At 42.3% G+C, this 144,179-nt stretch overlaps 2 protein-coding genes across 3 annotated transcripts in view; one reads left to right on the forward strand and one right to left on the reverse strand.

The window, feature by feature from the left end:
• Positions 1-39,856, reverse strand: part of cog4 (component of oligomeric golgi complex 4) — a 104,188-nt gene extending 64,332 nt beyond the window's left edge. Inside the window, exons 1-7 of one of the 2 annotated variants that reach the window (XM_059992504.1) lie at positions 39,722-39,856; positions 33,951-34,033; positions 26,645-26,759; positions 25,392-25,566; positions 5,503-5,696; positions 4,495-4,600; positions 3,643-3,800 (exon numbers count right to left, since the gene is read on the reverse strand). In XM_059992504.1, the coding sequence (XP_059848487.1) occupies positions 3,643-3,800; positions 4,495-4,600; positions 5,503-5,696; positions 25,392-25,566; positions 26,645-26,759; positions 33,951-34,033; positions 39,722-39,841 (951 nt within the window). In that variant the 5' untranslated portion in view covers positions 39,842-39,856. Of the gene's footprint in view, positions 1-3,642; positions 3,801-4,494; positions 4,601-5,502; positions 5,697-22,001; positions 22,054-25,391; positions 25,567-26,644; positions 26,760-33,950; positions 34,034-39,721 lie in introns of those variants that run through there. The other variant, XM_059992505.1, reaches the window with a different exon arrangement.
• A 25,320-nt stretch (positions 39,857-65,176) lies between these two features.
• Positions 65,177-118,745, forward strand: sf3b3 (splicing factor 3b, subunit 3). Its single transcript, XM_059992506.1, has 27 exons — positions 65,177-65,330; positions 66,371-66,529; positions 67,005-67,160; positions 71,749-71,919; positions 72,362-72,534; positions 73,445-73,586; positions 77,746-77,858; positions 79,685-79,822; positions 80,701-80,804; positions 81,902-82,067; positions 82,312-82,407; positions 83,006-83,078; positions 86,585-86,736; positions 88,799-88,954; positions 89,434-89,589; positions 90,645-90,788; positions 91,370-91,492; positions 92,256-92,410; positions 100,462-100,636; positions 104,586-104,791; positions 105,156-105,312; positions 105,885-106,010; positions 108,778-108,990; positions 109,980-110,078; positions 110,961-111,104; positions 111,842-111,946; positions 118,300-118,745. Exons 2-27 carry the CDS (start codon positions 66,460-66,462, stop codon positions 118,438-118,440), a joined length of 3,654 nt encoding a protein of 1,217 aa, XP_059848489.1. The 5' UTR covers positions 65,177-65,330; positions 66,371-66,459; the 3' UTR covers positions 118,441-118,745.
• The last annotated feature ends 25,434 nt before the right edge of the window (positions 118,746-144,179 follow it).

The raw sequence follows: 144,179 nt of genomic DNA on the forward strand, positions 1-144,179 counted from the left end.
GAGAGATAGGAACAGAGAAGTTAGAAAACCATTTAATTGGAGTAAGGGGGATTATGAGGCGATCAGGCAGGAAATTAGTAGCTTAAATTGTAAACAGATGTTCTCATGGAAAAGTACAGAAGAAATGTGGCAAATGTTCAGGGAATACTTGTGTGAAGTTCTGCATAGATACGTTCCAATGAGACAGGGAAGTTATGGTAGGGTGCAGAAACCATGGTGTACAAAGGCTGTAATAAATCTAGTCAAGAAGAAAAGCTTACAAAAGGTTCAGAGAGCTAGGCAATGTTAGAGATCTAGAAGATCATAAGGCTAACAGGAAGGAGCTTAAGAAGGAAATTAGGAGAGCCAGAAGGGGCCATGAGAAGGCCTTGGTGGGCAGGATTAAGGAAAACCCCAAGGCATTCAACAAGTTTGTGAAGGGCAGAAGGATAAGACGTGTAAGAATAGGACCTATCAAACGTGACAGTGGGAAAGTGTGTATGGAACCGTGGGTAAGTCGTTGGGTCCGAATGAGATGTCCCCCACGCTACTGTGGGAGGCGAGGGAGGAGATTGCTGAGCGTCTGGCAATGGTAGGGACAGGAGAGGCTCCAGAGGATTGGAGGGTTGCGAATGTTGTTCCTATATTCAAGAAAAGGAGTCGAGATAGACCAGGAAATTATAGACCAATGAGTCTGAACTCAGTGGTTGGTAAATTGATGGAGAAGATCCTGAGAGGCAGGATTTATGAACATTTGGAGAGGTATAATATGATTAGGAATAGTCAGCATGGCTTTGTCAAGGGCAGGTTGTGCCTTACGAGCCCGAATGAATTTTTTGAGGATATGATTAAACACATCGATGAAGGAAGAGCAGTAGATGTAGTGTATATGGATTTCAGGAAGGCATTTGTTAAGATACCCCATGCAAGGCTTATTGAGAAAGTAAGGAGGCATGGGATCCAAGGGGACATTGCTTAGTGGATCCAGAACTTGCTTGCCCACAGAAGGGAAAGAGTGGTTGTAGATGAGTCATATTCTGCATGGAGGTTGGTGAGCAGTGGCGTGCCTCAGGGATCTGTTCTGGGACCCTTACTGTTCGTGATTTTTGTAAATGACCTGGATGAGGAAGCAGAGGGATGGGTCAGTAAATTTACTGATGACACTAAGGTTGGAGGTGTTGTGGATAGTGTGGAGGGCTGTCAGAGGTTACAGTGAGACATTGATAGGATGCAAAACTGGGCTGAGAAGTGGCAGATGGAGTTCAACCCAGTTAAGTGTGAAGTAGTTAATTTTGGTAGGTCAAATATGATGGTAAAATATAGTATTAATGGTAAGACTCTTAGCAGTGTGGAGGACCAGAGGGATCTTGGGGTCTAAGTCCACAGACGCTCAAAGCAGCTGTGCAGGTTGACTCTGTGGTTAAGGCAGCATACGGTGTATTGACCTTCATCAATCGTGGAATTGAATTTAGGAATCGAGAGGTAATGTTGCAGCTATATAGGGCCGTGGTCAGACTCCACTTGGAGTACTGTGCTCAGTTCTGGTTGCCTCACTACAGGAAGGATGTGGAAGCCATTGAAAGGGTGCAGAGGAGATTTACAAGGACGTTGCCTGGATTGGGGAGCATGTCTTATGAGGATAGGTTGAGTGAACTCGGCCTTTTCTCTTTGGATCAACAGAGGATGGGAGGTGACCTGATAGAGATGTGTAAGGTGTTGAGAGGCGTTGATAGTGTGGATAGTTAGAGGCTTTTTCCCCGAGGCTGAAATGGTTGCCACAAGAGGACACAGGTTTAAGGTTCTGGGGAGTAGAAGACAAATAAGTGGAGAATGAACTAATAAGTATTTTGCATCTGCCTTCATTGTGGAAGACACCAGCAGTATGTCAGAAGTTCCAGAGTGTTTGGGGGCAGAAGTGATTGCAATTCCTATTACTAGGGAGAAGATGCTTAGGAAGCTGAAAGACCTGAAGTCATCTGTAACAGATGGACTACATTGAACAGATGGCTAAGGAAATTATGGAGGTATTGGTCTTCTTTCAAGAATCACTAGATTCTGGAGGACAGGAAAACTGCAAATATGACATCGCTCTTCAAGGGAGCAAGGCAGAAGAAAGGAAATTATCCACCATGTAGCCTGACCTCAGTGGTTGGAAGATGTTGGGAGTCAATTGTTAAGATGAGGTCTCAGGGTACTTAGATGCACATGATAAATCAAACCAAAGACAGCATGGTGTTTTTTTTTTGTTTTTGTTTTTAAAAAAAGGGAAAATCTTGCCTGACAAATCTATTGGAATTCTTTGAATGAATAACAAGCAGGATAGACCAAGGAGAATCTGTGGATGTTGCCATTTGTTTTTTTCAGAAGGGCTTTGACAACATCCCGCATATGAAGCTGCATAACAAGATAAGAGCCCATGATATTACAGGGAAAGAAACTGGCATGGATAGACTGATTATCAGGAAGCAAAGAGTGGAAATAAAAGGAGATTTTTTTTTTTGGTTGGCTAGTGATAGTGTGGTTACACATGGATTGGTGTTGGGACAGCTTCTTTTTATGTTATAGGTCAATGATTTGGATGGTGGAATTGACGGCTTTGTGGCCAAGTTTGTAAATGATATGAAGTGGGGCAGTAATGTTGAGGAAGCAAGGAAGCCACACAAGGACTAAAACAGATTAGGAGAACAGGCAAAGTGGCAAATGGAATAGCATTGGGAATTGAATAGCCATACACTTTGGTATAAGGAACAAATGTGTAGACAATTTCCTAAATGGCCAGAAAATTCAAAAATCTTAGGTGCAAAGAGACTTGGGCAGGATTCCCTAAAGATTAACCTGCAGGTTGAATCAGTGATGAGGAAAGCAAAAATAAAGTTAGCATTCATTTTGAGAGGACGAGAATATAAAAACAAGGATGTAATGCTGAGGCTTTATAAGGCACTGGTGAGGCTTCACTTGGAATATAGTGAGCCATTTTGGGCCCCTTATCTAAGAAAAGGATGTGCTGACATTGCCGAGGGTTCAGAAGAGGTTCACAAGAATGATTCTGGGAATGAGAGAGTTATTATATGTTGAACGTTTGACAGCTCTGAAGGCCTGTACTCACTGAAATTTAGAGGAATGAAGGGGATCTCACTGAACCCTATTGAATCTGAAAAACCTAGATAAAGGAGAAATGGAGAGGATGTTTCACATAGTGAGGGAATCTAGAATCAGAGGGCACAGCCTCAGAATAGGGAGTCATCCATTTAGAACAGAGGTGAGGGGGAATTTCTTTAGCCAGAGGGTAGTGAATCTTTGGAATTCGTTGCCACAAGCGGCTGTACAGGCCATATCACTGGCTGTATTTAAGCCGGAGGTTAATAGGTTCTTGATTAGTCAGAATGTTAAAGGTTATGGGAAGAAGGCAGGAGAATGGAGTTCAGAGGGAAATGACAGAGCACACTCGATGAGCCAAATGGCCTAATTCTGCTCCAGCATCTTATGCTTGATGAAGTCAATGACTCAAAAGGCTGAATGGCCTGATTCTTCTACTATGCCTTATATCTTATAATTCTGTATTTTAATTGGAACAGCAGTGAAAAGAAAGGAAACCTACAAAATTATAAGAGGTAGAAGTATATTTTACTTTAAAATTTAAAAAATAAAAGGATTTTGCCTTGCCTTTCTGTGGTAATCCCTCTGCTGATTAAACTTGTCCACCACCTTTTCAGCCTGTCGGTCACACTCTACCTGCAGGTACTTTATAAGTGTGTAAAGCCTGCCAGGCCCATAGTACGTCTCAACGATAGGCTGATGAGTCTCCACTATTCGAGCGATCCCTATGAGAAAGATTAACACAACCATCCATGTTAGCTACATCATAAAAACCACACCTCCAGGTTCAGCATCACTTTGTCAGGTTAGATGTAAACTAAACCTAGCTTTACTCTACCTTAATCATCTGTCTCCATTTTCAGTTTTTCTCTATTCCCTACACTAGATTATACCAACTAATGGTGTTATTAGAATACTTCTGCCAACATTGACAAAACCGATCTACTGCTGTACAGACATTGTTCATCAGACCCTCATGATCAGCAAGTTACCACAAGGATTGCTATCAAAAACAAAACTGATGCTACTGTTACTTCAAATGGCCTTGTATGGCTCTGCATTGTGTTGTTAGAATTACACTACGAGCTTGGCAATTGTATCAAGCCACCACTAATGGTATTAGCAATGGGCTCAGCCTTTTCACAGGTTAGCCAGGAAGGGACATTAAACAATACTCTTAAATGAACTGTATAAAAACTTAACCTTTTATTCAAGGTGTATAAGCTTGTTGGTGCTTCTGCCACCAGTGAGGTGGAACAAAGAGTGAATCCATCTCTTAGAACAGACTGGGCTCAAAAATCAGGATTGGAAAGGATCAGGCTATCACCATCGTTGTAGTCCTTCTACTACATTGGGGTTGAAACTATAGAGCTATAAATATGATTGCAGCTCTTTAATTAGATTCAAAGGCATTCTTACCTTCAAAGAGCAGTGTGAGAGTATCAGCATAGGTAACTGCTGCCCTACGATCACTCATCTCAATGCTCAGTGCCAACTGAAGGTTTTCTTCAGCTTTTTTTGCTATCTTTAAAAGTAAAAGAAATTATCCAGGTTGTACAAAGACTTAAGTGCAATTCACATCCAAGCCAAGGATATTGCAACAGCAACATACATCTACATACCCAACCCACTCCCTTTAGTGTTGCTGATCCAATGACAAACACAATTTATCCTTATTGAGACTAAACTGGAATATTCTGTGCAGTTCTGGTCATCTACCTGTAGGAGAAATATCAGTAAGACTGAAAGAGTGCAGATACAATTTACGAGGATGTTGCTGGGACATGAGGACCTAGGATACAGGTAAAGTTTGAATAGGTTAAGAATTTATTCCCTAGAGCATAGGAGAATGAGAGGACATTTAATAGAGGTATGCAAAATTATGAGGGCTATAGATTCGGTAAACGGAGGCTGGATTTTTTCCAATGAGATTGGATGAGACAAGAACTAGAGGTCATATAATAGCTTAAGGGTGAAAGGTGAAATATTTAAGGGGAGCATGAGGAACTTTATTCAGAGAACGGCAAGAGTGTGGAATGAGCTGCTAGCGTAAATGATAGATGTGGGTTTGATTTCAATGTTTTGGATAAGTACATGGATCAGAGGGGTTTGGAGGCCTATGTTCCAGGTGCAGGTCTATGGGATTAGACAGAATAATAGTTTGAATTAGACTAGATGGACCAAAGGACCTATTTTATACTGTAGTGCTCTATGACTCTAAAGGTTGGTACCTTCAACCGCGTGGTAATCCTTTGGTGTTGCATAACAAAATGATAAGTCAAGATTTCAACACAAAGATTTAGAATACATAGGACTCTAAATCACAGAAACACCAACACAGCAGCAGGAGGGGGCCCTCTATGAAAGGGGGAACAGCTCAGTTATCCAAAGAAGCCGACCATCCTTCTGTTCTCCTTGTCCCTTTACCTGTTTACAAAGGTACTCTGAGAACTTGCTCAGTCCTTCTTCATGCAATCCCAGTAATGGGAAGATCTTGAAGAAACGCTCCACCTGTGGCAGGTCACCTTCCATGATGGCTACATCAAATTTCTCAGCAACAATCACCCTGAGCCGCTGGTCTGCCTCTTGCAAAAGGTTAAGGCTTGCATCAATGACATTAGCTGTTGGGAAACGTAGCTACAATTAGCTCAGGAAATATTACAGAATCATTTATTTAATTTTGCTGCTAACTATATGCTCAGTTTAATTAAACATGCTACCACTAATAATTAGATTATCATGTTCCATAATCAATCTCCTATTATTCCATATATAGATTTAGTGCTCAACATACACAGTGACAACTTTATTAGGTACAGGGGTGGAACACGGTGTGGTTTTCTGCTGCTGTAGCCCATCCACTTCAAGGTTTGATGTGTTGTGCATTCTGAGATCTCTTCTGTATACCACTGTTGTAATGCGTGGTTATTTGAGTTAGTCGTTTTCCTGTCAGCTTGAACCAGTCTAGCCATTCTCCTCTTTCCTCTCTCATTAACAAGACACTCGTTAACAAAACTGCTGCTCATGAATGTACTTTCGTTTTTCACACCATTCTCTAAACTCTAGTGACTGCTGTGCATGAAAATCTCAGGGGATCAGCAGTTTCTGTGATACTCATACCAACTGTCTGGCATCAACAATCAGTCTATGGTCACTGACACCACATTTCTTCCCCATTCTGATAGTTGCTCTGAACACAACTGAACTGCTTAAACATGTCTGCATGAGTTTATGCACTGAGTTGCTGCCACATGATTGGCTGATTAGATATTTGCATTAATGAATCTAATAAAGTGGCCACTGAGTGTATTTTTAGACAATACACACCAAACTCCTTCATCACAATCCCTGAATACCTCCTGTCCCAAAAAAAGCAGGACCATCCAATCTAACCTACTTAATTAATGCTAGTCTAATTCCATTCATCAGCAATACCACTGATACTGACATCAGTGGCACTTATGCTCCACTGACAGTCAGTCTGGGTTTCAGCAGGACTTCTCTCCGTTTCGTACCTCATTGTAGCCTTGGTCATACAGGTAGTTCATGTAGTGACCAGTACAGACTGATTGTTCAAGGCTGCACCTGACCATTGGCTTCATTGCTAGCTCTACCCAGATCCCTTGATGCCACACTTCAATGAATGGTTTCCCTCACAGAAGTTGCCTGTGCCCAACCAGCTTAAACTCTGTAAACTGCCAAGGAAACACTTGAGCCAATTTGGATTTCACAGAGACATACAGGACAATAACACACACTTGTCCATGCTGACCAAGATATCTATCTGAGCTGGTCACATGGTTGGGATTTGGCCCATATCCTTTCCCTCACCATGCATCTCTCCACATGTTTTGAAGAATGTAATTGTATTCTCCTCTTGAGCTTCCTCTGAAAATTTACTTTGTATACTCACCACCCTCTGTGTGGAATAAGTTAATTCTCAGGTCCCTTACAAATCCTTCCCTCTCACCTTAAATCTATGTCCACTAATTTTAGAGATCTCTATAAGGGCAAAAAGACCACTCACCTTGCCATGCCATCTTTCTGCACCTTTTCTAGCTATGGCTGGTGACCAGAGCTATGCACAATATTCCAAGTGTAGTCTCACCAATAACCAGTATAGTTAGATCATAAGACATAGGAGTAGAATTCCACCATTTGGCCCATCGAGTCTGCTCTGCCATTCAATCATAGCTGATCCTTTCTCCCCCATCCTCAGCACCACTTCCTGCCTCCTCCCTGTAACCTTTAATGCCATGCCCAATCAAGAACCTATCAATCTTCTCCTTGAATACACCCAATGACCTGGCCTCCACAGCAGCCTGTGGTAATAAATTCCACAAATTCACCACAACGTGTCTATCCTTTTTTAAAGAGTGGAGTGACGTTTGCAATTTTCCAGTCCTCTGGCATCATGCTAGAGTCCAATGATTTTTGAAAGATCATTACTAAGGCCTCCAATCTCTAGCACTGCCTCTTTCAGAACCCTAGCCTGCAGTTCATCTGATCCAGGTGACTCATGTACCCTTAGGTCTTTAAGCTTTTTGAACACCTTCTCCCTTGTAACAGCAACTGTAGCCACTTCTCTTCCCTCACAGCCTTCAATATCAGGCACACTGTTAGTGTCTTCTACAGTGAAGACTGATGCAAAATACTTATTTAGTTCGTCTGTCATCTCCTTGGACCCCGTCATTATTTCTCCAGCCTCAATTTCTAGCAGTCCTATACCCACTCTCGTCTCTTTCTTTTTTTAAAAAAAAACACACTTGAAAAAGCTTTTACTATCCACTTTGGTACGTACTGTTTGCTAGCTTCCTTTCGTATTTCATCTTTTCCCTCCTAATGATTCTTTTAGTTGCTCCCTGTAGAGTTTTAGAAGCTTCCCAATCCTGTCTTCCCACTAATTTTTGTTTGTTGTATGCCCTCTCTTTTGCTTTTATATTGGAGGTAATACTTTTGCTTTGACTACCCTTGCCAGCCATTATTTTGCCATTTGAGTATTCTTTTGTTTTTGGAATACTGTACATTTGTTTTTGGAATATACATCTATCCTGCACCTTCCTCATTTTTCCCAGAAACTCACACCATTGCTGTTCTGTCATCCCTGCCAGCATCTCCTTTCAATTTACTTTGGCCAACTCCTCTCTCATACCACTGTAATTTCCTTTACTTCACTGAAATACTGCTATATCATATTTTACTTTTCCCTGTTAAATTTCAAGTTGAACTCAAACATATTGTGATCACTGCCTTCTAAGGGTGTTTTTTTTTACCTTAAACTCCCTAACCACTCCGGTTCATTACATAACAACAGTAGCTGATCTCCTGGTAGGCTCAACGACAAATTGCTCTAAAAAGCCATCTCAAAACTCACTCTCATGAGATCCCTTTCCAACCCGATTTTTCCAATTGACCTGCATGTTGATAACATCCACGACTATCATACATTGTTCTTTTGACATAACACTGTCCTCTTTGTATATTTGCAACATGATGCCTAACTCGTGTACTCAATACCTGAACTGATGAAGGCAAGCATGCCAAGCACCTTCTCCATTGCTTTATCTACCTGCGTCATCACTTTCAGAGCACTATGTACCCATAACTTCGGTCTCTCTATTCTACACCATCTTCCAGAGCACCGCCATTTAGCTGCAACTTATTCCCTAATTTAACTAACCAAGCTGTAGCGTCACAATTCCATCTGCCATAACTTGGCACACTTCCTCAGTTCATCTAGATCCTGTTATGTTAGATAGCCTTCTTCACCATCCACTACACCACCAAGTTTGGTGTCATCCACACATGTACTAACCATATTAATACGGTCATCAATAGAACTGAAGACATACTAGTGATGTGCATAACACAAGAGAACAGGAACAGGAGAAAGGTTCTCAACCTACCTACCTTAGCTGATCTACTCAGATATCAACGCCTACTCTGTATCAAATATGACAATCTCTCAAATACGTATTACCTTCACTTTAAATATTTATAATAAGCTACCTTCCATTACTCTTTGGGAAAGAGAATTCTAGACATTTTACCATCCCCTGCTACAAGAAATTCCATATACTTCAGTTTTAAATGATAGGCCCCTTGAAACTACGCCTCCTTGTTTAAGATTCTCCCACTGGTGAAAACATTTCAACATGTCCCCTCAGGATCTTATGTTTCAATAAGATCATCCCTCATTTGCCTAAATTTCATTAATACAAATCTAACTTGTCTAGTCTCTCTTGATAGACAATCCTCTCAACTCAGGAATTTGCTTGGAAAACTCCCTTTGGACTGTTTCTATTAAAACTAGTAATTTATTGATAAAAGGAATCAAAACTATGCACAGCATCCTGGTTGTGGCCTACCTAATAAGCAATTGTAATAAAGCTTTATTATTTCAAAACTCTCATTACTTCACCATAAAGGCTACAAATGGTCCACAGCAGATGCCATCTCATTGGGCCTTCACTCAACCCTGGAACGTCTGGACAGCGAAGATCCTGGACACCAGGATCTTTATCAAATACAACTCAGCATTCAATACCATCATCCCCTCAAAACTAACCAATAAGCTTCAAGACCTTGCCCTCAATACCTTCTCCTGCAATGGGATCCTTTATTTCTTCACTTGCAGGCTGCAGTCAGTTCGGATTGGCAACATCTCCTCCACAATCTCCATTAGCACAGGTGCTTCACCTTGCTGTGTGCTTAGTCCCATGCTCTGCTCACCTTACACTTATGACTATGTGGCTAAGCATAGCTCCAATGCAATATTTATTAAGTGTGCTGATGACACCACCTGTTGTAGGCCAATCAAAGATGGTGACAAATCAGCGAAGAGGAGGAAGATTGAAAATCTAGCTGAATGGTGCCATAACAACAACCTCTTACTCAATGTCAGCAAGACCAAGGAGCTGATTACTGACTTCAGGAGGAGGAAACCAGAGGTCCATGAGCCAATCTTCATTGGGGGATCAGAAGTGGAGAAGGTTAACAAATTTAAATTCCTCTGAGGATCTGTTCTGGACCCAGCATGTAAGTGCAATTATAAATAAATCACATAGAAGTTTGCAAAGATCCAACAGGTAAAGCCTGCCCCACCATTGAGCACATCAACATGGAGCGTTGTCACAGGAAAGCAGCATCTATCTTAAGACCTCCACCACCCAAGTCACACTCCCTTTTATCTGATGGCAGCAGTGAGGTGGTACAGGAGCCTCAGGATTGACACCACCAGGTTCAGAAATAGTTATTACCCCTCAACCAGAGCAGATAACTGCACTCAACTTCACTTGCCTCATGACTGCTCTCACAACTTAAGGACTTCTCATATTAGGCCATAAAACCGTAAGATTATAGGAGCAGAAGTAGGCCATTTGGCCCATTGAGTCTGCTCTGCCATTCAATCATGGGCTGATCCAATTCTTCCAGTCATCCCCACTCTCCTGCCTTCACCCCATACCCTTTGATGCCCTGGCTAATCAAGAACCTATCTATCTCTGCCTTAAGTACACCCAATAACTTGGCCTCCACAGCCACTCCCGGCAACAAATTCTACAGATTTACCACCTCTGACTGAAGCAATTTCTCCGCATCTCAGTTCTAAAAGAATGTCTTTCAATCCTGAAGTCGTGCTCTCGTCCTAGAATCCCCTACCATGGGAAATTACTTAGCCATGTCTAAACTGATCAGGCCTTTTAACAGTCGGAATGTTTCTATAAGATCCCCCCTCATTCTCCTGAACTCCAGGGAATATAGCCCAAGAGCTGCCAGATGTTCATCATACAGTAACCCTTTCATTCCTGGAATCATTCTCATGAATCTTCTCTGAACCCTCTCCAATGCCAGCATATCATTTCTAAAATAAGGAGCCCAAAACTGCACACAACACTCCCAGTGTGGTCTCACGAGTGCCTTAGAGCCTCAACATCACATCCCTGCTCTTATATTCTACACCTCCAGAAATGAATGCCAACATTGCATTTGACTCCTTCACAACCGACTCAACTTGGAGATTAACTTTTAGGGTGTCCTGCACAAAGACTCTCAAGTCCCTTTGCATCATTGCATTTTGAATTTTCTCCCCATCTAAATAACAGTCTGTCCATTTATTTCTTCCACCAAAGTGCATGACCGTACATTTTCCAATATTGAAAATCATTTGCCACTTCTTTGCCCATTCCCCTAAACTATCTAAGTCTCTGTTTCCTCAACACTACCCGCTCCTCCACCTATCTTTGTATCATCAGCAAATTTAGCCACAAATCCATTAATACCATTGTCCAAATCATTGACATACATCGGAAAAAGCATCGGTCCCAACACCAACCCCTGTGGAACTCACTGGTAACTGGCAGCCAGCCAGAATAGAATCCCTTTATTCTCACTGTTTTCTGCTGACCAGCCAATTCTCCACCTATGTTAGTACTTTCCCTGTAACTCCATGGGCTCTTACCTTGCTAAGCAGCCCCACATGTGGCACCTTGTCAAAGGCCTTCTGAAAATCCAAGTACACCACGTCTACTGCATCTCCTTTGTCTACACTACTTGTAATTTCCTCAAAAAATTGCAGTAGGTTTGGCAGGCAGGATTTTCCTTTCAGGAAACCATTTCAGTTCCAACAACTCCATTTCCAATAACCATTTCAGAACCTTTCAGTTCCAAGAACTTCCCAACCACTGATGTCAGGCTAACAGGTCTATAGTTTCCTTTCTGCTGCCTCCCACCCTTCTTAAATGGCAGAGCAACATTTGTAATTTTCCAGTAATCCGGTACAATGCCAGAATCTATCAATTCTTGAAAGATCATCATTAATGCCTCTGCACTATCGCCAGCTACTTCTTTCAGAACCTGAGGGTGCATTCCATCAGGTCCATGAGTTTTATCCACTCTCATTCCGTTAACCTTCCTGAGCACCTTCTCAGTCACAATTTTCACTGCACAAACTTCACTTCCCTGAAACTACTGAATGTCCAGTATACTGCAAACGTCTTCCACTGTGAAGACTGATGCAAAATACGCATTCAGTTCCTCTGCCATCTCTGCATCTCTCATTACAATATCTCCAGTGTCATTTTGTATTGGTCCTGTATCTACCCCGGACTTTTACCCTTTATATACTTAAAACAGCTTTTAGTATTGTACTGTTCGTGAAACGAATAGGAACACTTCAGGGCATGAAGGCAAGGATTGAGATTGAGGAAAATGAATGTTCAAAATTTCACAAAGCCAGATCAGTGCCATATGCAATCCATCCTGGAGTAGAGGCAGAGCTGGAAAATCTGGAGCAGACTGGGGTCCTGTCAAAGGTTTTTTGGAGTGAATGGGCCATGACTATTGTTTCAGTGATGAAGAAAACCTCCAGCACAAAACCAGGAAAACGAAGCAAGGTGCTCATATGTGGTGATTTTAAAGTGACTGTTAACCCGGTTCTCCGCACAGTATAGTATCCGCTCCCTCATATTGAGGACATCTTTGCTTTCCTGTCAGGAGGGAAACATTTCACAAAAAAATCAATTTGACTTAGGCTTATCTTCAAATAGAAATCGATGAAGCATCCAAGAAATACCTGATAATAAATACACACAAAGGACTTTACCAGTACAACAGATTGGTGTTTGGGATAGCAGCAGCTCCTGCAATCTAGCAAAGGGCAATGGGCCAGGTCCTGCAGGGGATTCCAGGGACTCCGTGTTACCTGGATGACATCATTGTCACCAGCAAAGATAATCATCTTTCTAACCTTGAACAAGTGTTCACCAGTTAACAAGAATATAGGCTCAGAACTGAATCAACAGAAATGTGAGATTTTCTAAAAAGGAAATTTCATACTGTGAGCATGTGATCAACAAGGATGCCTTACACACATCTCAAGACGAGATGGAAGCGGTGCTTGAGGCACCACCACCCAAAAATGTGTCTCAGCCAAGAGCATATCTTGGACTAGTGAACTATTACCGCAAGCTCTTGCCTACTCTATCCACAGTCCTACACTCACTAAATGTACTATTACAGACAGAAACACAGTGGAAATGGACTGAGAGCTGTGAGAAAGCATTTCAAGAAACTAAAAGACTCAAAAGGGGTACTTGCGCACTTTGACTCCTCCTTACCAATCCAACTAGCTTATGATGCCTCGCCCCAAGGTATAGGAGCTGTGTTATCGCACAAGTTTCCAGATGGCTCAGAAAGACCAATAGCCTTTGCCTCATGAACGCCAATTTCAACCAAGAAACTCAGTCACTACCTGTATGGCCAAAAGTTTACCCTGTTGACTGATCATCAGCCTCTCGTGTCAATCTTCAATCCAAGAAAAGGCGTTTCAGTGATGAAAGCACAAAAGCTGCAATGATGGTCTCTGTTCTTAGGAGGTCACATGTATGACATTGAACACAAGGGAACCAAGCAACATGGCAACACAGAAGGGTTGTCACATTTACACTGCTGACTTCCGAGGTAACTACACAAATGAATTCAGCAGAGGTCCTTCACACAATAGTAGTTGAACAATTACCAGTAATTTACAGCCTCATTGAAAGGGAGACACGCAATGACCTTACATTGTCAAAAGTGTATGACATCACAGTAAAGGGGCGGCCAGCATGGGGTAACACACTGTTTCCAGCCTTCTCAGCGAGGAAGGAGCAGTTGTCAGTGTGTTGGGGAACACTAATATGTGGCTCACGAGTTGTGATTCCTCCTAACCTACATACCAGAATGCTGGAGGAACTGCATGAGGGGCACCTGGGTACCATGAAGATGAAAGGTCTTGCCCATGCCTATGTGTGGTGGCCAGGAATCAATAAAGAGGTTGAGGATGTGACCAAGAACTGCTCTGGATGTCAAGAGATCCAAAACACACTACCACAAGCCCCTCTCCATCCGTGGGAGTGGCCCTCACCACCATGGCAGCGAGTGCCCATTGACTTTGCTGGACTATTCATGGACTCTATCTTTAATGCCGTTGATGTACATTCCAAATGGCCAGAGGTCATCAAATGAAGACAACCACATTGGAAAAGACCATTACAGTGCTGAGGGCCATGTTCACCAGGAATAGCAAACCAGAGCAAATCTGCACAAACAATGGACGACAATTTGTCTCTGAAGAATTCCAAAGTTTTGTGAAGAACAATGGAATCAAACACTTTACACAGAACATAGAATAGTACAGCATATTAATTTCTGCCATAGAAGGGCCACTGATGTATAGAATATAGGTGGGAGAGAACATATGGAGACGGCATGTGGACCAAATCCTGGATGCTCGGGTGAAAAGCACACCACCACCTTGCCCTGACTCCCCAGACATAGAAGCAAACACTCTAGCTGTGACCACTTCAGCCTCCTCCACAGATAAACTTGTTATCAGTGTTGAGGACCCACCTGAAGTACCTGTGGAGACTCCTTCTCCGAAGCAAATATTTCAAGTCAGACGCTATCCGAGAGGCAGAGGAGACCTCCCCAGTGACTTGAGTTATAAATGGGTCTTAGACCAAAAGTTAAAAAAAGTTGTACCATATAGCCTACTGTATAATATGGGACTATTATTTTATGTCGTAGTAACATGCTATTGAGCATGCACTATTAGGCAATTATTGATCTGTATGTTTGGGTTCAGTTCGGGTTCCGAAAGTAAAGAAAACCCGTTAACTTAGCTCCAGTCTCTAGTGTTTATAGTTTTGTTGTGTAACCGATCACATACTCAACAAAAGTAAAAAAAAGAAAAAAGGGGGCTTGTTATAATTTGATATAATGTTAACACGAGGAAATCTGCAGATGCTGGAAATTCAAACAACACACGTTTCGGGCCGAGACCCTTTGTCCTGACCTCTCTTTGTCCTTGGGCTTCCCGTCCCATGATCCTCTCCCTTCTCCAGCTCTGTATCCCTTTTGCCAATCACCTTTCCAGCTCTCAGCTTCATCCCACCCCCTCCAGTCTTCTCCTATCATTTCGCATTTCCCCCTCCCCCCACTACTTTCAAATCTCTTACTATCTTTCCTTTCAGTTAGTCCTGACGAAGGGTCTCAGCCCAAAATGTCGACAGTGCTTCTCCTTATAGATGCTGCCAGGCTTCTTCTCATAATTCATCTTTTCCTTCCGAATGACCTTCCTCCTGCAAATGTTAAAAGCTTCCCAATCCTCTATCTTCCCACTAGCTCTGGCTTCCTTGTATGCCCTCTCTTTTGCTTTTACTTTGGCTCTGACTTCACTTGTCAGCCACGTTAGTGTCCTTCCTTCCTTTCAAAATTTCTTATTATTTGGAATATATCTGTCTTGCACTTCCCTCAATTTTCACAGAAACTCCAGCTCTGCTGTCCTTCCTGCAAATGTCCCTTTCTAGTCAATTTTGGTCAGTTCCCCTTTCATGCCATTGTAATTTCCTTTATTCCATTGAAATACTGACACATTGGATTTTATTTTTTTCCCTCTCAAATTTCAATGTGAACTTGATCATATTGTGATCACTGTTCCCTAAGGGTCCCTTAACCTTAAGCTCTATGACCTCTGGATCATTGCACAACACCCAGTGTGGCACAACCAATCCCCTAGTGGGCTTCACAACAAGCTGTTCTAAAAAGCCATCCCTTAGACATTCTACAAATTCTCTCTTGAGGTCCAATACTGACCTGCCTTGTTTTCCCAATCCACCTTCATGTTAAAATGCCCAACGATTATCAAAACATTGCCCTTCTGACACGCCTTTTCTATTTCCTGCTGTAATTCGTAATCCAGGTGTCGCCTGCCATTTGAACACCTGTATACAACTACCATTAGGGTCCTTTTACCCTTGCCATTTCTTAACTCAACCCATAGAGACTCTACACCTTCCAATCCTATGTCATCCCTTTCTAATGATTTAGAATTATTTCTTATACATAGGGCCACACCAACCCATCTACCTACTAACCTATCTTTCTGATACACCATATATCCTTGGACATTCAGCTCCTAATGGCAGCCATCGTTTAGCCAAGTTTCAGAGATGGCCACAATGTCATATTTGCCAATCTGTATCTGAATTTTAAGATCATCCATTTTATTCCTTATGCTGCATGCATTCAAATACAACACTCTTAGTCCAGTGTTTGTTGCTTTCTGTTTTAACTGCACCATGCCTCTATTGCCCTGTAATTCATTCCACTGGCTTTGATTAAGCCTCATTTCCTCTGTTTCTATAATCTCTGTAACACGCTATCTTTGATTTAATTCTGTTTTCTCCTTCCTCAGCCTTATCACTCCAGTTCCCATCCCTCCGCCAACTTAGTTTAAACCCTCCCTTACAGCTCTATCAAATGTGCCTGCTAGGAAATTGGACCGCTTTGGGTTCAGGTGTAACACGTCCTTTTTGTAGAGGTCATACCTCCCCAGAAGAGGCCCTAATGATCCATGAATCTGAAGCCCTGCCCCCTACACCAGCCTCTCAGCCACACATTCATACACCTGATCAGGCCATTCTTGCACTCATTAGCACGTGGCACAGGCAGCAGTCCTGAGATTACTACCCTAGAGGTCCTGCCTTTCAGATTCCTATCTAACTTCCTAAATTCTCTCTTCAGGAACTCCTCCCTTTTTCTACCTATGTCACTGGTACCAATGTGTACCAGGACTTCTGTCTGGTCTACTCTGGTCTACTTTAGACTACTCTGCACCCGATCTCAGACATCCTGTACCCTGGCACCTGGGAGGCAACACACCATGCAGGTATCTCTATTATCTCAGGTAACCTCCTGTCTGTTCTCCTTACTATGGAATCCCTTATGACTACCACATTCTTCATCTTCCTCTTTCCCTTCTGCACCACAGAACCAGGATCAGTGCCAGAGACCTGATCGCTGTGGTCGTCCTCTGTCAGGTCATCCCCCTCAACTGTATACAAAATGAGGTAATGATTACTGAGGGGGATGGCCACAGGGGTGTTCTCTACAATCTGAGCCCTTTGCCTCGTTTCCCTGACCGTCACCCACTTATCTGACTCCTTCAGCAAAATACTAACCCTACCCTATTCCAAAGGTCTCGGCCCAAAACATCGACAGCGCTTCTCCCTATCGATGCTGCCTGGCCTGCTGTGTTCTACCAGCATTTTGTGTGTGTTGTTGTCTGTATATATTTTGTATAGTTTTATCAACAGTTTTCACCATACGTTAGTGCGGAAAAATGAACAGTAAATGGTTAATCTTACTGCGATCCTATCCTCATTGGCTACAGTTTAACTTTGTGTTAGTCAGAGTTTCAACACACTGCACGAGAACACTACAGGGTTGTATATGGTGACATATATGAACTTTGATAATAAATTTATTTTAAGTATTCTGTGTTCTTAATGATGTTGTATTTGACTGTTAACGCTTTGTAATTCATACTCAAGAACACAAGATCTTTTTACTCATTTGTTGTCTTTTTTTCTATTTAGTTGATTAAACTGTGTTTTGATTCCTTATACTGAAATGTGTAACTTCATATTTTCCCCATATTAAACTCCATTTTCCAAGTTTTAACCCAGTGAGTCAACCCATCTATATCCCATTGTGGGTCACAAGTATCCTCATCATAACCTGCACTTTAACCAATTTTCAAGTCACCAACATAAGGGAAAATAAACAATTTCCTTTACCAGTACATGAGGAACCAGAAAGGATACAGGTTCAGACCTACCATTGCACAATCAGAAAGGATTAATTAATAACCCAGTAGTTGAAAGGTCAGTGGGTTTAATTTGAAAGCAGCATCTTATATTCATACAAAGAAAACTATGGAAGCATAAGATGTGAGATGCCTATTGCAGATTGGAAGACTTACAGAATACCTAGTTTCATCAAATAGCTGTTGCTTTAAGGCAGGAAAATTGGACCAAAAAAATAAAGAGATTCTAGTAAGATCAAAGGAAAAGGCTGAAGAACAGTAAGCTGAAGATTGAGAAAACTTCAAATTCGCAGAGGAAGAAAGTAATCAGAAAGTAAAGGGCAAATAGAAAACTAGCCAGAGGCATAAAAACAGACTAAGAGTCCCTGTGAATATGTAAATTGCCTAAACCAGGCATGGGCAAACTACGGCCCGGGGGCCATATGCAGCCAGTTAAGCTTTTTAATCCGGCCCGCAGAACTTGATGAAATTATATTAATAAACCTTGTTAGTGTTTTTTCCCCGCAATTCTGGCGTTTTCCCAACGTTTTCTGGCACTCTATATACATTGACCTTTGTTGAGGTGCAGCCTATTACTCCACATTTGCGCTTTACTCTTTGTTCGGCTCGACCTATTTGTGTGAACAGGCGTTCAGCGTCATGAACATCAACAAAGCCAGCCACAGATCCAAGTTAACTGACCAACACCTCAGATCCATCCTGAGAATCGCCACAACAAAACTAAATCCAGACTTTGATGCGCTGGCTAAAAAGGGAGACCAACAACACTGTTCCCACTGAAATTAAAAATAAGTTTCTTCCTTGTGTTATATAAAAAATACATTTGAAAATATTTTTTTCAATAAGCCTTACATGTTACATGTCATTTCTGTTAAGTGATGGACATGAGTAGTGCGCAGGCGCACGTGCGTTCTCAAAATAAAAATTGCGCTCCAGATCAAATAACGCGCTCCGCATACTGGTGTGCTGTCACTGTTCTGTCCTTGTGCTGGTCGTTGTTGAGTTTTGGCACAGGGGACAATTGAGTAAGAAGGAGCAGGACAAGTAGACCTGCATCTCCTACTGTTTTTGAAATAAAGACAGTCAGGAGGAGAGTGATGATGATAATATCTTGAAGGATAACAGAATTTTCAGTGCTTTAAAATAATAACTGTTACTATTAAAAAAGCTGTATTTTATTCATTTAATTTTCAGTGTTTTAAAAGTCATTTCAATAAATAGCTAAATACCATGGGACTTCAAACACAGATATTTTGTTGTAATGCATTTGTTCATTTTCAATTGAAATTAAAGCACATGTTTTCTACATATCCCATGATATTTTATTTTCTCTTATGAGGTGTATTACCAAAACACTCCGTCCATCTGCTCCTGGTCCGGCCCCTCTGTCAAATTTTAGAACCCTTTGTGGCCCACAAGTCAAAAAGTTTGCCCACCCCTGGCCTAAACAATGGAGTCTACAATGAGGTGAGGGTTTGGCTAGTATAGACAGGGAACACAGGCAACCTGGTAGGAGAGTTGAGGAACAGTGGAAGACTTTCAAAGAGATTTTTCACAGTGCTGAATAAAAGTACAGTCGGCCCACTTTAGGACCGGGGGGAGCTCCGAACTCGCCGCCCATGGCAGCTGCTGAATCCGCAGTGCTTCTATTCCGTTGACGGAAGACTATCATGATTGAAAATAAAGTGGAAATAAAGCGATCAGAAAGAGGTGAAACGCCATCAGTTACTGGAAAAGCGCTAGGCTACAGTCGGTCAACAATCGGAACAATTTTAAAGGATAAAGTGAGAATGATGAAGCATGTCAAAGGTCCTGCCCCGATGAAAGCTAAGATTATTACTAAGCAATACAGTGGTTTAATTATTGAAATACATACGTTTCTTAAGTGTTTTATACGCAAAGAAAGGTAAAATATATACTATATACACTAAGACAAACGTTTGACTAACTGATGCTAAATAATACGTACCGGGTGTACCTGTTCCGACTTGCATACAGATCAGACTTAAAGACTGCTTGTACTTTAAATCATTGCTAGATTACTTATAGTACTTAATACAATGTAAATGCTATGTAAATAGTTGTTATACTGTATTGTTCAGGATAGCGGTCACCAACCTTTTTAAGCCCAAGATCCCCTACCCCAGCCTTAGTGAAAGGCAAGATCGACCTACTAAATCGTTTAGAGAAAAAAAACAGCTCAGATTGTACTTCCAACTTGAGGCCTTTTATTTAGGCTAATTGTATTTGAATTACATAAAATGCTTTTGTCAAACTTACAAATTAATTCAACCAAGAAAACACTAACTAGCATATCAAGCACACCATAGCTGTCTTTCTTTAAGAATATTACAATACTTCATACCCTTAATTCTAAGTTTCATTATTTAATTTTCTTTCAACACGAAAAATAAATGAATAAAAATTGACTCTTGCACTCAGTGTGATGACTGGGGCTGAATACTTTCTGCTAGTTCCCTGAGATTTGGCTCATAACTACAGATAGCCAGTCTGAGACAGTCTATGAGGTGTCTGTCAGTAAGACAGCTCCTGTCCTTATATTTAATAATTTTCAACTGTGAAAATGCGATTTCACACAGATAAGTTGACCCGAAGTAGGCACTGACTTATAGTGCATGTGATGAGATGAGGAAACTTCTCCCTGGTGACAAGCCCCCAAAAGTCACCGTCCCTTGATTTTGCTTTAAGCTCGATGTCATTTTGCAAATCAATTATTTCCATTTCAATATCACTTGCTGAAGTTTGGCTGCTATCTGTTCTATATCGATCGGCAGAAATGGGTTTGAAGTAAATGCAGCAATATATTTCATGATGCTTAGCTCCCCAAAACGCCAGTCGAACTCTATTGCCAGTTTGTCTTGGTAAGACAGTACTGCTCAGGGTGAAAAGCAATTTTTTCCTTGATGGCTTGAAACATTTTTTCTAAGTTGGGAAAATGTGTCAGTCTGCCATTCTTTAAATCTGAAATCCAAACACCGAGCTTGGCCTCAAACACATTTACTGCGCTTATCATGTGGGGCAGGTGTCAGTCTTTTCCCACGAGCTCGTTAAGTGCATTTAATTTAGCCATTAGGTCTGTCAGAAACCCTAAATCTAGTAGTCACGCATCATCTGACAGTTCCTCGAGCTCCTCGTTTCTTGCCGACAGAAAAGTCTTTATCTCAGGCAGCAAGTCAACAAATCGTTGCAGCACTTTGCCGTGACTCAACCACCGAACATCAGCATGAAGAATTATGTCTCCGTAAGCGGCATCAAGTTCATCCAGTAACACCTTGAATAGACGTTGCTAAAGCGCTTTTGCTCAAGTCAAGTTTATCAGTCTGACCACCAGTGTCAATACATGAGAAAAATCCACAACCTTCCCAGCCAAAGCAATTTGGACAACGTACAATGTACACATGCGCACCGGGCAGAAAGAACAGAAGTAAAACCCCACAACTCTGGAAACAAACTCTCTTTACAAACAGCTTTCCATAGCAGGAGTATTGCTACATTACCATTATCCTAATTAGTATTACTTATTTTTATAATGTTCACATTACAACAGTATTTGTGTATTTAATTTTCTTCTCTTCCCCCCCCCCCCCCCCCCCCCGGGATCTACTGGGAAAGTCTCAAAGATCGACTGGTCGATCACGATTGGCTGGTTGGCGACCACTAGCTTAGGGGATAATGACAAGAAAAGTCTGTACATGCTCAAACAACGTGTGCTGGAGAGACAACTTCAGGGTTTTCTCGAACCGTGGTTGGTTGAATCCACACATGCGGAATCCGCAGATAAGGAGGGCCGACTGTATATTCCAGTTAAAAAACAAGGATAGTAAGGGTGGGGAGAGCCAGCCTTGGATAACTAAGGAAATAAAAGAAGGCATCAAACTAAAAACTCATGCATATGAAGTCACCAAGTGCACTGGGAAACTGGAAGATTGTTAATTTTTAAAATTTTCTCAAAGTACCTCAAGTGAGCAATAAAGAAAGGGAAACTAGTTTATGTAAGTAAACTAGCACAAAATTATAAAAACAAAAGTTTTTATAATTATATAAAACAGAAAAAGGTGGCTGAAGTGAATGTAGGCCCCTTGGAGGATGAGAAGGGGGAATTGAAATTGGGTAATGAGGAAATGTCTGAGGCTTTGAATGACTACTTTGTGTCAGTCTGCACAGTGGAGGACACATCTTCAGATGTTATGAATGTGATGGGAGGTGAGGACCTCAATACAGCAGCAAACACTAAAGAGGTAATACTGAGCAAACTTACAGGCCTGAAGATAGATAAATCCCCTGGTCCTGATGAAATACATCCGAGCATACTGAAAGAAATGGCAGAAGTTATTGTAGAGGCTTCAGAGATAATTTACCAAAATTCTCTGGTCTCTGGGTAGGTCACGGTGGATTGGAAGATGGAAAATGTCACGCCACTGTTCTAAAAAGGATGTAGGCAAAAGACAGGTAACTATAGGCCAGTTAGTTTAACACCTGTAGTTGGGGGAAAATGCTTGAAGCTATCATTAAAGAAATTGTGAGGCATCTGAAAAGAAACAGATCGATCAGGCAGATGCAGCATGGATTCAGCAAAGGCAAGTCCTGTTTGACAAACTTACTGGCTATAACAAGCGCAGTGGATAGAGAGAAACAGATGGACATTATTTACTTGGATTTCCAAAAGGTATTCAATAAGGTGCCACATAAAAGACTTATCCATATGATAAGGATTCATAGAGTGGGGGTGATGTATTAACATGTATAGAGGATTGGTTAACTAACAGAAAGCAGAGTTGGGATACATGGGTGTCACTCTGGTTGAGAATCAGTGGTGAGCAGTGTGCTGCAGGGATATACATTAACAATCTTGAAGAGGGGACCAAGTGATATACATGATATACATTAAGTCTCATTTTGGATACGGTTGAGGGCAGATGACCTGGCGGAGGATGACCACAGCGATCGGGTCATTGGCACTGAGCCTGGTTCCGTGGCGCAGAAGGGAAAGAGGAAGATGTACATAATATACATTAATGATCTGGAAAAGTGGACTGAGCGTAGTATACCTAAGTTTGCTGATGATACTAAATTGAGTGGAAAAGCAAATTGTGCAGAAGATACGCAGAGTCTGCACAGAGATATAGCTAAGTTAAGTGAGTGGGCAGGGGTCTGGCAGATGGAGTACAATGCTGGTAAATGCCAGGTCATCCACTTTGGAAGGAAAACTGGAAGATTATGTTATTACAGGCAGTCCCCGGGTTACGTACAAGTTCCGTTCCTGAGTCTGTACTTAAGTCAGATTTGTACGTATGTCGGAACAAGTACATCTGATATTATTTAGCGTCAGTCAAATGTTTGTCTTAGTATATAGTATATATTTTACCTTTCTATGCATATAAAACACTTAAGAAACGTATGTATTCCAATAATTAAACCACTGTGTTGCTTAGTAATAATTGTAGCTTTCATCGGGGCAGGACCTTTCAAATGTTCCATTATTCTCACTTTATCCATTATCCTTTAAAATTGTTCTGATCGTTGACCGACTGTAGCCTAATGCTTTTCTAATGACCAATGGTGTTTCACCTCTTTCCAAACGCTTTATTATTTCCACTTTATTTTCAATCGCGATCACTTCCCGTCAATGGAACAGAAGCACTGTGGGCGTCAGGTCCCAACCTCCGTTGGCTCCCAAGGTCCACTGGGTCCCGTCAACAGAACAGAAACACTGCAGGCATCAGGTCCCGACCTCTGCCAGCTCTCGAGGTCCGCTGGGTCTTAAGGACCACCACACACTGTCAATGGAACAGAAACACTGCGAGCAGCGGGTCCCGAGGTGCACTGGGTCCTAACGACCACCGCACTGAGACAAGCTGAATGGGACAAGTGGGGGCTGTGCTGGGTTTGCGTATTTGATCATCCACAATGTTCTGCGTGGGAATTTAAGCTGGAGTTTAAATTGGAATTTAACTGTTATTTTTTTTTTTATATACAAGGTCAGGTTGCGAGCTCGATATCAACCCGGCACAGAAACCTCTGTTCTCCAGCCTGGCATCGACCTCACTGTGCCACCAGCTGACCGGAATGGGGGTGGGGGGGGGCAGGGTCAGGGTGAATCTTACTAAGAAAATTTTAAGCCAAATACAAAGTTAAACACTCAACAGTGTCAACGGCAACAACTTAAAGTAGCGGACAGTGTTCTCCTTCCTCGGTTCGTAAGTACAAGTTGTCCGTAACTTGGGGACTACCTGTATTTAAATGGTAGAAGAATGCAGCATGCTGGTGTGCAGAGGAACTTGGGAGTGCTTGTGCATGAATCACGAAAGGTTGGTTTGCAGGTGAAGCAGGCTATCAAGAAGGCAAATGGAACGTTGGCCTTCATTGTTAGAGGGATTGAATTTAAGAGCAGGGAGGATATGCTGCAACTATACAGGATACTGGTGAGGCCGCACCTGGAGTACTGTGTGCAGTTCTGATCTCCATACTTGAGGAAGGGTATACTGGCTTTGGAGGTGGTGCAGAGGAGGTTCACCAGGTTGATTCCAGAGGTGAGGCAGTTAGACTTTGCAGAGAGATTGAGTCACCTGCGACTGTACTCGCTGGAATTCAGAACAACAAGAGGTGATCTTATAGAAACATATAAAATTATGAAAGGGATAGATAAGATAGAGGCAGGAATGCTGTTTCCACTGGTAGGTGAGACTAGAACTAGGGGACATAGTCTCAAGATCCAGATGAGTAGATTTAGGATGGAGATGAGGAGGAACTGCTTTTCCCAGAGGGTGGTGAATCTGTGGAATTCTCTGTCCAATGAAGCAGCAGAGACTACCTCAGTAAATATAGTTAAGACAAGGCTAGATAGATTTTTGCATAGAAGGGGGAAAAGGCAGGTAGGTGGAGATGAGTCCATGGTCAGATTAGCCATGATCTTATTAAATGGCAGAGCAGGCTTGATGGGCCAGATTGCCTACACCTGCTCCTATGTCTTATGTTCTTATGAAACAGAGTGACAAAATGACATTGTTGCTCCTTACAGATTGAAACCAAGGATTTTACAACAGAGAAAATGAAATGGCAAAGAAACTGTACAAAAACTTAAACTAGAGAAAATCTGCAAAACTAGAAATCCAAATAACACACACACAAAAGGCAACATCTATGGAAAACAGTACAGTCGTCAATTCAGGCCAAGACCCTTCAGCAGTATCAAAACTTCAAACATGAGAAAATCTGCAGTTGTTCATGTTTTCATAGAAGATGGCACAGAAAACTCTAAATTTAATGGAGGCCAAAAATTCCAGAATAAAAAGAACTTATCATTGATTAGAAAAATGATTTTAAAAGACAATATATCTCCAGAATCTGACAAGTTGTATTCAAAGATTTTGGAAGGAGTGGATATGTTGAGGATGCACTCTCCAGTTTTGGCCTTCCAAAATTCCACAGATTTTTCCATAGATAATGGAAAATAGTGACAGTAACCTCACTATCCAAAGGAGAAAAAGTACAGCTAAAAACCACCCAGACTACTGGGGAAACACCAGACCCAACATCAATAAACTAAAAAATAATGCAAGCATCTCACCTGGGTTTCATAGGCAAAATGCCCACCTTTTCACAGTCATAAGACTGAAGACTAAACAAGGTAGTGTTTTAAAATCCTTACCCTCCTTCCCCTGCCGGCTGAGTTCAATTACAGACTTGTCGAGTGACAGGTAGCGATGGATATGTGCAGCTGCCTGCTCGTAGTCCTCATTGCGCAGGGCTGTCTGCACTCCATCAGTGCAGAACTTAAGATCCAAGATGTCATCTGCGCGTTGAATAGCTTGGTAAATCCGATTCTATGATACATATTTAAGACTATGGTTATCACACAAACCTTTTCAAAATAATTTTCTGTTCATACCTCCCATCCCCCATGCGAATCACAGACTATCCCACTGTCCAAATGTGCAGATGACAGTCTCACCCTCAAGGCCTTGACCAACTCATCTAACTAGTGAAGAGTTCAGGCATTTACTCTCAGTGCATGTTAGATTTTAATAATCCTCTTTTTGAAATGCAGAGTAGCTTGTGTACCTGACTTGGTCCACTGGGTTTCATAGAACAGAAAGTCTGAAAATGGATTTTCAGAATGTGAACCTCATGCAGGTGAGAGCTGGAACAGCAGGGGAGATGGGAAAGCAGCTAAAGTGCTCAATTTATGGCAAGGAAAGTATCGGAGCTTGGACATGAAGAATAGCCGCTTTAAAAACAGGTGCCAGCACCCAGAGAACTCCATCTATCACAGGAGAATCAATGATCTTATAAGTTGTATCCCCAGATATTAATATACAGCTGATCCCTGCATTACAGGAAGGTTTGCATTCCTAAATTGGGTCATATCACTATTTTCCATAAGGCAAAGACATGTCATCTGTTCATGCATCAACAAGCTAAAAACAAATGAGATATATATTCAGTTACATTCTTTCATAAAAGTTCTTAAAAGCAAATTTTAATCCGTATTTCAATTTTTTGGGTATTTGTTTTGTGAAGTCTATGAGGGGAAATTTTCGCTCCCCAAACAGCTATAATGTGGGAAGGGGCAGGGGTGGTGGGGTTTCCTTTACTAAAGTTCATAAGATTGTTAAATAAATGCACAGTAAAAGCCAATAAGGTTTCTGATAAATTAGCAACTATATTAAAAGATAACAATGCAGTTTCCTATCCCAAGCCAACACCTTTAGCAGAAGAAGACATAAAACTGAATAATTTAGCTATGTATCCACTGGCCAATATAGGACAATTAACACGAAGCTGATTTCAGAAATTCAGATTTTCATACATTCCTGACACTGACATTATCCATTGTTGATTTATAGATGCCACAATAACATTCTACCTAGCAGTTGCATTGGAATTAAAAGCAATGTGTACCTTGGCTAGGTCAAGCTGCCGAACTTTGCCGCTTACATTTTCAGCCAGGTTGCAAGTAAACGTGATCATCCCTGCAAGTTGTTTGGCATCATCCTCAATCAGCTGCAAATTTGGACTAGGGAACAGGAACAAAGAGGAAGGAACATTACAACACTATTGAGTGCATGCACAATGAAAAAGCAATGGACCATCTCACAGAAAATATGGAAACAAATGACGATTAGCCAGCATCAGGGAAGAGGAAGGACAAGTCCTCTTGCATATCATTTGACAGAACTATAAAAATTATTTTCCCACAAGAACTAAGATACTCAACCTTTATTTACCTACAAGACACAGGCTAATCAGTTTACAAGGCAGCTTATCATATCATCACACCTATTGCACATGGTCTGCAACTTATTCCTTCTTGCAAGCTCAACAACTCCTTTTATGTTTTGCTGCTGACTTCCACTAAGGAGCAGTTTAAAATTACCATTTAACCTACCACCATGTCTTTGAAATGCAGGAGGAAACTAGCATACCTGATGGAAACCTGTGCATCCACAGGATGAGCGAACTTCACACAGGTAGCAACCAAAGTCAAAATCAAACCTAGCTCCCACAACTGTGAGGCAGCACAACTAACTGCATTATGGGTAAAGGATTAGCTGATTGGCAGAAGGCAAAGAACAGGAATGAAGGGCCCTTTTCTGGTTGGCTGCCGATGACTAGTGGTGTTTCTTAGCAGTTAGTATTGAGTCCACCACTTTTCACTTTCTACATGAATGATCTAAATGGCAGAATTAATGGTTTTGTACAAAGATAAGTGGAGGAGCAAGTAGTGTTGAGGAAGCAGGGAGTCTGCAGAACATAGAACAGTCCTGCACTATATAAAACCCTTCAGCCCATGACATTGTGCCGACCTTTTAACCTACTCTTGTTACGAACCCCGTAACTGGGTTACTTACCAGCAAAGATAGAGACGTCCGTTGGAGTCTGATGGCACTATTTTTAACAGTATTTATTAGTAAAAATACACAAAAATAATATCAATGCAAATATACAGATAATATACGTCGTCAATACTGAACATAAAAGTGCGGGAATAATAATAATCAATAAGAAATAAGCTCTGTCGTTGTCTAGGGGATAATGAATTTAATGAATTGTCCGATGGAAATATACAGTTCACTCAGGCTGCTGTCGGAGGTGGGGGGGGGGGAAGAGAAAGAGAGAGAGAGAGAGAGAGAGAGAGAGAGAGAGAGAATATATGAGAATGGGAACAGTTACCACTAAGTGTTTTGCCAACCTTCCTTTATGATTTTGATCCGTCAGTGTCTCGTTGTTCTGGCCATTCAAGTATGACCTCTCCTTTAGCTAAACCGTTCTTCTGTGATGAGCCCGCCACCCAGGCAAGGGAGGACACACACGAGCTCTCACCAGCTTCGCTATAAAACGCTGTCACTGGATTTCTAATGTTTCTCCTGGTGTGTCGAAGGGGTGTTCCCCAGACCCGTCTTTTATCCTCACTCACGGGGTCTCAGATGTCAATCAGGTTGGGATGATGCAATCCCTCAACCAGACCACTCTGGTTGTCCCCTGAGGGGTTTCAATGAATAGTACAGTACTCAATACACAATTCCTTCTCCAAGAGACAATAGCAGTAATCAGTGGTTCCGTTCCGCTTATGTCAGGAGACATTCCACCTGGTTGTGTATTCTGCGTCTCTCTCTCTCTCTCTCATTTCCTGGGTCTCAGACCCCAAATAATAGCGATCTTGCGATTCTCAAAAAGGAGGGGGCAACTTTGCACCCTTCGGCCCATCAGAGTTGCTCCACATTCGTAACACTAAAGATCAATCTAACTCTTCCTTCCCACATAGCACATGGATGAAAGAAAAATGGAGAACTATCTCAGAGTCTCTTAAATGTCTCTAATGTATCTGCTTCTACCACTATCCTAGCAGGGCATTCCTAGCACCCAACATTCTGCATATATAAAAAACTTACCTTTAATATCCCCATGTTCCTTCACCTGTTGAATTCATCCAGCAATTTGTTTTTCCCCTCACAATCCACCAAAACCTGTGTGCTATGATCATCAATTCTCATTTTCCCTAAATTCTACCGAAACTTGCAATTCGAATCATTGCTAATCTCCCAAGTTTCCTCTGCTGTAAGGACAACTTCATCCCTCCAGATGATTCATATAACTAATGAATCTTTTAGATCCCAAAAGTCAAACAATCACTAGAGAACAGGAAACCATTCAGCTATCAAACTGATAACAGGAACTAACTCAGCAATTCAGCCAGCTCCACACCTCTGCTTTCCTGTAGCCACTGCAAATTACTTTCCTTCACAGACCTAACTCCCTTTGGAATGCCTTGATTGACTTTGTTTCAATTGGTAGCAGGTTCCAGATTTCAACCACTCCATGAATAGGAAGAGTTTTTCCTCATACTTAAGCTATCATTCTAATTCACTTCCTCCTCTCTAACTCCCATCACCAGATGCCAGCTGCACCATGTTAAATTTGCAAACTGCATGTCCTTAAACATCGCAATAAAGGACACAGCTTCTTGAAGTCAATCTAAACTCATCATGATTTTCTGCACCACTATCAAATCTCTACTCATCTGACTCTGGTAAACTTCCTCTGTATGTTCCCAGATTTTAAACATGATCAGGTTTCTGAAATATTCCCCTTAGCAAGTTTAAGAAATTGATTTCTGGTTACTGTGTTTGCCCGTAAAGGATTTTTTTTTGAAACAATTGTAACATTTGCAACTTTCCAAATTCCTGAAATCTATAGATGGAAGATTACAGCCAGTAGCCAAAGCAACAAAATCATCTGTCCTGTACTCAGAGATGAGAGTAGCAAATTACAGTGGACTTCAGTTAATTGCACTATCAGAGCAGCCGCTTATTTGGGACAAATCTCAAAGAACAAAAACTAATCGAGAAGTTAGCCAGGATTCCCTTCATTTACCTGGGACACTTTGCCACTTAAGTGGAACAGCAGACTGGTACTGAACAGTTTCTAACTAGCGTTAGTTGCATGAACTTATTTACCTGTTAAGATTAGGCTTAGAGCAAGTAGTTTTAAATAGCATCAGCTGTATGTTTTTGTGTTCAAGATCAGTAATTTTTGTCACTAATAATTGATGAGGAACAAACAGTAAGATAATTTAGAATTGTTTTGCTCACTGCGGTTTCAAAAATTCAGGCTTCAAGAGGCCAGAAACATCCAGGAATGAAAACTAAATTATTTCACTACTTTGACAAGTTAGGAACTATGAAAAATTTGAAGGTATCAACAATCATCTTGAATGTTTCAATGAAAATGAAGATTTGGAGAATGCAATTGTTTAAAGAATTGTTTGAAGGCAGTCCATTATCTACACTAGGTCTCCACACTGATTTTGTTCATTTACAGTCAATTGAAAGAATATGGCAGCATGTTGGTTGTCTGTCATATCTAATGAAGACCGTGAAACCTGGGCAGAAGGGTCTTTAAAGTGGAAAAGCCATTGTACTAGGACAGTTCCCTTCTCTCAAACTCAGAAGTCTGGGTCCAGTGGTATAAGAAGTTATCACAAACCTGGGTCTCTCTTGGTTGCAGTGGATAACCAGGATTTCTTCTGTGCCTTTTCAAACATTACAGAGCTGCTTTCTTGGCCATTGGACCTCACTGCTGATCTCATTCACCCAGTCTTCGGGAACTGATAGGACAAGCAAGTTCCTATTTCACTGGAGTAGCTAGCTACCCTCACCTGCATTATGTTTTGTAGCTTCAAAGCATTAAACTATTTCAAAGGAAAAACAAGAGAGCTGGGAATGCAAGTCAACTCTGTTCTTTACTTAAATGAGGTGTCATGTATTATGTAATAGCATCATGACCCATGCAATTCACAAATTTTAAAAATACAACCATAATGAATGGTCTGGTAACACCATTTGTTTGGTCAGGCCATTTCTATTTAGATGTTGCAATTCTGTTCACAGTGTTGCAAAGAACTACAGTCTACAAATTAGTGAATTTGAATGAATCAAGGAAGCAGACATACCAATTACCTTTGTTCTTGCCTTGAGGGAGGAGATGGTGGCCACCATTTTATGAAGAGACTCCATTTTGTGAGCTAAAGTTACTTGGCTTGATCAGTGTTCTGAAGTAAACACAAAGTTACTGCTGGACTAGGGATAAGTTATTTGTGAGGTGTTCGTTGGTTCGATATAACATGCAGGTTTGTAAATATTGGGTTCTCGGTCTGGTCTGTGTGATTCAAACTGGTTGCCGATTACCAATTGTCACTTGCTGGGAAGAGGGCAATAAATGGATGCTGGCCTGGAGCTGAGCCACTAAAAAGGTGTTAAAGGTCAGACACATGACCTACCACCAATGACAATGGAATGCAATATTTGAATTGGTAAGAAATGAGTATAAAAGCAGAGGTTCTCACATACAACACAGCAATAACTCGGTAGAAGATTCACTATCATGGATGTGAGGCACGCACGGACACAGGGAGATTTAAAACAGAACTATGAGGAACATGTGACCAGCAGCAGAAAATCCTTTTTAACTGGTATTATATTTTCTACTCCTTAACTGTTCATTGCCACAGAAGTTATCTTTTCTCCAGTACACGTTCTTAGTTGGATATCTGCGGCCTTCAGTTTACTATCTTTGAAATGCTGTACAAATTCATTTTGTGGAATGACTGAAACAGCCAAGCCAGTGTTCACTTCCATTTTAATTAATTTGCCATTCACTGCTGGTGTAAGCCATATACTAAACAGGTATTCGATTGTCAAGCTGCTTGGGTCCTAGTGCCCTTCCCTTGGACAACATCAGTGGCGTGGAGAGGAAAAGGCTTGCAGCTTGGGCAACTGCCGGCCTCCCATACAACCCTGCCCAGGCCTGCACCCTGGAAACCTTCCAAGGTGCAAATCCATAATCTCACGAGACTAACGGATGCCTATTCTGTTGTGCAAGTTCACTTGTTTCTTCATTGAGACAATAAAGGAACGTCTTGGTAATTACAGATTTTCTTTGTGCCTCCCTGATCATTATTACAAGAGGTGATTCTTGTAATAATGCTCACTTTCATTCCTGACTACAACTCAGTTGTCTTTGCTGCTTCCATTGATACAGCAATTTCAACTGCTCTTTTAAATGAATGTTGTGCTTCAGTTAGCTCTGTTTTTGAATGTTTTCTTGTAAAATTCCATAAACTAAAAGATTCTTCAGTGCATCATTAAGTCAATGGCTGAACTGACAATGCTCAGGCAATCTCTTCAATTCAGATACATACACCAAAATGGATTTCCCTTCCTTTTGATTTCACCTATGAAACTTAAAACATTCTGTAATCAACAATGGTTTTGGTTCCAAGTGTTCATGTATTACTTACATAACATCAGCAAAGTTCAATTCTGCTGGTTTGGTTGGAGCAGTTAACTGTATGCAAACTGGATGCCTTTAAACCCAATCCACTGAGCAAAACTGTAACTTGTTTCTCATTGGCTATTTCATTAGCTTCAAACTACTGCTGAATTAGCTCAAGTATACATAAGCCCATTGCGCAATTGAATCTGGCTGTCTTTTCAATGTAGTCAGCCATTTATGCCCTTTTTTATCACTGGTACCGACTGTACTACATTCTTTTACTCGCCATTCCTCACAGGGCTTTTTTTTTTAAAAAACTCGAATGTCTTGCTGCACTTCAACAGGTCAATAGCTGCCTCAGGTTGATTTTAAAAATAATGTCGTGGCTACGATAATGTTTTGTAGTTTCAAAACATTAAAGCAATTCAAAGGGAAAACACGAGAGCTGGGAATGTGAGTCTAACTTTGTTCTTTACTTTAATTGAGGCGTGCACATATCTCATGGTATTGCGCATGACTATTGCAATTCACTTATTTTTACATACAACCCGTATTTAATTATTTAAACAAACAAGACCAAAGGTGCAAACATGAGGATATCTACAGGTGCTGGAAATTCAAACTACAACACACACAAAATGCTCATGGAACGCAGCAGGCCAGGCAGCATCTACTGGAAGAAGCACTGTTAACGTTTCGGGCCAAGACCCTTCCTCAGGACTAAAAGTGACCAAAGGTGAGTGAGCTGTCCCAGAATGCACATGACAAGTCCCCCCACTAAAGGTGCTACCCCACCCGGGACACCCCATACAGGCAACGTACATTGGATGAGTTCCTAATGGTTTCAACAGAAAAATTAATACACAGTTCTTTTAGTACTGTATTTGAATGGGTGGTGTCCTGATTTGTTTTGTATTTTATTTAAATACATAACTTGATACTCAGTTAAATGGTTGTTTGTCTTTTTTATACCTTATAATTCTATGAACAACCATTTAACCTAGTATCAAATCATGTATTTAAATGAAATACAGAACAAATTAGGATACCACCAGCCCTAATACAGTACTAAAAAAATTGTGTATTAATTTCTACCGTGTCCCAATTAGCTGGAATCCACTGTAATTTGTAAAATATACTAATATTGACATATTGTCAGATCATCCTCCCCAACTAAAACATCAGGGTAATCTTAGCCTAATACAACATGAAAACTTGAAACGTCAATAACAGAGCAACCATGATTTTAACAATCAAGTTCAAGAAAAATATTCTGGTTAGAGGCACATAGTGCAATAATGTGAAAGCTCACACCTATCTCTAGTGTGCTTTATGATTTTAACAGTGGTATCAATCAAGCTGCTACGGATAACCTAATTCACAGTTTGAGCAACTCAAATGCATACTCCATCAGGGTATGAACATCTGCAAATAATGGACTAAACAAGGTTTATCATGAAGCTGGGTGTTTTAGTACCACATTCTATGATATTGGCTTAAAGGACAAACCAATATGTGTGTATGCGGTGATGCATCATTGACTACGGATCTCCTCCTGGTGTGCAGTACAGCCACACATCCAGAATGAGATCCTGCCGATTAAGCAGGTGCACAACTCTATCAGATTAATGTGTAGAGGCAGAAACGAAGCTTATGAGAGAAGCCTAAGAAATCTAAGGTGGGATTCATCCTTAAAGTAATTACTCTCTATGTCTTCAAATAGGTTTAATTGAACGTATTTTCCTGAAGGGCATTAATACCAGTGCACTAAAAGATCCAAACTATATTGCAGAACATACAATGGGAAAGTAATTTGTCCAACACTATGGTTTAGATACAATTAGTAATACTGTGAACTCAATCAGAGAAAAAAAATTCTCCCAGCTACTGTGCATTAACTTTTGATTCATTTTGTCTTAAAATTGGTACCCACCCCATCCGATGCAGAGCGGTCATTTTACCCTCCAGGCTGCTCTGCTGTCCAACAAGAGCCTCGAGTTCTGCTTCGACCTCCTTCTGCATTAAGAACATAAGAAAACAGTTATCTCGTTCAAAACAACAGTAAATCTCTGCATAAACACCTCTTACAGATATACTAAATTACAAATGATCCCAATAGCAAACATGCTATCCTTATAAAGGTCTTACAAACAAGACCACACAAAAACTTTTCGGGAAAATTATGCTTTCCAATAGCACAGAACCTCACCATGCTCCTTGCTAGTGTAGGTCCACAAAAATACTTTTTCCACAAACACATCAGGTTTTGCTTTACAATTTCCAATTCTTCAATGAAAAAGGTATTCTGCATCATTAAGTCTGAATAGAGAGTCTCTCAAATATATATGACTATGGTATCTAAACACCTTGGTAAATAGGTTTGTTATCAAGGTACACTGAAATACATTGTTTTGCATGCCATCATTCGGATCATTTCTTTACATTTAGTGCATTGAACAGCACAATATGAAGAGATTGTGGCCACATTAGTAATGACCTTTGAAGAATCACTGAATTTTCAAATGGCTCCAGAGGACTGAAAAATCACAAATATCACTCCTCTCTTTAAGAGGGGAGGGAGGGAGAAGAAATAAAATTATAAGACAGTTAGCCTGACTTCAGTGGTTGGGAAGATGTTGGAGACTATTATTAAGGATGAGGTTTTAAGGTACTTGGAGGCACATGACAAAATAGGCCAAAGTCAGCATTGTTTCCTTAAAGAGATACCTTGCCTGAAAAATCTGTTTGAATTCTTTGAGGAAATAACAGGCAGGATAGACAAAGGATTATCAGCAGATGCTGTTTACTTGTATTTTCAGAAGGCCTTAGAGGGTATCACCCATGAGGTTCTTAACAAGTTAAGACCCCATGGTATTATAGGAATGGTACTAGTATAGATAGAGATTGGCTGACATGCAGGAGGCAAAGTGTGGGAATAAAAGGGGCCTGACCTGGTTGGTTACCGATAACTAGTAGTGTTCCACAGGTGTCAGTATTGGGAGTGCTTCTTTTCACATTTAAGATCAAAGTTTAAAGTAAAATTTATTATCAGAGTATATACACGTCACCACATGCAACCCCGAGATTCTTATTCCTGTGGGCATACTTAGCAAATCTATAGAACTATAAATGTAAACAGGATCAATGAACAACAAACTGTGCAAACAGAAATATAAATAAATAGCAATAAATAATGAGAGCAAGATAGAGAGTCCTTAAAGCGAGACCATCGGTTGTGGGAGCATCAGAAACAGAATGAGTGTAGTAATCCCCTTTTGTTCAAGAGCTTGATGATTGAGGGGTAGTAATTGTTCTTGAACCTGGTGGTGTGAGTCCTGAGGACTTGCACCTTCTACCTGAAGAGTACTACATCTAAGGGGGGGGGGGTGGGGGTCAACGTTTTAGATAACAGAATTGAAGGCTTTGTGGCCCAATTTGCAGACATACAAAGATAGGTGAAGGGCAGGTAGTGTTGAGGAAGTAGGAAGTCTGCAGAGGGACATAGACAGATTGGAAGAATGATAAAAGAAATAGCTGATGGAATACTGTGTTGGCAAGTGTATGGTCATGCACTTTAGTAGAAGGAATAAAAGTGTAGACTATTTTACAAATGGAGGGAAAATTCAAAATTCCAAGGTGCGAAGGGATCCTCCTGCAAGATCTCTAAAAGTTAACTTGTAGGTTGAGTTGATAATAAGGAAGGCAACTGCAATATTAGCATTTGGAGAGGATGAATAAGATTATGAGAGGCATTGATTGTGTGGATAGTCAGAGGCTTTTCCCCAGGGCTGAAATGGCTAACATGACAGGGCACAGTTTTAAGGTGCTTGGAAGTAGGTACAGAGATGTCAGGAGTAAGTTTTCTTTTTTAAAAATGCAGAGTGTGGTGAGTGTGTGGAATAGGCTGCCAGTGATGTTAGTGGTAGCAGATACAACAGGATCTTTTAAGAGACTCCTGAATAGGTACATGGAGCTCAGAAAAATAGGGGGCAATGGGTAACCCTAGGTTACACATTGCTAAAGTAAGTGCATGTTCAGCACAGCATTGTGGGCCAAAGGGCCTGTACTGTGCTGTAGGTTTTCTGTTTCTAGGACTGGCATATAAGAGCAAGGATGTGATGCTGAGGCTTTACAAGGCACTGATGATGCCTTACTTATTGTGAATTGTTTTGGGTCTCTTATTTAAGAAATGATATGCTGGCATTGAAGAGGTTCACCAGAGGTTCATTGGAGGTTCACGAGAATGATTCCAGGAATGAAAGGGTTAATATCTGAGGACCATTTGATGGCTCTGGGCCTATACTCACTTGAGTTTAGAAGAACACCAGGAGGGGGAATCTCATTGAAACCTATCCAATATTGAAAGGCCTAGACAGAGTGGGTGTGGGGAGGATGTTTCCTATATTGGGTGAATCTAGGACCAGAGGACACAACCTCAGAATAAGGAGCTTACATTTAGAACTGATCTGAGGAGGAATTTCTTTAGCCACAGGGTGGTGAATCTGTAGAAGTCACTGCCACAGATGGCTGTGGAGGCCAAGTCTTTGAGTTTCTTTAAAGCAGAGATTGCTAGCTCCTTGATTAGTCAAAGGATACAGGGAAAAGGCAGGAGAATTGGGTTGAGAGGGATAATAAATCAGCCACGATGGAATGGCAGGAGACTCAATGGGACATACGGCCTGATTCTGCTCCTAATGTCTTATGGTCTAGTACAAGAGAAAACAGTAACAGAATGCAAAATGGAGTGTTACTATAAAGAGAAAGTGCAGTGCAGGCAGACAGTACAGTGCAAGACCATAATGAGGTCAAGAGTCTATCTTATCACACAAGTGGGCCTTACTACAGCAGGACAGAAGCCGCCTTTGTGCCTGGTGGCACGTGCTTTCAGACTTTTCTATCTTCTGTTGCATGGGAGAGGGGCAAAGAGAAAACATCCAGGGTGGGCACAATCTTTAATTATGTTGGCTGCTTTTACTGAAGCAGTGAGAAGTGCAGGTGGAGTGTAAACACCCTCTCAATGAGATTTAAACCAAGCAAACCAGGGGTGCCCCATGTTCGAGCCCAGCTCTGTACTAATTCCAATTAGAATACAGCTGAGCTTCCAGAATTAACCTCATTGTCTCAGATTAGACAGGAGGGGAGGAAAGGGTTTCTGCTCCTGGATTGTTCACAGTATCCTCTAATGAAAAGAATGTGGTAATTACAAAGATAACAGGTAAGTGCAAAGGATTCATAAACTATTTCTTGTAACTGTATTCCTTGGCTTTTTGTAATTCTCGATTTAGATATTCTAAATATATTCTACCTGCTTTCCATTCTTGAAATAAACTCAAATTACCTTCTAACAATCTTTTGAATAAGCACCTTTTATATGAAAACATCTATTAGATGAGAAATAACACTTACAGAGGTAGTAACTTCAAACATCACATAACTAAACCTAAAGGTAAAAATCAGATGAAAGTTCTACTGCCCACTTATCCATCAATCAAAAATGGAAAGGTTAACAAGCAAACCTCCAGGATCATCCCCACCTAGAAGAGCATAAGTGAAAGCATATTCAGTTGAAAAGATTATGACCCTCTTCAAAGAGTTGGCAAGTTATATCAAACACCACAGCCACCACACTTGATCCTCAATCAACATTTAAGATAACCTGATTATCTATGGCATCTTTCTGTGCACACATGGGCTGTCACATTTCCAACATTAAAAACAGCAATCACTCTTTCTAATATGAAGTGCACCCAGCGACCAGCACTATAGAAATGCTCTATCTACATGCACCTGGCTATACCTCAAAAAATCTTCATCTATCAACTCCACCCTTGCTCCCCCACCAGACCTAGCTCAGTTTGTCCATTATTTTTCCAGAACCTTCCCTCCCATTCTGTACAATACCCCTATCTCAGCACTTCCTGCTCTCCTTAACACCCACAATTGTGTTACCACACACAGCTCCAATCTGCTGATCAAATTTGTAGATGACACAACATTAATAGGCTTTATTCCAACAATGAGACAACCTACAGAGAAGTCAACACCCTGACACAGTGGTGCCAAAAAGGATAACCTCTCTCTCAATGTTGAAAAAACAAAGGAGTTGACCATGGATAACAGAAGAAAAACCCCTTTTGATACCAATGGGACTGCAGTTGAGAGGGTGAGTAGTTTCAAGTTCCTCTGTATACACATAACAGAGGATCTCAAAAGCACAACAGTACCTCTTTCACTTCAGACAGCTGAAGAAGTTTGGTATGAGTCCCCAAATCCTCAGAACTTTCTACAGGGCACCATCAAGAACATCCTGACTTGCTGTGTCACTGCCTGGTACGGGAAACATACTACCTTCAATCGCAGGGCACTCAGAGAGTGGTGCAGACAGCCCAGTGCATCAGTGGATGTGAACTTTCCTCTGTTCAGGCCATTAACAGTAGCAGGTGCATAAAAAGGGCCCGGAGGATCATCAGGGGCTCCAGTCACCCAACCACAAACTGTTTCAACTGCTTCCGTCTAGCAAACAGTACTGTAGTACTAAGGCCAGGACCATCAGGATGTGGACAGCTTCTTTCACCAGGCCATCAGATTGATCAATACATATTGATCTGATTGCATATCTGACTGTACATACATGTACACAAAATAATTATCTATACAATCTTAGTGTTTGGGCAATATCCTCCCACATTTCCCTTCCTTATTGCTCCTACATAGCGACAGATGCACAACATAAAGATTTTTACTCCCTCATGTTGAGAGAAGGATGTAAGAAATAAAATTAATTCTAACTTTAATTGCACTTTATAAAAGCTATCTCCCTTCAGTCCTAGTGCAAGGTTTCAACCTGACACATTGCTAACTCTTTTCCCCTCACTAACATCACCAGACCCACTGAATTCCACCAGATTATTTGCTGCTCCACTTTCTAATAACTGAATTCTGTTGTGTCTCTACAGGAATATGTAGTGTATGAACAAACTTCTATAGGTTGAAAGTATCCTGATTGATTGTACAGTATCAGCAATTTGAATGTGCAGGAACATACAAAGCTGCAGAGCAGCAGACACAGCCCAATACATCAGGCACATCCCTTCCTGTCATCTGTAGTATTTACATGAGGTGCTGCTCAAGAAGGCAACATCTTTCACTATCCGGGCCATGCCATCTTCTCACTACTGCCATTGGACAGGAAGTACAGAAGCCTGAAGTCCCACATCACCAAGTTCAGGAACAATTACTTCCCTTCAATTATTAAAATTAGTTGAAGAACTGAATAATCTTAATCACTACCTCAGAATAGCAATACTCTGGACCACTTTGCACTGCAACGGACTTTTGTTTTATTCTAATTGCGTTCTTTCTTGTATAATGTATATATTTTTGAGAGTGTTGTGTACATGATGTTATGTGCCTGTGGTGCTGCTGCAGGTTTGCACTGCACCCGTCCGTACATGTACTCGATAATAAACCTGACTGACTTTGAGCAGGTTTGCAAAGAAACACCTTCAACAGACCATGGACCGGAACACCGGACCAATGACTGTTCAGACACAGACGAAAACACACAGGCACGAACACACGCACAGACGTACACACACTGACAGAACTGTTCACGACCCCACAATCTGCGCCCGTGGGCATTGACGGATAAACAGGCAGTCGCAGTCCCTGGTCCCTCCCCTCTCCTGCCAGGCTGTCCCCCACCTCCTCGCTGCACAGCTTGCTGTAGGCTTCCTGCAGCTCCGCGATTTCCGTCAGTCCCTCCAGAAACTCCATGGACAGGCTGGAGCTGCGGCCTGCAGGCGACGTGGAGCCAGCTGCCATCTTCTCCGTCGCTCGGCAACGCTTCCGGGAACAGTCGAGGACCCCACTCCTCGGGCTGACCAGCAACTGCCTGACCCAACTCTCCCGAGCAGGTATTTTCTCCCTGCTCCAACGACTCCAGAAGATCCCAGCTATTGGACAGGCTTACAACTAATCATCCACAGCAACAAAATAAAATCAAGCATTACAGAGCAGTTAGGGTTAATGTCCACCGCTGGAGGCACAGCAGTGAGTGGGTATTTCATATGTAGCCTTACCTGGATAGGTGATGCAATTATCTAGCCGAATCAGATATATCCATTTAGCTGTAGAACGATCTGCTCAGAATAAGTTTATCTGATTCACTTTCCCGTAAGGTTGGATGGCATTGAATGACAGTGCTCAGTAATATGCCATTGTACATTTTGATTTGTGTTTAGAAACTGCAGTTACACTGATTGGAACAGGTTTTCTCTTCACAGTTTTAGCTTCAAGGAGTTTTCTATAAATTTCAATAAATAGGCAGTAAAAGAACAGGAGAAAAGGGAGCCCAAGCGGGCTATTTATCTCTGAATCTATTATTCTAATCGACAAGATCCTGTCAGATAATCGGTTTAAATGTCATTTTCCTGTAGTCTCATATTCCATGGTCTTCTTGCCTCTCCCATCAGATTCCTTCTTCTTTGGCCTGTTACCTCTTCCACCTCTCAGTGTCATCATTCTCTTTCATCCCCCTCCTCCACCCACCTACTTTCCCCTCTCATGTGGTCTTGCCAGCTTGTGTTGCTCCCCCTCCCCTATCCTTTTATTTCTGGCTCCTGCCCTCTTCCTTTCCAGTCCTGGTGAAGGTTCTTGGTCTGAAATGTGCATTGATTATTTCCCCAATGGCTGGGAAGGAGGAACAGGGCTTGCTTTGCTGTTGTTACTTTGCCACTTCTTGTGCTGTGCTGTTCTGCTGAGTACTGTGGGCACATTATTTTGGCACTGGAATGTGTGGCGACTGGCCTTTCTCAGATTATCGGGCTCACTCCCTTCATTGCAAAGCGCTTCGAGAGACTGGTTCTGTCACATCTGAAATCCTGTCTGCCCACTACCCTGGAACCCCATCAATTTGCCTATCGCACCAACAGGTCGACAGAGGACGCCATCTCCACGGCACTTCACTCTGCCCTGTCCCACCTGGACAGCCCCAGCTCTTACATCAGAATACTGTTCATTGATTTTAGTTCGGCATTCAATACTGTGAACCCCTCCAAGCTGATCGCAAGACTTCACCAGCTTGGTATCAGCTCATCCCTCTACAATTGGACCTTGGACTTTCTGACTAACAGACCCCAATCTGTTAAGTTAGACAACCTCTCCTCCTCCACTCTCACCCTGAACATCGGCGTGCCTCAAGGCTGTGTGCTGAGCCCTCTTCTGTACAGCGCTTCTTTCACCTCAGACAGTTCAAGAAGTTTGGTATGCCCCCCCCCCCAAAATTCTAACAACTTTCTACAGAGGCACAATTGAGAGCATCCTAACTGGCTGCACCACTGCCTGGTTTGGGAACTGTACTTCCCTTAATCATAGGATTCTGCAGAGAGTGGTGTGGACAGTCTTGATTAATGAAGAGTATATAATTCAGAGAAGTTTGAAATGTTGACAGAACACAAGGTCAACGAAGGAAAAGACCTTGATTACTGTTGCTGAATCACAATAAAAGGATTTCATTTGACTGAATTATTTAAATGTGACAAAAGTAAAACTAATCAGTAAGATGAAAGAAGAGGTGGTGTGACTATAAATAAAAATAAAGGATAACATTACTTTTATATGAATTTGTATTTTAATGCATTCAATTTTGTTCCATTGAGGCATATGGGGTGTCCAGAAAGGGGCAAAGTTAATTGCTATGGTCCTACATATCGGAATAAACATATTCTTCATTTAATCTCAAGCATAAATCTGTACATCCTGCAATGTATAACAGTTAGAAGCCACAAAAATGGCCCCTGACCGTTTTGTCTAGCATGACAAGAACATCCTGCGAATCATTATTAAGGATCAATGAATTGTAGAATCAAGGAATTGTGAACATTTTTAAAATTTCAACCCTTTGGGTAGGCTTAGGCAAACCCAACATACCCAAAATGCTGGAGGAACTCAATAGATCAGACAGTATCTATGAAAATGAATAAACAGTCATGTTTCAGGTTGAAACTCTTCTTCAGGGCTGAAAAGGAAGGAGGCTGGCTGGAAGGTGATAGGTGAAGCCAGGTGGGTGGGACAGGTAAATGACTGGAGAAGAAGGAATCTCATAGGAGAGAGGTGTGGACCATGGGAGAAAGGGAAGGAGGAGGGGACACCAGATGGAGGTAATAGCCATGTGAGGAGAGGTGAAAGCATGGGAGAAAGGGAAGAAGGAGGGCATAGTCTGGCCCACAAGATCCCAGCCTGCAAGCTCTTCATGTTCCAACCTTCAAGCCTATAAATCCAGTCCTAACCTGAATACCCAGTCAAAGGGTTGATCCTAGTTCATCTGCCGGGATCTATCAACTTAATCTCCCCTTTATTGAATAGTTACTTATTAACATTGTTGAAGAACAGAGATTCGTTTATAATGTATGTATAGATTCAATTTGATCAAATGTTTGTATATTTAATATCTGATGTCGCAGGTCCATTAACAAGGCAACAGATGGAATAGACATTCGAGGCACTACAAATAGTCCAGTAGTCCTCATTATGTCTGGCCTGGGATTCAAATGTGTTCTATGTCTAAGTAAAGCTTCTACAGATCCATATGAAGGTTACTGATTTCCTATTTTCAAATCTGCAGAGGGCTAACACATCTGGTGAAGGAGCTTGTCATTTCTTTTCTGGGGCAGCTCATTCACCTTTGGTCCCTACTGGACATCCAGCTTTCGTGACTCCAAGTAATTGTCTGCATGTGACAGCAGCCAGACCCTAGTACACCACCTTGATAGGTAGGCTAAACTGAGTGAAGGTAGCCAATGTGCCTCATACTCATACCCCTGGTTGGATAAGGGCATGCCTGCTCTAGCATTTGAGTGTCAGCTCCGGCAGACTTGGTGGATGAGATTAACAGTGACATCCAACAGCCAGGAAAGGCATAACTAGGCACAGAAGAAGTCATGGTCATCCATCATGGGTAAGTCCCTCCCTATTATTGTGCACATCCACATGGAGCACTGTCATAGGAAAGCAGCATCCATCGTCAAGGACACTCACCATGTTCTCTTCTCTCTTCTGCTTTCAGACCTGACCTGATCACTTTCAGACTCTCCTCTGACTGGATGTGGGAGGTCAGGGACAGCGGTGGTGCCTCTGGCTGCTATAGCTGTGAGAAGTGTGTCCAGGTCCAGCTCCTGAAGGACCGTGTTGGGCCACTGGAGAGGCAACTGCATGACCTCAGGTTCATCTGGGAAAACGAGAGTTTTCTGGACAGGACCTACAGCGAGATCGTTACACCAAAGATACCAGAGGAGAGAACGGGGGCGACAATGAGGAAGGGATGGATGCTTGAAGTACAGGAGACCCCGGGGGATGTGCCACTTGAAAACAGGTTCACCCTCTTGGAAGCTGTCAGGACAGAAGATACTGCCAGTCTGAGAGGCGGACAGGTCTGCGAGTCAAAAATTGGCGCTGAAGCAAAGCCGAGGAGACAGACATCAGGCAGAGCCGTGGTAGTAGGGACTCCATAGTGAGATGTACAGAAAGGGGTTTCTGCGGCAATAGGCGGGATTTAAGGATGGTGTGTTGCCTCCCTGGTGCCAGGATCCAGGATGTCACAGACCGATTGCAGGGATCCTCAAGGGTGAGGGTGAACAGCCGGAAGTGGTACTGTACGTCAGCACAAATGACATCGGGAAGAAGAGGAAAGGAATTCTGCACCTTGACTTCAGAGAACTCAGAAGAAGGCTGAAAAGCAGGACCTCCAGGGTGGTTATCTCTGGTTTGCTTCCAGTTCCTCGTGCTGGTGAGGGCAGGAACGGGGAGATATGGGATCTCAATGTGTGGCTGGGGAGCTGGTGCGGGAAGCAGGGATTTAGATTCTCAGACCACTGGGATCTGTTTTGGGGTAAGGATGAATTGTACAAAAGGGACGGGTTGCACCTTAACAGGCGGGGGACCAGCATTCTGACAGCCACTGCTACACCGGTGTGTTTAAACTAATAAGTGAGTGGGAGGAGATGTCTGGAAATACAAGGATGGAGTTAAAGGGAAAGAGAGAACAAGAAAAGTTAAGAAAGACAACAGAATTAACGGGGCAGAAAGCTCAGGAAGAGATCGGAGAGTATGGCCAAGTGCAATAGTGAGAAGTGGGGGAGTAATGGGTTAAAAATATTATACTGTATATGAATGCACGGTGTGAGAAATAAAGTGGATGAGCTTGAGGCTCAGTTGGAAATTGGCAAGTACGGTGTTGTAGGAATAACAGAGACATGACTGCAAGAGGACCAGGGCTGGGAAATGAATATTCAAGGATATACGTCCTATCGAAAGGACAGACAGGTGGGCAGAGGAGGTGGGGTGGCTCTGCTGGTGAGGAATGAAATTCAGTCCCTTGCGAGGGGTGACACAGAATCAGGAGATGTAGAGTCAGTATTGATAGAAGTTTGATGGGAGTTGTCTACAGGCCCCTAAATAGTAGCCTGGATGTAGGGTGCAAGTTGAATCAAGAGTTAAAAATTGGCATTTCGCAAAGGTAATGCTACGATTGTTATGGGGGATTTCAACATGCAGGTAGACTGGGAAAATCAGGTTGGTACTGGACCCCCAAGGTTCTTAGAGCAGCTTGTACTAGAGTCTAATTCTGGATTTAGTGTTGTGTAATAAACTGGATTTGTTAAGGGAACTCAAGGTAAAGGAGGTGATGACCATAATATGATAAGTTTTAATCTACAATTTGAGAGGGAGAAGGGAAAATCGGAAGTGTCAGTATTACAGTTGAACAAAGGGGACAATGGAGCCATGAGGGAGGAACTAGCCAAAGTTGACTGGAAGGAATCCCTAGCAGGGATGACAGTGGAACAACAATGGCAGGTATTTCTGGGAATAATACAGAAGGTGCAGGATCATTTCATTCCAAAGAGGAAGAAAGATTGTAAGGGAAGTAGGGGGAGACCGTGGCTGACAAGGGAAGTCAAGGACAGTATAAAAATAAAAGAGAAGAAGTATAACATAGCAAAGATGAGCGGGAAGCCAGAGGATTGGGAAACTTTTAAAGAGCAACAGAAGATAACTAAAAAGGCAATACAGGGAGAAAAGATGAAGTAAGGAGGTAAGCTGGCCAAGAATATAAAGGAGGATAGTAAAAGCTTCTACAGATGATGCCATTGCCACCACCCTCCACCTGGCCCTAACCCACCTGGACAAAAAAGACACGCACATTCAGATGCAGTTCATAGACTTCAGTTCAGCATTCAACACAATCATCCCTCAGAAGCTAATAGAAAAGCTGAGCCTACTGGGCCTGAACACCTCCCTCTGCAACCGGATCCTAGACTTCCTGACTGGGAGATCTCAGTCAGTCTGGATTAGGAGCAGCATCTCCAACACCATCACACTGAGCATGGGGCCCCCCAGGGCTGTGTGCTCAGTCCACTACTGTTCACTCTGCTGACCCACGACTGTGCTGCAACACACAGCTCGAACCACATCATCAAGTTCGCCGATGACACAACAGTGGTGGGTCTCATCAGCAAGAACGATGAGTCAGCTTACAGAGAGGAGGTGCAGCAGCTAGCAGACTGGTGCAGAGCCAACAACCTGTCTCTTAATGTGAACAAAACAAAAGAGATGGTTGTTGACTTCAGGAGGGCACAGAGCAACCACTCCCCGCTGAACATCGAAAGCTCCTCAGTAGAGATTGCTAAGAGCACCAAATTTCTTGGTGTTCACCTGGCGGAGAATCTCACCTGGTCCCTCAACACCAGCTCCATAGCAAAGAAAGCCCAGCAGCGTCTCTACTTTCTGCGAAGGCTGAGGAAAGTCCATCTCCCATCCCCCACCCTCATCGCATTCTACAGGGGTTGTATTGAGAGTATCCTAAGCAGCTGCATCACTGTCTGTTTCGGAAATTGCACCATTTCGGATCGCAAGACCCTGCAGCGAATAATGAGGTCAGCTGAGAAGGTCATCGGGGTCTCTCTTCCTGCCATCACGGACATTTACACTACACGCTGCATCTGCAAAGGAAACAGCATTATGAATGACCCCATGCACCCCTCATACTATCTCTTCACCCTCCTGCCGTCTGGGAAAAGTCTCCGAAGCATTCGGGCTCTCACAACCAGACTATGTATTAGGTTCTTCCCCTAAGCTATCAGACTCTTCAATACCCAGGGCCTGGACTGACACCTTGCCCTATTGTTCTGTTTGTTATTTATTGTAATGCCTGCACTGTTTTTGTGCACTTTACGCAGTCCTGTATAGGTCTGTAGTCTAGTGTAGCTTTCTCCGTGTTGTTTTTTTATGTAGTTCAGTCTAATTTTTGTACTGTGTCATATAACACCATGGTCCTGAAAAACGTTGTCTCATTTTTGCTGTGTACTGTACCAGCAGTTATGGTCGAAATGACAATAAAAGTGACTTGCCTTGAAGAGGAAAAATTTAGTTAAGACCAAAGTTGGGCCCTTGAAGACAGAAATGGGTGAATTTATTATGGGGAACAAGGAACTGGCAGATGAGTTGAACAGGTACTTTGGATCTGTCTTCACTAGGTGTGGTGAACTACGTGTGCCTGTCTGGACACGCCCCCTGCTGACTGCTCCTGTGGCTCCTCCCACAGGCCCCTGTATAAAGGCGATCGAGGCCTGGGGCCAGCCTCTCAGTCTCCAGGATGTAGTATGATGGTCACTCACTGCTGGTTCCTTCTTCCAGTCAATAAAATTGATGCACCATTAATAACTCACTCTGAGATGTAAAGGTGAGATATCGGCAGTGGAAGGCCACACTTTTAGCCCTTAAGTCAAAAGGGTTGCCGGTCTCTCGATGGCAGGAGGTTCTCCCTGAGGCACTCCACTCTATCCGCTCTCTGTTGTGTACGTCCACCAATGCCACCCCTCACGAACGCCTATTCTCTTTTCCCAGAAAGTCTGCCACTGGGACCACCCTACCAGTTTGGCTGACGTCCCCAGGGTCAGTGCTGCTCCGGAAACGTGAGGAGTAATAAATACTCCCCGCTGGTCGAGAGGGTTCACCTTCTACATGCGAACCCCCAGTATGCCTACGTGGTCTTACCCGATGGGCGGGAGGACACGGTCTCCGTCCGCAACCTGGCGCCTGCAGGAGCAGCAGACCACTACCCTGAACACTCCACGGTAACTATGAACCCTGTACCTGAGGTGACACCGTGCTCACCAGGCACTACACAGACTCCTCACGACACTCATATACTGGGCGTTTCGTACGCATATATACCTGGCGCCTCGCACATGCGTGAGGGACCACTGGCGCCTAGTGGGCTGACACCTCCAGTCAGGCCGGAACCAGCACAACCACCGTCTCCGGTGCAATCACTGCCACCGCCGGCATCTGTGCAATCACAGCCGGTGCTACGTAGATCACAGCGACAGATTCGACTACCTGATAGACGTAACCTGCAAGAAACTTCGCCACATGGGGACTCTTTTAAAACAAAGGGGGGGTGAATGTGGTGAACTACGTGTGCCTGTCTGGACACGCCCCCTGCTGACTGCTCCTGTGGCTCCTCCCACAGACCCCTGTATAAAGGTGATTGAGGCCGGAGCCCGGCCTCTCAGTCTCCAGGATGTAGTATGGTGGTCACTCACTCCTGGTTCCTTCTTCCAGTCAATAAAAGCCGATATCTCGCCTTTGCGTCTCAGAGCGAGTTATTGATGGTGCATCACTAGGGAAGACACACACAATCTCCCAGATGTAATAGTGGCCAGAGGACCTAGGGCAGAGGTCGGCAACCTGCGGCTCCAGAGCCACATGCGGCTCTTTGATCTCTGTGATGCGGCTCCCCGTGGTTTGTTAGCTTTTGAAATGTAATTCGAAATTTGAAGATTATGGTGATCTTGTACAATATGAAAACTTTGCGGAGACACCGTTTCCTGGCACATCCGAACTGGCTCACAATTAGCCACCGTTCCGACTAAGGGAGTTAGCCTACGGGGGTTTGTGAGTACGTGTCTTTTGGAGCATCCGCGCCCACGGGGACGGGTTGAGGGAGGCTTTAAAGCAAGGCTGTTTAGTTCGAATAAAGTTACCTTTGACTGCAGTCTTTATTTTAGCGCTGCGTGTAGCGCTACACCGCTACAACATGTTTTTTATCGCTATTAATATACATCACAACTGCCAATGCCTGACACCTGCCAGTGCGCGCTTTCTTTTAATTCTTCGATCCAAGGTAGGCTACCTATGTAGTAACCTTCAACCCAACGTCTTTTTTTCGGAGTTCAAAATGTTTTTGTTGCATGCAGAAATGTAATTTCGTTTTCTCTGCAGGAGTTCATCAATTTCAAAAATGCAACACATTATAGTTTGTTTATACATAGCATAAAGGCAAAACAAAACGTTGTATGCAGTGTTATTTCATTTTGTGGCTCCCAGTGTTTTCTTTTCTGTGGGAAATGGGTCCATATTGGCTCTTTTAGTGGTAGACGTTGCCGACCCCTGACCTAGGGTAACGGAGGAACTGAAGGAAATTCACATTAGGCAGAAAACGATGTTGGGTAGACTGACGGGACTGAAGGCCGATAAATCCCCATGGCTCATTGGTCTGCATCGCAGGGTACTTAAGGAGGTGGCTCTAGAAATCGTGGACGCATTGGTAATCATTTTCCAATGTTCTATAGATTCAGGATCAGTTCCTGAGGATTGGAGGGTAGCTAATGTTATCCCACTTTTTAAGAAAGGAGGGAGAGAGAAAGCGGGGAATTATAGACCAGTTAGCCTGACATCAGTGGTGGGTAAAATGCTGGAGTTAATTATAAAAGATGAAATATCGGCACATTTAGATAGCAGTAACAGGATTGGTCCGAGTCAGCATGGATTTACATCTTACAGAATTTTTTGAGGATGTAACTATGAAAATGGACAAGGGAGAGCCAGTGGACGTAGTGTACCTGGACTTTCAGAAAGCCTTTGATAAGGTCCCACATGGGCGATTAGTGGGCGGAATTAGAGCTCATGGTATTGGGGGTAGGGTACCGACATGGATAGAAAATTGATTGGCAGACAAGAAACAAAGAGTAGGGATTAACGGGTCCCTTTCAGAACAGCAGGCAGTGTCTAGTGGGGTACTGCAAGGCTCGATGCTGGGACCGCAGCTATTTAAAAATATACGTTAATGATTTAGGTGAAGGGATTTATGCAGATGACACAAAGCAGGGTGGCAGTGTGAAATGTGAGGAGGATGTTAGGAGAATGCAGGGTGACTTGGACAGGTTGGGTGAGTGAGCAGATGCATGGCAGATGTAGTTTAATGTGGATAACTGTGAGGTTATCCACTTTGGTGGCAAGAACAGGAAGGCAGATTACTATCTGAATGGTGTCAAGTTAGGAAAAGGGAAAGTACAACGAGATCTAGGTGTTCTTGTACATCAGTCACTGAAAATAAGCATGCAGGTACAACAGGCAGTGAAGAAAACTAATGGCATGTTGACCTTCATAACAGGGGGAGTTGAGTATAGGAGCAAAGAGGTCCTTCTGCAGTTTTACAGGGCCCTGGTGAGACCCCACCTGGAGTATTGTGTGCAGTTTTGATCTCCAAATTTGAGGAAGGACATTCTTGTTATTGAGGGAGTGAGCGTAGGTTCACGAGGTTAATTCCTGGGATGGCGGGACTGTCATATATTGAAAGACTGGAGTGATTGGGCTTGTATACACTGGAATTTAGAAGGATGACAGGAGATTTGATTGAAGCATATAACATTTTTAAGAGATTGGACACGCTAGAGGCAGGAAACATGTTCCCGATGTTGGGGGAGTCCAGAACCAGAGGCCACAGTTTAAGAATAAGGGGTAGGCCATTTAGAATGGAGTTGAGGAAAAACTTTTTCACCCAGAGAGTTGTGGATATGTGGAATGCTCTGCCTCAGAAGGCAGTGAAGGTCAATTCTCTGGATGCTTTCAAGAAAGAGTTAGATAGAGCTCTTAAAGATAGTGGAGTCAAGGGATATGGGAAGAAGGCAGGAACGGGGTACTGTTTGTGGATGATTAGCCATGATCACAGTGAATGGCGGTGCTGACTCAAAGGGCCGAATGGCCTACTCCAGCACCTATTGTCTATTGTCTATTCAGGAAGAAGTTACAGGAAGCTCAGGACCCACACCACCGGGTTCAGGAACAGTTACTATCCCTCAGTTATCAGGGTCTTGAACCAGAGGGGATAACTTTTGGGGAGTGCCAACCAGGACACTCTCAAATAGAAAATGAAGCCTATACTGCGGCTGTAAAGAACAACTAAACATTAAACGAATACTGCTAGTCTTCACGGTCAATTGACTTGACAGTCTAATTTCTCAGGGAAAGCCGAATGCAAACCGGCAGTGAAGTGTTGTTGTGCTGTGCCCAAGTCTTGAAAAATACTACGACGGAATGAATGGGGTTAAATATTATCACAATGAAATAAAAATTAGCTGACACGTGCATATTCATGGGTGTAATTGGTGAATCTGCTGTGCTGCCGAATCCGTGGTTGTGACAGGGCCCATCCCTCTCTAGGCGCAGCCCCTGAGGCACCACAGACGTGTCCGCTGGAAGTCCCAACTGAGGGACTTGTCCAAGATGTCCTTCAGTGATGCTGGTAGCTAATTGCCAATATTGGAGCCAAAGGCTTCCACGTAGAGATAGAAACAAGAGCTTATACAGAGGTAGCTCGACCACAAGATGAATCATTCTCAAAATGAGGAGCTAATTGGACATCTGCTTCAAGAATAAAACTAACACAGAATCTGAGGCAACATCCACACTACACTGGATAAATCCGTAACCGAAGCTTTTTCTCTTCGTTTTTACCCTCCATCCACACTAAAACAAATGTTTTCATCTCCTGAAACCGGAGCTTTTCAAAAACGCATTCCAAGGTGGATATCTTTGAAAACACTGCTTGGGCAGATCAGTGCGGGCGGGGTAACCGGAGAAATCTGAAAACGCTGTCAGATGGCAGCGCGCCATTTCACTGTTTTCTTGAATGCAACCAAACAATTTCAGAACAGATGGCAACGAGACTGAAGCCAGAAGAGTTAGAAATGTACTCACCAAATACTTTGACCCATAACTTACTGAATAAATAAGTATACTCACTTTGCCCTGTTTTCTGTCCTTGCTCTTATGAAGGTAGTTTACCTATTTATGCAAGTACTTCTCTGACAATAGATGTGTAGCAGCCTAATGTAACATTGCATGGAAATACAAGATAATATTGATGCAGACATGTTTTATACATTTAACAGGGTGCTTTATTAATACAACAGAGTTAGTAAGTTTTTCAAAGTTTGTCGTCAGCCGGGTCAATCTGTCCGTGAACTCCCTGTCAGTTGCTGCCATACGCTCCAGTATTTGTTTTTTTTTCAGTTTTAAGTTCTCCTGCACGAAAGCCAACAGCTGCCCGTCATTTAAGTTTTTCTAGTCTGTAACTACACAAACACGCACTTCTACGGCGAGATTCAACACCAAACATGTCACTTGTTTTCGGTAGATGTGTCCTGCACATGCGCAGGAGGAGGAGATTCGCCAATATCTCCGTTTCAGTGCAGATAGAGATATTTTCAAAAATGCATAGTGTGGACGCCTATCGTTTTTACGCGAAACCGGCGTTTACAAAATTATCCGGTCTAGTCCCTGGCACCTGAGGTAGTCACTACCGGATCCCCTCCCTATCGCTGGCACCTGAGGTAGTCACTACCGGATCCCCTCCCTATCCCTGGCACCTGAGGTAGTCACTACCGGATCCCCTCCCTATCGCTGGCACCTGAGGTAGTCACTACAGGATCCCCTCCCTATCCCTGGCACCTGAGGTAGTCACTACTGGATCCCCTCCCTATCGCTGGCACCTGAGGTAGTCACTACTGGATCCCCTCCCTATTGCTGGCACCTGAGGTAGTCACTACCGGATCCCCTCCCTATCGCTGGCACCTGAGGTAGTCACTACAGGATCCCCTCCCTATCCCTGGCACCTGAGGTAGTCACTACCGGATCCCCTCCCTATCGCTGGCACCTGAGGTAGTCACTACCGGATCCCCTCCCTATCCCTGGCACCTGAGGTAGTCACTACCGGATCCCCTCCCTATCCCTGGCACCTGAGGTAGTCACTTCCGGATCCCCTCCCTATCCCTGGCACCTGAGGTAGTCACTACCGGATCCCCTCCCTATCGCTGGCACCTGAGGTAGTCACTACCGGATCCCCTCCCTATCGCTGGCACCTGAGGTAGTCACTTCCGGATCCCCTCCCTATCCCTGGCACCTGAGGTAGTCACTACCGGATCCCCTCCCTATCGCTGGCACCTGAGGTAGTCACTACCGGATCCCCTCCCTATCCCTGGCACCTGAGGTACTCACTACAGGATCCCCTCCCTATCCCTGGCACCTGAGGTAGTCACTACCGGATCCCCTCCCTATCCCTGGCACCTGAGGTAGTTACTACTGGATCCCCTCCCTATCCCTGGCACCTGAGGTAGTCACTACCGGATCCCCTCCCTATCGCTGGCACCTGAGGTAGTCACTACAGGATCCCCTCCCTATCGCTGGCACCTGAGGTAGTCACTACCGGATCCCCTCCCTATCCCTGGCACCTGAGGTAGTCACTACAGGATCCCCTCCCTATGGCTGGCACCTGAGGTAGTCACTACAGGAACCCCTCCCTATGGCTGGCACCTGAGGTAGTCACTACAGGATCCCCTCCCTATCCCTGGCACCTGAGGTAGTCACTACAGGATCCCCTCCCTATCGCTGGCACCTGAGGTAGTCACTACAGGATCCCCTCCCTATCCCTGGCACCTGAGGTAGTCACTACAGGATCCCCTCCCTATCCCTGGCACCTGAGGTAGTCACTACCGGATCCCCTCCCTATCCCTGGCACCTGAGGTAGTCACTACTGGATCCCCTCCCTATCGCTGGCACCTGAGGTAGTCACTACCGGATCCCCTCCCTATCCCTGGCACCTGAGGTAGTCACTACAGGATCCCCTCCCTATCCCTGGCACCTGAGGTAGTCACTACAGGATCCCCTCCCTATCCCTGGCACCTGAGGTAGTCACTACCGGATCCCCTCCCTATCCCTGGCACCTGAGGTAGTCACTACCGGATCCCCTCCCTATCCCTGGCACCTGAGGTAGTCACTACCGGATCCCCTCCCTTTCCCTGGCACCTGAGGTAGTCACTACCGGATCCCCTCCCTATCGCTGGCACCTGAGGTAGTCACTACCGGATCCCCTCCCTATCCCTGGCACCTGAGGTAGTCACTACCGGATCCCCTCCCTATCCCTGGCACCTGAGGTAGTCACTACCGGATCCCCTCCCTATCGCTGGCACCTGAGGTAGTCACTACCGGATCCCCTCCCTATCGCTGGCACCTGAGGTAGTCACTACTGGATCCCCTCCCTATCGCTGGCACCTGAGGTAGTCACTACTGGATCCCCTCCCTATCCCTGGCACCTGAGGTGGTCACTACAGGATCCCCTCCCTATCGCTGGCACCTGAGGTAGTCACTACAGGATCCCCTCCCTATCGCTGGCACCTGAGGTAGTCACTACCGGATCCCTGGCACCTGATGGCCCAGGACAACTGATAACTTGAGAGACCTGGGGAACTTGAGAGAGAGGCATGGGGAACTCAAGAGGCAGGGAAACTTGGGGATCCAGAGAGACTGGGGGACCTGGAATCCTGAGAAACCAGGAAAACTCAACAGACTGAGACCAGGGAACCTCAAGTGAGATCAAGAAACCTCGGGTGGGGCCAAGAGGGAGGCTTGGGAGTCCTCGAGATGGGGAGGACATTGAATAACTCTTGGAAACAATCTGAAAAGTAAAAACCTTGGGAACATAGAAATAAGTCCTTGGGAAACCTTGAAAACGTAAAACTTGAAACCTGGAGAAGGAACCTTTTCAAATCTTGTCCACAGTGTGGACTCAAGAAGCTTGGAATGTAGACTCGGGACTCTCGGAATGAAGAGTCAGGACACACACCGAGAATAAAGGCATCCTCTCCTCAAGCCACCAATGTCAAAACATCACTGTTCAAACTTTGCTGGGTCCATTAGTTGGCAAGATCCTTTTATCACAGAAACAAGAGTTCATACATAGGAATCCCAACAGAACATTGCTGCCTTGACGAACCACTCTGACCAATGAATCTCATGGCCAAGGTCAGCTGGTCTCTCTTTGAAGGGTCCATCTTTGTGTGATCAAGACTTGCTGTCACTAGTTTTGGATACGGCCTAAGTGCGGAGTGAGAGACACTGAAGCGGGTCGATAGTTCACAAACTTTAATGTGAATGGTGTTAAAAGGAAAAGAAAACAATTAACTAAATTAACAATTTAGTTAATTAACATTAACTAAAACTCTCAAATGGAGAACGAAGCCTACATGGCGGCTGAAAAGAACAACTAGAAATAAAAAGAATACCGCTAGTCTTCAGAATCAGTTGACTCAACAGTCCAGTTTCTCAGGCAAGGCCGAATACAAATGAGCAGCGAAGCATGGAGTTAAATACTATCACAATGAAATAATAATTAGCTGACACGTGCATATTCATGAGTGCATTTGCCGCATCTGCTGCGCTGCCGAATCCGTGGTCGTGACAATGTTAATCTGAGCACATTCAAAATTTGTTGGCCTTTTATTATGTACTTTTGATTTTTTTTTTGTGTTAACCATCTGGTCCTGTACTGCCACAAGAAATCTTTCTGTTTCTAGGATGAGGTCTCCCACTCTATTATTGTTGTTGTTGTTGTTGTTGTTGTTATTATTATTATTTATGTATTCTTTCTTATTTGCACAGTTTGTTTTCTTTTCAAAGGTTCAAGGGTTCATTTTATTATCGAAGTAGGTATGCAGAATACAACTCTGAGATTTGCTTTCTCCAGATATCCATAAAATACAGAAAAACCTTGGAATGTTATGGTGACGTTGTATATGGCATTGGTGAGGCCGAATTTGGAATATTGTGTACAGGTCTGGTCACTGAATTACAGGAAAGATATTAATAAGGCAGAGAAGAGTGCAGAGAAGGTTTACAAGGATGTTGCCGGGACTTGAGAAACTGAGTTACAGAGAAAGGTTGAATAGGTTAGGACTTTATTCCCTGGAGCGTAGGAGAATGAGGGGTGATTTGATAGAGGTATATAAAATTATGGCTGGTATAGATAGAGTGAATGCAAGCAGGCTTTTTCCACTGAGGCTAGGGGAGAAAAAAACCAGAGGACATGGTTTAAGGGTGAAGGGGGAAAAGTTTAAAGGGAACATTGGGGGGGGGGGCTTCTTCACGCAGACAGTGGTGGGAGTGTGGAATGAGCTGCCAGATGAAGTGGTGAATGTGTGCTCACTTTTGACATTTAAGAAAAACTTGGATAGGTACATGGATGAGAAGTGTATGGAGGGATATGGGCCAGGTGCAGGTCAGCGGGACTAGGCAGAAGAATGGTTCGACACAGCCAAGAAGAGCCAAAGGGCCTGTTGCTGTGCTGTAATGTTCTATGGTTCTAATCGTTGAGGACCCCCCCCCCCACATGAAAGAGAAAAAGAAACAAAACTCACAAACCATGAACCCCACAAAACCGAAGATTGCCCACCCAGACACAGACATCAAACCCCTAACCAGCAACCTCTCCTCCGCACAAAACCGAACAGATTGCCCACACAGACACAGACATCAAACCCCTAACTAGCAACCTCTCCTCCGCACAAAACCGAACAGATTGCCCACCCAGACACAGACATCAAACCCCTAACCAGCAACCTCTCCTCCGCACAAAACCGAACAGATTGCCCACCCAGACACAGACATGACAGCTGAAGCATCAAACCCCTAACCCTCAACCCCTCCCTCAACCAAAAAACAGCAACAATAACATCAAACCCCCAACCCTTTCCTCACCCAACAGAAGTAGCATATTGCCCACCCATCAATCTACAACATTAAAGTGAACACAGAAAAACTGAAGGAAACCAATATAAACTACAGTCCACACAGATAATCACATATGTCTCAGAATTGGTGGGTGGGACCCAAACTGAAGAGACTGGGGAAGGGGCGATTGGCTCACAAATCGAGAAAGCTTGTGGACAGTGTGAGGGAGGATAGGCAGGTGATAGGGAAGGGACACGCTCAGACCAATGGTTTGAGATGTGTCTATTTTAACACAAAGAGTGTTGTGAACAAAGCGGATGAGCTTTGAGTGTGGATCAGTATTTGGAGATATGATGTGGTGGCCATTACAGAGATTTGGGTGGCTCAGGGACAGGAATGGTTACTTCAAGTGCTGGGTTTTAGATGTTTCAGAAAGGACAGGGAGAGAGGCAAAAGAGGTGGGTGTGTGGCATTGTTGATCAGAGATAGTGTCATGACTGCAGAAAAGGTGGACGCCATGGAGGGATTGTCTACAGAGTCTCTGTGGGTGGAGGTTAGGAACAGGAAGGGATCAATAACTTTACTGGATGTTTTTTATAGGCTGCCCGATAATAACAGGTATATCGAGGAGCAGATAGGGAAACAGATCCTGGAAAGGTGTAATAATAACAGAGTTGTCATGATGGGAGATTTTAATTTCCCAAATATCGATTGGCATCTCCCTAAAGCAAGGGGTTTAGATGGGGTAGAGTTTGTCAGGTGTGTTCAGGAAGGTTTCTTGACACAATATGTAGCTAAACCTACAAGAGAAGAGGCTGTACTTGATTTGGTATTGGGAAATGTACCTGGTCAGGTGTCAGATCTCTCAGTGGGAGAGCATTTTGGAGATGATGATCATAATTCTATCTCCTTTACAATAGCATTGGAGAGGGATAGGAACAGACAAGTTAGGAAAGCGTTTAATTGGAGTAAGAGAAATTATGAGGCTATCAGGCAGGAAATTGGAAGCTTAAATTGGAAACATGTTCTCAGGGAAAAGTAAAGAAGAAATGTGGCAAATGTTCAGGGAATATTTGTGTGGAGTTCTGCATAGGTATGTTCCAATGAGACAGGGAAGTTATGATAGGGTACAGGAACTGTGGTGTACAAAGGCTGTAATAAATCTAGTCAAGAAGAAAAGAAAAGCTTACAACAAGTCAAGAGAGCTAGGTAATGTCAGAAATCTAGAAGATTATAAGGCTAACAGGAAGGAGCTTAAGAAGGAAATCAGGAGAGCCAGAAGGGGCCATGAGAAGGCCTTGGCGGGCAGGATTAAGGATAACACCAAGGCATTCTACGAGTATGTGAAGAGCAAGAGGATAAGATGTGAAAGAATGGGACCTATCAAGTGTGACAGTGGGAAAGTGTGTATGGAACTGGAGGAAATAACAGAGGTACTTATGAATACTTTGCTTCAGTATTCACTATGGAAAAGGATCTTGGTGATTATAGTGATGACTTGGAGTGGACTGAAAAGCTTGAGCATGTAGATATCAAGACAGAGGATGTGCTGGAGCTTTTGGAAAGTATCAAGTTGGATAAATCACTGGAACCAGATGAGATGTACTCCAGGCTACTGTGGGAGGCAAGGGTGAAGATTGCTGAGCCTCTGGTGATGATCTTTGCATCATCAATAGGGATGGGATAGATTCCGGAGGATTGGAGGGTGGCAAATGTTGTTCCTTTATTCAAGAAAGGGAGTAGAGATAGCCCAGGAAATTATAGACCAGTGAGTCTTACCTCAGTGGTTGGTAAGTTGATGGAGAAGATCCTGAGAGGCAGGATTTATGAACATTTGGAAAGGTATAACATGATTAGGAATAGTCGGCATGGCTTTGTCAAGGGCAGGTGGTGCTTTATGAGCCTGATTGAATTTTTTGAGAATGTTATGAAGGAACCAGATGAAGACACATCAATGAAGGAAGAGCAGTAGATGTAGTGTATATGGATTTCAGGAAGGCATTTGATAAGGTACTCCATGCAAGGCTTATTGAGAAAGTAAGGAGGCATGGGATCCAGGGGGACATTGCTTTGTGGATCCAGAACAGGCTTTCCCACAGAAGGCAAAGAATGGTTGTAGACAGGTCATATTCTGCATGGAGGTTGATCACCAGTCAAGTGCCTCCAGGATCTGTTCTGGGACCCTTAGTCTTCGTGATTTTTATAAATCACCTGGATGAGGAGGTGGAGGGATTGGTTAGTAAGTTAGTAAGATGACACAAAGGTTGGGGGTGTTGTGGATAGTGTGGAGGGCTGTCAGAAGTTACAGTGGGTCATTGATAGGATGCAAAACTGGGCTAAGAAGTGGCAGATGGAGTTCAACCCAGATAAGAGTGAAGTGGTTCATTTTGGTAAGTCAAATATGATGGCAGAATATAGTATTTATGTTAAGACTCTCGGCTGTGTGGAGGATCAGAGGGATCTTGGGGTCTGAGTCCATAGGAAGCTCAAAGCAGCTGCGCAGGTTGATTCTGTGATTAAGAAGGCATACGGAGTATTGGCCTTCATCAATCATGGAATTGAATTTAGGAGCCAAGAGGTAATGTTGCAGCTATATAGGACCCTGGTCAGACTCCACTTGGATTACTGTGCTCATTTCTGGTTGCCTCACTGCAGGAAGGATATGGAAGCCATAGAAAGGGTGCAGAGGGGATTTACAAGGATGTTGCCTGGATTGGGGAGCATGCCTTATGAGAATAGGTTGAGTGAATTTGGCCTTCTCTCCTTGGAACTCCAGAAGATGAGAGATGACATGATAGAAATGTACAAGATGATGAGCGGCATTGATCATGTGGATAGTCAGAGGCTTTTTCCCAGGGCTGAAATGGTTGACACAAGTTTAAGGTGCTAGTGAGTAGATACAGAGGAGATGTCAGGAGTATGTTTTTTATGCAGAGTGGTGAGTGCGTGGAATGGGCTGCCGGCAACGGAGGTGGAGGCAGATACGATAGGGTCTTTTAAGAGTCTTTTGGACAGGTACACAGAGCTTAGAAAAATTGAGGGCTATGGGTAAGCCTAGTAATTTCTAAGGTAATGACATGTTCAGCACAACTTAGTAGGCTGAAGGGCCTGTATTGTGCTGTAGGTTTTCTATGTTTTTACGTTTCTGTAATTGTGAAAACATCTTCCATCAGCATCAAGGAGAACAATGGCTCAAACTCAGCCCTTCCTTGGGGCTTTCATCTGCCGAGATGTGGCCTCCCAACCTCCAGCCCAATGTGGCCTTCTGTGGGGAGTGACCTCCAGCTTGTTATGGCCTCCCATAAGGAGTGAACCCCAGCCCGACCCATTAAGAGCGACTGCCGACCCAGCCTCCTCCGTCTTCACCTTGATGTTTCTATCTTCCTCAATGCTTTGATTGCTGAGAAATGCAATTAATCATGGGCCCATTTTCCCAACTCTGGTCTCCCATTTGGGACAACTAGCGCTCATAGTCTTTTCCTGGAATTTTCTTGGGAGCAGCAGAGTGCTAGATCACTGGATTGAATGCCAAATGTTAAGGGACAGGCTTCAATAGTTTCCAATACACAACTAAGATAAAATAATAAGTGAAGGAGTCGAAATGGTGAAATAATTGACTATCTGGAAGATGTCACCTGGGGAATCATTGTTTGCCAGCGCCATATTTTGCACATCAATTGCTTGTCCATCCTGCTGAGTGCAGTATTTCATTGATTCCATTATGTGTCTTGGATTTCCTGAGGATGCCCATATGAAAATGAATCACAGGGTGACTTTGAACTTTGAGCATAACAAGGAGTTTATCAGGAAACACAGAACCCCATCGTTTGCCTTCTCTAGATTAGCAGTCCTGTCCATTTAGTGTATTGAGAAGTAGCTGGGTATTATGAAAGTGCCCAGCATGTCCGGATTGAGCCATGTCCCCATGAACTGCAACAATTGCTCATTTTCCTCCATTACAGCAATCCTGCCCCTTAGGTCATCAATCTTGTTGTCCAGTGACTATAACTGTGCCTTCCAGAAGCCGATAATCCTCTCTCTTGTCTCGTCTACATTGAGACTCAAGTTGTTCTCATGGCATTTCATGAGCTTCTCTACCTCCTCTCTGTATGCCAACTCAACATTTTTGCTGATGAGGCCAACTACAGCAAACTTCAGCACTGAGTGACATTTGTTACTTGTGTGCTCTTGTTCTACACAGTTCGATGCACCCACAAACAAAATCAGGATGAGGACCATTTTGGTATATTTTCTCCCTTTTCGCTGGAGACCATACATCACAACTCAGTGGACATTATCCATTTTAGATCTGTGGACATTTTGGAAGGCTGTTTGGTTGGCTGCCATGGCACAGGAGTGGAATTTGGGCCACACCTGTGACGCATACAGTAACACCAAGATCATCTTGCACTTGATGACCAGGTTCTTGCCTGCCATTGAGAGAGAGCACTCCTGCCATGTTCCCAATTTTCGTTCTACCTTTGCCATCTGCTCTAGTCAATTGTTGCATGCCTTGAACTGTCTGAATCAGATCTCCCACAGAATCAGATGGATAGGCTTGATAATAAAGAGAACAGAGCATTAGTTGGGCCATTTGCCAAAGAATATGACCTCATTTTGGGTGCAATTGACTCTGGACTACAAAGCCAATTCAAACTGCTCACAACTTTAAATCTCTGTATTAGCCATGGGTTTGAGAAGAAGATGACAATGATCTCCATCTACAGGGAAGTGTTGATCTGAATGCATCCACTGCCTGGCATTTTGACCTGTCTTATGTCTATATACTGGTGGCTTCTACAGTACAACACAGAAATAAAACAAAAGTGAGTGATCTTGTCTGACTTCAGACATGATGGAGAAGCTTTCTTGTTAACCACCTGTTAATTTGGACCGTGCCTCTGATGTCTAAGTGGAGCAGTTGTATCCAATTTCTGATTCCCTCTCCATTTTGGAGAGCACAAGCACTCTGTAAGTGTATACAATATCCTATCAAAGATCTTCCCCGGCGCAGGCCCAACAGACATGTCCCACATGTAGTTGTTGGTGTCCCTGAGCAGTACAACATTATCAGAAATTTTCCTAATGTTTACTTTACAGGTTTGGACTGTGTGGATTATCTGTGCCAGAACAGACTTGACAATATTGGTAATGACCTTGTATGGAAAGACCATAAATGTACACCTAGAAAGAAAATAAGCATTAGTTACCCCTACCCTCAGCTATGCAACAACATCAATATTGCTGGAGGAATTCAGTGTGTCAGGCAGTATTTATGAATAGGGCAGATGACATTTTGGGTCAAGACCCTTCAACTCTTTGACTAATCATGGTTATTTTAGATCGTCTATGATTGGAAGTTCAAGGGGCACTTTTGGATATCCTTAGAACTACCATCAGGGAGGAGGTCCAGGAGTCTGAAGACCCACACAGTGACATAGGAACAACAGCTTCCCCTCTGACTTCAAATTTCTGGATGGTCTGTGAATGTTACATTATTTATGTTTGTTATCTGTAGATTTTTATATCTTTACACTGTACTGCTGCTGCAAAACATCAAATTTCATGTTGCATAAGCAAGAGATAATAATTATGATTCTGAAGAATAAATTTTTAATCTCTCCCTGCTTCAGGCTGTGGTTCTCTCCTGCTTTAAGAAGAGCACTGACTTCCACATACCCAAGAAAAGCAAGAAAATGTGCCTTAGTGACTACTGCTTGTTGGCTATAACATCACCATCATGATGAAGTGCTCGAGAGGCTGGTCATGGCACACATCAGCTCCAGCTTTCCAGTCCACCTCGACACACTGAAACATGTCTGCAGCAGACACCATCTCTCTGCCCCTACTGATTCAAATTCACTTATCACATGCCCATTGAAATATACAGTGAAATGTGGTACTTGCATCAACAACCAACACAACCTGAGAACAGCCTGTAAGTGTTGCCATACATTCTGGTAGCAAAGTAACATGCCCAAAATGCTTGGCAAAACAACATGGAAAACGAAAAAACAGAACACAGCAAGCAACAGAAGAACAACAGTAAAACATTCCTCCCACCCATACCCATACACTGTCCTACAACTCCAGGACAGGCCGTCTGCAGTCACCAGCTTCCAGTGGACTTAACGATTCACAGATATTGAGCCCTTGACTTCCCCAGTGGACTTGTAGACTCAAGGCTCCAGCTATCGGGCCTCAACTTCCGGGCTTCTGATTGAGCTTCAGCCTGCGATCTTTAGCATTGATCCAGGACTTGTCGATAGCAATGACAGGCCTTGAACTCATGTCTTGCATACTTAGGAGTTACTGGCCCTCGTGGGAGTGAGTGCCTCACTCTGCATCTGGATACTTGACTTTCTTACAAAGAGACCACAATCAGTAATAGGGAGCAACACTCCCACACAATTATTCTGACCAGTGCTGCATCCTTAGCTCCTGACTCTACTCCCTGTAAACTCATGACAGTGTGGCCAGCTTCTTCTCTATCTCCATCTACAAGTTTGCAGATGATACCAATGATACCACTGTAGTCGGCTTCAAGTAATGATGAGTCAGAGTACAGGAAGGAGATAGAGACCTTAGTGACATGTTGTCATGACAATAACCTTCCTCTGTATGTTAACAAAGGAGCTGGTCATTGACTTTAGAAACAGGGGTGATGCACGTGTTCCTATCTGTATCAATGGTGCTGAGGTTGGGAGGATTGAGAGCTTCAAGTTCCCAAAAGCCTGTCTTGGTTCAACTATATTGATGTCTTGGACAAGAAAGCTCACCAACACCTCTACCTCTTCAGGAGGCTATAAAGACATTCAGCAAGCACCTGTCAACTCTTAACAATTTTTATTCATGAACCATAGAAACCATTCTCTTTCGATGCGTACCATTTTTGTATGACAAATGACTGCAAGAAAGGAGTTTTCAACTTCGCTCAGCACATCACAGGAACCAGCCTCTCTTCTATGTCCATGCTTCTCCCTGCCTCCGTAAAGCAACCAGCATAATCAAAGTCCCCACCCACACTGGCCATTCTCTCACCCATTGGGCAGAAGATACAAGAGCCTGATAGCATGTAATACCAGGTTCAAGAACAGTTTCTATTCCACTCTTACGTGATAAAATGTACTCTTGCTCTCACAATCTACCTTATGATCTTACAATTTATCATTTATTCACTCTGCACTTTTTCAGTAGCTTTTACACGTTTTTCTGCATTGTTGTTTTATCTTATTCTAGCTCAATGCACTGTGTAATGACAACCTGCGTACTTTTCTTTTTCAATATTTTTATTGATCTTACATAAAAGAATACAGAGTATAGTAGGATATATATTATATATCGATTACAATATATTGGAATCACAAATATTGTCTCATTACCCCATATCCATATAAATTAAATTTAAACATAATATTGAAAAGAGATAATTTTATTATACAAAAAAAAATCTAAACCCACTACCAGAAAAAAAAAACGCTGTTTGGTTATAAAAAAGAAAAGGAAAAAAATCCTTATGATATGTGAAACATATTATCAGCCAACATCTGTGCTTAATAGCAAATCAAAGATTTTGAAAATAATTCAAAAAAGGTCCCCACAGTGTTAAAAATATTTTCTTGGTTCAGAAATTGAACAGTGAATCTTCTCTAAATTTAAAAACGACATAACGTCATGCAACCAATGAGTATGAGTAGACAAAGTGGCATCCTTCCACTTAAGCAACAATGCCCTCCTGGCTATAAGAGAAATAAAAGCCAAAACGTGCAAATCGTGTGTCTCCAAAATAATGTCATTTCCTCCAACAACACCAACTAAGGCAGTCAAAGGATTAGGTTTAAAATTTACTTTAAGAAGCACCAAAAAAGTTTGGAATACTTCCTTCCAAATTTTTCAAGACTCGCACAAGTCCAAAACATATGAATTAGTGAAACTTCTCCATTGTGCCATCAATCTCTATAGGGAGATATATCAGAATAAATATGAGACAGCTTATCTTTAGTCATGTGGGCCCTATGAACCACTTTAAATTGTAGAAGGGAGTGACGGCACATAACGATGAGGTATTAACCAATTAAAAAATTTCATTCCAAGTATCCTCAGAAATTGGAATCTGTAAATTTTGTTCCCAGAGATTTTTAATTTTTTCTAAAGGAATCTTTCTCATTCCCAACAACATACCGTAAATATTAGAAATAGATCTATTATGGAAGGGTTTCAAATTAAAAATTTTATCAAGTAAATTTTTATCTGGAATTTTAAGAAATGCATGTACTTGAGAACACAAAAAGTCTCTAATTTGTAAATATCAAAAAAAAGTGGGTTTTGTGTAGGCTATATTTAGCTGACAGTTGTACAAATGAAGAGAGACTATCTCCAACAAACAAATCCTGAAAACATTTAATACCTGTACTCAATCTATTCCATTCTTTAAAAACTACATCAGTCATAGACGGTTTGAAAAAATAGTTAGAAAAAAAGGGACTTGAAAGTGAAAAACTCAATAAACCAAAATATTTTCTAAATTGTACCCAAATCCTCAAAGTGTGTAACTACAAAATTATCAGTTAAGTTACTTAAAGATAAAGGAATTGAGGATCCGAGAAGAGAAATAATAGAAAATTTATTAACAGAATTAGCTGGAAACCCAGACCAGACAGTCCTCTTGATTAATATAACCAAAATGTAAGATTCCGTATATTGACTGCACAGTAATAAAATCTAAAATTGGGTAAGGCTAAACCTCCATTCTTTTTAGCTTTTTGAAGATGAACTTTATTTAATCGAGAAATTTTATTTTTCCATATATAAGATATAATAGAATCCAGGGAATCAAAAAACGATTTAGGAATAAAAGCAGCTACGGCCTGAAATAAATATAAAAATTTAGGCAACATATTCATTTTTATAGAATTAATCAGCCAATCAACAATAAAGAGAGGGGTGACCAATTCGATAGTGCCTTCTTAACTTAATTCAGAAGTGTAAAAAAAATTCTTTTAAAAAGGAAATTATATATAAATATAAAAATTTTATGTAATTTATATAAAAATAATACAAATTATGTTACATAGCAAATCATGCTGCAATTCGAAACGAGAGTGAGGAACGGAAACGAGCGGGCTGAAACCGCCGACAGGCTTGTACCCTGATCGAGGGACTTGGCCATCTTGTCCATGTGTCTGAATAGCTGCCTGACGAAAATACTTCACAACTCTCCGTAAGGGTGTTCAAATGTGTGAGAGTTGCTTTGCGACATAATTTGTAATTACTTGACTACGAGGAGCAGTGTGCCGAAGGGTGTATTCGCCTTTGAGCTTGTCTGTGCCGAAGGGCCGCGTCAGGCGGGCGCAGGCCAGCCGTGCAGACGGACAGGACCCTGGGCCGGAGAGGGAAGGATGGCGCGCTGAGGGGAGGATGTCCTGCCGAGTCTGAGCGCGCATCGGCCGCATCCGGACTCCCTCCGCAGGTAGGGTGGCTGCCGCCGATCCCAGGCATCGCGGCCCAGCCTAATCTGGCGATATTTCAGGGAGGCGGCCGCCAATAGGTGTTCAGAGACGGGTTAGGTTTTCGGGCCTAGGTGGCAGCACATTGTCCCCCGTCTTGCAGGCGGGCGGGCCGTGGGTAAAAATAGGACTCCGGGGGTGGGAGAGTTTAGTGGAACGGGACGCCCGGGGGGGGGGGAGGTAATTGGAACGGGATGCTGGGGAGGGGGAGATAACTAGAACGGGAGGCGGGGGAAGGGGAGGTTATTGGAATGGGGATTGGGGGGGGTAATTGGAACGGGATGCTGGGGAGGGGGAGATGATCGGAACGAGGTGGAGGGGGAGGTAATTAGAACGGGAGGTGGGGGGAAGGGGAGGTTATTGGAATGGGGATCGGGAGGTAATTGGAACGGGATGCTGGGGAGGGGGAGATAACTAGAACGGGAGGCGGGGGGGGAGGGGAGGTTATTGGAATGGGGATCGGGGGGGGGTAATTGGAACGGGATGCTGGGGAGGGGGAGATAACTAGAACGGGAGGTGGGGGGAAGGGGAGGTTATTGGAATGGGGATCGGGAGGTAATTGGAACGGGATGCTGGGGAGGAGGAGATAACTAGAACGGGAGGCGGGGGAAGGGGAGGTTATTGGAATGGGGATCAGGGGTAATTGGAACGGGATGCTGGGGAGGGGGAGATAACTAGAACGGGAGGCGGGGGAAGGGGGGTAATTGGAACGGGGAGCGGGGGAGGGGGATGTAATTAGAACGGGAGGCGGGGGGGGGGGGGCATAAAGTACTGGCTTCCCATGCATTTCTCTCCAAGGAAAATAAAAGTTGTGGCATCTGGGCTGTAGATTTGAACATTTAAGTTTTCCAGTTACCTTGTGGTCCTGAAGCAATATAAACTAGAAATGCTCAGGTCAGACAGCATCAATAGAAAAAAGCAAAGTTAATGTTGGAACAGTTTTCAATTGCATTGTGTCTTTGTGTTGTTAATTTTCTTTTGTTCTTGTAATTAAAATTTATAGATTCGATTTGTATTTTGTCTGCAACATCTCTTAAACACTGGAAGCGGGATCTTACTCTCTTTATTTGTGATAAAAGAAATTGTGGAATCATGTTTTTATATAATCTGACCCTTCAAAGAGCAACTGGCATATCACATGCCATTCATGGAAACTTCTCGGGTAAGAATCTGCAGACAAGCTGGTTTGGTTTGACTTCTGTTAGTGGGATAGATTGTGCCATCAGTTTGCTGGTGCATCAATAAGAAGTGGAAACACTGCAAGTGACACCTGTAATACTCAGTTATGCTGGTGGACTGTAGGATGTGTTCCGGTGCTTTCTTTGAATTCCAAAGCCTAATGAGACGACTTTTATTTACACTTGATCCTAGCTTTTTTTATACGCTGACTTTGGCTTAATCATTCACTGTATTTAGAATGTTTTGAATTCGGGTCCTGTTTGACTTTTTTTCAGAATTATCACTGACTTGTGTTACATGAAATTTGATGTTTTGTTGCAGCAGTACAATGCAAAGATGTAAAAATCTGCAATTCTAGCTGCAGGAGATTATTTTGCAGAACTGTTAATGCTAAGTTTTTGGGCTTTATGGTATAGAAGTTTCAGAATTGTCCTTCTGATTCATATGTTTCAATATAGGCACCAAAATGCAGGAGATCGTTGTTTCCAGGGGGAAAATCCTGGAGTTGCTGCGTCCAGATGCAAATACTGGGAAGGTGCATACCCTGTTGACAGTGGAGGCCTTTGGGATCATTCGTTCTTTGATGGCCTTCAGGTTAACTGGAGGTACCAAAGGTAGGAATCTTAAATGTGTTGACCTCTTACAAAATTGCTTGTAAATTCAGCAATTTTAAATTAATCTGTCATCTCATCTCATTTGGACAGGCTTCTAGTGCTTCATCCAAATGCTTTCCTCTCAGTAAAGACAAGCATAAATGGCATGGAGATGATCAATTCCATATAGGCATTTTCCATCATGACTTCCTGAATCATATATAGAAATACCATCTTGTCCTACATCATTCCTAATCCAAATGGATGTTTGAGATCATGCAGTGGTATGGGAGATTTAATTTGATCCCTTTTAAGACTATAAAACAGCTGCTCCACCATTCCATCACAGCTGACTTATGATCCCTCTCAACCCCATTCTCCTCCTTTCTCCCTATAATCTTTGATGCTGTATCAACCTCCGCTTCTAATTATGCCCAATGACGTAGCCCCTTAACTCGCTGACAATGAGTTCCACAGACTCAACATCTTTTGGCTAAAGAAATTCCTCCTTTGTATTCTGAGGCTATGCCCTCTGGTCCTACACTCCCCCACTAGATGAAACATTCTCTCCACATTCACTCTAAGGCGTTGTTGGTCGGGGTCTACCATAGACATTGCGTCCTAGCTGTCTACGTGATATTCAAGCCAGTGCAGTACAATAGGGAGAGCAAGCTGTTGTCCAGGTATCAGGCTCCCTGATGAATCAACAGGAACGGCAGAGACCAATACAGTTTGGCACCAGCGGCGTTGCAGAAGTTGCCAGTTAGCTTTGAATTCAATGTAGGACTGCTTTAGGGACCTACCCTGGATTTTTTCCTTTAAGTTTACTCTCAAACCCTTCTCCGTAGTGGGTATAGCTGCAAACGGTGGAGGTTGGAAAATGAGTTGCCTTCCATAGCTGATGAGCCCCATCTGCCTGAAGCAACTGGTTTTAAGGGGCCAGTAACTTGATACTGCTCCTTTTAAAGGTAGAAATGGTTCCACTGGGCTTAATAGCTAAGCCAACAGTTAAGGCCAGGAGCTGGACTTGGTTATCAGAGGCTGTTTGAGACACACCCCATTGAGAGCATTTAATAGGTAGTGCAAGCTTTTGCCCACTACCTCCCCTGGCTTTAACAACCTTAAAGAACCTAATTGATCTAGATCCTTCAATAATTGATAAGTTTCAATGCGATTCCCTCCTGTGCCTATTCTTCTAAAATTAAGTCCAGGCCCAGAGCCACCAAATGCTCTTCATGTACTAACCCTTTCATTCCCAGTATCATTTAATCATTCCTGGAACTTAGTGACTTCATTCACGTGAACATTTTGGTTTAGAGATTTGATTGAAAGGATGTCTAATAAGTGGTTAGTTGTAAGCCACAGTTCCATCATTGGATGGAGCAGTTGGAAATGTGTGAACCCACTTAGGAAGTCACTAACAGGACTGGATTTTGATTTTTTTGTTGCTTCATAGAAAAAGGTTCTGAGATGATCAGCATTGGGAAGTATCTCTTAAATGCTTGAAAACTTATCAGTGTAGCTGTATGTATACTATAAAGGTGATTGGAATTGGAATAAATCGTGTCTCTTATTTCAGTGGCTATTCTGAACTTCTTGTTAGCCCCAGCTTTTAGCTACCATTTTACCATTGTAGAGCAATGTAAGAAATGCATTTTTCAAATAGTTATCTTCAAGAAATTTGATTTTGCATTAACTGCTCAGTTGGGAGTTTTCTGTTGATCTTGGGTTAGGGAGTTCAAATCATGATTTAGTTTCATGAAGCAGGCAAGGAAAGATTCATTGTTTTTGTACTTTCCTGGAATGTGTTTGTCCCTTGTTGCCTTTAGGAAGGTGGTTGAAAGGTTTTATTCACATTTCAAATACATTACAGAGGACAAGAATCCACTAAATTTATCTGAAGCTGCAGTAATGTATAAAGCAGCCTTGTTGCCTGCTTACCTGAGGAACAAACCAAATAAAAGTGTCACTTATACTGATTTTTCTTCTTACTGCTCAAAACTGAATTCAAATACTTAGCTGCCATAATGATACTTTCAACTTCTGCTCTGTAATTAATGTGTTTAAATTGCCAATACAGGATTTATTCAAGAATCAGATCTCTAACTAATCAACCATACCTGGGTAATGGTTATTAGTTGATATAGACAACGAGGTGACCTGTTGGAGCACCCTTTGAGAGAAGGGTAGTGCAGTCTGATGTGACCAGAATGAACATTAAATTTTCCTGAATGCTATTGGTATCGCTTTACTTTGGAAATTGAAGAAGAAAACCTCCGTTTATTAACCAAGAACAATGCGTAGCAAGGCTCCTTGTGTAATTTCTGGTTGAACTGCCACCTGCCTCTTGTTGACATTCTGGAGACGTGCAGTCCTTTCATCCACCGTCTCTTCATCTCTTCTGCTGTTTGTTCTTTGTCTCTGATCTTGGAGACGTGCATTTCTCAGCTCCTTTGTCTCTTCCTCTCTCCTCCTCCTATGCCAGTTGTCATTTTGGAGACATGCATGCCTCTCCTCCTCTGTCTCTTCTCATTTTCTGTCCTGATTCTTTGACCTTGGAGTCGTGCGGCCCTGGGCTCATCCGATTCTTGTTCTCTCCCTCTCCTTGCCACTTCCCGATGACATTTGGTGTCATCTCTTGACCTCAATAGCCACATAACCATATAACAATTACAGCACGGAAACAGGCCATCTGGGCCCTTCTAGTCCGTGTCGAATGCTTACTCTCACCTAGTCCCACTGACCCAAATGTCCTCTTCTCTTTCTACGTGGCATAATTAGGCTGACCATATTTTTTGTTACCCTAATGCTGGATAGAAAATTTGAAGCAGTAACACCAAAGCCTCCAGGATGCTGATTACTCTTGATGATATGATTGCCGCTCTCCTAAATGGGTGTGATATAGTCACCGCTGTCCTTTGACTACAGCAAAGGATTTGATGGCTGTCTCGAAGTATGTCATTACCATAAGATTTAATTATCTCTTTTTGATGGGTGGCAGTTAGATTTGTCCCAATCCTGCACGTTCTGATGGTGATTAGCAGAATGTGACCGCTCGAAATAGAGCTGCCCTGCACTTTTCCTCCGGTTGGTGTCGCTGCTGATGCTGGCCGTGCACATGCGTCGTGGTGTGTCACGGTTTCCATCATGGCTGACATCAGCTCTCAGGTGAAAGTGGGGCTGTTGATTTTGGCGAGTGAGCAACTTTATGCAAATATATAACCCTGAACTTTGGATTCATTCTGTGTTAGTGCATTTTAAGTCGATTTAGCCAAAAATAGTGCCGCTGTAATGCACCATTTGCGCTAATTGGAGGTCACAAACAGCATGAGAGTTTTAGTAGTATATAGATTAATTTTTTAAAATGTAGAGCAATGAAGCATGGAAGCAGGCCCATCAGCCCAAATCGTCCATGCCAACCAGGGTACCCAGACTCATTTGCCTACATTTGGCTCATATCTCTAAACCTTTCCTATCCATGTAATTGTCTTTTAAGTGTTACTGTAACTGCCTCAACCACTTCTGGCAGCTTGTTCCAAATGCACACCATCCTCTGTGTGAAGAAGTTTCCTGTCAAATCCCTTTTAAATTTTATCCCTCTCTTCAACACATGCCCTCTAATTTTTGATTCCCTTTCACTGAGACAAACACTGCATCTCATGATTTTATGCCCTCGTTATTATTTTATATATCACGTTTTGGTTTCCTGTGTTCCAAGGAATGACGTTCTAGCTAGCCCAAACTCTTGATTTCAGGCCCTCGTGTTGTGGCAGCATGCTTGTAACTTGCTCTCTTTCCAACTTAATTTAGTCTCCTGCAACAGGGTAACCAAAACTGTATGTATACTCCAGCTGTGGCTTTGCCGACGTCTTGTACAGCTGTATTATGACTTCTAACACAGTGCAATGCCCTGACTGATAAGCCAGCATGTCTCATCTGTGATGAAGTGCTGGAGAAATGTGAATTTCTACGTGGAGGCCTCTGTCCTATGACACATTCCTCAATCCCACATGGTGAAAATTCCACCATAGTCATGCTGTTTCGTTGCAGGAAGTATGGCAACACTTGTAGGTTGCCCAGCACAATCCTCACAAATGCAAAGGATGCATTTTGCTCTATGTTTCAATGTACATTTGAAAAAGAAAGCCTATCTTTACCTTTCTCTGGCCTGAAGTCAAATGGGGTCTGAATACAGTTAGTGAGTACCCATATATCTTTTATCTCAGTCATCCATCACACCCAAGATCTGAATTATAGATAAAAGCAATCAAAGTTGGCAACTGGTAGGACAATGTTTAGAACTGGAGCTCAAACATAATTCATTTGTGGGTCCACACTTGACCATTGTGATCATTGCCATATTGCTAGTTTGCTTCACCATTTTGGTTGACAATTGTCAGGTGAAAGGAAGTTGCCCTGATGTGTAAAAGTATTTGCCATGTTTTCCAAGCAAACACTACGGAAACTCCCAGAGCACAATAAAGAAGTTAACTCCCATTGCTAAAGTGTTCTGGTGATAGGGGCTTTGCTTGTATCTACATTGATAATGCATTGTTTTGTCTTTACCTCTATGCTTTCATCATAAATCTTGCTTCTATTTTATCCACAGATTACATAGTAGTAGGCAGTGACTCTGGCAGAATTGTTATCCTGGAATACCAGCCTTCCAAGAATATCTTTGACAAGGTTCATCAGGAAACCTTTGGAAAGAGTGGATGCCGACGCATTGTTCCTGGCCAATACTTGGCGGTTGACCCAAAAGGTCGTGCTGTCATGATAGGTAAGTGGCAGGAGAAAGTAAGAACCACCGTGAGACTGCCATCCAGTTAGATTCTGACTAATCTGCTGCACCACCTACTTACCTCACTATTGTCTTGTTCTTGAAAACATCATGTGAGAGCAAGAATCTGAGACTGAATATTTGGAAGTCTCACCTGAAATCAGTTTGCCTACTTTCTGGAAGGGAGTGGAAATCAGGAGTAGAAAATCTGGAAAATTTCTCTTGATGTTCCCTTGTGTCAGAAACTGATAGGTGAAGGTAATTGTCTATCCCTTGATAAGGTGACTAATACTGAACAAAGTAGATGTCTTTGCTTTGATTCAGCTGTGTGTTTATTATTGTGCTTTGAGAGATCTACAGTATATTCATATTTTTTTAAAGAAAATAGATGTTAACGTTGTGCCTCTGGTTCCATGACATAAGTGGTTTGGTTTCTTGCCAGGTGCCATTGAGAAGCAAAAGCTGGTCTACATCCTGAACAGAGATGCTGCTGCTCGTCTCACCATTTCTTCACCACTGGAGGCTCATAAAGCAAATACTCTGGTGTATCATGTTGTTGGTGTCGATGTGGGCTTTGAAAATCCTATGTTTGCTTGCCTTGAGATGGACTATGAGGTATTTGAGCTTTAGAGGATTGTATGTGTGTTAAAACATTTTTTTTGTTTGCTGTGGCATTGACTGCCAAATTATTGCAGTTAACTTTTGAGAAAATAGTTTTTCAAGTTTTCTCACTTTCTGCAATAGTTTCAAGGTATGGACTCTTTATAAAGAATGATTTTTGTAGTTTGGACTCTGGTTGATGTGCACTTGAGCTTTGGGGATTATATTGGCAAGTACAGTCATATTTGTTCTTTACTGTGAATTTTTTTGTTAACCGGCTGGTGATTGAAAGACTTGGACAGTGGCTAACTGAGATCAGCTATTTCTGCACGGGCCAAGTTGAGTATCACATCTGGGACTCATGGTTCAGTATGTAATTTGTCACTTTTAGGCAGGAAGATTTTGCTTTAAAATTTTAATATAAACCTTGCATGAATGACCAGCTTTATAGTTTCATTATAGAGTATCAGTTGCATGCATCCCTGTAAAATCAGATACTTTATCTTCAAGTCAACTGCTTCTGAGGCTCTGAATTATGCAATAATGGTTCAGTTGCTAAATGATTGTGCTTGTAGAAACAATGGTGTAAATATTCACAGAAGAAAATATAGTTAATGTTGATCTTCTATTAAAGCATGTTCAGGAACTTGCTGTATAGATTTAACATGATGCCAAATCTTTGGGAGTATTCGGATTCTTGATTGCTATTCATTGACAGTTGTGAGATGGTGTAGCATTAAGAAAACCTGGTGACTTGGTCAGCTTCCAATGGATAAAGGAATGAAATGTGTTCAAATTCCATACTGACCTGATATTCAGGTTAATGGCCATGAAAAATAATTCAGTCATCATTTGTTGAAAAGTTTACAAAAAATTGTGAGTTAAACAGTCAGTTTTGTGTTTGTGTTCTTTTCCTCTGTTGTAGGAGGCAGACAGCGATCCTACAGGTGAAGCTGCTGCTAATACTCAGCAGACATTGACATTCTATGAGTTGGACTTGGGCCTAAACCATGTTGTGAGGAAATACAGTGAACCCCTGGAAGAGCACGGCAACTTCCTGATCACAGGTATGGCCAAGTAGACTGCAAATTGATTAAATGAATCTTGGTAAGCTGGCTTCAGTTCATTTTCACTGTACAAATAGAGTCAGATGTCATCTATGCTGAAACACACCAATTTACCTTGATATGATGGAATAAGAATTCATAGTGGGAAAGAAAGTTTTTTTTTAAAGAAAGAATAGATGCTGGAAATCTGAAATAAAAATGAGAATACTGGATACATCTGAAAAGAGAAACTGAATAATTATTTCAGATTAAAGATACTTCACTGGAGTAATGGGAATTTAGCTGGTGGATTACTTAAAAAAACAATTTATTATCTTAGTTCTTGGTGTGTTTATATCAGACTATTATCTTTAGGTCTTGAAGTCATTGGTTTATTGTGGAAACTCTAGGATAAAATGAAACCACTTTTCCTGGCTAGGGAGAAAAGCCTTTGTTAATTTTACCAAGGTTAACTAAATTTGAAGGCAAATTATAAAAGTTAATGGTAAAGATCTAACTGGCAACATAAGGTCTGGTTGATGCATGTTCTGCAGGATTATGGCAGCTGTGGCTTGCATCTGAACCTACTTTATTACTGTCTAGAGTAGTGGTCACCAACCTTTTTAAGCCCAAGATCCCCTACCTCAGTCTTAGTGAAAGGCAAGATCGACCTACTAAATCATTTAGAGAAAAAAACGGCTCAGATTGTACTTCCAACTTGAGGCCTTTTATTTAGGCTAATTGTATTTGAATTACATAAAATGCTTTTGTCAAACTTTCAAATTAATTCAATCAAGAAAACACTGTATCTGGCATATCAAACAGGCCATAGCTGTCTTGCTTTAAGAATATTACAATACTTCATACCTTTCTAAGTTTCTTTATTTAATTTTATTTCAACACGAAAAATAAATTAATAAAGATTGACTCTTGCACTCAGTGTGATGACTGGGGCTGAATACTTTCTGCTAGTTCCCTGAAATTTGGCTCATAACTACAGAAGCCAGTGTGAGAGGTGTCTGTCAGTAAGACAGCTCCTGTACTTACATTTAAGAATTTTCATCTGTGAAAATGCGATTTCACACAGATGCGTTGACCCGGAGTAGGCTCTGACTTTTAGTGCATATGTGGTGAGACGAGGAAACTTCTCCCTGCTGACAAGTCCCCAAAAGTCACCGTCTCTTCATCTTGCTTTAAGCTCGATGTCATTTTGCAAATCAATTATTTCCATTTCGATGTCACTTGCTGAAATTTGGCTGCTATCTGTTCTATATCAATGGGCAGAAATGGGTTTGAAATAAATGCATCAATATCTTTCATAACGTTTAACTCCCCAAAATGCCGATCGAACTCTACTGCTCAGGGCGAAAGCACTATTTTCTTTGGGAAAGTGTGTCAGCCTCCCATTCTTTAAATTTGTAATCCAGACACTGAGCTTGGCCTTAAATGCATTTACTGTGCTTATCATGTGGGGCAGGTGTCGGTCTTTTCCCATGAGATTGTTAAGTGTGTTTAATATAGCCATTAGGTCTGTCAGACACCTTAAATGCACTAGCCACGCATCATCTGACAGTTCCTCGTGCTCCTTGTTTCTTGTCGACAGAAAGGTCTTTTTCTCAGGCAGCAAGTCAACAAATCGTTGCAGCACTTTGCTGTGACTCAACCACCTAACATCAGCATGAAGAATTACGTCTCCGTAAACGGCATCAAGCTCATCCAATAATGCCTTGGAACAAGCGGAGCTGAAGAGCTTTTACTTGAATCAAGTTTATCAGTTTGACCACCAGTGTCATTACATGAGAAAAATCCACGACCTTCCCAGCCAAGGCCTGCTGATGAATCACACAGTGATAATTCAGGAAGTTGGAAAAACCAGGGTCATTAAGGGACAGTGCTATAAAACCAATGCGTACACCGCACATTGCTGGGGCCCCATCAGTAGTAATTGCCACCAGTTTATGAATGGGGATGTCATGTTGAATGACATTTTTTAAAATCGTAAATATCCTCACCTCTCATTCTCTCCTTTAAGTGCAAAAGAGTGAGGAAGTCCTCCTTTGTTGTAAAATCCTGGAAAGCCATTCTGACAAATACGGCAAGCTGAGCTGTTTGCATTACATCCAGGGACTCATCGAACTGTAGTGAAAAATATTCAGAGTGACAAGTCCTTTAACACTTGTCGATCCCCATCCTCTGACAGTGACTCTACCCTCCTTATCTTTGTTGCAGGGCCAGGCGGTATATTACGTATTGCGGTTTTGATGTTGTCTTTGTTTTTAAAGTAATTAAAAACAGCCTGTGTGGTACTGGCCATTGCTTCCTTGAATAAATCGCCATCTGTAAAATGCTTCTTGTGTTTAGCCAAACGGTGACTTACACAAAATGATGCTTCAATAGCAGCCTTATTTTGAGCAGCATGTTTTGTGAAAAATGATTCCTGGGCCTTCAACTCTGATATCAGCTCCTCAACCTTCCTGGCACGGATTGCACTCTTTGGGGGGTAGGTGTCTTTAAATTTCTGGTGGTTGATCTTGTGCCGCTCCAGATTCCCTCTTTAGTCAGTGCACAACACAACAGAGCTCTTAAAGATAGCGGAGACAAGGGATATGGGGAGAAGACAGGAACGGGATGATCTGATTGTGGGATGATCAGCCATGATCACAATGAATGGTGCTGCTGGCTTGAAGGTCTGAATGGCCTACTCCTGCATCTATTGTCTAACAGACATACACAGTTGTCTTTCACCAAGGTAAATAGAAATCCCTCTTCCCATTCCAGATGGAATTTGTACATCTTCACCTTTTGTGGAGCCTCCACTATACTAGCTAGCTACCTTGCAGGATATGACCAGCAAGTGCATATTGACATTTGCAACAGTCTGTACTCTTACCTAATCTAATTGGCCACTTTGATGCAGCACAAGCTATGCTGAAACCGTGGTGCATGGCGGAGGGGCGATACACACGTGCACCGGGCAGAAAGAACGGAACTAAAACCTCGCAACACCGGAAGCAACCTCTCTTTACAAACAGCTTTCCGTAGCAGGAGAATTGCTATATTACTATTATCCTAATTAGTATTACTTATTTTTATAATACTTGCGTTGCAACAGTATTTGTTTTTTTTTGGGATCTTCCGGGATAGTCTCAAAGATCGACCGGTCGATCACGTTCAACTGTTTGGCAACCACTAGTCCAGAGAACACTTGTTATTGATGTTCTTACAAAAGCACAGTATTGACCAACAAAAATGGCCTTGAACTGAGAGGCTGCTGCTCATAGACAATCTGCAGTGGAGTTTTGGAAGAAGGGTGACTTCAATTTAGGGTAAAAGTTGGGATAGTTCTGGTTAAGTATGGTGTGGGAAAATATGTTCTGTAGCATGAGAGGACTGAGCACATATAGTCCTACCAAGAGTGGGATAGGTGGTGACTGATGAGACTTAACACAAATTGCAGATCCTTGCCTTGGAATTTTCTCATTCATTGAGGTTGAGGGCAACGATTCTGGCAGGAACAAAGCTGTGACAAATGGTTTCCACTTGAAATTCAACCTACTGCAAAACAAATTTCACAGCAAATAGGTCAGTGATAGTAAACATGATTCTGATTCTAAAATACATTTTGGATTACCAGAACTTGTATTTCTCCAAGTCAGAAAGTAATACAGTAATGAAATGGGTCCTTTGGCTGACCGGGTCTGCTCTAGCCATTAAGTGCGCATTTACTCTTAATCCTACATCAATCTGATTTTTTTTCCCCCCTCTCCACATTCCATTAAACTCAGTTTGGAATTCTATCTCCTGCTGTACACTAGAGGCCTTTTATCGTTGCTGATAAGGATATCGCTCATGTCTTTGGATAAGTATGTGAATAAGAGGGGTTTAAGGGGATACAGTTCAAATGGAGAAAAAATACTGTATGACTAGCTTGTTAACGATAGACATGGTTGACATAAACAAACTGGGCTGAAGGACCGGATTGCATCCTGTATTACTCCTGACTATATGGGAGAGTACCTGCTCGGTGCAGAATCCACACATGAGTGAACCTGGGATGCTGGAGCTTTGGGGCAACAGGTCTACCGATTGTTGCATTGTTCACTTAGGCTGCAATTACCTTAAAACTGAAAAATGGTGTAAAGTTGCAGTATGTTGAAAATTAAACTTCTATTCCCTACAGTTCCAGGAGGCTCTGATGGGCCCAGTGGTGTACTAATCTGCTCTGAAAATTACATTACGTATAAAAACTTTGGAGACCAGCCTGATATCCGATGCCCCATTCCCAGGAGGAGGGTAAGAAATTTATTGCATTTTGTGATCACCCACATTTAATTCATTTTTGCAGCAAAGATAGGAATTTTGGTTTGTGTGTAATTTGAATGTTGAAAATTGTTTAATATTGTAGAAGCAATTGGCATTTTTGGTGTGTTCCACAACTTCTCAAAAGCCCTTTAATTGTAGCTGCTGTTAATTTTGTAGCAGGATTGAACAGCATATTTATGTACAGCCAAATACGAAATCAGTGGCAGTGGTAATCTGTTTTGTAATGTTAAAGTAAGGAAAATTGTTGGCCATAAAGATAGAAGGTCGCTGGTTTTCATTTGGTAAGTGTTTTGTCTCCCCTCCATGGCAGCATTCGTAGCAGTGTTGTACTTCATCTACTTTGTGCTCCTCATCTGAAGCTTGGTTTCTGCAAACTATTTGGCTGAGTTACACTGATGTCTGTAATAAACATCATTAGCTATTCAGCTTTTCTGCAGTTTATTTGATTTGGATGTGTTTTGTGTTAATCAAAGATTCTTTTGGGTAGAGAATGAGTGGCTCAGTGTGGAGCATGCATGTAGTCAAAGTATGTATGAAAAATAATTTGTACCTTCAGTCATCAATTATAATTACATAGGAAATAGAATTAGGATATTTAATAATCCTATCACCTATAACTTCATTGAATGCCTGAGAAGGCCCTGTGACCTGTTATTTTTGGGTTCTAATGTTGGGTTTGAACGCATTTAGCCTCTTTATTGGTATCCTGCTAGATAATGCCCCTCTATTTTGACTTTTAGCTTCATCCTCTCAATGTAGGGGAGTGAAGTTAGCTGGATTTCTGCATTTGCCTTCCTTGTTCTCCCCCCCCCCCCCCCCCCCCCTTTGCTAATAATGTATAGACAGTGTCAGGATTTTGCATTGACTGGCTATGCACTGGGGATCTTTCAGGGTGTTTACTAGTTTTTTTTCAGGTGGCAGGGTGGAGATGTGTATACCAAAGGAGCTGTAAAGCACTCCTTCCCTCTGCTTGCCTGCAGGTCACCCTTGGGCAAGGTGTAGTACCTGCATAGCCCTACCGATTAGGGTCACATGAAGCCATGGGAGCAGGTGGTGAATGTTAATATGAGCAGATGTTGTATATCACAAGTCCTGGTTATGTGACCACTGGTGTCAGGCAGACAATCTGAAGAGTATTGATAATGGCTGGCATCCTCAATCTTGTAAACACACGGCACAGAAGAATGCAATGACAAAACACTTCTGTACAAAAATTTGCCAAGAACAGTTGTGGTCAAAAGACCATGATTGCCCACATGATATGACATGGCACTTGATGATGACGGTGATCACTGGTCTTTTGCATCCTATAAGGCACAAACTTAGGGTATAATGTTTTATTGTCAACTTGCTTGTTTGAGTACAGATTCATAGGATCTGCTGACACTCCAAGGCAAAATAACCTATTTGAGTCTGGGTCTTGCTCTAAACATTACCACTGTATCATCAACACTGGATGCATTTCAGAAATTTGACTTCGTCAACAATGCATCCTATATCTGATGCCTATGACCTAGAAGCACAGCTTAAACACAGGGTTTATCATTGTAACGTGCCTCCCAGGTTGTTCCCCACCTCAACTTTAGCAGATTGCTCTTGTTTCATCTTAGTTAAAAATCTAGAACTTCAGACAACTAAACAGTAATTAAACAGGTTATTAAATACTGACAGAAACCATAGTCCATAACAAAAAAGAGCAAATCAAACTGTTACGTTGAACCCACAGTTGCATAGGATTGATTACTCCTATAAGTGTACCACAGGTGACATTTAAAATGTGACTTGTTTTCTCCTAGAATGACCTGGATGATCCCGAAAGAGGAATGATCTTTGTTTGTTCTGCAACGCACAAAACAAAGTCCATGTTCTTCTTCCTGGCACAAACTGAACAAGGTGATATCTTCAAAATCACACTTGAAACAGATGAAGACATGGTAGGTAAACTCTTAAGATTTCACACTTTGAGTTTGACTTGGGGACATTAGGTAAAATCCTTGCTAATTCAGTGAAAGAGAATGGCTCTTAAAGAGTGCCATATTAAATTAGTTTCTAATTGATTGGGTTTATCAAAAAAATTAAACAACTTTTTTAGTGGGTTTGAGTTAAAATATTTTTGATAATCAAAATCATTCAATATTTTTAACACCTAGTTAAGCTCAAGGTGTGGTTTTACTGCCTGCCAGTTTTAAGGGCAGGGCTTATCCTGTTGCCCCTCCTTAAGTTGTCCCATTTAAGTCTGGGTATGTACTGTCTTAATTTGGGATTTAACCACAGCTGAGGAAGCTGAGACGCCGCAAGATTTAAGTACAATTCATCATTTGCTGCTGAATATGGGTTCTCATGTTTTTTTTTGAATATGTGATGCATTCACTTAAATTTGTTGTTTTGTTTCTGGTTTCCTGCCAAATGTTTATTTTCTCATCCTGAATTAAATTTATTGACATTTCTTCATTGTGGTTAGGTTAAAATTACAGAATTCTTGATGACTTAATGCAGTTAAAGATGGGCTTTAAATGCAGGAAGAACTATATTCCATAAATAAAGGGGAAAAGCAGATCTAACTTTTGCATCCCTTACACCCTCAAGAATCGCTAAAACTCAATGCTGATACAATTTGAATGCTCATGGAATGTTTGTTTTCCTGAAACAGACTTAGTGAAAAGCAATTACTGAATTCCGTTTTACTTCTGGTATCTATTAAACTTTGTATTTTTTTATTTCTCTTTCGTAGTCATTCACTGTCCACTTCCTTCATCCTGTTGCTCGTACTGTCAGTGAAATTCATGAAGCCGTGTTCATTGTATGTTTACAGGTGACTGAAATCAGGCTGAAGTATTTTGACACTGTTCCTGTATCCACTGCTATGTGTGTGCTGAAGACTGGATTCCTCTTCGTTGCCTCAGAGTTTGGCAATCAGTGTGTATTCATTTTTATTATTCATGCTGGACATTTTGAACAGCTTTTCCTATATTCCTGTTCTGGGTTGAGTGAGTGTTAATACGTCCAATTGAAAAATACCCCTAAGTGGTTTACTGTTTGACATCCTTTGAAGGCAAACCTCGGTGTGATAAGTGAAGGATTCTAAGTTTTTGTGGCCTTCTCAGTGAATGTCATGGAGCTTTGCCTAATTTCACTAACCTAACTGGTTGTGTTACCAGCTATCTGAATTATTACCAGTTGGTACATTTAAAAGGTGATAAGCAGAGAAATTAGGTCTCTCAATTTCTATGATGTTGCTTGGTATCAGCTTTGGTATTTGGGGAAAAAGGAATTTTCCTGTGTATACTTGCCACGAAGTGTAGAGTAGACCAGCTTGGTCTAATGTATGGGTATATGGCCTATTGAAACTGCTATTGAATCAGTTTCTCCTTCTTGGGCAATGCTCTGAACAGCCAGCACTTCTATAATTCCTATTCCTCCACATTCTCCCAACACCTGCTCCACTTTACTCTTACTTGATGTTTATGTTGTCATAAATCTCATGTCTTGGTACCCTGCCCATCAGTCGTCTTAAAGCTACGGGTGCTGAAAATCTGAAACATAGAAATTGCTGATAATCTGCAGATCAGGTTGCATGTTGGAGACTGAGCGTTTCAGGGTGAATCTCTCACTCGCCTGTCTCAAATTTCTCTTGATGCAGTGTCCAACTTCTAAGTATGGAAAGGCTTTTGTGCTGACTGGAAATCTCAGTACTCACACTTACAATACTTTTCTTCCTCTAAAGATATTGGTCTCTGCTGATTATATCATATTGAACTTTGGGAAGGGGGGGATAGGGTGATCTTTTGAACAGACTGTTCAGTTGCCCTTGGCTCAAAAAGATTGTTTTCACTTTTTAGAACACTAATTGTTACCTTAGTTTTTAAACTTGTTTCGAAATGAGTATGTATGTAATATCTGGGTTTGCAGGGATGAAATTACCAGCCAGATCACAGATTTAATAATTGAGTGCTGACAGATATAGTTCATGTAATGTGCTTTTTAAAAATAAATACACAACTTTCATATTGCAGTTACCTTTATCAGATTGCACATCTGGGAGATGATGATGATGAACCAGAATTTTCTTCAGCCATGCCCTTAGAGGAAGGAGATACCTTTTTCTTTCAACCACGACCTCTTAAAAACTTGGTATTAGTGGATGAACTGGACAGCCTGTCACCAATTTTGACATGCCAGGTATATAATGCATTCAAAACCCTTCCCTTTGCAGGTAACTCCATCCTCCATTTTTTTCATGTTTATTAGATTGCCTAGATCAAGGAACCTTTTCGAATTGACTGTGACAGAACTAGTCATTGCTGTAAATAGTGCTAACTCAATTAATCTTAAAAAAAATCAGGTTTTACTTATTGTTCTGGCTATTTATGTATTCATACCTTTGCTCTTAAGTGTTTAACCATTGTTTTCATTTTACTGACAGATTGCTGATTTGGCAAATGAAGATACACCTCAGTTGTATGTTGCTTGTGGGCGAGGGCCAAGGTCATCGTTGAGAGTCTTGAGACATGGTCTTGAGGTACGAGACTTTTACTTAGATAATAGAAGGACAGGAGTAGCTTCACTGTTAGTCACTTCAGGATTTGAATGTAATCTGAAAGTTCATAGAATTATCCGGTAGCTGGTCCTGATTCCCACTTTAGACAGCCTCATTAGATATTTGTAGTTAGAGGTCACGGCAGGCTTTGTTTCCACTGTGTCTGAGGTACGATGGCAGATAGGTATTAGTGAAGGCTCTCGTTCTGACGCGGCTGGCAACACCTCCTGTGCCTTTTTTATGTGTGTACGTTTGGTGAGGAAGGGCCTGGGTTACTGTCTGCACTACTGCTGAAATGATGTGAATCATGTCTCTTCTCCGAAAAGTATTTGGGGAAAATTCTTCTTCTCTGATTCAGCAGAATAGCTCTGCGCAACTCATTTGTCAAGTTGCTAGTTTTCTAAGCATTTCAGTTTAACATTGAGAAGACCAAAACCATTGTATTTGGCCCATATCAATTGTCCATAATCTCCAGTTGCATTGCTAGCTGAATTGAATTTACAGTGAAGGAAAAATTCCTTTGAAGTGGATAATGTAGAAGGTGAATGTTTAATATACTTGCCAATTTTTTTTTTGACAGGTATCAGAAATGGCTGTCTCTGAGCTGCCTGGTAATCCTAATGCTGTGTGGACTGTAAGAAGACACGTGGAAGGTATGGTCTGACTAATGTAAGACACCCTTGTCTTGGATAGGATGAAGTATTATTTGTATGACGATATCCAGCAATTACACTGGAGTCACAACAATTCAAAATACATTGAGGGAAGCAAGAGTTCTGACTCAACATATTTCCACATTGAGTTGTAAATGTAATCTTTTTTTCATTTTGACTTGCTTAACCCACTGGGTAAACCCTCCCTGATTTCCTATTAAGCGGCATGTATTGTTTTGTAAAGTGGAATTCCACAGCAACCGGAACTGGCATTTCATCAATAGACATACCTGCCTGTTATGGCTTCATGTCAGCCCAAAATCCTTATTCTTGCCAGCCTGGTTCTGAAACTAAAGTTACTGAAAGCAAAAGGATTGATCTGTTTTGCATTTCTAATGTTTGAAATGTGGTCTTTGTACATTGGATTAGTCCTTATTTAGAATGACTTGCATTGATTTGACACTAATTTATATCTATCGGTAATTTGCAAACCTGGGTATTGTGTACATAATTGTGTTACCAGGGTGGTAAGATAAAAGGATTTGAGTTAAAAATTTGTTTAGTAGCTATGTAATTTATATACATTTTTAAGAAGCCATTGATAATAATGACCAGAAATTACTGAATTGTCTTCAGGGAAGACAATCTATCGGCTTATCTGGTCTGGCCTGTGTGACTCAGCACCTAGCAGTTTGCTTTTCTCTGAATTGACTGACAGACTACTCAGTTTGGCCAAGACTATAATGGCTACTATCTTCCCTCTGCTGATTAATCATTACTGTTCCATTTTGAATAACATTTTGAAGAAACAGTGAAAGTAAGAAGGGCACAGAATGTGCTTTTGGTGAAGGACTTCAGTGTCTATCGTAAGAGGTGCGTGGTAAAACCACCACTTATTTAACTGTTGTGGCCTGAAGGATGTGGCTGCTGGTTTGGTTCCACTTCAGGTGGTAAGTGAACTAACAAAAGGCATTGACCTACTTGACCATCTCCTTTCCAGTCTACCAGTGGAACATGTCCACTGTGAACCAATCCACAATCTTTAAAGCTCCACACTATCTGTGCCAAAGTAGCCTGTTTAATTATAGTTGATACACCATCAACCTCTCCAAATGTTCATTTTCTCCACTACTGGAGATAAAGCATATAATCTTTTAAAACAGTCTGCAGTTGCTCCCATAATCTCACCACCCCACATCCCGGAAACTGACCTTTTTTCTACCAAGGGCAGAAACCCAGCTGAATTTTATCACCCACTTGCTTTCCTTGTACGCTAATCTGATTTGGAAATGTATTGGCAGTCTTTCATTGTCAGCACAGGGAAGTGTGCCTGTGTTCTTGTATTTTTCTCTTTCCATTAAATAGCAATCATGAGTGGATTTGAACTTCCTAGCCTAGTGTGTTTCACTCAGTAATTTTCTCATCTGTGACTTAATCTGGGGTTAGGTTATTGAATGTAAATTGGGGTTAATCTGGAAAGGCCTGCTGTGATTTTTATCATTGTGTCTTAATGTAAATGATGTACAAAACTGAAAACTGCAATATTGGTCTCTTGGGCTGGGTACAGAAAATTTTGATTATCCTTAAATATTTGCAAGCAATTGTATGATAATCAGATCAATCAAAACCATTAGCAAACATGGGATAAACATTTTTCTTTCAGTCAATTGAGTAAATTTACTTCTAGGTTTTGGTTGGGAATGAGTAACATTTGGCATTCCTGCAGCACTTTAATTGTTGGGAATGGAAATGGCTACTTTCTGATTATTTTCAAATGAATGATGCTTTTTACATGAGCTTCTTTGAAAATAGTGCTCTTATAAATTTTAAAAGAACATAAACTTGTTTTGTCATTTAAAACATCCTCTAATTTGGGGCAAAACCATTAAGTTTTGTAAATTGGCTGATGGATTTATGTTAGTTCCCATTTTATAGTTTCATTTATAATGGCAACTGACATTTGACATCTTGCCTGCAGTGTCTGGTCGGTAAGAGTTCGTATTTGCCTAGCCTAAGTGATTGTTTTGCTGTTTATAGTTTATACCCTGGTTGTCTCTTTTGGGTGTGAAAGAGCAGTACTAACCCTGGCTGGTATATGGTGGCTCAATCTCTACCAATACCAAGCCTCTGTTTCTCTCCCACAGGTGGCCGGGGAAGGTGCTACTCATTCTAGGTGCGTACCTGCTGCTAGGGCCTCCGGGATATTGGTTTAGGACAAACATGAATGGAAAGCTGCAACGTTCCCAACCTTCCCATCCCAACAATAGAACCATTACGAGAATCAGCAAGACTATTGTCAATGTTGTCATTAGGTCTGATGTACTTCATTGGTATTTATGCAGGAAAGTGCATCTAAGTGACTGCGCTGCAAAAGTAGTGCTTCACAGTTTTTGATTGCAAGCTCCTCAAACACCAAAAGTTTAACCTAATGTGAAACTCAAAACTCCCCCTCCAAACGTGACTCAGGTTTGGAAGTTCATAATAACTGTATTTTCATAATAACTTCATTTGGATGTAGGAACTGTTATACTTAACATCCCTAAATAACATTTATTGTATTTTATTGTGGGGGTTCTGAACTGTTTGTTTTGGACATCTTAGGAAAAGCTAATGCAATAATTGTGATATCTATGTCAGGTTTTCATTCTAGCTACAGTTGAAGGTTGTAAATTCAATATTTTGTTCATACTGGTAATGTACATTGTTGGCAGATTTGGCTGTAAATGACAAGGATGCAGTACTTAATGCAAGATTAATTTAGGAACACCCAAATCATCAGATTTATTGTACTTCTAGATCTTTGAATCAAATAAGATTGTCGACATTCACCAAATAAATTTTAATATTATGCTGTTTTTATGAACTTAGCTTTATCGTACCAATTCCTAAGCAGGGTTTGCTACCAGCCGGCAGTTTATCAACCTGTTAGCTGCTCTAGGGCTTGACCTTCTAGACTTTAACTAACAGTGGCTAAGAGATTGCCAAACTCAATATTTTAAAACATGTGAATAGCCTTTTTGTCTTTACTAATAGATATTCCAGTCTCCAGCCAAAATAGTTTATGCATTTAGAAGTTTCATGATAAACTTTAATCTTATTTCATTCTTGAACCTATAGCTAGTATTGCCTTTGTCAAGGACAAGGTAGAAATGACTTCTAAGCAGAGCCTCGTAGCAGTAATTGGTACACTTTTTTTTACAATGTTCCTTTTCCCTTTGTCCTGTACAAGTCATCCCCTAGCACACAAAACAAGTAGGACCAAATCTGCAAGGGACAGCCGACTGCATTCAGCAGAACATACGGTGATCGTAATATCAGCTTCATTTTGACATTGGGAGGGACTTTATTTGTGCAGTAAAAATGAAACCCACAAGATGCAATAAGGAATTACTGCTTAGTGATTTCCAATAGAGGCAAGGTAACGCTTATTGGCAAATTGTATTACATATTAAAAGTGTTGAATGTTAACCTGCAAGTGTATTTTGCACCTTTTTGTGTGTGTTTAGATGAATATGATGCATACATCATTGTGTCTTTCGTGAATGCCACACTGGTACTGTCTATTGGTGAGACCGTAGAGGAAGTGACAGACTCTGGATTTCTGGGTACCACCCCCACACTCTCCTGCTCCTTGCTTGGTGAGGATGCACTGGTTCAGGTAGGACTATAGGATTTAGCCCAGGACATAAACGTCTGGAAAACAGCCTGTTACTGTTTTCTAAACAGGGTTCTTCAGTTTCTTTCACTCAAATATTGTGCCAGATTATTGCATAGAAAAAAACCTTCACAGATCATGGCACACTTGACTGTCCCATATAGCACTACAAAGGATGCACAGTTTCCTGCTGTAGCTTCAACGGCACCACCCAAATAATAAATTTGAGCAACAAGAATAAGGGAATGATCATCTCCATGTCACACCGCATGCTGAGTTTCAATGTTGCTGGTTTAAAATCATAGAACCTTTAGTGTTAATATTTTAAACACATAGACTACAGCAATTCAGGAGGAAAGGTAGTAAATGATATGTCAGCAATGCCCATATTCTGGAAAAATTTGATTTGTACATAGGCTCAGCTGAATCGATAACGTTTTATGCTGGCTGTTACCAAGAATTTAATTGACTCTTGTTTTGCATACCCTTCTTGCTTCACTCATGCAATCTGGGGAGAAAATGCAGCATCTAGTTCATTGAATTTGAGCCTTTTCCCTATTTTTTAAAAAAACTGGTTTAATCTGTTTAAGTGGTAAGACGAGCTACAGGTGAAGTCTCATAATTAACATTATTTTATTCCTCCTAAATCTAGCCCAGTGACCTTAGTACCTCATTCAGAATTTTTCAGCTCAGTAGAAATCCAGCATCTCTATGTGCATGGCTTTTTCTCCTTGAGGGAAAAAGTTTTGTGTCCCAGTGACATGCTGAATCTTGGAAAACATCTGAGATTTCCATTGACCAAGTGATTATTTCACTTGTGTGATTTAATTAATTTGTATTTTAATTAAATTGTTACTTTGAAAAAAAATGTTTTTTATCCCAGAATTAGGAATACAAAAGTTGGAAGTTACATTTGGGTTATTGTTGGACCAGTTGAAAATTTGACACTAATTTCTGAAGTCTCACCATGGGAAAGATTTATTGGCAATGGGATGCAGGCATGGTACAAACTCACCAGAATTTCTGGGCCAGAATTGAATTGCAAAAACGGTCTTAATAAATGAGGATTGTATTTCTCCTAAGTGTCAAATTTCAGTATGGTTGCGTTACCTGGGTTGGTTAAGCTGTGATAATTTATTTTACAGCTCGTCTATTGAGGGTTGGTGATGTTACATATTCAGACAGATGGTAATGGAAATCTGGAGCTCTTCCCCTATGAGCTACCACAGCTGGAAATATTGAAAAAAATCATAAATTGATTAATGAATTTTTATTTGGTCAAGATTACTGAACAATAGTTGGAGTTAAATTACTGCCATGTGATTCCAATGAGATAAATTTGAGTAATTGATTAGCTGACCTACTTCTGTTCATATTAGTGGCAAAATGAGCCTCTTTATCTTATTGAGAGGTTATCTTATTAAGAGGTAATTGTAATGAAAAGGTACTAATTTGATGAGGTTCAATTAAATAATTTTAATTGCTGAAATTAGTGTAATATTATTGAGGAATAATTGTTGATTAACCTACCTAGCCCACTAATGTTTTGCTGGTCATGTGGTAACTTGTTAATCTTTGATAAATAGAATGAGGGACAACGTGATGGAAGGCTCTCGGAGGATTATTACTGATGGAAAATTCTTGCCAATTGGCCTAGTGTTAACAAGAATGCACCTGGGAATGCAATTGAATGTTTGCTGGGGATGTAATAATTGATGAAAATATGTCATTTTTTCCACAGTTTTGAAGTGGAGACTAGTTTAAAAGGAGCATTATCTAACTGGGCAGGAGGAACATGAAATAACGATGAATTAGAATAATTAGTTCTTACACATAGTGTTATTTTGTGATAACCAAGACTGAGCTTGTCAAGTTTCTCACCCTGATTGGATAGCTGAAATAAGCAGAAGGAATGAGAGGATCATCTTAACTTTTTTAATGATTATGATGCTGTGTATTATCATTCTGAATGGAAAGATTGCATTACATTAAACAACACAAGATGAAGTTGAAAGTGTACTTTGTACTATAGCCTACATTAACTCCCTTTCTGATGGGTTTTAAGGTGTACCCTGATGGGATCCGTCACATCCGTGCCGATAAGAGAGTCAATGAGTGGAAGACCCCCGGTAAAAAGACAATTGTGAAATGTGCAGTGAATCAGAGACAGGTGGTGATTGCACTGACTGGCGGGGAGCTGGTTTACTTTGAGATGGATCCGGTAAGTAAACTACAGTGTAGAAGTGCATTAGTTGATAGGTCAGTGCTTTTAACTTTCAGCTAACATACATGCATCTGGCTAGAATTTGTTTCCCCTTCCTTAACATAACTTGCTCCTGGGGATCACTGCTCTATGCATACAGCCAACAGAGGTGACAGGTTTGGAGTGTCCAGCACTTAGATCTGGTTTCCAATTAAAGTTCTGATGTTTGAATATTGTTCTCACATCCAAAGTGGAAATGATCTGCAAAATTGATGCACAGAAAACCTAGATTGTGTTACACTAGTCAGTTAAGTCGAAGAAGCATACAGGGGTTTGAGAAAGGAATGGCAGGTAAAAATGTATTAAATGGCAGTATTAAAATGTTAGGTGAAGTTGTATTTGTCAGTAGCTATTGTTATATAGGTCTTCTGATTAAGTTATTAGAGTCCATTTCATCAGATGCTTCATGTGTTGTATTTGCAAACTTTTGGTTGTAGTCTGGACAACTGAATGAATACACAGAGCGTAAAGAGATGTCAACTGATGTCGTCTGCATGAGTTTAGCAAATGTTCCTGTAGGAGAGCAGCGTTCCCGATTTCTGGCTGTGGGTCTCGTGGATAACACAGTCAGGATTATCTCTCTGGACCCTTCGGTAAGTTTTATGCAATTTCCTTTTAGTACTTTGAATTTAACCTTTTAATTTTGATGTACTAAGTAGTAGTCTCTAATACCAACCATTTCCTTGTTTAAAATAAGTCCTATCAAATGAATGGATTTACTAAGTCTTGTTTTTCAAGAAACTTAGCAAATTTGTTGAGCATAATGTATTAGGTGTAGGCAATGTTCTAAGCCTACACCCAAAAGTCTGTTTACCTGTGGAGTGGGATTGCTGTTTTGATTTCTCATCAATAGATGGGGCAGTTGGCCAGAAAAGTATCTGGTGATTTAGTCTGCTAGTTAAGCAATATCTCAAGAGTTAGAACTTACTGATGTTAAGGGTTTACTTAGGTGCATTCCTTCTGTAAGATGCCAGCATGATATAAATATATAGATTAAACTAGTTTAGAAAGATTTGTTTTTCCTCTAGAAGTTATTTTTGATTAAAACAACAGCATGTGGGAAGAAATCACCATCTTTCAGATCTTGACCTGTTAATTTAGGTCTCACTTTTTGTATAGATTTTTTTCCCATGAGCATTTTATCCTGCTGGTCATGTTGTACTCTATTTCTCAACTGTTATAGCTCTAATATATTAGGAGAAAATTCATCACAACCTCTTTTGGTTGCCCTTGGTATATGAAAATGGAACTTCTGGTTGTTTTACCCTTGTTCAAAGAATTGTATAACTTATGAGGCATATTTTCATTACCATCCCTGAATTTTATTGTTTTGTTGTTGCGACCTTTAAAATCTCAAGTAAAATGCCAAGTGATGTCTTGAAAGCTTTTAATCTGATTCTAAGTGAAGAATCTGTTGGCCACCCCCATCATTGCCTCTGACTTTCACTGTAATGGCATCATTTGGTTGTATCTATGGTCCATCTTAGGTGAAATTTCTTTTTTGAAATGCTTCAATGTTTTCAATTGTCCTCAAATATTTTTATATTGACTGTACAGCGGGTTGAACTAGGCTTTCTGGAATGTATTGCTTTGTAGCACTCAAACTTTCTGAGTTAATAAGCTGCATTGACTTATTTGTCATTTTTAGGATTGTTTGCAGCCTCTCAGTATGCAAGCTCTTCCTGCACAGCCTGAATCTCTCTGCATAGTTGAGATGGGGGGTGCGGAGAAACAAGATGAACTGGGAGAGAAAGGTTCCATTGGCTTCTTGTACCTAAATATTGGTTTACAGGTGAGTAAAGGAGCTAGGACAAGTTAAGCACTGCAGGGATTGAATAAAGATCTGTTTCAAAACTAAAGAAGCCCAAGTTGTTCCTCACAACTGTTAAAATCTAGGGCTCTCTCTGGGAGGGGAGGGAATCCTATTCTGAAAGTTCTTAAAACAGTTAAAGGATTTACTGGAAAAGATAATCTGGTTGGTTCAGCTTGGTGTAATATACAGAAAGAAAGACTGTATATGGTCACCTGCAAGCCCATCATTTAGGATAAATACCCTTATTTAGAATGTGGTAAGAATGTGAAACTTGCTATCGCTTTTCTCATATGAATGACAACTCACATCTTAATTCTGATCACTTGTTTGGTCACCTTTTGCTCACTCTCAATTGAGTCACTAGCATTTTTATATCCTGTGTTTTAACCTTGATACATTGTGGTGGCACATTAAAACAGGCCTGTATTAGGGTATGTCTTCTGTCACATCAGAACACTGCAGTCTAGAACAAAAGAACATTTGTGGGTAGCATTGTCTAGTATACCTTGTTCACATTTGGAGTTTATTGATGTCCTAATATTTTTCTGCGATTCTTTCAGAACGGTGTATTACTTAGGACAGTGTTGGACCCAGTTACTGGAGACCTGTCTGACACAAGAACCAGATACCTGGGTTCACGACCTGTTAAACTTTTCAGGGTCAGGATGCAAGGTCAAGAAGCGGTGAGTGTACACAATTATTATTTCTGCTTTTCATAATCTAAGGGTTGGATGATAATGACATAAAAATCATCTTGCTTTATTTTTAAGATTGCCTTGGTTCATCATTGCTGTGAATCAAAATCTTATTACTTAAGATTATTCTAAATGGTCAAAAATCTAACGTTGGATGTTATTGGAACTCTGCTACAAGCAGAAAAGTAATAAGAATTTTTACATATTTTCTCTGAACTATTGCTAACTGCCCATAGTTTCCTTCTTGTCATGCATTAAAGGGAATTGGTCCTGAAGTTGATAACTAAAGAAGCCTGTCATGTTTCTCACCGCAGTCTTGAGGTTCTTGCTGCTTAACAAATACAGTCTGCAGAAATAATTCTCTAAGTTACCCTTGGATCGGTGTGTTCTATATCATGGGTACTCGTTTGGAAATACCTTTGTATAACTTACCTTAATAGTTTTACCACACTCTAAACCCAAAGCATTTTATTGCATGATTTTAGATTCCTCTTAACTGGAAAAGGTGTGAAGGCTATTGTGATACTATATAATCTTGGTGCTGCTTTAAGACCAGTGAAGTCATTATCCTCCAACCCACAAATCTGAGCAACTTTAAAATGATGATACTTTCAGTCCGTGTTTCACCTGATATCATGATTACTCATTATTGCTGATTTAAAGTTGGCTTGCTACAGTTCTCAGGCAATGCTTTCTAATTTGATTATTCTTTGCTGTTGATTGTGCTTTACTTGATTTCTTTCCAATACAGGTTTTGGCCATGTCCAGTAGGTCATGGCTGAGCTACTCATACCAGTCTCGTTTCCACCTGACACCGCTGTCCTATGAAACTTTAGAATATGCATCTGGCTTTGCCTCTGAACAGTGTCCTGAGGGCATTGTAGCCATCTCCACTAACACACTGCGGTAAGTTTTGACGTGCAGAAGCTAGATGAATAACACGAGGCTTCAGGAGTGAATGTTAGTTGTTTTGTTCTACTAGACTTAGTTTGTTTTATTTCTAATTATTAGATCTCACTGTTTAGTTTTCAGTTCACAGCTATTGATTACTTATTGTGTTAAACCATTAACCTTAGTCATTGAGTTGGCTGTTTTTATTTTTTGTACCTTTTAGGCGCTGTTCAAAGTCGAAGGAATTTCGATCAATATTTGAATCTTTTGTGAGAACACCAAGAAGTACTGTCTTTTTATTCAGCTTCTTGTGTTCTGTAATGTGCTGGTGATTAATAGAACTGCCTTCAAACTACAACTGCACATACTGGCGTTTACCTATCTCCTAGCTTCAGAAAATGGGAGAAATCTTGAGTGAGGGCAGAATATTAGTACTTTTATTTCTTCCCATTAATCTAAAATCTGAGAGCATTTTCTGTTTTAAGAGACCAAAAATGCTAAATCTTCAGGAAAAATTTACTAGACAATATCTCTGGGGGTACACTTGGTTTGGGAATCTAGTGAAGCTTGAATGCAGAACCCCACAATATGCCTGGGAATTGTAATGCTGAATTGAAACCCTTTCTCCAAAGTTGATCAGGAAATTAGTACTGGTTTTACTGACTGAAAGGGGAAGACAACAGGGTCTGCTTCAGCTTTGCCATCAAGTTCATTATCACAGAGTCACGTTCACAATGTGATCTCTTCAGTGTTGAAGACTCTGAGATTATGTGATTGTTTTGAACATAGTACATAGAACGGTACAACACAGTACAGGCCTTTCAGCCTATGGTGTTAGTCTGTTCTTTTAACCCTTTCTGCAATCTATCTTTCCCTTCCATATGCTCATAACCCACTAATTTTCTTCATCTTAGAAGTCTCTAATCAGCTTCTATTGCTGCCCCCAGGTGTGTATTCCAGGCATTCACCATTCTGTTCTTTTTCCCAAAAAAAAACCTACCTCTTGACATCTCCCCTAAACTTTTCACCACACATCTTAAAAGAATGTTGTCAGGTATTAAACATTGACACCCTTGGGGGGTGGGGGGGGTGGGGAGAGAAGGTAGTTTATATATATTTAAAGTAAATTTAGTATCAAAGTACATATGTCACTATTTATAATGCTGAGATTCAATTTCTTCTGGCCATTCACTGTAAATAAAAGAAACACAATAGAATCAAAGATTGTGCTCAATAATCAATGTGTAAAAGACAACAAACTGCAAATACAAAAATAATTTTTAAAAAATGAGCAATATTGAGAATCTTGAGATAAAGAGTCCTTGAAAGTGTGGTAATGGGAGTGGTTCAGTGGTGGGGTGTGTGAAATTAGCCCCTCTAGTTCAAGAGTCTGATGGTTATGGGGGGGGGGGGGGTAATAACTTATAACCATACAACAACTATAGCACGGAAACAGGCCATCTTGGCCCTCACCTAGTCCCTCACCTACTCTCACCTAGTCCCACCGCCCTGCAATCAGCCCATAACCCTCCATTCCTTTCCTGTCCATTATACCTATCCAATTTTTTTCAAATGTCAAAATCGAACCTGCCTCTACCACTTCTACTGGAAGCTCGTTCCACACAGCCACCACTCTCTGAGTAAAGAAGTTCCCCTTGTGTTACCCCTAAACTTTTGCCCCTTAACTCTCAACTCATGTTCATAACTTTTCCTGAAGCAAGTGGTGAGAGTCCTGAAGCTCCAATACCGCTTTCCTGATGAGAATTGAGAAAAGAGCATGGCCTAGGTGGTTGAGGTCCTTGATGTTGGATGCTGCTTTCCTGAAAAAGCACTCTCCAGATGTGCTCAATGGTGGGGAGGGCTTTCCTGTAACCACCACTTTTGGCATTGATGGTTCCATATCTGGCCATGATGGGGGATTCAAGGCAAGAGGGCATGATTTCAGTATAGAAAGACGTCCTTTTAGAACTGAGATGCAGAGAAATTACTTCAGTCTGGGGGTCGTAAATCTGTGGAATTTGTTGCCGTGAGCGGCTGTAGAGGCCAAGTCATTAGGTGTATTTAAGGCAGAGATAGGTAGTTCTTGATTAGCCAGGGCATCAAAGGCTACGGGCTGAAAACAGGGGAGTGGGGATGACTGGAAGAATTGGATCAGCCCATGATTGAATGGTGGAGCAGGCTCGATGGGCTGAATGGCCTACTTCTGCTCCTATATCTTATGATGCAACCTTTCAATATACTCTACATATCTAGAAATTAGAGTTTTGGATGATATGCCAAATCTTCACAGACTTCTGAAGAAGTAAATGGCAACTACGTGCTAGACTCTGGACAGATGCTCTAAAATGATAACACCAAGGAATTTAATGTTGCCGACCTTTACCACCTCTGATCCCCCATTGAGAACTGGCTCATGGACCTCTGATTTCTTCCTCTTGAAGTCAGCAGTCAGCTCCTTGGTCTTGCTGACATTGTGTGAGAGTCTGTTGTTTTCGCATCACTCGGCCAGATTTTCAGTCTCCTTTCTTCCAACGCCATGGTGATTCATCCAACATCAGTGGTTTCATCAGATTTAAGTATGGCATTGGAGCTGTGCTTAGCCTCTCAGCCATAAGTATAAAGCATGTACATTTGGGGGCTAAGCACATAGCCTTGTACGCCTGTGCTGATGAAGATTGTGGAGGAGATGTTGTCAATCTGAACTGACTGGAGTCTGCAAGTGAGGAAATTGAGGATAATTTTCACAAGGAGGTATTGAGGCCAAGCTTTTGAAGCACATTGATTAATTTTGAGGGGATGATAATATTGAAGGCCAAGTTGTAATCAATGAAGAGTGTTCTGATGTAAGCTGAGTGAAGAGTCAATGAGATGGCATCTGCTCTGCGCCTGTTGTGCTGCTTAGAAAATTGGAGCACATCCAGTTAGCTTTTTGGGAGTTGGTATGTTTCATCATCAACCTCTCAAAGCACTAAAATGCCTAACTATTGAGTTAAAGATGTACGTGGTTTTGTGCTGATGACCATGGTTAAGGCATAATCCTGATTCACCAAGAAACCAGAGTTTTCAGCTAATTGAAAAACATGTGGCACATGCTAAAAGTCTGAATTAAAAAGCAAAATTGCTGGAAGTATTTTAGCAGGTCAGAGAGCACCTGTCGAGGGAGAAACACACCTCATTCAAATAAGATGCTTTAGAAGTTGAAAATCAGTATGGGGAAAGATTACCGAGATCAAAATTGCAATGCAAATTGCTGTTACTCCTTACGCAGATTGGTAGGAGTTTAGTAAATAGTTGAATTAAGAACTATTTATGGGCTGCTGTTCCCAGTCTGCTACTGCAGTTCACTTTCATTAAAGATTGCTATATTATTGGAAGAATGATCATACAGTTTGAAAATGATTAAATATATCATATGTGATGAGTATAGTTAAACAACTGAAAAAAATTAATGTCAGTAGCAAATGGATTTAATCTAGATAAATAGTGTAGAATCCAAAGTGGTCAACTTTAAAAAATGATGATCTATTTAGTCTGTGTTTCACCTGATAAACCTTGTGATTACTGCAATGTTTCTGATTTTAAAGTTGGCTCACTATTCAGTTAATAAATGCTACATTATTCCTTTAATTTATTGTCTGTTTTTTGTCCATGACTAGCTAGCAACTCCTGGCAAAGTAACTTGCCAGTTTACATTTCCATTTGGCACAACTCTTCTTGAAACTATATATGCAGTTTGGCTTTGCCTTCTCTAGTATGAGGGACCTGAAAGGTTTTCTGAAATTTAAAATGCGGGAGTATTAGCTGGATTTGCTTCGTACATTTAAGTCATTTAAAATATTTAGTGCATATCCTTATCTAGAGGTTATGTGCCTTGTAAAAGTATTCATCCCCCAATCCTTTGTTCACATAAATGAGTATTACAATCTTTGATTTCGATTAATTTAACTGAGAATTTTTATTTGTAACCCCATTCTCTTTTTTAACCCCACCCCACCCCTCACAGTAGAGCCAAAAAAGCAGGGAATATTGTAAAGCATGCAAACTAAAAATTCAAAAACTGAAATGTCAGCACTTCATCTTCCTCTCCCTCTTCTATTCTCCATTCTGGCCCCTTATATCTTCTTGCATACCTATCAACTCCCCCTGGGTCCACTCCTCTTTTCCTTTCACTTGTGGTCCACTCTACTCCTATTTGATTCATTCCTCTCCAGCCCTTAACATTTCTTACCTACCTGGCTTTCCCTATCACCTTCCAGCTATCTTCTTTCCTGCCCTTTACATTACCTACCCTCCTGGCTTCACCTATCACCTTTTAGCTATTCTTCTTGCCCTTTCTCCACCTTTTTGTTCTGTTGTCTTCCCCCTCTTTCCAGTCCTGAAGAAGAGTATTGGCGCAAAACTTTGACTGTTTATTCATTTCCATAGATTCTACCAGACCTGTTGAGTTGCTCCAACATTTTGGGTGTATTGCTTTGGATTTCTAGAATCTGCAGAATTTATCACATTCATCCCCCTTTTGCTCAGTAGTTGGAAAGTTATTGGAAGGTATTCTAGAGGACTGGATATGAGCATGTGGATAGACATTGATTAAGAATTGTCAGCACAGTTTCATGCATGGTAGTTTTTCAAGGAAGTTACGAGGGAAGTTGGATAAAGGCAAGGCAGTGGATGTTGTCTTGTTACAAGAATTATCTCTTGTAATAATGGTCAAGGAGGCAGAGAGAGAATCTGTAAATACTGATAAGTACCTTTATTGTCTCAAAGGAAGAACGTGAAATTACACAAATATCTCTTGATCACACCTAAGTTTCCCTGACAATCCATGAACAGTCAAAGAACAAGAACAGAAGATAAAATAGTTTAAAAAGGAGTTTGTACTGCTGGCCAAATGTTCCTTATTGTCCCGTTTCAAATCTCCATGTCTGCGGGGCACCTCACATCCCCGATGGTAAACTTCTTGTCCAGTCATTGCTTTAAGATATTGGGAGCTCCTGACTCTGATCGTGTTCCCTATTAATAAATTGAACTGATGGATCTCCATCTCATTGGCTCAAGGTCACCTGTCCTACCTTGAGCCAATGGAATGGAGGACCAACAAAACCATTGCTTTGTCTGCTTCCCCTGTCCTTGATTCATTTGAATCTATTAATTTGTAGACTGTAGTTCTTTTTGTCTAGTTAATCACCTCTCGCACCTATTACAGTCAGTAGTCTTTTTGAATAAGTCTCTATTAGCCTTGCACAAGATTTGCCCATTCCTACTTGCAAAGTTGCTCGCGGGTTAGGACTGGTTTTGGTTGTCCTGCTGAAAGACGAATTTCCTCCCCAGTTAAAGGTTCTGGCAGAGGCTGGCTAGCAGGTATTTATCCACGATTTTGCTGTATTTCGCAACATTCATCTCATCAATCCTGACCAGGTTTCTGGTCCCTGCTGCTGAAAAGCATTCCCCCGACATGATGTTTATTCCACCACACTTTACAGTATAGAAGGTGTTAACTGGCTCTTTCACAGTATTAATTTTACGCCACACATTCCGTTTTGTGTTAAGGCCAAAAAGTTCCACTTTAGGCTTATCCCATAGCCTTCACATCTTTAGTGATGCTTTGCAAAGTCTTTAAGGGCAAGAATGTCATTAAAAACTGGGATGGGGCCGGAGGATTGGTGTATTGCTCATGTGGTTCCATTGTTTAAAAAGGGTTCTAGGAGTAAATCTAGCAATTATAGGCCTGTCAGTTTGACGTCAGTGCTGGGTAAATTAATGGAAAATATTCTTAGAGATGGTATATATAATTATCTGGATAGACAGGGTCTTAGGAACAGTCAGCATGGATTTGTGCATGGAAGGTCATGTTTGACAAACCTTATTGAATTTTTTGAAGAGGTTATGAGGGAAGTTGAGGGTAAAGCAGTGGATCTTGTTTATATGGACTTCAGTAAGGTCTTTGACAAGGTTCCGCACGGAAGATTAGTTAGGAAGATTCAATCGTTAGGTATTAATATTGAAGTAGTAAAATAGATTCAACAGTGGCTGGATGGGAGATGCCAGAGAGTAGTGGTGGATAACTGTTTGTCAAGTTGGAGGCCAGTGACTAGTGATGCGCCTCAAGGATCTGTACTGGGTCCGATGTTGTTTGTCATATACATTTAATGATCTGGATGGTAGGGTGGTAAATTGGATTAGTAAGTATACAGATGATACTAAGGTAGGTGGCGTTGTGGATAATGAAGTAGGTTTTCAAAGCTTGCAGAGAGATTTAGGCCAGTTAGAAGAGTGGGCTGAAGGATGGCAGATGGAGTTTAATGCTGATAAGTGTGAGGTGCTACATTTTGGTAGGGATAATCCAAATAGGACATACATGGTAAATGGTAGGGCATTGAAGAATGCAGTAGAATAGAGTGATCTAGGAATAATGGTGCATAGTTCCCTGAAGGTGGAATCTCATGTGGTTAGGGTGGTGAAGAAAGCTTTTGGTATGCTGGCCTTTATAAATCAGAACATTGAGCATAGGAGTTGGGATGTAATGTTAAAATTGTACAAAGCATTGGTAAGGCTGAATTTGGAGTATTGTGTACAGTTCTGGTCACCGAATTATAGGAAAGATTTCAACAAAATAAGAGAGAGTACAGAGAAGATTACTAGAATGTTACCTGGGTTTCAGCACCTAAGTTACAGGAAAGGTTGAACAAGTTAGGCCTTTATTCTTTGGAGTATAGAAGGTTGAGGGGGGACTTGATAGAGGTATTTAGAATTATGAGGGGGGTAGATAGAGTTGATGTGGATAGGCGTTTTCCATTGAGAGTAGGGGAGATTCAAACAAGAGGACATGAGTTGAGAGTTAGGGGGCAAAAGTTTAAGGGTAACACAAGGGGGAACTTCTTTACTCAGAGTGGTAGCTGTGTGGAATGCGCTTCCAGTAGAAGTGGTAGAGGCAGGTATGGTATTGTCATTTAAAGTAAAATTGGATAGGTATATGGATAGGAAAGGAATGGAAGGTTATGGGCTGAGTGTGAGCCAGTGGGACTAGGTGAGAGTAAGTGTTCGGCAAGGACTAGAAGGGCCGAGACAGCCTGTTTCCGTGCTGTAATTGTTACATGGTTATAAGAATGGTTTTTTTAGCCACGGCTTCTTGCTTGCCCCTCTTCCATAAATACCTTTTGTTTGTGTGGAACCATGAACTTCATCCCCAGTTGCAGCCACTGTCTTCTGTGGCTCACTTAGGGTGACTGTTGGCTTCGCAAAAGCCTCTCCATCAAGTGCCATTGTTCTCCAATGACTAACTTTAGAGGGGCAGCCTAGCCTAGGCAGTATGGCTGTGATTTCATATTTTTTCCTCTTTTCATGGTGGGCTGCAGTGAGCTCCAGGGTACGTTCAGTACCTATGAGATGGTCTTGTACCCTTTCCCTGATCTGTGCTTCTCTTCTATCATTTCCCTGACTTGTCTTGAATGCTCTTGTCTTCATTCTGGTTTGGTCTGTTGAAAATCTACTGTACTGTTGAACCTTAGAACCAGAGAAAGGGGGTGATTTATCCTTATGAATTCATTGAAGACAGGTGATCTTCTAATTTTCTACGTCAACAAATTGGGTGAGTTGGTAAGGTAATTGTACCTGAAGAAAGTTAACATTGTAATAAAAAGAGGATGAATAATTTTTCAGCCTCTTTTTTAAAATTTTTAGTAAATTGAGGACAGGTTTTGAAAATTTTCTTCTGATTAACTGAAAAACTCCTACTTCCATATATTTTAAATTTAGAGACTTGGGTTGTAAAATGTGAATGTAGTTGTGGGGGTTGAATTCTTTTGCAAGACACTGTATGTTTCTCTTCCCTATAATAATGAAATGATTTTGTAGATGGAAAAGTTGGGGAATGTTTATTCTTTCACCTGGAGAATAGACCAAATGCAGGTTTTTTCTTTTTCACCTTTGTTTCATTGTGACTCCATAATTTATTTTAACTTTGCTTAGGGGGGTGTAAGAGAATGCTTTAATGCAAGTGTGGTATAGGGGATTGTGAACTGAAAGGTTTCCATTTATTTATCTTTTTCCCCCCATTTCCTTTTTTCCAGAATCTTGGCTCTGGAGAAGCTGGGGGCGGTATTCAATCAGGTTTCCTTTTCTCTGCAGTATACTCCGAGGAAGTTCGTCATTCACCCTGAGAGCAACAATATCATCGTCATCGAGACTGATCACAATGCTTACACTGAGGCCACCAAAGCCCAACGCAAACAGCAGATGGCTGAGGTAACTTGATCATCATTGCTGCAGTTTGTGTTCAGTCCAATAAAAATAACAGAAATACTAGTTACTATGCAATGGTATGGGAAAAATTACTGGATAGGTTGTTTCTTTGTATATTTAGACCATAAGACATTGGAACAGAATTAGGCAATTTGATCCGTCAGTTCTTCTGTCATTCCATCACAGCTGATTTTATTATTCTTAAACCCTATTTTACTTCCTCCTTGTAACTTTTGACACGTGTAAGTGTGTCATTGGTAATGATCAAAGACTTATCAACAAACACAAGAAAATCTGAATAGATACTGGAAATCCAAAGCAACACATACAAAATACTGGAGGAACTCAGCAAATCAGGCAGCATCTTTGGAAAAGAGTAAATAGTTGACGTTTCAGGCCGAATCCCTTCATCAGGACTGGAAAGGAAGGGGAGATGTCAGAGTAAGAAAGTGGGAGGGGAGAAAGAAGTACAAGATGATAGGTGAAACCTGGAGAGTGAAGTAAAGAGCTGGGAAGTTGATTGGTGGATAAAGGGCTGGAGAAGAGGGAATCTGATAGGAGAGAGCAGAAGACCATGGAAGAACGCGAAAGGGGTGGAGCACCAGAGGGAAGAGATGGGCAGGTAAGGACGTAGGTGAGAAAGGGAAGCAGGAATGGTGAGGGAGATAAATTACTAGAAATCAGAGAAATTGATGCTCATGGCATCAGATTGGAGGCTGCCCAGGAATGTTTTGCTCCTCCAACCTGAGTGTGGCCTCCTTGTGGTAGTAGAGAAGGCCAACGTATGGGAGTGGGATGTAGAGTTGAAATGAGTGGCCATTGTAAGTCACGCTTTTTGTGGTGGAAGGTGCTTGGTGAAGGTGTCTCCCAATATATGTCAGAACTCATCAATGTACAGTAGGTCACATTGGCAGCACCAGTTACAGTAGATGATCCTAATAGACTCACAGGTGAAGTGTTGCCTCACCTGGAAGAACTGTGGCCCTGAATGGTAGTGAGGGAATTGGTGTAGGGGCAGGTGTAGTACTTGTTCAGCTTGCAAGGATAAGTACAAGGAGGGAGATCGGTCAGGAGGGACACACGGACAAGGAAGTTGCATGGAGAACAATCCTTGCGGAAAGTGGAAAGGAGTGCGGGGAGATGTGCTTGGAAGTGGGATCCCCCATTGGAGATGGCAGAAGTTACGGAGGATATGTGTTGAACGAGGAGGCTAGTGGGTTAGTATGCGAGGACAAGAATAATCATATCCCTGGTGTGGAGGTGGGAGGATGGAGAGAGGGCAGATGTGCGTGAAATAGAAGAGATGCAGGTGAGGACAGATGGATGAAGGTGGAGCCCCTTTGAAGGAGGAGGGCATTTTTGTGGAATGACAAGCCTCTTCCTGAGAGCAGATGCAGTGGAGACAGAGAAACTTGAGAGGAGGAGAGGTGGAGAAGGGTAGGAAGATGGATAGCTACGAGAGTCATTGAGTTTATAAAAGATATCAGGGACGGAGACAGATTGAGAAAGGGGAAAGATGTTTCGAAATGGGCTAAGTAATTTGAGGGCAGGGTGAAAGTTGGAGTTGACGAGCTCAGCATGGGTGCAGAAAGAGTTTGGGGAGCGATGCTGGTGTAGGTTTGGAATGTGGACTGTTCCATGTAACTGACAAAAAGACAGGCATAGCTGGGACCCATGCGACTGCCCATGGCTACACCTTTGGTTTGAAGGAAGTGGGGGGAGCCGTTGGAGAAATTATTAGGAGTAAGGGCCAGTTGCACCAGACAGAGGAGAGGAGTGGTGGAGGAGAACTGGTTGGGTCTGTTGTCCAGAAAGAAGTGGAGAGCTTTGAGACCCTCCTGATGGTGGATGGAGTTGTATAGGGACTGGAAACCCACAGTGAAAATGAGACCACCAGGTCCACAGAACTTGAAATCATTGAAAAGATCAGGAGCGTGTGAAGTGTCCTGGATGTAGGTAGGATGGGATTGAACCGGGCTAAAACAGTAGAAATGTGCAGACACAAATTCATTGGGCAGGAGCATGCAGAAATAATGGATCTATTTGGACAAATAAGCTGGATGAACTCAGCAGGTCGGGCAGCATCCTTTGAAAGGAGCAGTCAATGTTTCGGGCCAAGACCCTTCATCAGGATAAAGGACCTGATAAAGCACCTCCCTTTGAGTTTGGTGGTGAGGTTGGGAATGGCGTGGAGAGCAACACGTTCAGAGTGAGTGAGGTTTGAACTGGAGAGAGGAGTGTTAAAGTTGAGACAGTGGATGTATTGTTGGCAGTTGGCAATGATAAGACCCACAGCAGGCAGAAGACCAGAGTAGGGTGTCCAGACAGGAGAAGGGGTCATTAGTCCAGGGAGGAGAGTCCTTGTCAAAGAAGTAAACATGGAGGGGGAGGTGACAAAACCACTGACATCATTGTTGAGGCCGGGCTCAAGGACAAGAGTGAGGCCGATGCTGAGGACAGAACATTCTGCCTCAGAGGGGAAGGTCAGAGTGAATTGTGAGGACCTGGCATGGATTAGAGCTGGGATCAGAGTGGAGGAAGAGGAAGGCTTTGTGGACCCAAAGTCTGTGGGGTGGGGCTAGAAAGATGTAGGATTGCAAATTGGTGGTGGGGGAAGGAGAGACTGGGGTGTCAGTGGCATCAAGCGAAGTCTTGGCCTTGCTGTTGGTTAAGGTCTGGGCTGGAGTTCAAGCTAGCAGTCATGCAATTAGCAATTTGAAGGTGTCTGGGGTCTTGGAACGGGCATTGATAGCGGTGGAGTCCAGGTTTTGAATCTGCCGCGGATTGTCGGAATCATCGTTGACGACATTAGTTTCATCGGTACAGAGCTGTCCAGAGCCATTGGGGTCAGTGATGGATTTGGAGAGATTCATAATCTGGGGGCATTCAGTGGTGTAGAGGTCCAAAACAGACCTCGATAACCAGAACCTATTAACCTCTGGCTTTAATATACCCAATGACTTGGCTTCCACAGTCTGTGGTGAATTCTACAGATTTGCCACTCTATGTCTAAAGTAAATCCTCTTCATCTGTGTTCTAAAGGGGCATTCTTGTATTTTGAGATTGTGCCTTCTGGTCCTAGACTTCTGCACTGTGGACCATAGGTTTCGGTGAATTGGGACCAGTAAATTTTGGCCCAATTAAGTGCCTGCCCCAATTAATTGAGAGGTATTGAAAGGTCAAAGTACTGTTTGAGTAACAACTTATGTTCTTAAATTAAATACAGAATAAATGTGAACACTGCCAAAACCTCTACAGTACTATAAAATTGTATTAGTTCCTAATAGTTATCAACAGAGGAATGCATCTGCCATGTTCAAAATCAACGCAGACATTTAGTACAGATAGTGAACTACCTTCGTGCGATGTTTTATAGATATTGCATCCTTCCAATTTTCATTGTAATATTGAAGATGATTGTTGATACTTTCATAATTCCTAACTTGTTAAAGCAGTGGAATAGTTTTATTTTCGTTCCCATCTGTTTTTGACATCTCCAAGCTTGAATGCTTGGAAACCTTGGTGAGCAAAACAGTTCCTGTTTCTCGCCAACTATCAGTGACAAAACGGACTGCTTTATTATGAACACAAACACACACAGCTGATGCTATTTAAAAGCTGATTGCTCTAAGCATGGTGTAGTGTCTCACCACTATCCAAATGCTACTTAGAAACTGTATGCCAACAATGTCCTGTCCCAAATAAATGAAGGGAATCCTGGCTATTTTCTCGATTTTGTTTTTGTTCTTTAAGTGTTGTCCCAAATAAACAGCTGTCCCAAATAACACAACCCAATTAACCGGAATCCTCTGTATTTGTGCATTGTATTTTCTCAACAGTGTAGATATTTGTGTTATTGATTCATTGTGTTTAACAGTATAAAATGTAGTTACATAGATTATTTTATTATGACACATCAGGAAAAATAATGTAAATATCATCTGTTATAAAGGAAATGGTAGAAGCAGCTGGAGAAGATGAACGGGAATTGGCAGCGGAGATGGCAGCTGCTTTCTTGAATGAGAATTTGCCTGAATCCATATTTGGATCCCCCAAGGCAGGCAGTGGACAGTGGGCGTCAGTTGTTCGAGTAATGAACCCTATTCAGGGCAATGTGTATGATCAGATCCAGCTGGAACAGAATGAGGCAGCATTCAGGTATGCAAAACAGATAGCTATTTTAATATAATCATTACTAAATTGCCACTTGTTTTGGTTAAAATTCTGTGGTACTTTCTGAGTACGTGGGTTTTTAAAAGATAAAATGGATGTCACGTTATTACTACAAGGGCATCTCATAAACTTGAATATCTTTGATTCTACCTTAAATTAATTATAGAGTGCAGGGCCCATGGAACGTTAATAGCAAGACATATTCTCAAAAATCTGAGTGAATGTGTAAACTGATATTTGAGTAATTTTAGATTGTCTTTTATTCCTCTCCATGAATGTGCTGAGATTAGGGTCAGGTATGTTCTTTGAGGAGTTGGCCTATATTAACACCAGTGTTTTGTGTTTCTAGTGTTGCTGTTTGCAAGTTTGCAAATGGTGGCGATGATTGGTATGTTCTAGTTGGGGTCGGCAAGGACCTGATCCTCAATCCTCGTTCAATTGGAGGTGGATTCATTTACACATACAAACTAATCAACAGTGGTGAGAAACTTGAGTTTGTGCACAAGGTGAGGCTGCAGTGCATATAAAAGAGAGGTTGCAGATTATTTTAATTTTTTTCTCTCATGTCTCCCAGGTTTCCAACTCTTATAATACTCAGGATCTTTCTGTTGAACCTATTTCTGTGGAGCTTTTCCAGCTTGCTTCTATTTGTATTTTTCTCCAATAATTCCACTGGCTTAGAATCTCTGTGCAGTCAAACTTGATTATGCTTGCATGGCTTCTTGGTTGGATGTTATCCTGCCTCACTTGGTTAAATATTAGGAAACAAGACCCCGATTTCAAGAGTGCTCAGAACTGCTTTAACAGTTCCAGTAGTGTATGTGACTCAAAACTTGGCATTGGCCCCTGGTTCATTACACTGCATCCAAGTCTAATTTACATTATTCTAGTTTGATATGAAGATCATAAGCAGGGTATTTGTGAATTTCAATTGTAACTTCTAGTACCAACCAATATAATATAATTTGATGTTTGCAATTAAACAACTGTAATAGTTTGTATAGTTCTTGATATAATCACGTATGCTTATATTTTTATCTTGATTCTCTTCCCTATACCCTCGATCTTCCTGCATCAGACATCTATTGAAGACGTTCCAACGGCAATTGCCCCTTTCCAGGGCCGTGTTCTGGTGGGTTTGGGAAAGCTGTTGCGCATCTATGATCTGGGGAAGAAGAAGCTGCTGAGAAAGTGTGAAAATAAGGTACAACTATTAAAGGTTTCTGGGTGTTTTCTGTGGCTAATTTGTTTAGAGCTGATAGCCATGAATTGTGATCCAATTATGCAAGGCCAAGTGCAATAATACTTCACAACTTTCACATCGTGATAGAATGCGAGTAAGTAAGGTATTCTGGCAAGGTAAAGAACCTAGACCTCGTGCGTACTGACTGACTTGGACAATGTTGGTGGCAGTGCTGAGTAGATTATTAAAGTCACTGGCAAATTACTGGGGGTAAATAGCAACAGCATATTGGGGGGGTATGGTGTTAAAGATAGTGAGGCATGTTTGCGCTCAAAAAATGGGACATTGTTTGATCCAAGTAGTTTTTACGGTAAAGTACAACTACGGACTCTGATAATGCAGGTAACTTACAAGGCATCCAACTCTTGGAGCAACTTTTTATAATAATGTCTAGAACTTTAATGGAATTGGGATCACTGCACATTCACTTGAAACAGTTTCCTATCAGAATCATTATTTATAATGCATCATTGTTTGTAATACAATGTTCTTTTGCAAGAAAAAGTCTGAATTTGCAATTACCTGTTTTTGTGCATTAATTACTCAGAAAATGTGGTCTGATCATCTAAGTCACAATTATAAACAACCACAATCTGCCTAAACTAATAACGCACAAACGATTGTACTCGTCAATACTGAGTACAACTATTAAACAATCACAGTCCAGTTTCAAAAAGTATCTGAAACTCTGGTAATTCCTTCTACAAAAGCAATTTGGAGTTGGATGTTCCAATCAATGCTGAGATTGGAGGTGTGGGTTGTAGAGGTGCCCTGCCCTAAATTTAAAAAAGGCACCAAGTCAGGTTACTGACAGAGCCCGCTCTTCTCAAAAAAGATCTCTTTATGTGCACCATGCCTCAATCAAAACAACTTTCAGAGGACCTTGGGGGAAGAGGCTGGAAAAGGCTACAAAATCATTTCCAAAGATCTGAATATTCATCAGTCCACAGCAAGAAAAATTGTCTAACAAATGGAGGAAAAAAGAGAACCCAAGGGTAAGAGCAAAAGACATACAGAAATCTTCAGAGCTTGCTAAAGTCTCTGTTCATGTGTCCACTATAAGAAAAACACTGAAAAGAATGATGTTCATGGAAGGACATCAGTGCTCTCCAAATAAAGCATTGCTGCACATCTCAAATTTGCAAAAGACCACCTGGATGTCCCACAACACTTTTTGGCAAAAATACACTTTGCTATGTTTGGTGGAAAAAGGGCACTGCACACCAACACCAAAACCTCACCCCAACTGTGAAGCATGGTGGAAGGAGCATCATGGTTTGGGCTGCTTTGCTGCCTCAGGGCCTGGACAGCTTGTAATCGTTGAGGGAACAATGAATTCAAAGTTGTATCAAGACATTTCAGGGTAGCAGTCTGTCACCTGAAGCTTAATATAAGTTAGATGATGCAACAAGACAGTGATTTGAAAGAGGAGAGTAATTAATCAACAGAATGGTTTAAGAAGAAGAAAAGTAGTACTTTTAAATAACCGAGTCATGTCCAGACCTTCAGCTGATTCATGCTGTGGCAGTGAAAATGGAGGAATTGTCTAAGCTTCCTCTTTGCCATTGTGCAAGTCTGATCTGCGTTTGACAGAGGTTATTGATGCTAAATGACGTTTGACCACTTATTAAATACTAGAGTTCACATACTTTTTCCACCCTGGAGTGTGAATGATTAAACAATATGTTTAATAAAGATGTGAAGTACAATTTTTTGTGTTATTAATTAAGGCAGATTGTATTTGTCTATTATTGTGACTTGGATGAAGATCAGTCCACATTTTAAGGGTAATTAATGCAGAATATCAGGTATTTGGAAAGGGTTCACAAGCTTATTCTTGTAGCTGTACACTGACAAGTCAAGCTGGCAGTGTTTAGCACAGAACTGTATGTGAAATGAAAAGATATTGTTTAATTCATAGGCAAACTTGTTAAACTCCCTATTTTGTTGAAAATGATATCCATAAACTATATCAAAGTACCTAAAGAAAAAGAACAGATTTCACACAGAGCCATTACCTTGTTAACAGCTTCTCAAGATGTATTAAAACTAGATATATGTGGAAGAGAATAAAATATCAAGAATGAGCTGTACAGCTCAGAAAGCTCATGGCTGCTCTTTTAACTTCACCCCTGCTTTCACGCACTTCTCCTTATTTCCTTGATTTTCTTAAGGTCACTCTTTTTCCAGTGAACCAACCAGAAATGCCTACTTCCCAGTTTGGTAATTTTCATTGCAACTGGCTCTTAATCTGAATGCACAAATTAGTTATACTGATGCCTTCTAGTTTATTAACCAGCAATTAATTATTGACACCCTTCTTTCATTCACCTGTTTATGGGACATTGTTTTGTGGAGAAATAATCTGCATCTTATGGGATTGATATTGATGGGAAGCAAACAAGAATCGGTGAAACCTCTGCTCCTGAAAAAAGTTGCCATTGGTGCTTCTATTATTTTTGATTCTGATGGTAAGGAGCTGATTGAAAATTCACACTTGCTACATTGCCACTGATAAAATAAGGGAAAGGGGAAAACAGCAGGGAAGGAGAGGAGCTGATCTTTTTCCCTTCTTCTAATGTTTGTTTTGCATTGGAGGTATTACTGTGGCCATTACATTGCAACTCATATTCAGGTGTAAGTATAGAAAGCAGCATTGCTGGAAAACCAGAAGTAAAAAAAAATCTTGTTATGAATCAAGCATCATGCGTAACTTCATTTATTTCAGCATATTCCAAATTTCATTGTGGCAATCCACACCATTGGGCATAGAGTGATTGTCTCAGATGTTCAGGAAAGCTTCTTCTGGATCCGCTATAAAAGAAATGAGAACCAGCTTATCATCTTTGCTGATGATACGTTACCCCGCTGGATCACCACAGCTTGTCTCTTAGACTACGAAACCATGGCTGGTGCAGATAAATTTGGCAACATCAGCGTGGTAAGTGAAATCTTACACTTTCTTAATCTCTGTGGATCTGAGTAGTTGACAGATTTGATTCTTAGCTTGAGCTTTGGGGCACTCCTGAATAGCTGATTAGTTGTGTCTGAATCTGAAGGCGATGCCTTTGGTTCCCTGATCGATCTGGCGATCAAAGTAGAATTGATATAGGAAGCAGTTGCAGAGACTATTCAACCATAAGAAATCCATTCATCTGTTATTACACACATTATGGAGAAAGTGAAGGATGTAATTGCTTCAGAATGTTGTGGCCCCATTGTGTAATATAAACTATTCACCCTGTACACAGGCTGGTTTCCATCTCCCTTTTTTCCTCTTTGCCCTTGATAAGGTCAAGTATTCAATCACTAATTACTTGGCTGTGATTACAGAATTTACTTACTGATTGCAATCTGTGCAGTACAGCTGCCTATCCTACACTTACATTTGAGAATTCCTCTCGTACAGGACAATTGTAGGAATTGCAATTAGTTTAGCCCAAAATTCCTGTGAGGTCTACAGAATCACGAACAGATAATTGGCCAGATGACATTTATCTGAGTTTGTGCTTCGTAGTCACTATCCTTTTATATGTATGCAGTTTATGTGATTTGAAGCTGTTGTAAACTATCAGAATCCCATTCGTACAAGTTGTGTGGTTTTAAAAATACACAAACAAATTGAGTGTCCCAAATAATACTGTCGTACATTGTTACAAGAGATTCTGCAGATGCTGGAAGTGCAGAGCAACACACAAAAAATGCTGGAGGAACTCGGCAAGTCAAGCAACATCAGTGGAGGAAGTTGATGTTTTAGCCAGGACTTCTGCCATACATTATGTTCTTGACTGGCAGTTTATTTACTGTGTTTCTTAGATTAAGCTCCTCTGCAGTGCATTAAAATAATTTATTTAGCATGCTATGTACGTCACTGGAAGAAGACATGAAATACAAGTAATTTTTATTAAGAAGCAACTTTGACCATTGCAGGTGAGATTGCCACCAAACACAAGTGATGATGTTGACGAGGATCCCACGGGGAATAAGGCATTGTGGGATAGAGGTCTTCTCAATGGAGCTTCACAAAAGGTATGCTGCTGCTGTTGATGCAGTTCAGTTGTCATTTCTGGGCACAGGCCTAAAGTGTAGCATTGGCATGTGTTGTCACTGTAATAGTGATTTGTTAGTATATCTGCAAGTGCATTATTCATGTGTAATAAAATTTGAATTGGTATGATAGTTATGGGCATTAGCAATCCTGACTCTGGCCACTAAATAATTGATAGTAAATATGCTTATATTTTCATAATTATAGTAATCAACTGTCTAAGTCATGAGATGCAAACTCAATTCCCATCTAGAATCATGTCCAGTTATCGTACAATGCAGTGACGTGGATCAGAAGTGGGGCTGGGGTCTTTTCTGCAGCAAGGGAATTATCTAGAATACCCAGAAAATTAAAAAAAACTGTTGCAGGAGCTCAGCAGTCAGGCAGCATCTCTGGTGGGAAATGGATGTTCAGTGAGACCCTTGTCTAAATGTGGAAAATTCTTGAAGATGGGAATGTAGCAAGTTTAAACCTAACCACAAAAAGAAAAGAAGGGACATGGGGCATCAGTTAAGGAGACATTGCTAGAATTTAACATAGAGGATGTGATGATGGGACAATGTGGGGTTAGACAAGTCTGAAGTGAGCTGCATTTGGAATTTGAAAATTACATTGCAGCTTTCAGAACCCACCGAATGTTGAGTATGCTTTCTTGTGTTAAGGTAAATGTTTAATGCATAAATAATGTGCTAAGTTTACTTCATTGTGGGAAACCTTTAAGAGTAGTGAATGATGATGTGATCACATAAGGGTTTTCTAGCTGTCTCTGAATTAGCCTGCACTGTGCTTCTCGAACTAACTCATTCATTTTATCCTTCTCTAACATGGTGTGGTTCTCTAACTTAATTCTGTTCTTCATTCAGGCTGAGATCATTGTTAATTATCATGTGGGAGAATCGGTGCTTTCCCTCCAGAAGACAACATTAATCCCTGGTGGATCAGAATCTCTTGTGTACACAACGCTCTCTGGGGGCATTGGTATCTTGGTCCCATTCACATCACATGAGGTAAACTTGCAAGATGTTAGCTTTCTTTAAGTCTTAGTTGCTGTAACTCCTGATTGGTGTTGTGATGCAATTTTTATTTTGAATTCTTTTGATGGAAGTGTAAACTTCTGTTGATAGGTTGCAGATGTTTCCAAAAGTGGCATATTTTTAATGTGAGATAAAATAAACAATGTCAGGAAAGGACTGTTAACCTGACATTGTGTTAGAACATTTGATTACTTGGCAGTTGGAGCAGTACCTCTGAGCAGTGTGCATCTCTACCCTGCCTATCTCACAGGTGCATAGTCATTGATTATTACTTTCAGATATGGCTGTGGTAAGGCCAGTACCCTTGGTTCAAACCCAAATGGCTGAATCACAACAAGTAGAAAGACTTTGAGACTATTCCTTAAAATGTGCCATTATCTCACTTTTGATATTTTTATTGGATGCATCTGATTTTTGATATGTGTTGGTTTGATGTCATTGTGCTTCAAGGTGCATTTTATGGAGAGAGCTCCATTGTTGTATAAGTGGCTGAAGTAAATGCCTCTGAATTTGTTGAGAATGGCTATAACATTGTTCTTTACATTGATCAAATTAGTTCATTCCCATTCCTTCCTGGGATAGTGTATTTCCCCCAAAATTATGCAAAAATAGTTACATTGACATTAAGGAGTAATTCTTTGTGTAAATCTTGAATTCATTCAACTTCAGCAATCCATTTAAAACTAAAATTTGATCTATTTGTTGCCCAGGACCATGATTTCTTTCAGCATCTGGAGATGCACATGAGATCAGAACACCCTCCCCTGTGTGGCCGTGACCATCTGAGTTTCCGCTGCTACTACTTCCCTGTGAAGGTAGATCCAATTTTAGTTGTACTTACTGCAAAAACTTGTTTACTTTAATGATATTTAAAAATCACTCTTTTATTCTGTGGGTCTTCAAGCTTCATAGATCAAAACAGGCTGTAGTTACTGTCAAAGCGCTATAATCAATGTGGCCCATGTAATGCAGAGTGTTCCCTAATTCATCAATTGCATTATAAGTAATTCACCTGTTGGTCTCGTGTTATAGTAGAGTTGTGTGTATTAGAACATAGGGCAGAGAGGCAGAGGGAACATGTGCCAAATTAGGATCGAAGGGTTAGATTAATTTGAGATTGTTTAATGTCATTTCCACAACACAAGTGTAAGGAAGAACAAAATATCGTTACTCTGGAACCGATGCAGCACAAAAAACACAAGATACAGTGGCGCTAGGCACAAGAGTGTCTGTGTAAGGTGACTGACAAGAAATGATGAAGTAATGGTGGTGGACTGTGTGGAGGTGGTGTAGGTTGAAAGGTCAGCATGACATTGTGGGTCAAAGGACCTGCACTGTGCTGTAAGGTCATATACACTAAATCTGATCTCTTCTGTCTGCTTGTGATCAGTGTCCCTCCATTCCCTATATGTTTATGTCTGTCTAAAGGAGTCTTGGGTGTCACCATTATATCAGCTTCCACTGCTCCTTTTAGCAGCCATTTCTGCGTTTCTAAAAAAGGTTGCCCTGCATATCCCCTTCGAAGATTGCATGTCCTCTAGTATATGACAGTTCTACCCTTGGATAAAGATTCTCCCTGCCTACCCTATCTATGCCTCTCATAATTTTACGTACCAGCTGGTCTCCCATCACTAGTAAACAAACAGAGGTGGTCCCCGTTTTCACACCACCCTCTGAGTGATGAAGTTTCCCATTGGATTCTCATTAAATTTATTACCTTTCGCCCTTAACCTTTAGTTCTATTCTCACCCAACCTGTCAGGAAAAAAGTCTTGATATTCTCACACTGTCTTATGTTCCTCAATTTTGTATGCTGTTACAAGAGCTCCCCTCATTCTCCTGCACTCATTAAGGTGGGGTCTAAACAAAATTTTGTAGAACTGCAATACAGTTTCTTACTCCTACATTCCATATGGCAAATATGCCATGTGCCTTATTTACCAATCTATCTTGCGTTCTTTCTATTGTGATCTTTCAGGAAGCTATGGACTTGGACCCCAAGATCCACCTGTACATTATTGCTGTGAAGCGTTCTGCCGTTAATTATATACTCTTCCCTTACATTTGTTCTCCCAAAGTGCAACATCTCACACTTGCCTAGATTAAGCACCATTTACAGTTGCTCTCCCCATTTCTGTAACTGATCTTGTGTTCTACTTTGACAGTCTTCTTCACTATACTTTGCCACTGTAGTTGTAATTTTGCTTGCATATTCCTTTTCATTTGTATATTTTCCAAATCATTGATTACTTGATACCAACACGTGGAACAACAGTTCTAGAGCAGTCCTTTGCAAGCTCAAGTCAAGTACAAAAGCAAATAGAACTGAGTTGCTACGGATTGGCTGATTTGATTGGCAGTTTAAGTGTTCTTGTTCCACCATCCTGTATCAGTGAGTTGTGATTTTTGACAGCTGGAGTTTCCTTGAGCAGAAGTTTGAAGAGACAGATACCACTGCTTTATTTACTCAGTTACTGAGATACAGTGCAGAACAGGCCCTTCCGGCCCTTTAAGCCAAACCGCGCAGTAATCCTTGGTTTAACCGTAGCCTAATCGGGGGACAGTTTGCAGTGACCAATAAACCTACTAGCTGGTACGTGACTGTGGGAGAAAACCCAAGCACCTGAAGGAAAGCCAGAGAAAGTACAAATCTCTTACAGACAGTGGCAGAAATTGCACTGTGCCTCTGGAGTATTTTGCTGGTTAAAGAGGGAAAAGCAAGAATAATTTACCATTGTGTTTTATAGGTTTCTCATCTGTCACTTAGCTTGATCCTTCTTTAAATGAATATGACCTCAGAATTTGTTAGAACTGAGATGAAGTGACATTTCTATAATTTAGAGGGTGATGAGTCTGTAGAATTCATTGCCAGAGATCAAATCATTGAGAATACTTTAAGCTGAAATTGATAGGTTCTTAGTTAGCAATGGGGGTTGAGAGTGCTAACAAATTGGCCATGATGGAATAGCAGATCAGAGTTGATGGGCCAAATGGCAAATTCTTATGCTATACATTACCGGGGTGTGGGTCCTGTGAGGGTGTGTGCAGTGCTGTATGGATGATCTGTATAACTGTAACCCTCGGGTTCGGCTAGCGGCTTAATCTAGGGAAAGGCATCCTCCTTGAGGGCAAACTTGTTTGGGTGGATGCTGTGTGTTTCCCTGTTACAAATCAGTACCACAAAATAACAAAACAGTGCACAATATGCAACTAAACAATTGAGCTTTATAATTCATAATTTGACTATATGTTTCGTAAAGAAAAAAGGAAAGGGGCCCATTCTCAAGAAACAGTCTAATGCGCAATGTTGAAGGTCACAGTTCCGCCCATTTGTTCCCCATCAACCTCCTTCGAGTGTGGCTGGCCCTTGCTCCAGGTCCACTCCGTCCGGCAGTCATCAGCCCTCTCCATTCGCATCTTCTCTTTTCATCTCTCACTGACCAAGAGTCCCTTCTCTCTCTCAGATCCACAACAAAGAAACAACGTGCCTCCCATTGGATGGCACACATTCCAAAGCCCTGTTATCTCTACTCACAACCCAAACATTGCTGCTACAGAGAAACATTAGCAATGAAACATTAGAGAGGCCATTCCATTAGCAGTGAATTGAAACCTTAACAGCACATTATACTCTCCCTCCACCAAATATAGTCATGTCCTCATGATGCTGAGATAATTCGCCAAATCTTCCTGTAAGATACAAAGTCCAACCCAGGTGTAAAAGGTAGCAACATAGCTCCCCAAAACGGTAGGGGTCACATTCTGTTCCCCTGGTGCTACATTGGCCAGCCTATCCGGTGGTCTCCTAATTCTCTGAGACCTCTGTTCCCCCTCACCTAACTCTTCAGGCTCCGACACTACTGGTCTGCCTGGCAAGGCCTTCCACCAGCCTCTCGTTCTTGCCCATGATAACTCGGACCGCGCTGTCCCTCAGCCACTTCAATCAATGGGGAGTTAGCAAAAGGCTGCATATCCTACACATTCGGGTCCTCATCCTCTGAATCAGTATTCCTCTCAGGGGTGGGGGCCAGCTTAATCTCTCCTGCTGTGGGCCCTGCAGTCTCCCTGTGTTTCCACAGAGTCCTCTTACCTAGGTGTAGGCTCCAAGTCAGCCTCTGGGTCTACCTGCACCTCTTGTCCCAGGGGCAGTAGGTGGTTCTGATGGAGAATCTTGACAGGCCCATTCCCATCCTCTGGTTTTGCTCAGAAAACTGACTCTCCACTACATAGGGCGTGCTCAGCGGTCAGCCAACTTATGCTTCCTAGGTAGCCACAAATTCCATATGAGGACTCGGTCTCCTGACAGGAGTTGGGAGAACCTCACCTTTTGAGCATACCATCTCTTATTTCCTTGATTCTGCTTGGCAGCCGTGACCCCAGATAATTCATAAGCCCCTTGCAGCTCTCTTCTCATATCGGACATATACTTCAGTCAAGTCTTTGGTGGTGAGTCACCCTTGTCAGCCCCAAAACAAAGGTCAATGGGCAACCTCGCCTTGTGCTCATCATCAAACAGTATGGCGAGTAACCGATAGCTTCATTTTGGGTACTGTTGTAACTGTGAAGCAGATGCCCAATTTGTTGACTCCACCTGATCTTGCTGATTTCCAAGGTTCTGAGCATGTCTAGCAAGGTCTGATTAAACCTGGAGATCAGGTTTAAACAGGCTGGAGATCACTCTGCAGATGATAGAACATGGTCTTTGACTTTTTGACTCAAAGCGTGCCCAGTAAGTTATGGATAAGTCTGCTCTCAAAATCCCATCCCTGATCACTGTATACCTGCTTGGGGAGGCCATAATTGAAGTACCCACTTTGGCCACCGTGAATGCCCTCTGCATATCTGGCGCAGGGGTCCATGATGACTGAGACATTTGCATGTTGCCTGCATCGGGCTCTATTGACAGGAAATCCATACACACTAGGTCCAGGGGCCCCGCACTCTGCAAGTGGGACAAGGGAGCTGCCGGCGTAGGCAGCATCGTCTGCCGTGTGTATCAAATGCACGACTTGCAGTATTCTTCAGTCTCCGACTTCTTTCAGGGTCAGTAAAACCGGTCTCTGGACAATGCATAGGTCTTTTCAACCCCAAAATGTCCAGAATTACCATGAAGTGACTTCAATGCAATCCTCCAATACTTCTCAGGCAGAGCCAGCTGGCACTGCCAAGGTCAGTCCAGGGGTGATGTGACCCGATATAGGATTTGGTTCCACAACTCCATTCTCTCAGTAATGGAGGCACCACCGCATGTTTTGTCTTCTCTGCCTGAGCCACGTCTCCCTTTTCAATTGCTGACCAGATGGTACCGATGTCCGGGCTAACTTGCTGAGCAGCTGCCACTTCCCCAGAACTCAAATCCGGCAGCTGATACATCTTCAGAGCAGTCAGGTTACAGTAAACTTGGGGAATGGCGTAATCTGAAGTTTCCAATTGAGTCTCTGCTCAATCCTGGCCCTCCTTTCCCTCTGCCTTCACAGTGAAGGCAAACTGACAGGTGGCCTTTGACCCCCCCCCCCCCCCGGGGGGCAGGAATGCTCTCCCTCTCCTTGTCCCGTCCTCATGTGCTTGTTGGGACAGAGCATCAGCATTAATGTTCCTAATTCCCAGCCAGAGATGCTGCCTGTGGTATGCAGGGCACAATTACACCTCTACGATCCCTTCAGTCTGAATATACAGCACACATGGTCTAATCAATGTGCCTTGACTATCTGGGTGGCAGGATTCTCAGTTAATGTTCCCTCATATATATGCTGTCTGGCTCACAAGCAGACAGAATTAATCCAGTCAGAGTAAAGATGGAAAATTCATTTAGAAAAAGTTTGAAATATACTTGGGTTTTTTTTAAAAAAAAAGAGAGAAATAGGCTTCCTTGTACAGGCTTTTTCCCATGGGGGCGTATTGTATAATCGTTGACATCTACCAGCTGTTGAGTGCCGAGGAGAAATTCTTTTCAAAAGCAAACAATTGTCAGATTAAAAAATTAAATCAGCTATGGTAGATATTTTGGCACAGGTACTGCACATATATATATATATATAATGCTTATTGCTACGAAAACAACTGATTTTTTTTAAAGTCGAAAGAATGTTGGCTATGCTGGTATGGTTCTTCCCCTTTACACTCCCTGCTGTTAACCAGAGCTGCCTTAGTCAGTCAGTTGCTACCTAGGTTTCACAAAAGATTCTGGATTTGTCTTGGAAGTAGTAATTGTAAATGAGAACACTGGAGAGTAATGGGGAAGGTGAGGTTCACCTTTATTCTCAGTTGTCCATGTGTATCTTTACTGAGTCCATAAGACAAGGGAGCATGATAAAACCATTCAGCCCATTAAGTCAGCTTTGCTATTTTCCACATGTGTAATTTATTATCCCTCTCCAACCCCATTTTCCTGCATTCTCCACGCAACCTTTGACAGCCTTGCCAATCAAGAATCTAACAATCTTTGCTTTAAATATACCCAGTGACATGGCCCACGCAGTCTCATCTGTGGCAAAGAATTCCACAGATCCACCACTCTCTGGCTAAATTTTTCTTTATCTCTGTTCTATATGGATATCTTCAATTCTGGGGCTGTACCCTCTGGTCCTAGACCCCTCCACTATCTTTCTCCATATCCATTCTTTCCGGACCTCCCAATATTCAATAGATTTCGATCTGATAACCCCACCCCACCCCAAGTTCTTCTAAATTCCAGAGCCATCAAATGTTCCTCGTACATTAACCTTTCATTCCTGGGATTACTTGTGAACTGCCTCTGGACCCTCTCTGATGTCAACATGTCCTTTCTTAGATTAGGGGCCTAAAACTGCTCATAATACTACAAGTCTCACCAATAAATTAGCCTCAGCAATACATACTTGCTTTTATATTCTCGTCTTCTTGAAATGATTCATTACTTTAAACTTGAGGCTTAAACCTCTGCCTTGTTTCATGCTTTATTCGGTTATTCAGCAGATACAATAAGGTCTTTTAAGAGACTCTTAGATTAGGTACATGGAGCTTAAAAAAATAGAGGGCTATGCAGTAGGGTAATTGTAGGCAGTTTCTAGAGTAAGTTACATGCTCGGCACAACATTGTGAGCTGAAGGGCCTGTAATGTGTGTAGATTTCTATGTTCTATACCTCTGCTTGAGCTGACCTGATTGATGTACTTTTGTTTGCCTTTACAGAATGTAATCGATGGTGATCTTTGTGAGCAGTTTAACTCTATGGATCCAGTTAAACAAAAGAGTGTGGCAGAAGAGTTGGACAGAACACCAGCTGAGGTCTCCAAAAAACTGGAAGACATCAGAACACGTTATGCATTCTAAAGTTAAATAACTGGTGCTGGTAGTCAGTACAATGCCGGGATATAGTAGTAATGTCAGTACTCTTGCTATTCACCCAGATGAAGTTTTATCAACATTGAATAGACTGTAACCTTTCCTTGTAAATATGGTTTTGTACATTAAAATGTTTAAAGTCTTTGAGTGGGAGAGAGCACACGGGTGGAGGCTGGATATAATGTTTTGCAAGTGCTTTCAGAGGTTGCTGTGTGAATAGCAGCCATTTTCCTAAGACAAACTGTTCCTTTTCAGTGTGTCTACAGTAAAATAAAATTCCTGTTTTAATAAGTTGTTGCTTTGTATTTCTTCTACACATTGACTCTTGTATACTGGGAGGAAACAAGTTCAGGGTGGTACACATTTTGCAACCTTTATTTGAGTATTTTTAATGGTAGTTACATCATCAAGATCATGTTATGTTTTTGTCTATTGTGTGTAGTTCACTGGTTAGCAGAATTGCTAACTGTACCTGAGAGCAGCACACTCTTAATTGACTGACTCATCATAGTTGGTAGTAGTATCTAGTACAGGCATGGGCAAACTACGGCCCGCGGGCCATATGCGGCCAGTTAAGCTTTTTAATCCGGCCCACAGAACTTGATGAAATTATATTAATAAACCTTGTTAACGTTTTCTCCCCGCAATTCTGGCGTTTTCCCAATAGATGACGCACTCTATATCCATTGACCTTTGTTGAGGTGCAGCGTATTACTCCACATTTGCGCTTTACTTTGTGACCTTGTGGCGACCCATTTCCTGGCACATCCGAACCGGCTCACAATTAGCCAGCGTTCCGGCTAAGAGAGATAGCCTGCGGGGATTTGCGAGCACAGATCTCCGCATACCGGCGCGCTCTCACTGTTCTGTCATTGTGCGGGTCGTTGTTGAGTTTTGGCACGGGACAATTGAATAAGGAGCAGGATAAGTAGACCTGCATCTCCTACCGTTTTTGAAATAAAGACAGTCAGGAGGAGAGTGATGATGATAATATCTTGAAGGATAACAGAATTTTCAGTGCTTTAAAATAATAACTGTTACTATTAAAAAAAGCTGTATTTCATTTAATTTTCAGTGTTTTAAAAGTCATTTCAATAAATAGCTAAATACCATGGGACTTCAAAGACATATTTTGTTGTAATGCATTTGTTCATTTTCAATTGAAATTAAAGCACATGTTTTCTACATATCCCATGATATTTTATTTTCTCTTATGAGGTGTATTACCAAAACACTCCGTCCATCTGCTCCTGGTCCGGCCCCCCTGTCAAATTTTAGAACCCTTTGTGGCCCTCAAGTCAAAAAGTTTGCCCACCCCTGATCTAGTACGACTTTTCAAGGACAATGGGGTCCTCCAGTGGCTGTAGAGGCCAAACTTCAATCCCCATATTCTTGTGCAGAGTGGCCAGAGTGATTGTGGTTAGTGGTCGGGTCTTTTGGCTGTACAGTCTCTCCTTTTGTAGCTGCTGCTTGTTCTCTGCAGAGGTTACTCTCGTAGCACAGCTCCCTCTTGAACAGATTCCTCCACGTGTTGAGTGCAATGTCTTCAGTTTTCAGATGTAACATTGAATTTCTACAGGCTGATTTTGACGTTATCTTTAAAGCATTTCATTTGCCTATTCGGATAGCTGACCTTCCTTCAACTGGCAATAAGGGACCTGTTTGGGAGAGAGATGAGTTGGGCATCTGAATGACATGGCCTGTCTGTCAGAGTTAGTATTGCTATCTTGTGGAGATATGGTTCATGTTGGCCTCCTCCAGTAGGTTGGTGTTAGTGCGTCTGTCCTTCCTGCTGATCCTCAAAATCTTCTGTATGGTTCTTTGGTATTGTTTCAGGGCTTTCAGGTGCAGAAGCCGTTGATTCCTCAGCACAATCCGCTTCATTCTTGTTCTTCATGGAGGAAGTTGGGATTTGGATTTCAGGAAAGAATTTAGGAGCTTTTTAACAAAGTTGCCAGGCTGGAACATGTGATCTGAACTATTACCAATGTTTAAAGTCTCCCTTAAATTTTTAGAGCTGTTGAGTTACTTAGTTTTAATTGCAAGGTCAATTGCAGATTTATTTGTTGCAGCAAATTAAGAGAATGCCACTTTTTTTTGAAGTAAAGAAAGACACTAGTGCTTAAGGAACTTTATATAATCTTAGATTACTATCCTCTGTACTTGTCCAGCTATCTTTTAAATAGTGGTTATGTACATGCTCTTTCCATATACTGACTAGACTGGGTGAAAAGATTGCTCTTAAGATTAGTAATAAAATTTTCACATTAAACCTGTACCGTAATCACAAAGTACTCTCCAGATGCTGGGGTCAAAGCAACACACTGGAGGAACTCAGCATCCATGGAAATAAACAGTCAACGTTTTGGGCTGAGAACCTATATCCTCCAGTCATTGATTCCCCATCCCTGCTTAAAGATTGTATGCATTGACCCTGTCTATATCCTTCACCAAATAGCTTGCAGGCTGAGAATATTTTTGTGGCCAAGATACTGTAACTGGGAAAATCAGGAATCAGGATTTGGGAGATCAGTGATAGCCCTGGGGAGATGAGCTTTTGGTTTGACTGCTCTTTCTCACCACCTCTGATTTGTCGAGAGTCAACTTTAGGGTAATGTGATTTAACCCTTGTGCAAGGGATAGTTGGGTCCAGATCCAGCTGGTGCTTTAGACATCGTGGACAAGAAATTAACTTCCATTGAATGTTTTGTTGCATAACAGTGCAGACAGTTTGCAAAAGTTCAACTAAACTAAAAATGTTTTGTTGATGATTTTCATTTGTGTCACTCAGTGTCAGTCTTCTTACTTGGGTCCCAGCAATAATCAGCCATGATTGATGGATTCCATTTGCTTTGATACTGTTTCTCTATGACCACAATATCCTGGGGAAACCTTTCACCACGCTCATCACTGTGCCAAGGTTTGCAGAGAAGTCATCCAGAATGGAATGCAGGAAATGTATCTTCAGTGACAAGTTGCACTTAATGGTTTTGTATGCTCGAAACATGTTAAACAGCTGCATGTGGTTTGGTGGTCTAGTTCCTTCAATGGAATTTTCTCCAGTCCCACTAGAAGTTTTTCGAATTGCCGTTCATTGATGACCTATTTGATTTTTGGACCGACAAAAAAATGCCTTAATCTTGGTATTTGTTCCTCTGGGAAACATCTGTTTCAAATATTGAAACTGTTCACCTTCTTTGTTCATCGCTTTTCATAAAGCCCAGTTTTGTATGAAGAGCAGGCAAAAATATCTTTGTTAGATCTATAATTGGTTAATGTCTCCTCTTCATATAAAACTGGGCTATATGAAATTTTGGCGAACAGCTTACAAAGTGACCAAAACTTTTTAATGTAATGAGATCCTTCAGCACAGCTGTCCCATTTGCAAATGAAACAACAGTACTTGGTGTATCTGAGTTGCATTCCTAGTAGCTGCTACCTTCGGATTACCACAGTCATTTCAGTTGTAGTTGCTGTGCTGCATGAGTTTCAACAATATGTCCAAATTTCAGTAGTTATCTTTCATCTGTACGGCTTAACACTGAAGAGTCAATAAAAAGACTCCATTGTGAGTCATGCCTGCAACCCACAAGCAACATGCCTGGCCAAGACAGAAAACTTCTCAGCTTGCATTGTGGGCACCACTCAAAATGATTTGATTTAAGAATTGAAATAACAAATATAGGTGATTCCAAAAAGTGGTGCATGATAGGGAAATTTTATGGTGATTTTCATGATTAGCAGCCCAAAATCCATACACACACACACACACACACACACACACACACACACACACACACACACACACACACACACACACACACACACACACACACACACACACACACACACACACACACACACACACACACACACACACACACACACACACACACACACACACACATCCTTATCCCCCATCACATACTCTGTAAGTTTATTTGTCTAATTACCTTTCTGGAGAAACCTGGTTGAGTGGTATTGTCGAGTCTTAACAGTTAGTTTTCCTTGTAAACACTGTTGCCTTTATTCTAATTTCTAGGATTGTTTTCATTTTGCTAAAGATTAGTTGTTTAACAGGGTAGAATGTAGCAGTCTATCAGATTTGGCTTCCCACTTGAAGCAACTTGCAGGATTTAAGATGGAGATGTGAGTGGTATTACTTATTTTTGACAGTGGAAGTGTTTGCTACCTTCAGTTTAGTGTAGTAATTCACGGTGTCGACTGTATAGTTAAATAGTAATTAACATCTGTAGGGAAATTGATGAACTAGCAGTACAGATGTCTGAATTGAGTACCCCTTATCCAAATTTTTTTAACACTGACATGATGTCACAAGTGGAAAATTGCACAAGATGCTGGGAAGGTTCCCAGGCAATGCATGGGTCTCTGTGCATCACCAACAGTTCTGAGAAGTGATCTCATATATATAATGAATGGAAGTTAATGAAAAGGAAACACTACATAAAGTGACAAGTATGTATTGAAAGAGTGGATTCATCAGCATGGCAGTGAACATATGCTGACCGTGAAACAAGCAAAGATCTACCACATTGAACTGATGACGATCCTAAGCTATCGCATTTATATCATCCAAAATCGGAAAGACTTCAGGTCCCGAGCATTTGGATAAGGGGTACTGAACCTGTAGTAGGATTCTGTTCCAGTCCCATAATGAAAGCTGGGGAGATTGCATCAAATTACTGATGCCAGTTTTTTTTTATTTGACTTTATTAGACTTTCTAAAAGCTTATTTTAAACTTACTTTTCAAGGGAAGAATTCTCCTCTACCTGGTCTGACCAGAATGTTATCTCCCATTCTCTTCACCGCTCCTTTCCTCCATCTGACACTAGCTGTCCATCAAGCTCCTCCTCATCTGGTTGCATCTCTCATTTGCCAGTTCCTGCTTCACCTCTCCCCCTCACCTTTATACTGGCTTTCTTCCCTCTGTTCCAGTCCTTGTCTCAAAACAGTGGTCATCTCATCCATTGCCTTCATATATGCTGCTTGACCCACTCAATTGCTTTTTTTTTGTTGTAGAAGCAGTGAAATGTTCTTAGAAATGGGAATTGGATGGTCAAAAAGATGCTGGTTAGCCTTGCTATTGACTGTTGTCTTGTAAATGAATTAGAACTGTCATTTCCAGCTCCTTTAATATCACTCAAATTGTCACTAGACAATCTGGACAGGGGGTATTGTTGAACAGTGAGAAGAACTTATTCCTGATGATTCTAAGGATAAAAAATGTCAAAAAGAATGCTTAACTTGTTTACCCTTGTACAGTTTAGGAGCAATTCCATTAGGTTAAAAGACTTCAACCTTTAATTGTATCTTGAACTTGAATGCACTGGGTTCTGCTTTTATCAAGGTGGTACACTTGATAACCTGATTTATATGAGAAATGGCTGGAAGCCACTGCATAAACTAAGTACTAAATTTGCAGGTTGTGATTTTTTTCTTAGATTCAAATGCAGTTGTTTGTAGAGTCATTATTATACACTCAGTGGTGGCCACTTCTGTAGGTACTTCCTGTAAAGTGGCCCCTGAGTGTATGTTCCTGGTCTTGTGCTGTTGTAGTTCATTCACTTCAATGTTCGATGTGTTGTGCATTCAGTTGTGCTTTTCTGCACTCCACTGTTGTAAAGTGTGATTATTTGATTTCCTCAAAGTAACTCAAGCTGTCAGCATGAACCAGTCTGGCCATTCTCCTCTGACCTCTCTCATTAACAAAGTGTTTTTGCCCACAGAACTGCCACCATAAAATAGATAATTTGCATGTAATTCACAGTTCATATCCATTCTGTGATATTTGTACATCTTTTTTCATCACCCAATGTTCGATGAGTCTCTCTTAATCAATATAAGTGTGATGATAGTAGAGGATTTCATGTCCCTTATTACTTTAGTGGTCTTGAGCATACTGATTTTTCACCATATTTGTATAGTGTTTAATTATTCATATCATTCTCTAAACTCCAGAAACGATGGTGTGTGAAAGTGCCAGATCATTTGAGATACTCAAACTTTCTCATCTGGCACCAATTTCACGGTCAAATTGTTCCGTCTATTATCAGAGAATGTATACAGTATGCAACCTGAAATACTCAATCTTCAGACATCCACAAAAAACAGAAGCCCAACAATGAACGATAGAAAACCTTCAGAGCCCCAAAGCCCCCCCACCATTTTCAGCAAAAAAGTGTCCGCACCCACCAAGCAATAGCAAAGTACCTATGATCTGCAGTCATGAAAAACTGTTGTTTACCAGACAGTTCGACGTGTCACAGGCTCTCTCACTAACAAGAGACAGAAAGATATCACCCATTTCACAATGAAAGGGGAGACCGACAGTCATCGTTACAGTGCTACAGTCTGCCATGTCAAGTCAAGTCAACTTTTATTGTCATTTCGACCATTACTGTTGGTACAGTGCATAGTAAAAATGAGAATGTTTTTCAGGACCATGGTTTACAAAAAACTAGACTGAACTACGTAATAAAAAAAAACAGAGAAAGCTACACTAGACTACAGACCTACATTGGACTGCATAAAGTGCACAAAAACAGTACCGGCATTACAATAAATAATAAACAGGACAGTAGGGCAAGGTGTCAGTCCAGGCTTCGGGTATTGAGGAGTCTGATAGTTTGGGGGAAGAAACTGTTACATGGCCTGGTTGTGAGAGCCCGAATGCTTCGGAGCCTTTTCCCAGACGGCAGGAGGGAGAAGAGATTTTATGAGGGGTGCATGGGGTCCTTCATAATGCTGTTTCCTTTGCGGATGCAGCGTGTAGTGTAAATGTCTGTGATGGTGGGAAGAGAGACCCCGATGATCTTCTCAGCTGACCTCACCAAGATTCTCCAACTTGGAAATTGGCAGCAAACTCTCATCACTGTCGAGAGAGAGAGCGAGAGAGAGGAGAGAGAATGATATCGCTTAACTACAGAGATCCGCCGCAGTAAAATCTTAATGTTCCTTCTCCCGCAATGCCGCAGTTGGCAACGCCAGCCTGGAATCAGTCATGCAGGACCGCACCCCGGAGGCACCATCTTCTCAGGTGTGCCTGGAAAATGGCCGGTTAGCAAGCTCCAAGAAGTCATCTGCTGTAAAAAAAACAAACATCTTATGAGTGCTGTTGCAGATCAGATTCTTGGTAGAACCCCAACCACCTTGAAAAGAGAAAAAAAGTAACATTAAAGAGAGCAATTTAAGCTGTTTCTGCAGATGAGCTCCATCTTATCACTGCCCAAGTCACTCAGATCACATGCTTTTATGCATTGAGTTGCTGCCACATGATTGGCCGATTACATATTTGCGATATATAAGAGCAGGTGCACCTAATAAAGTGGAGACTGAGTGCATGAACTTGGATTAGAGGGTGCATGAATCTGTTTGAGTTATTGGAAATGTTGAACTATTTGCTTTGTGAAATATGTTACTGCATTTGAGTCAATGACCAACATAATTCGAGATGTGCTGGGGGCTGCCCACAAGTATCAACATGCTTTCAGAGCCAACATAGCATATTTTTCTCCCGAGCTTTGTTAACTTATTTTTTGTGCAAACCTGACAGCTGCCCATAGTAAAACAAATAGTCATGCACAATTGAAACTAATTCCTCTCTGAGGCTGTTGTGTATTTGAAATAAATCGGTGGTTTGTTCAGGGACTTTTTAAATGCAGTATTTGGGAAATGCAAATATACCACGGTGTGCACCGTTCTTGAGGTGTCAAGAGAGACAGCAACTTTAAATTCCTTGGATTTAACATACCAAGTGACCTGTCCTGAGTCCAGCACTTAGATGCAACTGCAAGGAAGGCTGCTAGCATCTTTACTCTTTTAGGAGGCTAAGGAGATTCAGCTCGTCACTGAACACTCTCAACAAACTTCTACAAATGTGTTGTTGAAAGCACCCTGACTTGTTGCATCACAGTTGGCTGCAGTAATTCAAATGCACAGAACTGTAAGGAGCTGTGATGAGCAATGGAGTCAGCCCATATGTTACGGGCTCCATCTGTCATCAAAGATGCCCTCCATCTGGGCAGTGCCATCTTTTCACAGCTACTATCAGGTCCTAACCCTAACCCATACCACCAGGTTCAAGAACAATTATTTCCCTTCAGTCACTCAGTTCTTGAAAAAAAGCCTGCACAATCTTAATCACAACCTCGTATAAAAACACAATGAGTACTTTAACCCTTTTGTACTAAACCTTTTGTTTTTAACTTTTCTTGTAATTTAGATGGCCGACAAATGTATAAAATATTTAGGTATAAGAGTTGATAATGATATAAAGAACTTATATAAATTAAATTACTTACCATTACTGGAAAAAGATTCAAGAAGATCTTGATAAATGGATGGTATTACCAATAACATTAGTAGGTCGAGTAAATACCATTAAAATGAATATATTCCCTAGACTACAATACTTATTTCAATCACTACCAATACAACTACCTCAGAAGCTTTTTCAAGAGTTAAACAAATATGTGAGGAAGTTTCTTTGGAAAGGTAAGATGTCAAGAATATTGTTGGAAAAATTGACATGTAAATTTGATTTAGGAGGATTACAACTTCCAAATTTTAAGAATTATTATAAAGCAAATCAACTTAGATTTATTGCATCTTTTTTTGAGAAAGATAAACCGGCATGGATTAGAATAGAACTAGATAAAATAGGAGAAAACACACCAGAAGATTTTATATATAAATGGGAATCTAAATGGATACGGGAAAAGGAAGAATCTCCTATATTAAAACATTTGATTGACTTATGGAATAAGATAAATGTTGATGATGAGACAAAGAAATCTTTATTAGCAAAGAGATCTTTAATTCAAAATAGACTTATTCCTTTTACAATGGATAATCAACTTTTATATAATTGGTTTCAAAAAGGGATTAGATATATAGGAGATTGTTTTGAAGGAGGTATATTAATGTCATTTGATCAATTAAAGAATAAATATAAAGTATCAAACAATACTCTTTTTTGTTACTTTCAACTAAGAGCATGTGGTGAACTATGTATACCTGTCTGGACATGCCCCCCCTGCTGACTGCTCCTGTAGCTCCTCCCACAGACCCCTGTATAAAGGCGATTGAGGCCTGAGCCCGGCCTCTCAGTCTCCAGGATGTAGTATGGTGGTCACTCACTCCTGGTTCCTTCTTCCAGTCAATAAAAGCCGATATCTCGCCTTTACGCCTCAGAGTGAGTTATTGATGGTGCATCAGAGCTTACTTAAGAGAAAAATTAGGTCAAACAATGTTTTGCCGAAATCTAATGAAGTAGAAACTTTAATTCAAAAAGGAAAGATTAAAAAATTTATCTCTTGTATGTATAACTTGATTCAAAAACAGGCAATTAAACAAGGAGTCCATAAGTCAAGACAAAAATGGGAAAGTGACTTGAATATTAAAATTGAAGAAACGAGTTGGTCAAGATTATGTCTTGATAGTATGACAAATACAATAAATGTCCAGTTAAGGTTAGTGCAATATAATTTTTTACATCAATTATATATTACACCACAAAAAATAAATAAATTAAACCCAAATTTATCCGATCAGTGTTTCCGATGTAACCAAGAAATCAATACTTTTTTACATTCTACTTGGTCTTGTTCTAAAATTCAACCTTTTTGGACAAATTTAAGAGTTTTATTGGAACAAATTATTGGAACACAACTTACACTTAATCCAATATTATTTTTACTAGGCGATATTGAAGGGATAAAACCGAAACCCAAATTGAATAAATATCAGAAAGAATTTATAAAAATTGCATTGGCAGTAGCCAAAAAGGCTATTGCAGTTACTTGGAAATCGAATGCTTACTTAAGTATAGATCGTTGGAAGAAGGAAATTTATGGCAATATTCCACTTGAAAAATTACTTACAATTTAAGAGATGAATATGAAACATCTTTTAAAATTTGGCACCCTTATTTACAAAAGACAGGATTAAATATATAGGTGCTCTGAAGATGAAATAATTGGTTATTTGGGGAAAGAAATAAATATATATACTAAAGCTATTACGAACTCCATGGAGCATGTGGGGATCTTCCGATATCCAGGCACTCTTTCTTTCTTTTTTTTTTCCTTTCTTTCTTTTTTATATAAGGATGTTAGGGGGGGGGTTAAGGGGAGGGGGTAGGGTATATATATATTTTTTTCATATATTTTCTTTTATTTCTGTAATTATTTGAAAACTCAATAAAAAAGTTTAATAAAAAAAACTTTTCTTTTAAAAAAATTGTACAATTTATGTTTACACGACGAATTTATCAGTGCTATTAAACCTGATTAATTTGCTATTCACATGAATGCTGCTCACTTGCTGTACCTGTGACGCTGCTGCGGCAGGCGAGGTTTCCATTGTGCCAATGCATATGACAATCTCGACTCTGACTCTGGCAATGGTTTCAAACAGTGAAGGTTACTTTCTGACTTTGAGACAAATACCTAAAACTTCAGTACCAAGCTTTTCATATCGATGATCTCCCTTCTGAACATTTAACCACAATTGGTTATTGGCTCATGAGTTATTTTTCTAAAGCCTATCTTTGGTCATAAGTCCATCTAGCACAATCCAGTCAAGTTCACCAGTCAGCGTAATAGACTAGTTAAAATTCCAGTCTGAGTCAGAGAACGTATTTGTAAAATAAATATGGAAAGCAGTCCACACAGTCTCTGAGACCTACTCACCCATTTACTTAGAATTTGGATGGTCTAGTTGTCAGGTTGGTTGTATGATCCTGTATATCAGCCTATCTTTTCATCATGTTGCTAAAAAAGAATCTGTCTTTTAAAAAATATTAAAATCTCTGCTTTCATCTCGGAGTTGGGGAAAAACAGTGACAGAATACCTTTCATCTCTATTCTGTGTTAAATAAGCAATCCATTGTTTTCAAATGGTGACTGCCTCATCTAGATCCTCCCACAAAAGGTAGATTTAATTTATTGATCACATACATGTACATTGAATCACTGTGTTTGCGTCAACAACTAACACACCCATGGATGGGCTGGGGCAGTCTAACTTGCTACACATTACCATACCCCAATGTTGCTGCTCGCAGTGCTTGGCACGACAGACAACAGCAAAACAAGGCCCATTCCTCCCTCCCTCCCACCTACCCCACCATGCAAATACCCCATCCCCCAATACCAGAACGGCATCCGCTTCCAGTAGTCAGAGGCTGCAGTTCGGTGCCATCTTATCTGGAAGCTTTCAATATCCTCTCGAGATCTTAAATTGTGTTTCAATCAATCCCCTACACTTTTAATGAATAGTCTGTCCAACCTTTTATCAAGTCTCAGCATGTTACCGTATACAATGTTCAGCCCCAAACCTTTGATCACATAGGCGAGTATTACAACCAGGGATTTTGATCAATTTAACAGAGCATTTTTATTTGTGAATCACATGTTCCTTTTTTCACAGTAGAGCCCAAAACCAGAAAATCGTAAAACATGAAAAACTAAAACTTCCAAACTTGAATGTCAGCAGTTCCTTCAGTAACATAAAATTGGGAAGGCAATTAAATTCATCCCCTTTGCTCAGTACCACCTCTCACAGTTATTACAGCCCATCGTCTTTTTTGGATAAGACTCTATTAGCCTTGCACAATATGATGGAACAAGATTTATCCATTCCTTCTTGCAAAATTGCTCATGTTGTTCTGGGTTAGTTGGGAAATGGCAGTGGACAGCAGTCTTGAGGTCTCGCCAGAGATGTTCAACTCTGGACTCTGACTGGGCTACACAAAGACAGCAGTTATCTTCATTTGAAGCCACTGCATGCTGTTGTGGTAGTGTGGTCCTGTGGAGAGATCAACTGTCTCTCCAGTTTAAGCTTTCTGGCAGAGGCTAGCAGGTTCTTATCTAGATATTTAGCAACGTTCCTCTTCCCATCAATCCTGACCAGATTCCCCATCCCTGCTGCATGATCCTACCTCCACCATACTTTACAGTAGGGATGGTGCTAGATGATGCTATCTCCATTGTAGGGATCATATTACCTGGCTGATGCACAGTAATGAATTTACACCATACACACAGCTAAAAAAATCATATCCTTGTGACTTTGAAAATCGCATTTATTAGATTCTGTTAAGATGTGGAAGGTCTTGTGGTCAGATGAGACTAAAGTGGAAGTTTTCGGCCTCAGCATTCATGTATAAATCATGGTGTAAATCTAATACTGTGTAACATGATAGTGTGGTGCTTAGCACAACTCTTTACAGTGCAAGAGATCTGGATTGAATTCCCGCCTTTGTCGTGGTCCGGATCGGGTTCCCTTTAAATTTCCTTTGTTTGTGTTACAATTGGGACCGTTGACTCCTTGCTTCCCTTTGATTCCCTGTTTTCCCGTGTCCCTCGGGTTTGGTGATTAAAGGCAATTCACTCTCGATTGAACCAGCAGTTTATAAGTCCGTTCGGCTCGAGAGCATCATGGCGTGTTAACGAAGTCACCGAAGCTAGTGGCTAGAAGGAGCCAAGTCTCCTTCTGAAACAAGTGTCACCAGGCCACCTTCCCTCGCCACCATCAAAGTTAACCCTCCGGACTGAGTCAAGAGCTCACCACTGCTTGGAGCAAACTTGTGTCCAGATAAAGAACTGCCAATTGTTGTGTGGTCTCCATCTCCATGTTCTGTGTCGAAAAGGGGTCCTGAACCCATGTCACAAAGAGTCCCGACTCCATCCCGTGTCCAAGGAGGAGCCTAGGCTCAGTGTTTCTTGTCCTCGCTTCCTCAGGGTAGGTCCGGCGGTCAGCCACTACCCTGAGTTAGGAACTGTTTTCTCGTGTCCAAGTCCAAACTCCAAGGTTCAAGTACCAAGTCCTTGTCCAGGTTCCCAGTTCCTAGTTCCTCATCCAGGTCCCGCTTTCCTAGTCTAGTCCTAGCCCAGGCCTTGTATCCTAGTCTCGTCCAGGGCCTGTGTTTTGTCCAGTGTTGTTTCTTCCCCACCTCCCTTGCTCTCTTGACACACCTAGTCCTTTCCCTAGTACTTCAGTGTCTGTGCCTGTTGTCTTTCCACATCCTGTCCTCCCCTAGATCAGGAGTCTGAGTCTAGACCCAGGTTCCAGGTCCCTGCCCAGTCTCTGGCTCAGAGTCCTTGTCCAGGTTCCCAGTTCCTAGTTCCTCGTCCAGGTCCCGCTTTCCTAGTCTAGTCCTAGCCCAGACCCTGTATCCTAGTCTCGTCCAGGGCCTGTGTCTTGTCCAGTGTTGTTTCTTCCCCACCTCCCTTGCTCTCTTGACACACCTAGTCCTGTTCCTAGTCCATTATACTTATTCGTGCTTCCGCTTTGCTCGCTCTCTGTTCTACCCTTGCGTCATGGCTTTCCTTGTCATTATTTTGTTGGGGCTATTATTATATTAAAGTGTTGGGGCTGAATACTTTTTCAGGGCACTTTATCTAGATCCATAGATCTTGCCTTGGAATTCATTTTTTAACTTTCTAACTGTGGTGAACTACATGTACCTGTCTGGACACGCCCCTCTGCTGACTGCTCCTGTGGCTCCTCCCACAGACCCCGTGTGGTGAACTACATATACCTGTCTGGACAGGCCCCCTGCTGACTGCTCCTGTGGCTCCTCCCACAGACCCCGTGTGGTGAACTACATATACCTGTCTGGACAGGCCCCCTGCTGACTGCTCCTGTGGCTCCTCCCACAGACCCTGTGTGGTGAACTACATATACCTGTCTGGACACGCCCCCCTGCTGACTGCTCCTGTGGCTCCTCCCACAGACCCCTGGATAAAGGCGATTGGAGGCACTGCTCCTCCCTCAGTCTCCAGGATGTTGTGTGGTGGGCTCTTGCTGCTAATCATGGTCTCTTGCAGCTAATAAAAGCCTATCGTTTGCCTCCCATCTCCGAGAGTTATTGATGGTGCAGCAATTTTATTAGCTGCAATTTTAAAACATGGAGAGCATTTTACAACCAGACAGATTGGACATTGATCCTCAATTTTCTGAAGCAGTCATTGCCTTTGAACTCTGGCTTGCATGCTTCCAATCATACCTGGAAGAGATTTGCGTGACTGAGCCTGCTATCATGCACAGAGTTCTCCTCTCCAGGGTCAGTCCATGGGTCTACTCCCTAATCAGGGACCTGCCGACCTACCAAGGGGCACTGGACGCCCTCAAAAGACAGTATCTGCGGCCGGTGAACACCGTCTACCAAGACATCGCTTAGCGACATGGCGGCAGCGGGCCGGAGAGTCGAGCGCTGAGTTTGTCCGGGCCCTACAGACACTCGTGTGGGCCTGCGACTGGAGGGGACTGACGGCGGAACAGCATGCGGAGCTCCTGGTATGAGACGCCTTCGTTACGGGGATCAGGTCAGTGTACGTGCGCCAGCAGCTGCTGGAAAACGCCGATCTTACTTTACAGTCAGCGATCGAGCTGGCCGACACGTTGGAGGCCACTCTGCACAATGCTGACGCTGTCCAGCCACGCGATCCCCCGCTGGCCCCGTGGATGCTGCAGACCCCACAACCCTCCAGCAAATCAACCACGGTTGCTGCCAGTCGCGAGTCCGTGAAGTCCCCGCAAACCGCCGGCGGGTCGACCACGGCTGCTGCCAGTAGCAAGTCCGCACAGTGTTACTTCTGCGGACTCGAAAAGCACCCCTGAAAATGCTGCCCGGCCCGAGAAGCGACCTGCTCCAGCTGCAGAAAGAAGGGCCATTTCGCCAAGGTCTGTAAGTCTAAACCACGAGTGGGGTCTAGCAGTGCCACATGCGAGGCATGGGGGTCGCCGCCATCTTGCCTGCCTGCCTCGTGCGAGGCATGGAGCGGCCATTTTTGTTGGCACCAACTCGCCCCACCTCCGACCCACGGGTGTTTGCCGGGCACCAAGACGATGATGCAACTCAGCCTCCATGACCCTGAACCAAAGCGCTCCATGCCAGCTCGCAAGGTCAATGATGGACATCCTGGTGGAGGGGCACAGGACTAGCTGCCTGTTTGACACGGGCAGCACTGATAGTTTTATTGACCCGGACACAGTGCAACACTGCAGACTCGTGACACGGCCGGTAAGCCAGAGGGTCACCTTGGCTTCTGGGTCGCATTCCACAGACATCCAGGGAGGTTGTGTAGTGACACTGGTGGTGCAGGGCACAGAATATCGGGACTTTGTGTTACTGGTCATGCCTCAACTGTGTGCGCCTGTGCTATTGGGGCTGGACTACCAGAGCCACCTCGAAAGTGTGACTATGGTATATGACGGGCCCCTCCCACCAATCACTGTCAGGAATCCTCAGTTTGGTGGGATTTCGTCACATACCCCGCTACTGACCACACACACACACACCGACCCGCACATCCCACCCAGCACCATGCCAACAGCTGCGCTACTGACACCACTTGCAGCCTCTACACCCTCAAGATCCCTCCTCCACCGCTGTTCGCCAACCTGACCCTCGACTGTAAACCTGTGGCAACTAAAAGCAGGAGGTACAGAGCGGGTGACAGGGCCTTCATTAAGTCGGAGGTGCAGCGGCTGCTCAGGGAGGGGATCATTGAGCCAAGCACGAGTCCTTGGAGGTCCCAGGTGGTTGTTGTTCGGACCGGGCAGAAAAATAGGATGGTCGTGGACTATAGTCAAACCATCAATAGGTTCACGCAGCTTGGCGCGTACCCCCTAACCCGCATCGCGGATATGGTCAACCAGATAGCTCAGTACAAGGTGTACTCGACAATAGACCTGAAATCCGCTAATCACCAGCTCCCCATCCGTCCAGAGGACTGCCCCTACACCGCCTTCGAGGTGGGTGGCAGGCTCTATCACTTCCTGTGCATCCCTTTCGGTGTCACGAATGGTGTCACTGTCTTCCAGAGGGAAATGGACCGGATGGTGGACCAGTGCCAACTGAAGGCCACGTTCCCATATCTGGATAACATCACCATTTGCGGTCATGACTGGCAGGATCACGACACCAACCTCCAACGATTTTTCCAAGCGGACCAAGCTCTTAACCTTACCTATAACAGGGACAAGTGTGTGTTTGGAACCACCTGACTTGCTATCCTTGGATATGTCGTGGAGAACGGGGTCATTGGCCCTGACCCCGACCGTATGCGCCCCCTGTTGGAACTCCCTCTTCCCACCACCCTCAGAGCCCTCAAATGGTGCCTGGGCTTCTTTTCCTATTACGCCCAATGGGTCCCTCACTACGCAGACAAGGCCCACCCCCTGGTCAAGTCCACCGCATTTCCCCTCTCTGCCGAGGCCCACGCGGCCTTCAGCTGCATTAAAGGGGACATTGCCAAATCTACGATGCATGCGGTGGACGAGACCATTCCCTTCCAGGTAGAGAGTGACGCCTCGGACTTCACGCTGGCTGCTACCCTCAATCAAGCGGGACGGCCGGTAGCATTCTTCTCTCGTACCCTTCAAGGCCCTGAAATTCGGCACTCCTCGGTGGAGAAAGAAGCCCAGGCCATAGTGGAAGCTATTAGGCACTGGAGGCACTATCTCGCCGGCAAAAGGTTCACCTTGCTGACCGACCAGTGCTCAGTTGCGTTCATGTTCAGCAACCGACAGTGGGGCAAAATCAAAAATGATAAAATTTTGAGGTGGAGAATAGAACTCTGCACCTACAACTATGATATCCTGTACTGGCCTGGAAGGCTCAATGAGCCCCCTGATGCCCTATCCTGGGGAGCGTGTGCCAGTGCGCAGCTCGACCAGCTATACACCCTCCATGCAGATCTTTGCCACCCGGGGGGTCACCCGATCTTACCATTTTACCATTTCCTGCCTTGAGAACATCAGGACAATGACCAGGGACTGCCAAGTCTGCGCTGAGTGCAAACTGCACTTCTACCATCCTGAAAAGGCACAACTTATCAAGGCCACCCCACCCCTTTGAGCGACTGAGTGTTGACTTTAAGGGCCCCCTTCCCTCCACCGACCGCAATGTCTACTTTCTCAACGTCATCGACGAGTACTCGCTGTTCCCCTTTGCTATCCCCTGCCGCGAAACCATTGCCACGTCCGTCATAAAAGTCCTGCGCCAGCTCTTCACTCTATTCGGATATCCCTGCTATATCCACAGTGATAGAGGGTCCTCGTTTGTGAGTGACGAGCTGTGCCAGTACCTGCTGGCTTGGGGCATTGCTACTAGTCGGACCACGAGCTATAATCCCCAGGGGAATGGACAGGTGGAGAGGGAGAATGTCACTGTGTGGAAGGCCACACTCTTAGCCCTTAGGTCAAAGGGATTGCCGGTCTCTCGCTGGCAGGAGGTCCTCCCCGAGGCGCTCCACTCCATCTGCTCCCTGTTATGCACGTCCACCAATGCCACCCCTCACGAGCGACTCTTTTCTTTTCCCAGGAAGTCTGCCACTGGGACCACCCTACCGGCTTGGCTGACGTCCCCAGGGGCAGTGCTGCTCCGGAAACATGCGAGGAGCAATAAGTACTCCCCAATGGTCGAGAGGGTTCACCTACTTCATGCGAACCCCCAGTATGCCTACGTGGTCTTACCTGATGGGTGGGAGGACACAGTCTCTGTCCGTGACCTGGTGCACACAGGAGCACCAGACCCCTACCCTGAACACTCCACGGTGACTCTGAACCCCGTACCCACCGATGTATATACCCACAAGACACCACGCACACCAAGCCCTACACAGACTCCTCACGACACTCCCATACCGGGCTCCACGCACACGCATGAGGGATTACTGATGCCTAGTGGGCTGACACCTCCAGTCAGGCCGGAACCAGCACCACCACCGTCTCCGGTGCAATCACTGCCAGTGCTACGTAGATCGCAGAGACATATTCGACCACCTGATAGATTTAACCTGTAAGAAACTTCGCCACATGGAGACTCTTTTTAAAACAAAGGTGGGGGGGGGGGGGGCGGGTGAATGTGGTGAACTACATATACCTGTCTGGACACGCCCCCTGCTGACTGCTCCTGTGGCTCCTCCCACAGACCCCTGTATAAAGGCGATTGGAGGCACTGCTCCTCCCTCAGTCTCCAGGATGTTGTGTGGTGGTCTCTTGCTGCTAATCCTGGTCCCTTGCAGCTAATAAAAAGCCTATCGTTCGCCTCCCGTCTCCGAGAGTTATTGATGGTGCAGCACTATTTTAAACAATGCTCTAATCAGATATTAGCAGGCTAAGTAGGCTACGGTCGATCATGGAAAACCCTCTGCACAGCACCATCCAGAGACAGAGAAGCAGCTTCAGCGGCAGGCTGCTGTCAATGCAATGCTCCTCAGACAGGATGAAGAGATCATTACTCCCCAATGCCATTCGGCTCTACAATTCAACCACCGGGGCAAGACATGTTAAAGTGCTGGGGTTAGGAATGAGCTTAAGTTACCACTCAATGCACTTTAGTAAACTATTTAAGAACTTTTTAAAAGCTATTTATTAATGCTTTTTGGGAGGGTGATTTTAGATGCATATCGTATTTATACTGAGTTAAATACTGTAGGTAATTAGTTTTGCTACAATAAGTGTATGGGACACTGGAAAAATGTTTGAATTTCCCCTTGGGGATGAATAAAGTATCTATCTATCTATCTATCTATATCCGCATTCATCATCTTTCAAGGCTGCAAAGTGGGAGTGTTCTTCAGTCTTTTCCTGTAATCCTTTTGATGTAGAAGACCAGTGCCCTCATGTTTCTGCTTAATGCCTTTGACCAAAGCTGGTTACCACAACTAAAGCCTTTGCTGACCCACATCCTGCACAATTCCAGCAGTGTGTTCTCAAGTTTGATACGGTGCTGTATTCTGTGTATGGAAGAGCAATCAGCAGGTTCAATCTCTCTCAGCTCAATCATTCAGCCTGTACCAAAGCTAATCCAAATCCAAAACTAGAATACGACAGCACAGTACAGGCCCTTCAGCTCTTGATGTTGTGCCGACCAATATAATCCTTAAAAAATGTACTAAACCCACACTCTATTTTTCTTTCATCCATGTACCTGTCCAAGAGGCTCTTAAATGCCCCTAATGTTTTAGCCTCCACCATCATCCCTGGCAAGTCATTCCAGGCACCCACAACCCTCTGTGTAAAAAACTTATCCCTGATGTCTTCCCTCCCTTAACTTTGTACATTTGTCCTCTGATGTTTGCTATTCGTGCCCTGGGAAACAGGTACTGGCTATCCACCCTATCTATGCCTCTCATAATCTTGTAGACCTCTATCCAGTCTCCTCTCATTCTTCTACACTCCAAAGAGAAAAGTCCCAGCTCTGCTAACCTTGCTAACCTTAACTTGTTTTCCAATTCAAGCAACATCCTGGTAAATCTCCTCTGCACCCTCTCCATAGCTTCCACATCCTTCCTATAATGAGGTGACCAGAACTGAACACAATACTCTAAGTGTGGTCTCACCAGAGATCTGTAGAGTTACAACATGACCTCTTTACTCTTGAACTCAATCCCCCTATAAATGAAGCCCAGCATCCCATAGGCCTCCTTAACTACCCTATCAACCTGTGCAGCGACCTTGAGGGATGTAGGGATTTGAACCCCAAGGTCCCTTTGTTCACCCACACTCTTAAGTAACTGACCATTAACCTTGTACTCAGTCTCCTGGTTTGTCCTTCCAAAATCACCTCACACATCCAGATTGAACTCCATCTGCCAATTTTCTCCCCAACTCTGCATCCTGTCTATATCCTCTTGTAACCTTTGGCAACCTACAGCTCCATCCATACCTCCTCCAATCTTACTCACCCAGCCTTCCATCTCTTCATCCAGGTCATTTATAAAAATCACAAAGAGCAGGGGTCCCAGGACAGATCCCTGCGGCACTCCACTAGTCACTGACCTCTAGGCAGAATACTTTCCTTCCATTACTACCCTCTGCTTTCTTCCTGTAAGCCAATTTTTTATCCAAACGGCCAAGTTTCCAGTGATCCCATGCCTCATGACTTTCTGGATGAGTCTCTCATGGTGGACCTTGTTCAATGTCTTGCTAAAATCCATGTAGACCATATCCACCGCCCTACTCTCATCAATTTCTTTTGTTACCTCTTCAAAAAACTCAATTAGGCTCCCTTCACAAAGCCACGTTGACTATCCTTGAGTAGACTGTACTTCTCCAAATGCTCATAGATCCTATCCTTTCCAATAGTTTACAGGCACAAAATGCTGGAGGAACTCAACAGGTAAGGCAACATCTGTGAAGGGGAATAAACAGTTGGAGTTTTGGGCTCAGATCCTTCAGTAGGAAATAGAAAATGGAAAGGATGAGGGAAGAAGTCAAAAGAAGAAGCTGGGAGGAAAGAAGGAAATCTGAGCTGGCAGATAGGTGGGACCAGGTGGGCAGATGGGTGAGGGAAGCTGCACGTGGAAGAGGTAAAGGGCTGAAGAAAAGGGATCTGATAGGAGAGGAGAGTGGACCATGGGAGAAAGGGAAAGAGGAGGGACGCCAGAGGAAGGCAATGAGCAGGTAAGGAGAAAAGAGGGGAGCCAGAATAGGGAATGTAAAAAGAGAGGGGGTGGGAAGAATTTACCAGCAGTTTGTTGAGCACATTGAAGAATAGCTTAAGATGAGTTGAGACCAGACCATCAACATTCCTTTTGAAATGGGAATGAGATTTATGTAGAAATCAGCATTCTATCAAAACAAATGGGTTTGAATATCACCCCAGGCTATGGGAGGGAATTAGTAAACATTTAGGATGGTTGTGTGTGCATCACAAGATTGCTCTAATAGATTTTCATTATCCAGTCAATGACTGGAAGAGTTAAATGGATTTAATGTTGTGAGAACATAAAACAGATGTCATGGTCCCTTCTGGCAATCCCCCACCTTGCTATTTACCTCAGGAATTGGGCCTCTAGCCCTTCATTTTGTTTCCAGTCATTCCCAGGTTCCACTAACTCACACACACCTGCTTTCCATCAGCAAATGCAGGATAAAGACTCTGTGATCACAACAAGGAGCTGCCAGATCGTTGGTCGACTCTGGTGTGAGTAACTTCATTTCATGGTTCTTAGGACTGCTAGTATCGGTCCTGGATACCGATTCCATGCTTGCTACGTCAATAACGCCTCCCGACTCTGCCTCTGTGCCCATGTTCTGCACTTGGGTTCGTGCACTGCCACGCTCGTGTAACAACAAATGTATGTGCACAGGATTGCAACACGGGAGATTTTAGAATGTGGTAAGAGAGAAATTCTCACATAATGCACACTATTTCTAAGATAGTTTTTAAAAAAGAAGCTATAATATTAAAAAAAATTCCTTTGAAGTAGTACCCTTTACTTCCCTTCACATGTTCCAAAGCATATTGCAGCCAATGAATCCTTTTCTTGTAAAGCAGTTGCTTAGAATTAGATCATTTGGCCCAATGAGTCTGCTCCTCCATTCAATCATGGCTGATTATTTTTTTCACCCCACTCACTTGCCTTCTCCCCATAACCGTTAACTTCTTTACCAATCAAGAAATGATCAATTTCTACTGACTTGGCCTCCCTGGTCCTCTTTGACAACAAATTCCACAGATTCGCCTCCCTATGGTATAGGAAGCGCAGTGGTTAAATCCTCAGGATTTAATAATGTAGGAGGTTTCGTGATCAACATTGCCAAGGGCACTGGGGAAAACGTAATAGGATCTCTTGCTATCCCCGAAGGAGCCCATCACTAAAATGTTTACTATTTCAGGCAGTCTTCATTGAATGGTAGAAGCTGAAGAACCTTCCCACGGGGGCTAAAGAAGGTTAATTAAATTTAAGCTTTAAACTGAGGCTTTATAAGACGTTGGTTAGACCACACTTGGAGGTTTATGGGCAGTCTTCAGAATCGAGATCAGCTTTATTTATCACCGGCATGTGTTGTGAAATTTGTTAACTTTGCAGCAGCAGTTCAATGCAATACTTGATAATATAGGAAAAGTGAATTATGTTAAGTATATACAGAATATAAAACATATACTTAACTATATATTTATACACTGTATATATACACACACAGAATAATTATTCCCCACCTCTGACCCATTACTAGAGAGTGAATCAGCCAGTCAGAATTCTCTGCAAGGTACACCTGTAGAAGTTTTCCTGTTTTAGGTGATCAATCAAATCTCTTCAAACTCCTAATGACATATAGCTGCTGTACATGACAAGTTGGGACTAGGTTAGATTCTCAGAGATATTGACACCCAAGAACTTGAAGTTGCTCACTCTTTCCACTTCTGATCCCTCCATGAGAACTGGTGCATTCCCTTGTCTTACCCTTTCTGAAGTCCTCGATCAACGTCTTGCTGACGTTGGGTGCAAGGTTGTTGTTACAACATCACTCAACTAGCTGGTCTATCTCACTCCTGTATGCCTTGCTCTCATCATCATCTGAGTTTCTGTCAGCAATGGCTGTATCATCAGCAATTTCATAGATGGTATTTGAGCTATGCCTAGCTTTCTAGTCATGGACGTAGAAAGAGTAGAGCAGCAGGCTAAGCACACATCCCTGTGGTGCACCAGTGTTGATTGTCAGTAAGGTGAAGATGGTATTTCCAATCCACACAGATTGTTGTCTTCTGGCTAGGAAGTTGAGGATCCAGTTGCAGAGGGAGGTATAGAGCCTAGTTTCAGTAGCATTTGCTGCAGACCTATTGTAGCGATTGGCAAATTGCAGTGGTCCAGGTCCTTCCTGAGGTGGGTGTTGAATCTTGCCATGACAAATCTCTCAAAGCATTCAGCATTGTAGGTGTGAGTGCTACTGGACGACAGTCATTAAGGCAGCTCACACTACTTTTCTTAGGCACTGGTAAAATTGCTGCCATTTTGAAGCAGGTAGGAACTTCCATTCATAGCAGTGAGAGATTGAAAGTGTCTTTGAGTACCCCGCCAGTTGGTTGGCACAAGTTTTCACGGCCTTACCAGGTACTCCTATCTAAGAAAGGTTGTGCTGGCATTGGAGTGGATCCAGAGGAGGTTCACATAAATTATCCCAGGAATGAAAGAACTAACATATGAGGAACATTTGTGCCCCTGTACTCGCTGGCATTTAGATGAATGGAGGCAGATCTCATTGAGATATTGGATCTTCAAAGGCCTAGATAGAGTAGACGTGGAGAAGATGTTTTCTATAGTAGGGGTGTGGAAATTGTGGTAAAAGCAATGATAGCTGGGGCAGCTGTAGTCAAGTGAGATCTTTGAACTGAGACCACCACAGACACCTCTGCTGACTACAGACGAGACGGGCCTTGGTGACGGTTTACTCAAGCCAGTCGAGACGGACCTTAGTGATGGTGTACTCAGCCAGACGAGACGGGCCTTGGTGACGGTGTACTCAAGCCAGACGAGACGGGCCTTGGTGACAGTGTACTCAAGCCAGATGAGATGAGCCTTTGTGACAATGAACTAATGCCAGATGAGACGGGCCTTGGTGACGGTGTACTCAAGCGAGACGAGACGGGCCTTGGTGACAGTGTACTCAAGCCAGACGAGACGGGCCTTGGTAACGGTGTATTCAAGCCAGATGAGATGGGCCTTGGTGACAGAGGACTCAAGCCTGGCGAGACGGGCCTTGGTGACGGTAGACTCAAGCCAGATGAGATGGGCCTTGGTGACGATGGACTCATGCCAAGACGAGATGGGCCTTGGTGACGGTGTACTCAAGCCAGATGAGACGGGCCTTGGTGACGGTGTACTCAAGCCAGATGAGATGGGCCTTTGTGACAATGGACTAATGCCAGACGAGATGGGCCTTGGTGACAGTGGACTCAAGCCTGGCGAGACGGGCCTTGGTGACGGTAGACTCAAGCCAGACGAGACGGGCCTTGGTGACGGTGTACTCAAGCCAGACGAGACGGACTTTGGTGACAATGTACTCATGCCAGACAAGATGGGCCTTGGTGAAGGTGTACTCAAGCCAGACGAGACGGGCCTTGGTGATGGTGTACTCATGCCAGACGAGAAGGGCCTTGGTGATGGTGTACTCAAGCCAGACGACACGGGCCTTGGTGACAGTGGACTCAAGCCAGATGAGACATGCCTTGGTGACGGTGTACTCATGCCAGATGAGACGGGCCTTGGTGACAATGGACTCAAGCCAGACGAGACAGACCTTGGTGACAATGGACTCAAGCCAGACGAGACGGGCCTTGGTGACGGTGTACTCAAGCCAGACGAGACGGACCTTGGTGACATTGTACTCATGCTAGACGAGACGGGCCTTGGTGAAAGTGGACTCATGCCAGATGAGACGGGCCTTGGTGACGGTGTACTCAAGCCAGACGAGACGGGCCTTGGTGACAGTGGACTCAAGCCTGACGAGACGGGCCTTGGGGATGGTGTACTCATGCCAAACAAGACGGGCCTTGGTGACGGTGTACTCAAGCCAGACGAGACGGGCCTTGGTGACAGAGGACTCAAGCCTGGCGAGACGGGCCTTGGTGTCGGTGTACTCATGCCAGACGAGACAGGCATTGGTAACGGAGTACTCAAGCCAGACGAGACGGGCCTTGGTGACAGTGGTCTGAAGCCAGACGAGACTGGCCTTGGTGACGGTGTACGCATGCCAGACGAGACAGGCCTTGTTGACGGTGTACTCAAGCCAGACGAGACGGGCCTTGGTGACGGTGGACTCAAGCCAGATGAGACGGGCCTTGGTGACAGTAGACTCAAGCCTGGCGAGATGGGCCTTGGTGTCGGTGTACTCAAGCCAGACGAGATGGGCCTTGGTGACGGTGTACTCATGCCAGACGATACGGGCCTTGTTGACGGTGTACTCAAGCCAGATGAGACAGGCCTTGGTGACAGTGGACTCAAGCCTGGCGAGACGGGCCTTGGTGACGGTGTACTCAAGCCAGACGAGATGGGCCTTGGTGACGGTGTACTCAAGCCAGACGAGATGGGCCTTGGTGACGGTGTACTCAAGCCAGACGAGATGGGCCTTGGTGACGGTGTACTCAAGCCAGACGAGACGGGCCTTGGTGACGGTGGAATCAAGCCAGATGAGAAGGGCCTTGGTGACAGTAGACTCAAGCCTGGCTAGAAGGGCCTTGGTGACGGTGTACTCAAGCCAGATGAGACGGGCCTTGGTGACGGTGTACTCAAGCCAGAATAGACGGACCTAGGTGACGGTATACTCAAGCCAGAGAAGACGGGCCTTGTTGACGGTGTACTCATGCTAGACGAGACGGGCCTTGGTGACGGTGGACTCAAGCCAGATGAGATGGGCCTTGGTGACAGTGGACTCAAGCCTGGCGAGACGGGCCTTGGTGACGGTAGACTCAAGCCAGACGAGATGGGCCTTGGTGACGACGGACACATGCCAAGACGAGATGGGCCTTGGTGACGGTGTACTCAAGCCAGATGAGACGGGCCTTGGTGACTGTGTACACAAGCCAGACGAGACGGGACTTGGTGACAGTGGACTCATGCCAGACGAGACGGGCCTTGGTGACGTTGTACTCAAGCCAGACGAGACAGACCTTGGTGACAATGTACTCATGCCAGACGAGACGGGCCTTGGTGACAGTGGACTCAAACCAGACGAGACGGGCTTTGGTGACAGCGTACACATGCCAGACAAGACGGGCCTTGGTGACGGTGTATTCAAGCCAGACGAGACGGGCCTTGGTGACGGTGTACTCATGCCAGACGAGACGGGCCTTGGTGACGGTGTACTCATGTCAGACGAGACGGGTCTTAGTGACGGTGTACTCAGGCCAGACGAGACGGGCCTTGGTGACAATGGACTCATGCCAGATGAGACGGGTCTTGGTGAC

The sequence above is a fragment of the Hypanus sabinus genome, chromosome 17 (assembly GCF_030144855.1).
Source record: "Hypanus sabinus isolate sHypSab1 chromosome 17, sHypSab1.hap1, whole genome shotgun sequence".
Lineage (NCBI taxonomy): Eukaryota > Metazoa > Chordata > Chondrichthyes > Myliobatiformes > Dasyatidae > Hypanus > Hypanus sabinus.

Bases quoted from the DNA above. Each gene is read 5' to 3' on its own strand.
- sf3b3 (XM_059992506.1), top strand. From the start codon at position 66,460: ATGTTTTTATATAATCTGACCCTTCAAAGAGCAACTGGCATATCACAT. The intron at 91,493-92,255 runs GTGAGTGTACAC...TTTCCAATACAG, and splicing joins GGATGCAAGGTCAAGAAGCG to GTTTTGGCCATGTCCAGTAG. The intron at 106,011-108,777 runs GTACAACTATTA...CATTTATTTCAG, and splicing joins TGAGAAAGTGTGAAAATAAG to CATATTCCAAATTTCATTGT.